This window comes from Protomyctophum parallelum, assembly GCF_964188405.1.
Source record: "Protomyctophum parallelum genome assembly, chromosome: 9".
NCBI lineage: Eukaryota > Metazoa > Chordata > Actinopteri > Myctophiformes > Myctophidae > Protomyctophum > Protomyctophum parallelum.
Genome location: NC_139706.1, coordinates 27630016 through 27731350, shown reverse-complemented (window position 1 = coordinate 27731350; position 101335 = coordinate 27630016). Strand labels below are relative to the sequence as shown.

The window sequence follows — 101335 nt, the reverse complement described above, 5'->3', positions numbered from 1 at the left end:
CACCTTAAAGACAAGAGGTTCAACTAGTCTCTGCCTCTTGCTCCTACCAATAGTGTAACTGTTGGAATAGCGAAAACCTTTTAGGCTCCTTCTGACCTAGTTAAGGTCTGCCTTAAGGACAGGGATTCTCATTATGATCACACTGAATGAAGAGAGCGATGACAGACAAAGCACCCTTTACAACAGCACCCTTTAGGGAGGATCTCTCGATGTCTCTCTTTCAGCTCCTTGGGTTTGATTTCATCCTATGAGACAAATCAAAGGAAAAATCTCAGTGTTCCATGAGCACACAAATAAATGCAAGTTACAGTAATTATCATAGTCCTGCAAATTCAGAATTGATCAATGCCTCCATGGTTTTATCTCTTGTAAAAAACTAACATTTGTAACCATTTAAACTTAAAACTTTAATTTCTTTTCTCCAACATTGTTTTTATTTCTGCCACTGACCATGATTGTATGTTCAAAATAAAAATCAACACTGTAAACATCCCAACTGAACCTAGGCAACGTACAGAACCTGTACCTTATACAGAAAGACATTTATTAATTAAAAAAGCATAGAAGTTTAATTCCATTAAATTACATGAGCCCATTGATACTGATGTGGTGCTAGTGCACCCTCTACTGGTATACAAATGTTCTGAAAAGTAATAACAGCCAAGATGATTTATTTTCTTCTATTAATTAATTCTAGAAGAAGGGGGCGTGTATTTGATCTTACGGATAAGTAGACTGTTGTACCACTCATTTAATTTTCAAATAACTTCAGTTAAAGGTATAGAGTACTGCCCCCCGGCAGGGGACAGTGATTTCCCCAGCCCTGTTCTCGATCTATACCAACAACCTGAGGGGCTCGGACAGTGTGAGCATGGCGATACTGCTCTGGTCAACACCTCAAACAGCCCTGCTCACTTTGAGGAGGAAGCAAAGAAGCTTCACCAGTGGTGTGAGGAGCACTACCTTCAGCTGAATGTGAAGAATACCAAGGAGCTCCTCATAAGCCCTCGGAGGCCTCGAGGGCTCGACCCTATTCCGCAGCTGGGTGGGCAGGTGGTGGAGAGTGCCAGCAGCGGACCTACCTCCTACAGAGGCTGAGATACATGGATGTTGCCCCCCCTCCCCCCATCCTCCGCAGCAGCTTTTACATCTGTCATATAGAGAGCCTCCTAACCTTTTCTTTCCTGGCTTGGTATGGAGGGCTCTCAGAGTCCAACAAGGCTAAGCTGCGGAGGGTAACCCACGCGGGGTCTAAACTCTGGGGATGCAGTGCTCTGCCCTTCAGCATCTCTACGACCAGAGGACAGTGAAGAAAGCAGCAAAGATCGCGAGAGACCCAACTCATAACCTCAGCACCTGCTTCAAGGCCCTGCCCTCGGGTAGAAGATACACTGCATCTAGATTCAAGAAGGCAAGGGCAGTGCCAGTTTCATCCCCTCTGCCATTAGGCTCCATAACAAACACAAACCCCCCCAATACCTGATTCACCTCACCTGGACTTGCTTGCCAGTGCCCCCGGCGCGCACACACACACACTCAACCCGTGGGTCGCCAAATTATTTTTGCGAGACATGGTCAAAGCAATTTTCCCCCAGTCAAAAATGTTGAGAACCCCTGGGCTACATCTCAGAGGCAAATATTGTACTTTTACTCCACTACAATCATTTGAAAACTTGAGTTACTAGTTGCTTTGTAGATTTTGTTTATTTTTTACAAAACACACTAACCACTTCAGCATATACAGGTATATTTCAGCCATTTGAAAATATTGTGATTGCTATATTCAAATGTAGATTTGTAGATCAGCTATTTTCAAATTATTTGTATGCATTTTGAACAAGTAGCCTACATTTACTTGTAGGCTTTTTATCACTTAAGGAATATATCAAAAATCAAACCAATCCTCACTAATCAAGATCATTCATGCTTTTGTTTCATCCCGTCTCGACTATTGCAATGGACTTTACACTACCCTTAACTGTTCCTCTATTCACAAATTACAATTAGTACAGAATACAGCCGCTAGAAATCTCACCAATACAAACCGCAGAGCACACATAACACCGGTACTGGCTGAATCCACTGGATCCACTGGCTCCCTATCGAATCCAGAATCGATTTAAAAATCCTTTTAACAACCTATAAAGCACTACAAGGCCTAGCCCCAGTCTCAGGTCCTCTGACAAAGGCCTCCTAAATATTCCTGTGACGAAACTGAAAACCAAGGGGGACCGGGCCTTTGCAGTGGTTGCTCCCACACTGTGGAACGCCCTACCCTTTTCAATTAAAAATGCAGTCTGTTGAAGGTTTCAAAGTCTTGTTAAAAACTCACCTATTTAGGTTACATTTTATCTTGTAAACTTTTATTTTGACCATCATTGTTGTCAACTTATGTTTCTGCTCTTATTCTTTGTTGTGTTTGCTCCTTTGTGCCTTGTTTTAACTTGATTGTTTATATTGTTGTTTTTACTGTACAGCACTTGTGCTTTATAAGTGCTTTATAAATAAAATTGACTTACTTACTTACTTACTTACTACTTTTGGTACTTTAAGTATATTTTGATACCAATACTTTTGTACTTTTACACAAGTAGGCCCTACATTTTAAAATCCGGACTTTTACTTGTAATTATTGTATTATTGTATTTCTACAATACAGAATTGGTACTTTTACTTAAGTGAAAAAAAAGCGAGTACTTCTTCCACCACTGGGAGCAGGTCAGCCTGGTCAACAGGGCAAGAGAAACCAACACCCTCCGGCAGACACTACTACATGCTGTTACCATGGTAAGAAGTAGCATTTGGATCTGAACGCACAGAGCAGAACCTGATGAATAATTAACAGCTATGAATGGCTAATGTTAGTACATGCTCTTAGGGTTTATTCCAGCTGTGCCAATGGATACACTGTAACTGTAACCAGTGGAATTCAGATAAGTGACACTCCACACAGACACACAGTAATCCTCTCAGTCAGGACTAAGAAGAGTATTCAACATTGGCATTAAATTGTTTGTTAAAGTTTTAAGAGTTGCAAACCATTGTTTCTACAACATGAACATCTATTCAACCTTGGCCCATGAATTTAATTTAGCACACTCTTTCTCAAATTAGAGTCATACTAAAAGCTCACCATACTATACTGTGGCAAATCACCTCATGATTTAAATTTGAAAATCAGTAATTTTTGGCGAGCGTCACGGTCATACAACAAATACATAAATCTGCCATATAAACTCTTTACAAATCCCTGGAATGCAGAGTGGAATGGCATTCCATGATGACAACCTAATACCACAAAAGATCAAAGGTGTCTTCTCACCCCTCCTTTACAGGGTGCATGCCACAAACCACATGCCGTTTGGGATTAAAAAGACAAGGATCAATGTCCATGTTTTAATAAATCATTAAAATGCTTACTGACTCCACCACCAGCTGCATCAGATGAAGTGAAGTTCCGTACAAAAGGCGGAATTAATGGTGAGAAATTATTCAACGGGTCATGTATTCACTCCATTGTTTGTCGCAGGGTTACAATAGGACCATTCACTGCCTGTGAACAAGTCCACAAATTGCACCTGTTCCCTCCACTACCTGCCATATTATTTCCCTGGAGGAGGGGCTTCAAACTGAAGTTTGTGCCTATTTGGGTATGGAAAATGGGAGACTTGGCATGTCTCATCCATGTGTTATTGTCTTCTAATCTGAGGTGAACACCATGCATATATCGAGTTACAGTAAGGTGATTATGTTCATTTTCACTACGCATCAATCAAATTAACATTTCATTGCATCCATCCATTATGAAAAACCATCTCCTGTCAAAAGATGATTTCTGTGTAGCACATTATGAGGTAGCTATTAAGTTGAAGGACATTAGGTATATATTTTACTGGGCCGATAGCCCATGAGTTAATGTAAGTAACTGATATGGTACTATATTAAGTTCTCTCATTTTTGTTTTCTTTTTTATGCAAAGAACCTTTGAACTACTCTTGCCAAGCTATGTTGAGAAATCATTAATATACTGATAATAAACTGGTAATACTATATATTACTACTTTCAAAAATCTTTCTTTTCAAACATTTTCTGAAAATAGTTGATCTACAAGCTCACAACATGAACATGCACATCGAATAAAAAATTCCAAAAAGGTAGCACATCCAAAAATTAAACAAGCGGGGGACAAGGTACTCACATTTCCATTTATTTTATTGGCACACCAAAAAGGAACGCTAACGCGTTTCGGCTATGCAGCCTTCATCAGAGCATGCAGAAGGCTGCATAGCCGAAACGCGTTAGCGTTCCTTTTTGGTGTGCCAATAAAATAAATGGAAATGTGAGTACATTGTCCCCCGCTTGTTTAATTTTTGGATGTGCTACCTTTTTGGAATTTTTAATTCCTATTTTTTTATGTATACTTGATTTGGGTTTGGCACTCCACTGAAAGCCATTGCTGATGTGCAACCTCTTTTTCTCATTTAACAAAAGTCATATTCATTCAAATGCAAAGCAAGACACATCACATTATGTCTATATTTCAGACAGTATAGGACTATTACAGATACTGTAGGCTGACACCTGGCCACCTTTCAGTATCCACACAGCTGTGACTTAAAAAGCTTTTTCCTTATTTTGTTGTGCCTGTTTCAAAATAAATTTACTTATTTGCAATTTCATTTTGTATCTGCCTTAAAAGACCACCCACTAAAATCAAGTTCAGCTTGTTTGAAAAGACATATATTGAGATATCATATTTGCATATGAGAATGTTTGCTATGATATTTTCTCAACAATAAAGCATATTTTTCACATTTTTCTCAAAATGTAACAGAACAAATTGGGCTCTTGTTGAAAGACAGATGAACAGTATAGCATAATAGGCCTAGTAATGCCTATAAATTAACAGTAGGCTATAGCCTATACATAACTAGTTTAATAAGGGAAATTTCAGACAAATGGAAAGTTATCTGGTAATTAGTTAATATGAAAATAATTTCCTTTAGAAATAGCCAAGGAACAATATGCATGCAAGTAAAAATGTGTGGTTTCAAATAAATAATTAGCTTGGATTGTAATAATTATTAAAATAGGCTACAGTCTTTCCCTCAATTCCCTGGCTACCACATCGTGTTGCAACAACATATATTAAGGCTACTTAATTTATTCAAGTCTTGCCACAATATCTCCATAAAGCATAATTATGAAGGTTAACTTTCTGGCTTGCTATAAACCTTGAAAAAGCATGGGGTTGTAATTATGCAGTTCACAAAATGTAAGGGTATTATAAGTTAGGAATGTTCACCTCTTTTGATGTTGAGGGTAGAGTTAATGATACAGTCAATGGCTTAAGGTCACGGCCAGGAAACAGGAATCGCCTGGCTGTGGAGTCTGGAATGATTCCAATTAAAAACAGTTGAGTAACTTGAGTTCCTACTGCTGCTGTTGCGCTCGCACCGATAACAACGTACGTTTGTAGAGATTAGAGAATGTGAAGGTGCCATGGTGCCATACAAACATTCAAAAGAATGATAAATACCTCAGGACGGCTGAGGACGCTAACTTCAGTTATTGTATTCCATCTCCTGAAGTGTGTGGCGTCGAAGGTTTTGCCTAAGTGGACCCTGAAATTGCACTTGTTCAGGTCAGGAACACACTTCTGCTCAATATCGTCTCTCCATCAACTCTCAAGCCATGATACAAACTCCTCCCCTAGCAACAAGACCGAGCCTGCACCGTTGAATAATGAAACGCATGGAAGGCATTGCATTTCTTCAGCCTGGTGGCCCAAACCATACAGTATGTCCCAGCCAGGCCAAGACAAGTCCCAATCATATTCACGTGCGTGTGTGTGTGTGTGTGTGTGTGTGTGTGTGTGTGTGTGTGTGTGTGTGTGTGTGTGTGTGTGCGTGCGTGCGTGTGCGCGCGCGCGCGGGAGGGGGGAGATGAAGAGTACATTTTTAATTGTTTTAATTGGTACTGTTTATTGTATAGGCAAATGCAAAACAAGTTTGCGTTGATCCACCTACCACTTGCACTAGGCTTCTGTTTGCTAGCCACCATATGTCCTACTACACTACTACAGCATACATTCATTTTGTATCTTCAAATTACTGAGTAGGCTACACACAAACAAACAAACAAACAAACAAACAAATTCAAACACTCATTTGACCATATTGAGTGGCATAATTCAGACTTCCAGAGAAAATAATTTGATCAAGAATATGGGGATCCAGCAGAGGGCATCAGAGAATTATTATTAGAAAGGAATGGCTGATGAAAGTAACATTTTGTGTACAGCTGTGAAGACTGGCAATCATGCACATGAATGAGGTGCAGGGAAAGGCTATTCTTTCAATTATTAATTGGATTGGAATTTCAGGATTTTGTAGTCCTGTAATTATTGTCATTCACACTTTTACAGCATGGAGTAAAGTATAACTATGTGAAATATGGCTTCAACTTGAAGCAGACATAATTTCAATCATAATGGTATTCAAGACTACTGTAGGCCTACCTACCTATCATGTGCCTCCTATGGGGAAACAGTGTTGGAAATATCACTTAAAAATACAGACGGCTTGCATTTCCCACCTAGACAGTACAGAGACGCAGCTAATGTTGGCAGGAGCATGGATATCTTGACCCGGGTTGACAGTGTTCAATAGCCAGCCATCAACCTATCAGACAAAAATTTACCACTCAGGATGACATAGTACTCTTTCAAGATGCTTGCTTGCTCTAGCAAATGGCTTTGTCAACTGCACTTGCACACCAAGGCTCTTCACAGTGACAGTATAGAGCTGTACCGCAGTGGCAATTTATAGACTACCAGGTGCAGTAAAGAGATAATTATAAAACAGAATTAACAACACATCACACATTCTAAATGCCTAAAAATAAACATTCAGGCATGTGGGTGAAATATCTTTACTGTTCAGATAAAACAGCTTGAGATTTAAGGACATTTCCTTTACCCATCTGGTTCACAGAATACAGAATAGAATAGATATGGAATAGAAGTTCTATATATAAAATGGCTATGCCACTCATGCATGTCAATTAAGTGCTCGATTCAGATAGCATATGTGGTTTTCAGCTTGGATTAAATGTAAGAGATTCTCAGAGCAGGTTTTGAGTGCCATGGTCCAAACAGACAGGTATGGATGTATGGTCAGGGGCTGCCATGCACAGCAGCAAAAATTAAGTGACATTTTCTTCTCACTTAAGCCCTAGCTACTTCTTTGTACAAAAACAATACATATATATAAACTGCTACATTGTGATACCATCAAAAACTCAGAGAGACAGTCAGTCTCTTTCCCAAGAAGAAATGGCAATGTACTTAATTCACAAAGAATTCAGCCTGACCAGAAGTAGGGATAAAAATATTATCTGCACCTGTGATCAAAATGAATGACCGGAGATGGGATATCAAAAATAGAGACATGGATCCCCACAGCAAATAAACCGATCAATCAATCAATCAATCAATCAATCAATCAATCAATCAATCAATCAATCAATCAATCAATCAATCAATCAATCAATCAGGCTAATTATAACACAGTTTCCCTCAATGTGTAACGCATGCAGTTCAAGACATGATTCAAGATAGGACCCAGAATCTATACCCACTGAAGGAGCTTACAGCTCCGTTCTGGTAACTTGACCAACAGCATCAGCCACCCACTGATGCAGCAGCATGCAAAGCAGGGGCCGGGGTCAGAGACCACATCAATAGTTGTTCTCAATGTCTTGTAGGGTTGCTTCAACTAAACACATCTAGTTTTGTTTCAGGAGTCCTCCATATAGTATTGATGAACTGCAGATGTAGAACACAGAAACTGTGCTGTGGGCCCAATTAGCATTTGACCAAGGTCAAATCGTTTGATGTTTTGGTTCGACAACAGACATTGCGTTGGATACAAAATGATAGAATGAGATGGAGTCTCAAATTATTATGCTTTATGAGTATAATCTTAATATGAATAATATATTTGGGCTCCTTTAGTGTTAGGATCCATCATTTCTTTCATATCACTCAAGGAAAAAAAAGACCATCTAAGTTAAGGGAAGAAACTGTCAAATATGAATGATATTCCGGCACATTGTATAACTAGATCCTACCAACAATCTAATGATGCAGCCACATAAAATGTAAAAATCCTGCAGTGTAAAAGGATTAGGTGATGGTATTATTATTGCTGTGAGGGGGACCTAGAAATGAAGGAAGAAATATTACAAAATATAAGAAATACTGCATCTATGTCAGTTAATGTATGAGCAGTTATATTGACTTTGGTAAAAAAAAAAAAAGAAGCCGGTTGGAATGACATTATAAAGAATTGTGTGGCAACAGAAGTTATTCTGGATGGTTTATATCAAGCAAACAATGGTTGATGCAACTGCTGGAAGTATATGGATCATCTTTTATAATTTGGATACAACGCCACATTGGGTGTATAGAGATGATATTTCTGCTCTTCTCTATATCTTGCGAGCAAACCATCTTTAAAATTATGCAAATTGGAATATCATAACAGCGGATGTTGACGTAGCTGTTATGATGACACTGCTATTGTTGGCATTAAAGTGGGGACTGGAGAAGACCATGAGCATATGGTGCATGATTTCATCAGTGGGTAAGATAATCATTCAGAGGAGGAGGTTGAATCAGTTACTGTCACTCATAATAATCTGTTTTCTGCCAACATTGATGCCATATGCAAAAGGGAGTAACGCAAGGTTAGTCCTAAAGATGATGATTAATTCCTCTCGTGTGTAAATCAATTGCTGACTCTGTTATACAATGAATATAATTTAATATGTTACTTGAAAGAAACTTGGTGGATGGATTTGGGAATCTTTAACAAGAAGCCTGGGAAGGCTTGTCAAAGTTGCTAGTAATGTCAGTAGGGTGGGTATTATGGCTCAGTGCACATTTTCAGCAGGAATGCATTCTGTATGCTGGACTGCCTTTGCAATCCCTCCTCAAGGAGATTGAGCTATTGTTTGCATGTCACTTTCTGCAACTGTTACAGTAAGTTACCAAAAATAAAATCCATGATACAATAAGGACATCTCTATCTCAGTAGAGTCTAGAGACTATTTACAGTATGATTCTTGTCTTGTTCTTGATCTCTTTTTGCAGCATAGCTTTTACCGTAACAACTTTAAGACCTATTTATACTTCAGTGTTGCATGGTGAAAATAGCCGATCTACAAGCTCACATTGTGACGTGTGGTGAGCTTGTAGATGAACTAATTCCCCCTTTTTTTTTTTTATTACAATTTACACCACATCCGATATGTTCTCTATCATGTCAAGACTATCTCTCCAGTCCACCCTACATAATCCATATGGTGGAGAGATCACTCAGATAACCTGGGTTACATTGTAACCTGCTGTTATCCTTGAGGAACAATTATTAGAAAATATGCAGTAGGCTATGGAGTATACAAGTATACAAGTGCAGAGAACCGAATGGGGGGACAAGGATATGACCGCCAGAATGTGTCTGGAACATCTGCACAATATCTGTAGTCTCAGTCCCAGGACCCTATAGGGAAACCAACATTAAGCACTGCGTATCATTATCTTGGAGCTGATGCACCAATTCATCATTCCCTCTCTGTCTTGTTTCAATCTCTCTTACCTTCTAATCTCCCCTCAGAGGGCTAGACTTGGCACAGATGCGTGCAAGATGGCTGTTTGTTTGCCTTATAGCCTTTATCAGCAATCTGTTTCCCCCAGAAATAATAACACACCACCACAGGACAACACTATAATTCATGTCACAAGGCTTGTGTAAAGAATACCTCTTAAAATTGCAAATGCAAACAGCGGCGACAGATGGGCCAATCAAAGGTACTGTGCATGAGCGCTATTGTTGGGCATGCACTATAATTATAATGGAAACTTCTGATCTACTCAGATTGAAGCTGTAGGGTAGGTGATCCAATGGGCTTGGTTTAATTTAAATTACCACCTTCCTGTATGATGTGATGTGAGAAAAGAAAATCAATATAATTGTGCATCATGAGGACATCAACAGAAGTATAGTGATTTCACTGACTAGTAGATTACTTAAACGAGACATTTTAACACAATTTACTTTTTCAGTAATCATCAGTAAGTCTTTGTGATTGTAAACTGTGGTCTAAAGCTGGTCAGCTCTCTCAATATATGGAAGGAATGGAAAATCTCTTCTGGCAGCCTTTTAATAATTTGATTGACATGCTGTGATCTGAAGAAACAAGGATGGAGGACATTGAAATTAAACCACTTACCATGGGGATATTGGCTCTTTGTCTTTTACACAAATGTTCCTCACATAGTTCTATATTTGTCAAGTTCAATCAAAGATGTTATCAGTTACATTAAATCTCGTATGGATAGGAAATTCAATAAAAGCTGTAACAAAATGAATGAAGAGATTGAGCTACGCCATATGGTTCTGCAAAAAGCAATATTGGTACAGTATATTCTGAGCCAGTACTGTCAAAATGGTGTAAAATTCCATTAGAGTATATCCAGCACGAAAAGTACTTTATCTGCACCAATGTACCAAAAGAAATAACTCCCACACAGTCTTCAAAATGCAAGAAAAAGTTTAATTGTAATAACAAAGTTTAAGTCTAGTATTATACCTTCATCATTTGATGATGACGGAAGTTGTTATTCCCATTAAACGTATTTGTTAAAGGTTTTTCTTTTAGTATGTGGGGGTCCTTGTCTGGTCTACTCCTCTCGTCTTTGTACTGTAGGTGTGCAAAACACTCTGTTGTCTCATTAACATTAACAAACCCATGTTCTGTTCCATTAACAGTATAATATTAATTGCTAATTAAATATGTGACCCTTGCTTTGCACCTTAGATAGTTACACTAACTGGGGATGACATTGATGAGTCATCATTAAACAAGCAATTTATTTAGATATAACTGTCTGCAATATATATAATATATTGCATATAATATATATATATATATATATAATAATGAAAACTCATTACAGCATTGCAAGAGCAATCATGTTTAGGTGGGAAGGTTAACACAAGCAATATAGAAGATGTGATATCATGAAATTAAACTCCTGTAATGTAAGAAAACCGTTTTTTCATTGTACTTGGTCTGAACAGCTGGTAGAAATAAATGAGCAAATTCAACAGTAAGTTCAGTTAAATTGCTGAGCATTACAAGTGCATATTCTATTCAGCCATATGACATAACCAACCACATCAAAAGTGGAGGCAGCCTGGATCTCACTACCATCAAAGTCTCTGTACAAAGATAGAACAATGAAGCTTTATTCAACTATCATGCTTGATTACCTCCTTCCACATTTTGTGCTGACATGTTGAAAGATTCAGCACTGCAATAATCATCAGTCTGGCCTCCAAACGGAGAGCATGGTAATAATAGATATTTGGTGAACAGTTCACACTCGGAACTGAACCAACATAATCAGACAATTCATTTAACTCCCAACGTAGACCAGTGCAGCTGCAGTGACTAACCAAATACTCTAAACAAGAGAATCACAAGAAATTGTTTTAAGAAAGAATTTGATGGCCCATGCCGGCCTAGCGGTCCAGGCACCTAGGCTGATAATCCACACTGGTTCGAGTCCCAACCGATCCCCGACGACATGTGCTGTGTGTCTTCCCCCCCCCCCACCACTCTCCCCGTTTCCTGTCAATCTACTATACATCTATCAATACAGTTGAAAATCCAAAAAGATAAATAAACTAGATAAAGTGCCAATCGGCACAGGTCTCCACCAGGATTCTTCCTCAGCCTAGTGGGAATATGCGTGCACAGTTTCATCGCAATGGGACGCTGCGTTGAGGAGTTGTGGCCATTTGCTACTCCTGAAAACTGTAGGAGCCAATCGTGGCCAATCAGGATGGAATATGAGAAATCAAACAAACCTGTCTTGATCACATGACTATGGAGATCATGTGTACCGATTTGCGTGAAATTTGGATAAAATCTGAAGGAGTAATAATAGAAAATGTGTTTTACATATGTCGGCCTCCTGGTGGCGCTATAAAGAGCAGATGTGAAAAATTCCAGACAAAGGTTTTTCCTTGGCCTCTAGGGAGTTGGCATACAAAGTTATCCACAGATCCGTGCAGTTAGAGGTAAAAACACTTTTTGGCCAGTTATAGCGCCACCTTGAGGCTGAGTTGAAATTGTTCATGTGGCATTTTGTCCTCGGCCTAGTGGGAATGTGGGTGCACAATTTCACGGAAATCACGCGATGTGTTCATGATTTGCAGCATTTTGTTTGAAACTGAGCACTCCTGTGAACTTTGGAAGCCAATCTTAACCAATCAGGATGGAGTGTGAGAAATCTGAAAGACCGGTTTTGTTGAATGGCTGTAGAGAGACTGTGTACCAATTTGCGTGATGTTTGGACAAAATCTGTAGGTGCACTGTGCAAAAACTTGTTTTGCACAAAGAGGTTCATCGTTGGCATCCAGGGAGTGTGTGTGCAAAATTTGGCATGGACCGGGTTAACGGTGGCCGAGATTAGCTGCTCACGGACGGACGAACGGACGGACGGACGGACACACTGACGGACGGACGGACACACGGACGGACGGAGTGCAAAACATACTCTCCCCACATGCCTTCGGCCTGGTGGAGACAATAATAAATAAACAATTGCTATTTACAACTTCAAAGAGTTCATGAGAGATGGTTGAAACCAATTTCCACTGACCTGGTACAGTAAAAGTCAATATATATTAACAGTTATGACAGGGCCAGGAAGAAAGATTTAAACAGTCTTTTCTCCAGGTAGAAGACACGATAGGTGGGAAAAGTGTAACAAGAAAGTAGAAGGTTCTTTGTTTGTATATGCCAATGCCTACAGTATGTGTATGTACAGTGTATGAAGCTGATTTACAGATCATGGTCCTGGACCTGGAGCATTCAGTGATTTGAAAAAAAAAAACGGTAGGCCCCTGTAACAAGATGTGCACATGCACACACTACAGCATGGGGGGGACGCCACACAGGCCAACATCACACACACACCAAGGCCCGCCCCTGCTCGATCATGATTGGCGGAAGGCCCCTCTCTGTCCTGATTGGATGACGGCTGGGCCACCTAGCCAAAAAACGAAACCTACATTTTTTTTTACCCCAGGGATTAACTGGGGACAGGGAGGAACTCCTTATATGGTCAGCACACTCTATAGTAGGGAGGATTATCACAACAAAACAAAAATAAGTGATATTTGAATTAAGTTAAATCACTGAATATACCTTAAATTTACTGCTGATTTTCAGGTTTTTTTAAAACCACCCACAAAGATATTTGTATTGCCAGAGTGGTTAGGTTAATATGATGAAATTGAGAAAATCTTGGTGCATTACGATGAATTACAACAATATTAAAGAAATGTATACAGATAAAGTTATCAAATATATAAAGGTAGAGAAAGGATAAAATAATTAAACTATACAATATGTGAGCTGATCTGGGCTCATGGTTAGATAAATATGAATTATTGCACTTGATGAAACACAGATGTAGCAATAACATGTTTTGGACGTCCTAATTGTGCCTTGATGAATAAACTATAAGCACAATCTTTAATTAATATTCCATAACAGTATATCCTTTCAGTTACAGTAGGCTCCTTCGAGTCTCATTATACTGAGCACACATGTAAAACAAATTTAAATCAATTACTCATAGAAATGGTAATACATTATTAAAGTGCAATATGGAAATCCTCAAAGTGAATCATATGGTTCTTTACAGTAAATGATGAATGTATACTTTCAATACAGATGCAGTGTGTCACGGACAGTCTCCACTATGCCGGATGACCGAAGGACGGAGACAATGTTTGCGGTCCTGTGAGTGACAGTGAGGCTGTCTGTCCAGTGTCCATCCAGCCATGATTATGTGAGCAGCTAATCTAAAGTGTGGCCACTTTTGCACAAAATGCAACAAATCATGAATGCAGTGTTCGATTACCATTAAACTTTCTCACACACACACACACACACACACACACACACACTTACATATTTTCCTCTGCGAAGTACTAGTAGTAGAAAGTAGTAGTAAGGTTGAAATATATCCGGGCTTTGAAGGGTTGATTCTGAAGGGCAGAATCTACGTCATATGTGCAAATCGGCTTTTTGTGCTAAGACAAACATGCCATTGACAATGAAAGGAGAATTTACATCATACTGTATGTGTCTGAGCAAATGTATTTATTGGGGCATTATTTTATTGGATGATGTACGATGATAAGAGCGCCCCTCACTTCACACGTGTGTGTGTGTGTGTCAGGTAGGAAACTACTAATGTTCCTAGTCAAATATGCCCTTAATAGCCCCATTGAGACTGAGACAGCACTGTCTTCTTTTTTTTTTTTTAAAGGCTCAAGTGAAGATGGACAGGAAAGAGGGAGTCAGAGAGAGACATGCAGCAAAGGTCGTCATGAACGGGACTCCAACATGCAGCGTGCCGTCAGGCCAAAGCCTATTATGTGGCATGCGTCTGGACCACTTGGCCCTGTCTTCTACTATACATTTTCGCAGTAAGATATAAATTAGTAACCAACCACTGCATTATCCTCTCCTTTTCACATTGGATCCCTTGGTTCTGTCAACTCTACTCTTATCACTGCATGTCAGAATGACATCTCACAGTGAATGCCTTCCCAGTTCCCACCCCCTCAAGCTCAATAGACAGAACAGAGCCTCTCTTCTTGCCCCCCTGTAGGATCCTTTCACTTCCATCAACACCCTCTTCCTCAAACTGCCTGAACCTGTCTGGGAGTGATCCTGGAGAGTCAGATGTCCTTCAAGGCCCACATTTCAGCGAACACTTGCTCCTGTAGGTTTGTATTTTATAACATCAGTGGGATCAGACCTTTCCTACAGCTCCTAAAGTTTCAATCGTCAATCGGACTACTACTCTCTCAAACCTCTACAACTGATCCAGAATGCCACAGCATGGCTGGTCTTCAGCGTCCCTAAATGTTAACATATCTCTGCTCACTCCACTGGTTACACGTTGCTGGTCACATCCAATTAAAAATAAATGGTCTGTTGATGAACCAAAGTCACCAAGTCTGATTGTTTCATATTTCTTCGATTATACCACAAAAGGAAAGAGGGAGAGAGAGAAGGGGTGCAGCTAAGGTCGTCATGAACAGGACTCGAACACGTGACGTACTGTCAGGCCAGAGCCTATATGTAGCATATAGACCAGTAGGCCACTGAAGGCCAGCTGGCGCCCCCATAGAACTCTTTTGTGTCTGCACCTGTTATCATATACAGTATGTTTACTGATATCTAGATTCTTAACTTGCATAACATTTTACTTGTTCAGATTCTAAATGTGATGATTTGACAGGGACAGACACACAACTGTACATAAGAGTGACTAGCACCACTCAAAAATACTATGATGTAATGATTTAAAGAGCTTCTCCCCACGTTAATTATCGATTCGATTGGTTGATCTTTGCATCATGTTTGTGCCGTTGCATGAATATAAGTGGTAACGTGTACTTTCAAACTCAGGTCGGTCTGTCTCTGGTTTATGCCCTTGTATGTCATCAACACGAGGGGTCAGGGGTCCTTGAATCTCCATAATTGGTCCATTGTCATAATGTTGGTGGGCACTGCACTGGTATTCTGACAACGGGTGAATGGGTGGGACATGGGTGGTAACTGGCATCATTGACAACAATTACGTCTGTGCCAATTTATAAATCGGTCATGGATCTCTAACATTATTAGTATTGTAGTAATCTCTCAAGACAGATTCAGAGCGTTAACTCCTCTTACAACATGTAGTTAAGAATGTAAACAGAGACATGTGCGGCCAGAAATGGAGCGCTAAAAGAGAACGGGCGACATCCGGTCTCTACAAGTGGAAGCCCACGGTGCCCCCAGAGGCCAATTCAAAGGATTTTTTTGATCATCCTACAATAGATTGCAATTTGTAAGCAACTATCAAAAATAAAACGATGGTTAAAGCCTTATCTGATGACTCATGTAAACACTTTCTTCAGTTGCAAATACAAAATTCTTGCCGAGCGAAATATATAACATGAGACTTTTTCACCAAAACATTCATTTGAATTAGAATGGACAATACCAAAGTAAACCTTAGTGTGTCTGACAACTTGGTCTTAGCTTTTTATGGCTAGTGAACAAAACAAAATCTAACATAGGACTCATATTACACATTTTATGTCAAAATATTTACAGTATAGCACAATATACAGCATTAGTAACTGTTGTTACATCCTTCAGAAGAGGATCTCCTAAATTCAGCACAAAAAGCATTACTGTAGACAAACATTTTGATATAAATATGCCCATATAATATATGAGATTCATATTTCCAAACATACCAATAACCTCAACATGCAACTGAATGAAATCTCGCAGTCATGAATGTACTCAAATATCAAGTCATGGACACACACATGAACAGTCCTTATTTTATCATTCTTGAAGATTCACAAAACAAACAAACACAATCATCAATGTAGAATACATCGTTACAACATTGTCCATCCATGACCACACACACACACACACACACACACACACACACACACACACACACACACACACACACGCAAGTTGTCTGCTTACATGATTATAACTCTGTCTTGGTGCTCTTATCAGGTCCATCAGAACCTGTTGCTTCCAAGTCGTTCTTTAGCCATTTGTTAAAAACAGCAATAGGGTCAATATTCCAGTGCTTATGGAAGGAGATTGGCACCTGGTGAGCCAAGAAGTCTCTGGCATAATCATCTGGTCGTGCCTGGAATGTAAAAACACTTTTTAATGTCAATCAATCACAAACAGGTGTGTTGCACAGTGAGACAGAGCTACATGAAGATACACTCATGCAGGAATATCATCTTTTGCTATATTTACACAAATTGTTTTAACCTATTTTGGGTGGGAACCCCTTTTAGTGTTAGCATTATGTTATGCTTTAGCTATTTTTGAAAAATCAAAGAACCACTGTCATAGAAACAGCTTTTTCAGAAAACTGTCAGGATGTAGAAGACATTTTTAGAATCTGATCTCAGGTCAAATTGTTTTAAGCTGAACACTGCCAACTCTAATCTTGTCAATTGGACAGGGATGAAACAGACATGCATGCGGCGCTTGCCACAGAGACAGACACTGACAGGGATGAAACAGACATGCATGCCACAGAGATAGACACTGACAAGAGTGTAGATCTGAAGACAGACAGTGTAATAACCTGGTGAAAGAGGGGGCTGTGTGTGACAGGAAGTCCAAGGGCATTGAGGCACATTCCCAACACCATGTCATCAGGAGCATCATTGCTATAGCACTTACAGCCACTATTTAGTAGTCGGACCGCCGCCTCCCTGCTGAACACCATGCTGCAAGAATACAGGGTTATTATATTATATTTAAATATACAGTAGATTAAAAGTTAAGGTCAGGGGGTTTACTTTTCATTGTCATCTTGGGAGCAGGCTTCATAGTGACCCCAACAATATCTTCTTTAAGTCAGCTCTTTTTATATAGATTTTTGGGGAATGCACTTTATTGTCTCCGACTGAATTTATATAGTGGCTGTCTTTCTTTTCCCACCATTCATGGCGCTTTACACATTCATTCTCACACGCTGCAAAGGCAGAGAGATGCATCATTACAAATGATATTACTCATGCAGTATACATTCACAAACTCTTGGTGGATTACAAAATGCAAGGCAATATCGGTGTATTGATCAAGTGCACTTGGAGACTTGGTCAGGTGGAGGCAGGGATTGAACCAGGAACTCTCCGGCTCCCAGACAGCTGCTGTACCTCCTGAGCTGCTGCTGCTCCTCAGTATGTGTTGCGTGTTTTTTTTTTTTTTTTTTTTTTTTTTTTTTACAATTTGACTACATTGTGCACACCGATGGTGTCCCCATCGGTGTGGCACCCTTTGGCACAAAGAGAACCACTGTCATACTGCATGTATTTGGCTGTAGATATTCTTCTATATTCATATTTTTTATTGTCTATTGATTTTCAGGAAACCACTGCGGAGGAAAGAAAATAAGGAGTGAAATGATACAAGTCAAGCTGAGACGTAAGTGTCGTTTCAGTCTAATAATACTGTGCAGTTTTGCACCCGGATGAATGTTGATGCATCTCGAAGCGAGGTAATTGCGCTAGAGGAGGCAATCTTTGGGATGGCAGAAAATACTGTACGTATGTCACTCAAAGTGAAAGGATATCCTTTTTCCACAATAGAATGCTTTAATAAAAATGGAAACCTGGAGTGGTGTAAAATGTCAAGAGTTATTGATGTTACTCTCAAAGGTATTCAAAAAACGAATCTGCAGCCTACAGACGCACATAAAAGGAAAGCAGACATTCAGCAATACTTCCTGTCTGGAAGCCTTCTCCAGTATTGCTTTGACATTTACATTCTGACATTTACATTTAAATTACACCTTTCAGAGTGCATATCTTAATCTAGTACTGGCAATTATTAATTAACTTTCATTCACGGGGCATTTCATTACAAGTCCCTCTGCTGAGGATCTGCCTCTTTCATTGAGATAATCCCAGAGTGTCTGAGCCATGTAACTCACCCTCCACCTCCTGTGATGTAACTGTAGCCCCCCTGGCTCAACCCATAGCCGTATTTTTCCCCTAGACACACAGGCTCTGAGGGTTCATAACAGCTTAGCAGGACCCGTAGTCTGGGAAGGCTGCAAGAAGCACAGATCAAACTCATCATAAACTCATCATTCAGTGATGCCTGTACAGACACAGAGGCACATGCGGATGCGCACGCACATGCACACGCGGACACACACACACACACACGCACACACACACACACACACACACACACACACACACACACACACACACACACACACACACACACACACACACACACACACACACACACATCTGACAGTATTGCAAATCCACTGTCACATAGAAAAGCAATCTGCTAGAGATAAAGTGAAATGTTAGATATGTGAAACATCCACATAAATCTGTATACCTAGGATTTCACATATTTTACAGAATGGTGACATTTTTCTAAAATATCTTTTGTCTAAATTGTTCTTTGTTTGACTTTAAACGTATTTTTTTTAGCCGGAAAACAAAACAAAATCTTGGAAAGGATAGTTACAAAAAATTGTCATATTTTATGGTATGTAAGATACCTGATGAGTGTGTCATCATCCACAATAAGAAGCCAGCTGGTCTTTGGGACAGCATCGGTAACGTATCGCTTTAGGATGGCAAAGGTTTTCCCACAGTGTCCTGCAAAAGGAGATACAGTATGATCGCAACAGAATGCCTTGTTGGAATGAAACAGATATTGACCAAATCAAGAAGATAAATTATCCTGCAAGTAAAATACTAGCAGACCTTGCACAAAGTCTTGATATATAAAATCTCACACACTCTGCCCAAGCAAAAACTGTAACGCTAATATCAATAAGTCAAATAACGTGAAGGCATTCATAATGGCTCAGAGTCAACACCAGAACTAGTACAAGGCTAAAGAATCTAAAGAATATAATGTAACTGTACTGTCCGCATTTCGTTTCGAAACGGGGAAACAAGCAAATTACTAATCAATTACATTTTAATCCTGCACTGAACCAAGTTCAAATGAATCAAGGACGTTGCTGATATATGAGCTGCTGTAATAGCTTCATTGAGAAAATTAGAGAAGCTATTATGGCTAAATAGCAGAGTATCTGTGTTTTACCACAGATATGTCAGGACAGGAATTTCATGGAGGCCATAAATGTCTAGCCTGGCTAATAAGCCAGACACGAATCAGCCGTTGGCAAAACAAAAAAAAGCCTGCCCGTGCGATATTAGTCTGGCGTATTAGCCAGGCTGACAAATGTCATGGCCACCGTGCCCCCTCAAAACAATATGCACTATAAGGCCACAGTGGATCCCCCTGCATTGCCCCATTTCCCTCCACATCACGTCATTTGTTGAGATTCTGAAATCTTAAATACCCCTGGCCCTGACTAGACTCCCCATCCCCATCTTCAAACGAGTACACTAACTCTTTGGTAAATAGTAATGTATTAGCCCTATTTTGTTAAATAAGCTAGGCCTATTATTTATTTATTTATCAATTTGTTTGTTTATTCAACTGGAATGATATGTATTAAATATTTTATGGCCTTGCATTTAGTCTTTGTACCCTCAAGTAACCTCAAAACAAAGGCCAAGTGGCCTTGACCAAAAAATTATGAGGATATGAAGGAGAAGCAAACTAGAAAACATTACCCCTGATGATTAAGAGTAATACTAAACATCTTTATAAAATGGTCAATTCCTGGCTTTTAGAATGTGTGTAGAAATGTTGTAAAACGTACCGTGGTACATGGTAAATGTATCATTTATTTTATTTATGCTGTAAACATTTTGTGTAAAATGTCATGCTTGTTCTTAGTTATTTCGAGGGGCGCTAGGCTAGAAATGACGTGTTAATGTTAGTTCTTTCCTTTGAGATGTTGTGTCTGTGATGTGTTTTCATTTAAACCAACATCAAGACAAGAGAGGAAAGTAAAGTAAAGAGAGAAAAGACAAATCTGTGTTGGCATGTGGAATGGCTGCTGTATGACATCTTTTTTATGCTTCAGTCAGGGGAGTACAGAGAAACAGGCGGAGAGGAGATACATTGGAGACTAGATCGGGGTCGGATTTGAACCTGGGTCCTCTTGCTCACTAGTCACTATGACCATGTTATATAGTATGTGCACTAACTGGCTGAGCCACTAGGCACCACCCTTGATATGACATCTTGAAGAACTAATAAGGTATGTACGGCATGCTGGGCCCGGGAAGAGCAAAGAGCTATTAAAGTATGTGTGGCATGCTGGGCCAGACGGAACAAAATGTTCCGCCACCAGCCTGAAATGAACAGCAGTAGGGTGGAAACTACTCAACAAGTACAAGGAACAGAGAGAAAGGTACCCATCAGAATCCAAATATCTAGACACTCAGCTAGGAGCCAAGACGTGGAAATCCCTGGTGGCAACCATCACAAAGAATGCTGAGGCTTACTGTTTTATTTATAAGACACCTCAAGGTGTTTTTCTCAGAATGTGAATACAAAATAAGTTAGCATTGAACACCTTGAAATGCTGACAGGAATAAAAAAAATAAACATACTTTTAGAGGCACATCAGACTAATTCTGCACGCTCATTTTGAATTGCAATACTGTAGGTTACTGGGGAATGATAATAGGATGGGACGAGTGAGACCAGCCAACTCAAAAACAGAATCTCTTAACCTCTGAAAGCTGAAAGCTTTTGGCTGGGGAAACTTTTGACTAAATGAGGGGTCTTGGGACCTTCCACATTATGACAGATATACCGGTAAGTGATGTATAACTCATGCATGATAAGTAATGTATAAAATTAATAATTTATATTCTAGGGGTGGGCAATTAACCAAAAATATAGGCCTATTAAAAACTATATTTTGCAACCAATAACCGGTAATCTTGCTGAAGGTGAAGGTTAACCAATTTATTCATGTCTTATATATCAACAAATTCAAATAGGTCTTTCAAAAGCAACTAATAGATAAATCTATCTATTGTCATGATGCGATTCGTTGTGAGCTTGTAGATCATGGTAATCGAGGAAAAAGTATTAACAGTTTATCACATACAAAGGGCATCTTATGAGATATTTGAGCCAGAATTAGTGACTTGCTGAAAATAAGCTGAAAGTATTTTCATTTAAGAGAACAAAACATTACAAGCCTTGATAAGATTACTGTACATTTACACCACTCAGTCAACAGAGCTCATTGAATTTCTCCAGAATGGCAGTTAGGGTCACTTTTATGGCCAGGTTCCAAAAGTCTATGTATTCATACTATACTGTATACCGTAATTTAACAGTACATTATAAAACACCTGCTGACATCCCATTTCCAGTTTTTGCATCACCCTTTCAACTGTCTAGATTATTCTAGTGAGGTTTTGCTTATTCATTTTATTATCCCGTCTCACCACTAAACTTCTATCCATATTCATCCATCCACCCAAGCCTCTGATATGAATTACGGCGTTATTGTTAAATCTAGCTTACTAACAAATGCATGTCATTATTTAAGGTAACTGTTGGAGCCTTTGTCCTACTCCTTCCGCCCAACACTCCCTGCTGACAGATGCCATGCAGTGTGTTGTTCTGTCTCACTCTACCTCAGATGCCTGAGATATCTCCAGAGAATTCTCCAAAGGTTTTCTCGGGTTATAAACTGAATATTCCAAAGAGCGTATGTTACCCTATCAACAACCTGACTAAATCCATCCCCACTGGTGTGCTCCCATTCCACCTTTCTCAAAACGGTTTAAAAAACCTAGGCGTTGCTTCTAGCTCAATACATAAGGAGAACAATGGTAAACTAATTGACAGGATGAAAATTGATCTTAAAAGATGGAACAATTTACCCCTTTCTCTTGTGGGTCGGATCGAAAACAATTAAAATTAACATTTTACCGCGCCTCCATTTTCTCTTTCAGAACCTTCCTCTTTTTCTGCCCAAACATTTTTCAAGTCACTTGAAGCAATCATTTTATCCTTTATTTGAGCCGAGCAACAAACGGGGGACAATCTGATTCCCAGACAGCTGCTCTCCCAACTGAGCCACTGCCGGACAATTGATAGTTGAATATATGAGCTAAAAATGATAATTGTTTTAAGCTCATGGTACCCAAATATGATTAAGATACATATTTATTTGGTGTGTAGACTGAGAATATCATGACAGCAAGACCCTCATGATTCATGCTTGTAGGCCTATGTCTCAAAAAAATTGATGATTCAAGTAAGTGACTATTGGATTCTTTTTTTTTTTATCCAAATCTTTTATTGAACTCAAAAGCACTGTTAAGTTTCAAATGTAAACCAAGAAACCTATACATGATATTCATATAAATATGCTGCTTTGACAACACTTCCTACCAGTTTTGCACTGGCATAAATTAATGGACTACTTTAATTTTTTACCATAAGCAATTAAATACTTTTAATATCTAATCTATCAAATATCATTTTTGTTACTTTATTAAGTAGCCGTGTAATAAGGGGGTTAATCAACAGGGAGCTGGCCATCATTAGGACCTAAACAGAGACAGGCTGCCATAGACCCCGACGTTGAGTGGAGGGGTTTTTTATCACTCCTGAAGGGGTTTATTTCTTAATAATGACCAGGAACATGACATGTGCAACACTAGTGGGGAGGTGAGACAACAACAAGATCAATTACCTCTTTCTGTATTAGGTATTCCCAAGTCTATGGTTGGTATAGAGGAATCAGCGTGGTCACTGTAGTACTCCAAAAAAGTGGCCTCATTCTCCCAGGTCTTCTTCACCACTGGGACTACAGCACAGCAACAAAGTAAAGGCAAAACTTGCACAACAGACAAACCAAGGAGTAAGCGCAAACTAGATATTAATCAGTGAGTACATAAAGGATCATTAATGCACATAAATTAGTTGGAATGCTTGACTAATGACACCCCACCAAATCACCAATGAATGTTCAAGATGACAGTTCTAGATTCAAATCTAGATACCAGATAATCACTGCCATTAGTTATAAACAACATTACATTTGCATTTGGTGATAATTTTCACATTCCTCTGAGCCTGCAATATCTTTTCTCATTTAGCGGAAATGTATTACCCAGAGATACCAAATTATAAATAATGCAATAATGCTTTGATATTTGAAGAATATTGTTAATTATATTTGCATAATGATTCCTCTCATTTATTTGTCATTGATCAGATTAACAAAAACAAAACACAAAAGGGGTGCTCAATGGAGCACAATTCTCCCTCCATCGTTGTGTCTGTGTGGTGTATGTGATGAGTCACTGTTTTAATGTTGTGGGGAAAGGCTATGATAAAGAATGCATCGGCAATGTACCGTATCAATTATGTTTGTACTGGGCCAGACTTGGAACATAAATGAGGGCAGGAATGTAAATGACAGCGACCCCTATGTCTTCATAGCCTGGTGAACCTTCCGGGTCGTGTGAATTCACATTATCATGTGTCTTCTGTAGACCGGTCTGGCCCCAAGTGATGCGTGGGCGATACTCGCATGCTGACTGGTTCTTCCACTTTTTGGTTACTGCAAAACGCCCACCCATCGATTGGGGCCAGACTGGTCTGCAGATGATAACGTGAATTCACGTGACTGTTTCATTTTTGTATCAAGGAAGAGTAAAATAAAACTGCAAGAATTCAAATGTTTTTGACTGCTTTGCTCGCAATAGTGAATTACTGAAAATATTGCTTCTTTTGCTGAGAAATATTTTGTCATATTATAATAAAGAGAATAATAAAGCATTTTTCCCCTTGCAAAATAATCAAAAAGAACCAATGAGCAGTATCATTTAGAGTAAATAAAAGTAGTAACAGTAGTGGTTCGAGTCAGAAACCTTAACACCATCACATATTATTTTCAGGACTCTTCATTATCAAAAATATAGCACAACGCAGCTGTAATGCTGTATTCACACCGGCAGTATCAAGCAAATTCACAAGTGTCCGAGGTTATGACTTATGAGTGACACCCTCGTAAATAAGAGCATTGTTCTCTACCGAGAGCTCCGGGGTCAAAGGGAGCAGATGTGCGTGACTGGGGAGCTCACACACTGCCTGTCTCTGGCAGCTTGTTTCTATGATTTATTAATGCTAGGCAAGAAATAGGCCACGAAGTTGCCCAATCTGGATTAATTTCACAACTGCTAGTTTAATTCAATATCAATATTTGCTTAATGTACAATAGAATCCTCAGTGTTATACTTTAACAATTAATTAATTACCCAAATGGATCTGTACAATAACAAACACTATGTGGGAATCAATTTCTTTTTTTTCATTGGTCAAAGTTTTGTCTATAACTCACCTCTCTCACTGTGAAATTTCTTGCATGTTTTCACAGCCACAAAAATATCTTCTTTATTAACAGGGGCTCCCTTCATGAAAAAGCAGAGGGAGATTAAAATATAAGATGAAAATACTGCATGTAGGTTGCTACCCAAAATGTGAGAAGAAACCAACAACAGGTGCTGTCAATGGGAAACACATGCACCCTGCTGATAATGCTCTAAAAAATGTCAGGATATAATGCAAAGCAAGAAACCTTTCCACTTATAAGCTCTAAATACTATATGATTTTCTAAAATAGCAATTCTATAAGCTATTTTAACAAGTTGTTAAAATTGCTTATAAATAGGGAAAATTGGGAAAATCTCACCTATGACAAGCCCAAAAATAGGAAAAACATTGAAAAGGAGTAAAATGATATGGTAGGTATGTATATAAGTAGAGGGAAAAATATGTTTTAAACCTATGGCCCTATCGTTCACTGGGCGCTATTCCTGATAAATATTCTCAAATAGCCTACCGTGATGCCGTGAGTGCATTGAGTCATTGTGCCATGCTGTGTACCGTATGTCTCTGTAGCTAAAGATATTACCGGACATTTTGCAGATACGCATGTAAGTGTTAAGACTGTGTCTCTTTCACTGGGCATAAGGCAGAGCATTAATATACACTACATTAATAATGTTTTCAGCTTGTTTATGTAAATGATATGTTCTTGTAAATACCACTTAATACCACTGTGTTTACATTCGATTAAGCCCACTATACAAATGTTATTATTCTTCCATTGATAGCGCAAAAAGCATTGTGGTACCCACACACAGTGGAGGAAGGCTGCTGAGAGTTGTAGCACAGTGCTGGGCTTTAGAAGAGTCCTCTTGGTCAGTGCACAGTTCAGGGACAGCAGTAAGATGTGGCCCTTTCCCATTGTCCCATATATACAATGCAACCTGTAGGGATGGAAATTGATGTTGCCATGATAACAAGCTCAGCAAAGAGAAAATCAACCAGGTGCTCGATGGAGGTGCACAACAAAACAGTTGCTTCAAAGATCATTGGGACAGGAATACTGAAGAAAAGGCGGCGATTCGAGCACTCAAAAAAGTCACACAAGTGAGTGGTGCAACTCCGTGCGGGGGTACCCGGGAAGGGGGGGGTAACAGAGTTACCGTGTGGGGGTCCCTCTACTGTACCCTCTACTGTACTGTACTGTACTGGCACACCCGAAATGTGTGTGTTTGTGTGTGTTAGGTTGCGCACAGGTGGTGAAAAACAGCCATGCTGTTTTCGTGCTCAGACGCACCCACCCACCCACCCACACACATAGCTCCGTAAGGGAGTGGTTCCACCACTCAAAAATGAGGAGAGGGTGGATAAAAATCAAGGTACTTTATTAGAAAAAGTTTCAAAAGCCAACATGTTTCGACTAAAAGGAGCTGTCTTCATCAGGGTAGGTATAAGTGTCCTTGATGATCAGGGCCTGCCCTGATGAAGACTCCTTTGTGAGTCGAAACATGTTGGCTTTTGAAACTTTTTCTAATAAAGTAATAATTTGTATCCACCCTCTCCTCATTTTTTTACCTTTTTGAGTACTCGGATCGCTGCCTTTTCTTCAGTAATCCTCTTCCTCTGGGAATCTGAAGTCTGTTGACTTTATGAAAAACCCCATATTAGTGGTGTTCCCCTTTAAGAAATGAAAACATATTACGATGTATGCTGCAACACGACCATTGCAGGAAGTAATGAGATTTTACTTCAAGGTTGGATGAATATGATACTCTTGTTGATGAACGAATAAATTAGACTGGTGTTGGCTTAAATGTGACAAATGGGAAAATAGCTTGAGCAATTGATTGAAGCTTGAAGCTATATCAAGATGTTTAGAAGGCCTAAATCACCACACACGCACACAATCTTACCTCATGTTTCAGGTCAATGGTAAAGTCAGATTTAAGTGGCTCATCACGCACTTTGTTTGCAAGCCTGAAATAACAAATCACTGATTGGCACCCATTCCTGATAATAATTCCTGAGCGTTAGAAGATGAACAAAACTAAACACCAACCAAAATATGGAAATCAGAGACATTATATGTACTCACCGTTGAACAAGGCGGATACTTAAGGCCCAACCAGCAGCAAAATCAGGGTATTTGAAGACAGAGGGATTCTCTGCAAAGGCATAGTGATGGATGATTGTTGATTCCTCATCATGGAGGGGCTTACCAAGAAACAACTCCTGATAAATAGAAATAGTGATATCAGTGCAACTTTTTCACGTCAAAGTCTCCCAAATGATTATGTACAGTATTTGGCCTTGTCACGGTCCGTGACATGTTGTGTTTTTGTTATGTTCCTGGTTCTTGGTTTTGGTTTTACTTTACACTTGTGTGCTTTTATTTGTCAGTCTGTTAGTGTTTCCTGTGTTGCTCATGTTACCTGTGTTGTCTCACCAGTACCCTGATTACCCTAGTGTTTCCACCTTGTCTTGTTAGTCCTTTTAGCCAATCATTGTGATGATTATCTGTTGAGTTCACCTGTGTCTTTGTGTATTTATACTCCCCTGGTTTTGTCTTTTCCTTTGTCAGATCATTGTTGTAAGTCACCAGTGTTCAGTTCATAGTGTATTTTCAAGTGTTGAAGATCTTAGTCTTGTTCCTAGTAGTCTTTGTTCCTAGTATTCTCCTAGTGTGTTTTCTTCATGTTTGGTCCTGGACTTGTGTGAGTTTTGGTCATTAAACTCTCTTGCATTTGAGCTCCTTTGCCTATCTGACTTGCACTTGGGTCCTACCTTCCTGCCCCGCGCACGTGACAGGCCTGGGCTGGAACCTCCATCTCAACATGAGTTGTACCCCCTCGTTCAAGATTTGTGTTGCTAAAATGTTTACAAAATGTTGATATATACTATATATACCGTACACACACCACACACACACGTGTGTATATATATAAACATTTGGAAAATAGCAATCTACAAGCTCACAACGCATTGCATGATGGTAGATCAGCTATTTTTAAATGGTCAATATGGACCCCACTTTGAGAACCACGGACGGTTATTACTATATTATAACTTGTGGAATTTTGTTATTGTATTTTCTCAACTGTGATTATTTATGTATGTATGACTGTAGTGTATGTATGCTTTATTTAATAGGGAAGTATAGACCAAAGTATAGACCAAATCAGATGGTGACTTGATTATGAGCTGATGATCAAATTTGTCTGATTTGATTCAATTAGCACTTAATTTATTTTGTCTTATTGAATTGTCCACCAAAGGCCAGTCAATTATGTCACAGAGGATGTTTCGCCAACCGAGGCCCTGCACAGACTGGGGTTGACTGGAGTCGTGCAACATCCATATGCAGGAAAACGTTGGCTGTGTTGTTCACTCAGAGATTAAGTTCAGACAAAGAATCCAGAGCAACACAATCAGTGAAATATGATATTGCACTTCTTTGCTGTTCTAAAACTTCTCATTGACAGGTTTAATTAGTGGAAAATTATGTTTATGGGTTATTTATATCCATTCATGGCGAACTATGCAGTTTTTGGGTCTGTGCAGGTGGTGTCAGTAACATTATGTTTTTTTTAAAGAAGAAAAATGTGTCTGCATATTTCTGTCTTTGTGTGTCGGCTACACACATTTGGAGTACTCACGCGACATACAGTAGAGCAAGGGGCCTTTGCCACCTCACATATTTCTAATGTAATCTAATTTCTAATTTCTTTCTTAAAATTGCATTTATTTCAGGACTCATAAACCTAATATAATTAATCTCTGATAAGTTTCTACTGTCCCAGAATTGTCCCAGATATTTGTATCTCAGTTGCTATTTTTGAGCAGTGGCACACCGTCTCCAATGAACAGCTGTGTGTGTGACTGTGTGTGTGAGTGACGTGTGTGACTGTGTGTGTGTAACTGTGTGTGTGTGTGTGTGTGTGTGTCCTGTCTGAGTAGGACCTATTGACCCTGCAGCTGCTTAAAGGGATAGTTCTGATTTTCTTAACTTAAGCTGTATGAAATACCTGCCATTAATATAGTGGTTGCAACTGTATTAATTGATTGCCCGAGTTCCGTGGTGGGAGTTCTGCTCTGGTTTCGGTGAAATATTAAGTAGTTCCGGTCATTTTGTATTGTTGACCTATTTCTAAAATATTAGCGCAACTTTCGTTCAACTTTGACCCCTCTATCACATGGACTACTTTTACTGCGTGGCCCCAGTGCCCCCCACAAAATGACCGGAACTACTTAATATTGACCAAAACCCGAGAAGAACTCCCATCATGGGACTCGGGCAATCAATGAATACAGTTGCAACCACTATATTAATGGCAAGTATTTCATACAGCTTAAGGTAAAAAAATCTGAACTATCCCTTTAAGTTAACAATTGTGCCTGGCTCCAAAGCATTCCAAGGCACCACATACACAATAACACAGTATTATAACGCACAGTCACTATGTAACTAGTATAACACACAGTAACTACAGTATAACAATAAAAGTATAGTTCCACCGCTCAGTTTGCACAGGTGCGATTTTTATTGTCCTCATGACAACGGGGACATCCCTTAATTGAGATGAGTGCTGCATGAAATACTGGGAGCATGCTGAGAGCACCGCCTCCCACACCCCCTTTGCGGAGTTCTGATTAAATAGGGATTTTAGGAAGGAATTGTTGGAATGATTTACATATTTTCCTCAATTAATTGAATGAGCTGTGAAAGTCAGAAGAGGTTCTGAAACTTGGAGCCAATATGATACTTCTAATAGGGCCAATTACTTGCTACTTCATTTTGGAGAGAGAGAGACAAAGACAAAGAGATACAGTGGAGAGCATACTCACTTTTCTCCAGTCAAACTTTGTGAGGACCTCAACCAGTTTGGACAACTTCACATTGGTTTCTTCCTCAAGAAAGATTATCCAGGAGGAGTTTTGCCCGAAGGATTTAGAAAAGCTGGGGGGAACAAACAAAGGTAACAACAAATATCAATTACTCTCTAATAAAACATAGATGAACGAACAGAAGTCTGTATTATTATAGACTATAAACTTCAATTTCATCGTCAAATCAGAAGTTTACACCATATATAAAGGAGTGGGTGAGATTCTTTTGTGAAAGCTGCCCTTAAAAGTTACGCTACGAGAGTGCAGGTGTAGGTACGTAGGTGTAGTGCAGTACATAGGTGGTGTTTCCTTTCCTGGCTGTGCCCTAGGCTGGCTTCCACAGTGTGAGTTTGCTTGCCACCAGTTTCGGGTGCCTGACCCACTGACGCACAGTGCAGTGACCAGTCAGCCTTATCCTTCTCACAGGGTCTGTGACCCTGGAGGTCCACGTTTCTGATGTGGTCCGCCCATTTGACACCAAGTGCCATTCGTATGATTCTTGTGTAGACAGACACCATCCAGGGCCCTTTTATGAGTGTCCATGTTTCAGCCCTATACAGCAGTACTGACAACACTGATTTGGCAAGCTTATAGGCTGATGCCAGGGTAGTTGTCCGTTTTGGTGAGGTCGTCTGTCTTTGGTATTGGAACGATGATCATTGTAGGCCACAGCTCTGGCAGCTCTCCAGACGTCTATGCTTGATTGATAAAATCCAACATGTCCTTGTCTATGGACACGTACTTCAGAACCTTGAGTGTCACTTCAGCCTCCCCAAAGCTCTTGTCGCACTTGTTAATAGCCTCGACCTCAACATTTTAAATAGAGGGTATGCACATGCATAAAGTGAATGGGAAATCGAGTGGCAAATCGAGTGGCAAAGTGAGTGGAAAAGTGAGTTTAATGTCACTTAACATCATCTAATCATGCAATAAAATAGGACCTTTCTGTTTGGATGTATGGGCTGTCAAGGCCAGAAAATAGTTTTTTTCCACTCAGTAGGCGTTCCCGCATAACTTCCGGGTATGATAATGATGTCACACGCATACCCTCTATAAACAAATAAAACAAAAGAAATGAAAACAATTACACATTAGAAGTTACACATTAGAAGGACAATATCAGTCACCAGAACTAGGGGAGTGTGTTTTCAATGAGTTAAAATGGTTATTTATGGTTATGGTTCAAATTGAGTTTGAAATGGACCCTGCGCTAAGCCCCGCCGACTCCAAGCTGCCAGACCAAGGACTGGCAAGCTGTGCTTGTCACCTATTGAGAGGCATGTAAATTACGGGATTTCTCAATGTAAATAATCGATCGTTTCAGGAGCAAAAGTTTCAGTAGGCAGTAGGCTAGGAAGCATAGGCATTATTTCAATAAACTAAAATATAGGGAAATGCTAGAGGGAGAAACAGTATCTGACAAATTTAACATCATTATCATTTATCACCGGTCCGGACAGGGTTTTTGATGCACTGCACTGCACGGTGCGGGGCGGCGGTGGCTCAGGGGTAGAGTGCCTGGGTGGTAACCGTAAGGTTGCCAGTTCGAACCCGGGCTCCCCCAGAGTTACTGTCGAAGTGTCCTTGAGCAAGACACTGAACCCCTAATTGCTCCCGATGTGCTAGTTGGTGCCTTGCATGGTTTCTTCTGCCATCGGTGTATGAATGTGTGTGTGAATGGGTGAATGTAATGCACAATCTCTGTAAAGCGCCTTGGATAAAGGCGCTATATAAATGCACCATTTACCATTTACGGTAAGACTACATTAGCTGTTAATAAATAGACAAACTAAATAAATTAATATATTTTAACGTGTGGTATCTGAAACAGGCAGGCCGTGATTCCAAATTTCGGTAGTGTGTTGACCTTGGGACTTACTGACTGTCTCCATAACACATACACCTGCTATCAAACTATGAACTTCTTTGAGTTCCTATAAGCCCCTTTAAGTTCCTTAGACTACTGGCATCATGCACCAGAAATGTGCTGCTGACCAGTATAGTAGTATAGTAGACTAGCTGCGGTCAGACAAACACACACAGACATGAGCAAAAACATGATTGATTGGTTTTCGCTTTGGTTAGTAGCAAATATAGTATCAAGTATCAAATATGAAAATCAATATCCAATGTACAGTACATCAATGTGTGTGACTGTGTTCTGCAGTCTCTTCTGCGATAAATCAAACAACAGTCAGTTAACAAATATTAGATGAACAATAAATAAATGATCCATTACAGTAGTTCAAAGCCTATGTATGTACAGTATAGGCTCAGAGTGTGTGTTTTAATCACCTGTGTGATGGAAAACAGTTCCAGACGCCACTTTGGAATCAGATCAAAATTATTAATTGGATATGGACATGTTTATTTATAAGGCCTATAATCAACATAATGTATATGCTTGGATTACTGGGTGACAAAGTGGGTCATCTTAACAAATAGGCTCACTCTCACAACAGGACAGTCATGCATCATGGGAAGAAGGATTTACATTGTTAGTAATGATGATCTATTCTAGTGACTGAGTATTGTTCAATGGACCCGTCACTGATAAAAGAAACCCAACACCCTACATTGTTGGAATTGTTTCTGCGCTGTAGTGCCAAAATGATTTCGGCTCGTCAGAAATTTTCAGTAGCACCGAAGAGCCGACTTTAGGACGGTACCCGCCCCCCCGAACCTCAAATTATGTCACATTGTAGGCTCTACAGAGCCGAACCGACTTTTATTCGGTTCTAAAAATGAATCGGCCCTAATATGAAGTTATGAACTCATTCACACATTTTGGAGCACTTACTATGGTAGCAGAGGAAGAATACTCCAGTCTCCCTCATTATTTGACAGACTGTGAAGAAGCAATACCAGAGGTGGATTCTGAAAGAGACAAGAGAAAACATTCCAAAATTCTTCTTCAAACTTCTGTAACCAGGTTGAGATTCTTGAGACCAATAATTAATCCGGTATACAGAAGTTAACAACTAGCAAAACGTATATCTTCATCAAATTTCCAATTTCCTTACACAGTGAAGAATGCAGAAGGGGGTGCAGCATACGTTTGTTTTCCGACACACTAAGGCCTGACTCACACCTTCACAACAGATTGATGTATAGCTGATGCATGAGACTTGTTTACTGATGCAAGCTCGCAATGCATTTCCAATGGGAGTCACATGGTTTGACACAACATTTTTGTTGTATGAGGGGGGGGGGGGGGGGGGGGGGCAGTCAAAACACAGCCGAAAGCCGTACAACAAAACTGTTGTCAAACCATGTGACTTCCATTGGAAATGCATTGGGGCGGCCATGACACTTACCCTTTGTTTACATCTAGCATGCATCAATGTTGTATGCTAGATCGAAAGGTGTGAGTGAGGCCTAACCTAACAGGGAAACAACGGGTGAGTTTTTAACGAGCAACGCATGTCGGGAGCCACGGGTGAGTCTTAACCAGCCACGCATGTGTCGGACTGTTGCACGTCGGACCAACGTCTGCACCCCTTCAGAAGGCATGTGAGGGGTTTCATTGAAACGCGGATGTTTCACACTGTGATGAAAACAAAGCAGTGGAGTGCAAGACCATGTGGTTCATTATTACATGATTCACTCATCATGCAGGAAGCCATGGGGAACATTTTTCACTGAAACAAGCCTACTACAACACTGATTTAATCAATGGGCCTAAGCTTGCATGCAATTTGAAAACACTATTAATCACCTGGGGTTTGCTAGCACTCATCTCAGATGAGCTTTATCTAAAAATGACATGGTGACACTCTGGATGTTTTTCTGCATTTGTATAAACACTTGGTTTCACCATCTCTAAAGTAAAAGTCAAGATGACATTTTGTCTTTTAGATAAAACAAAACTGCTTCAGAAATACTACTTGCTTATACTACACTTATACTTGCTTAATACTACCTATAAACAGTCACGACATGAGCGAGAATAAAGACTGATTGAATTATTATTTTGTTACTTTCTAAGTTGAACATCACAATTTAATTAAGGCGAGATGTAATTAGGATGTATTTATATCATGGTCAAATTAGAAAAGTATTTTCTTGGTGGTTAGTTGGCGATCGGACAAGGTCACATGGGCTACCTGGGCTGCCTGCCTGACTATAACGTCATGGTTGGGAAGAGTATTGAAGGCAGCCGGTCGATCTCTTAGTGGACCACAGGACTGTTTGAGACGGCTACCTACCGTAGCTAAGAAAACCCTGAATTATCTTAACCTCAGAGCCAGCCACGAAGGATGGCGAACACCAGAGCTTGGGTGCCAGCAATGCTGCAGCATAAAACGGCATTTTTTAAACGGGTACTTCGCCCCGTTTAAAATTCTATACCTGTCTCTGATGTGCTAACAATAGAGCAGTTAATGAGAGACACCTGGTAGTTTACTTGGAAAAAGGCAGCAATATAGCCAAAACTAATATAAATCAGTACCAATTGTTCATACATAATTAATGTCATATGCACTGGGTACATTCATGAGGTTTGCACTGTCTACTCCTGATCTAAAGAAAAACAGGCTGTTCTTCGGTGGATACAGTAGGAACAAATGGGACACTTGATTGCACAATGACTCAACAGAAGACTGCGGTCACAGAGACTATATTAAAATGGAAAGACATTGTGTTTCATCATCAAAACTGGTACTGTAGATCCAACAACAAACTGTCAAAACCACTCAAATAATGAGCCGGAGAGAAAAAGAATAGTCAATACAAGGCCAGGCCAAATTGATGCTTGCAGCAGTATCTCTCTCTGTTGGAACCTTATACTCACTCTTTTTAACCCTCTAACACCCAGCGTTGCTTTTTAGCAACTATTTTATTTAATTTAATTACTAAATTATTATAATTTTTTCTGTTCTTTTTTCACCTAAACGTCATCAGTGATGTTCATTGCAATGCCATTTCAATGCCATTGGTCATGATATTTGCATATAAATACCCCCCACAGAGGCTGAAATTCACACAAATTAAAAATGTCTGGACTTTTGAACATTTTTTAACCTAAGACTTTTGACCTTTACCCTAATAAAAGTAGGTAAAATAATTGTAATATATGTTTTTTTGTGATCATTAGAATGTCTAGAACATGTTTTATTCATTATTGTGAAAGATATCCCCCAAATGTAAATTATGAATGTATTATATTATTATATAATTATTATACAATTTCCATCAAACTTTATTTTTTTATTTTTTTTAACATATGTTTTAGTGTCAGTCCTAGTAGTACAAAGTAGTAGTAAGGTTGAAATCTATTTTTTGCAAGTAGAAATTAATGCGGGTGTTAGAGGGTTGTGCAATTCATACTGTAGTGAAGCCAACATGTCCTTAGAGACAGGTTCATTGTAGCTATGCTAACAGACATTTATTTACATTTGATATTTTATGTGATTAGTAAAAGCTTCATTCAAAGAGACAGTACTTGCTTGAAAATAACCTTGAGTTAAAGGGTTAGTTCAGATTTTTGGACTTAAAGCTGTAGGAAATACTTGCTATAGGAAAAACTTGCCATTTATAGTCATTGCAAAAGTATGAATTGATTGCCCGAGTTCCATGGTGGGAGTTCTGGTCTGGTTTTGGTGAATATTAAGTAGTTCATTATATGGTCATTACATGGTTCATTCTCCAGGGAGCATGAAAGTGTTAGATTCTGAGATATAAGTGGACCTTTTAGTCTAAGGGTGGCACTTGAGGAAAGGCCATTATAGGGTCATCAAAATCAGTAGGGTGGTTCATCCAAAATCAGTAGGGTGGTTCAATCCAGCCAGTAGTTTTCATGTAATCATGTTTTGGAATGGTGGTGGAAGGACTGACATATCCATCCTTAACCCATTCAGGCCTGACGTAGAAATAAAAATAAAAAAAAGTTTTCTAAATCATGACAATTTTCGGAAAGATTTGAGACACATTTAACGATTTTTCAAAAATAGCAGACCTACAAGCTCGTAGCGCGCCACTCGGTGGCACGCTATGAGCTTGTAGATCTGCTATTTTTCAATAGCTAAATTATAACATAATGTTTAAAACACCAAAAGGGGTTTCCGCCCCAAAATGGGTTAACGCAGTTACCGGTAATAACCGAGCATGTAACGATACACTCAACTCAACTTGACAGTGCAGAAACATAATTGCCTTCCTTGATGTATCAATAACGACCATCACCTGGGCACAGTCACAGACAGCTCCCCTCTGCAGGCCTCTACTACTGAAAGTGACTGCATGGAGTCTGTCTCATTTCTCTCCAAAAGCACGTGAATATGATGGAATATGATTACAGCTCACATTTCACACACATCACACACTAGCCCCCCTAAAAATATATTTTGTTTTTCTTTTTGAATCGATTTTTATTTTTAATACATCGATACATATCGTCGGGATATAATATCGATATACGATATATCGTTACATGCCTAGTAATAACACTAGTGTGTGCAGAGTGGAGCGGGGGTATATGCCGCTCCTTGCTCCAGGGGGGCTGTTGTCATGCTCGCTATCCACTCACATTGATCCACCCCGCTCCCCACCACTCCCCCGCTCACCTTGATTTGCGCACCGGTCACTCAGACCAGTCCGCACAGCAGCAAAACAAAAAAGCTCACATTGGGGTTGATAACCAATGTGACCCCCGTTCCCCTACGCTCATTGTCAACCTCCCCCTCTTGGTTTAACACACTCTTCTACATGTCTATTGATTAACACTGAATTATTTATTTACCATATTTGGATGCCTTGTTATTTCCCCAGACGTACAGTAGGTTGTTTATATCATGCATACATAGTATATGCATATACACGCAGGGATGTGCTGCATTAATCAATAGCCTATAAGATCAGCTTACGATGGCCATATAAAGTATGTGCTTATGTGAACACGGTCCTTCTCTTACCATTCCTTACTTCCTGCTGCTGGACTTGGTACTATTACGCCTAATGGTACAAATTCCTGGTCATAAATTATTTGATCAACTACTGTTACCACAGCTTAGCCTCATCACCTTACTTGCCAGTGCCACTACTCATGCAGTATAATTCCATTCATACACTGTCTTAGCTAAAATGTGTGCTCACTATACCCTTGACTGTTACCTTGAATTATCCCTGCGGACCGTGGTGCTTGCTTTGGCACTGACTATTTCTTTGTATAAATATTTTGTTTTGCAGTGGAATTTTGAAACGATGCGAGTCAGAATCTGCAGGTTTACCAGTGTACAGTGGGAGAAGTTTGTTTTAGTAAAAACGCCATCATTTCTAGTTTTCCAGGAGGCGGATGCGTGCACGCATCCGAGCTACCTTGTATTCTTTACAGATGCCATACCAATTATTTTGTGCAATAGCGAATAGTCCAAAGCCATCTAAAATATTGAAGCAAGTGAATTTAAAGGCTGGAATTTGAACAAGCCTAGTTCAAGAAAAACGTACCGGTATATCCACTATTCCACGTATGAACTCCAGACACTGGCTGCTGTTACATGAGGGCTTTTTCATACAGAATGAAAACTTCAGAATTAATTAATTCAGAAGTCATGTTTTTTGCTGCGTGTTTACATGGGAAATGGTCATTCCGAATGAGTGTTTACACGAGTCCAAAATTGTTTCAATAATGGAATAAACTGGTCAGTTACATCAGTTTTAAGTTTAAATCAGATTGGCCATTTTCATTTCGATTTAAGTTTTTATGGTGTTTACATGACAACTTTTAATGGGATTTAACTGTCCATGTAAACGTAGCCAATGACCGGAGTTGCCACAACACAACAGGTGCCTTCATTGAAAATTCCCTCAACAGCTCCCCCAGCAGCCAGAACAGGTCCTTTATCATTGCAGCTGGAAAAGGCTCAGAACATGCAGAGCGTTGGCCTCACGATTTCACCCATTTACGATTCAACTGTTAACGATTAGATTATATGATGCATCTCAATTTTCATCAGTTAATACAAGCGGTCAAATACATATTTTGAACTAGTTTTATTTATAGTCCTTTAATGTGATGTGTGTATAATCACTCTCCTTCAAACATAATAATAAATATAGCTGCAAGCAGCAATAAAACAGAGTCAGCCCATTAAAGTAATAAAGCAATAGACAATATGCAATGTGTCTTCAAATTAGTAGCAAAATACTACTTGATACTCGATACAATAACTACAGTGACTGCAATATGTCTAACAAGTAATGTTATATAGAGAGGAGTGATGTCATACTCTTCCCTATTAACAATTAGGTTGGAGACTGGAGATGACGTCACTTTTTTTGTTACCTCCTCGAGTCAACCATGCATTAGCAGGGTCCAGATTTTGGACCGAATCAGGTTCTGTGTTCCGGGCTAGTGACGTGTTGTTCACTGATTGGAGACTGGAGATGATTTTTTTTTTTTTACACTGATTGGCTGAAGGGGTTGTCCGTCAACGCTGTACAGACTCCACACAAATGAAAGGAAATGTGATTTCAAGGAGGAGTGGTTAACCACCAGGCTACGAAATTATTTGATGTCACTTTCTTGACGTCTTCAAAAGTGGATCGAGCAAATCATACAATTGACTCATTGATGTGTTTGGGAATGTTATTTTGTCAGCTGACACCTAAGCCATACAGCGTTTATTTAATTATTTAAACAGTCAACGCATGCTGATGAACAACACACCGAGTAGGCTACTAGACAGATGCATATCATGATCTGTGTGCAACATAACTGCTATTTATTTACTGAGAGAACACATTTGCCTGATCAATCGTCAATTCACTCTTGTGGTGTTTTTGAGCTCCATTATGGAGCCATGTCCATCCGTATGTATGTCCATGTGTCCATCTCTGTGTCTGTATGTCCGAGCACGGAAAGCTGCAACACCCAAAGTGGGCAGTACAGTACAGCACAGAGTAAAGTGGCACAAAGTACACTACAGTACGAGCCTTTGGCCCTTCCTGGGGCTCTGGATGTTCCGGGGACCCCCGGGGACCCCCACACAGACCCCCCGGGGACCCCCAAATGGTAACTGTCATTTCTCTATACCGTTTCGGACACAGGGCGGCTCGCCGGAACCGGCCCGGCACCCTGGGCACGTTCCTGGGGGTCTGGATGAAAATTAGAGCGACAGACAAACAAGTCAAAGATACTAGAGAGATGGAAGATATTGTACTGCAGTGACAGTCTACACACCAGCGTCTCGGACAAGCAAACTTAAGAACTGATATTGTACTGCAGTGACAGTCTACACACCAGCGTCTCGGACAAGCAAACTTAAGAACTACAGAGTGCCGTTACGTATACACGTCAACCTCGTAGGCTGGAAAATGGCACCCAAAGTGGGCAGAGTTAACCCCGAATCCTACCCGACGTGTCGCTGTGCCCGTCCTTTATTGTATCAGACTGCTCACTATGAATTAAGTCTCATGTATTTACCGGTACCTTTAAAAACAACATTATTTCGTGTCTCGTTTTTAATTACTTGTGTTTTGCATCCCATAGAGGGTAGCATTTAGAATAGCCTGTGGAAATAGTATCCAATAATTTAAAGGATTTTGATTCAGACGGTCACTCGTTCCGACAAATAACCCCTACAGATTCCTTCGTGTGTCCTCGCTGCAAGCTCCTCGGGTTTGACATAATTCAAGATCACCATTTGTCAAGGTTGACAGTGTCATTGATGGTAGATATGAGATACTACTGTTCAAGGTGCAAAAGGGGTCGGTGAATATTTATGCTCACCGGTGGTCATGTTATAAATAAGATCTAGTATGCAAAGGTTGCAAGTTGCATATAATTATGCACACTAAATGAGAATGTGGGGGTTCATGCAATAGCTGGATGTATCTGGAAACAGCATCGTTGCAGCACTCACAAGCCCCATAATGAGCTGTTAACGCTATACAGCCAGACTAAAGGGCCTTGCAAAAGTTGTTGCCTGGATCAACACAGGTCTCCTCCAGGTCTGCTCAAGAGGGGCGCAACAACGTAAGCGTAAAAAAAAGCTAAACAGAAACTAGGTCTGGTGAGTCTTCCAGTGACATCTTTGGCTTTTTTTTCTTTAATATAGTTAGATTTGTATTATCGCGAGAACAATGGTTTCTATTTCTGAGTAGAACAAAATAGTGCTATTTTATCATGAACATTAGTGAGGACCAATTATATGAAGATAAGGTTAAAAGTGGTGAAGAGGTCAGACGTCCGTAATGATTATTTCATGATGAAACCCAACCCATGCCATGACCCACCTGGTGGTCCAACTTGGGAACCCCCGTCAGCCCAACACAGCACTGCACCACATGGAACCTTTGGAACAACTACTGTACCTCTCCTCGCTATTCCTACCCGCCTATGAGCACTCACCCTGGGCATAAAGGCCACCAAAAAAAGCAGATCTACAAACCACCAAATGTGGCCCTTAACTAATGATTTATTAACTTTGCTTAATAGTTCTTACTTGTTACTTAATGTTGTTGATGATTGATTAGAAACATGAGAAGAAACATGAGAAACATAACAGGGCATGCCTGCGGCCTGCCTGCACAGCACAAACAGCATGCAGAGTTCAACAACACTGCAGCGATAATGTCATTTCGGAACCCGCTTGCCTTTGACTAATGAGCAATACCTAGGAATATAAATAGAAAAATTGGCACAGCGGCCTGTCAGTTCATCAAGTACTCACCACTACTATTTGAAATGCATTTGGCGAGCCTTGTGCTCTGCAAAGTCATACACAAAGCATGGAGTACGTGCCCCATATGTACCGGGCGTATGACCAACTTCTTCACCCAGTCATTTTCAATTGATACCATAAGTCAATCCACTCTGTCAATTCTGTCCCCTTGTGATCCTCAGATAGTTTCTGATTAGTTATAATTTTGATAAACGAGTGCTGCTAGGCGATGTGACGGTGACTTAAGGGGAGACAGAAATAACAGAAAGTAAAGAACAAAATACATGTCTGACTTGGGCACTGTAGATATTCCTTGTTCTGCGTTCCCCCCTTTCTATCATCGAGCTACACTGTTGTGTTTATATCCATTCATGTTCACTCATTTAAGTACTTAACGACACTCTTGACAAATGATTGATGATGACTTAGCAGCCTATGGGTTGTTTTGACAGTTTTATACTTCCATTTAATACTTATATTGATACCAAATGACTTGCAATGGGGTTTATTTTTTTCAGAATTGCCCCTGTCACCCAGTGTCCCCAAATGACCCCAGCAGCACTCATAGCAAAGTGGAGACATATTGCTACTTGCTACTTTGTTGTGGACAAAAGTGATTTTCTTTTTCATTAATCTGTTATTAGTTGTCATTACATATGCGTCAATGTCTTGGTTGTCCCACGCGATCAAATTACCCCAGAGATAATGTTTACCGATTTGTGTGAGTTTTGGACAAAATCTGTAGGAGTAATGGCTAAACGTTTGAAGAACAAAATCCGAAATGGAGGAAAATCTAGTCTGGCAGACTGGCACAATGGCAACTATGTGCGGAGTTGCAGAATGATACAAGGAATCCATGGGAAAAAAAGATTTATGATTGCACATCCTACGATTCAAGAGTTATAGACCAAAATGTAAAGTGGGCTGTTATAGTGCCACCATGAGGCAAATTTGAAAGATTTGGGATGGAGGTTCTACCTTGGCTGATCGGTCCAACGGTGCGAGATATTAGCTGCTCACAGACACACACACCGCTCGCTCAGTGCTCACCTTCATTTGCGTATCGGGCGAGCCGCGATCCGCTCAGATCTGGCCGCTCAGCAGCAAAAAACGACAAAAAAAGAAAATGCTGTTTTCCTGAAATTGGCTAATTAAACACACGCCTTGGGAGCATAAACATTTATGCTTTTAAAAAGTGTTAAACATGTTCTTCTGTTTATAATCTAAACACAGACACGTTCACTAGCTTTCCCACTTTAACTAACAGGCGATTGATATCATGATCATTAACTGCGTCTTTGATAGCTAACTGCAGCAGATGAATTGGGCATCGCAGATGTAAACTTGACATGGTTAAGTACAGGCTACTGGTTTGCCATAGCCTCTAGTCTACATTATTAGTAACCGCGTCCACTTGGTTTTGCGAGAGTGCAGGTTCCTCCTCAATTTCCCCCTCTTCCTCCACCACCACTTCAGCATCATCATCTTTCTCCTCTTCTTCAACGTCAGGGAGCCTGACTGCCTTGATCATGTGTCGGTGTCATGACTGTCGGTCGCCACACGAATCACACGTTGATGAATGTTCCAATTTTTCAGCACACTTTCATAAATGCACTCTGCACACACTAAATCCATGCGTTTAAGGTTCAATACACGTGTGCCGTGTGCACTGAGCAGCTCGGAGTGGCTCGGAGCGGAGGACAGTTCTCCTCCTGAAGCCGCTCTGACCCATTTTAAAACCCGCTCAGCGCTCAGTTAAAAAATCCACCTGCTCCACTCCTCCTGTCGCTCGCGCTCCACGCCGCTCACATGCTCTGCTCGACCACAGTTCCTCCAGCTTGGCATGTATAGCTAGCTACTTAGCTAGATACCCAATTACCCATGGATGACAGGAAGTGCCAGAAAGCCAGAGGCTACTTAGCAGAAATTAAAATGTAATCTAAAGATATTTTAAGATATATTTTCGTGAACAGAAATGACGAATAGATGACCGCCTGGTATTTCTGTGTAGTTCCAGACTCTATATATACTGTAGCATTCGGAGATTGTAGAATAGTTATCTGCATGGCTACGCAGGACTACTAGTAACTCCAATTTCTTTGATTTGGGTAAAATAAATAGAAGTAATCACAATATAACTTAAACACATAAAAGACATGAATAAATATGAATAGTCCAATAAATATACATAGCAACAGTAAATTACATAGAACGTAGGATGTCACATGAACTTACAAAATATGAACCCACTGACAGCCTAAAAAGGTGATTTACCACAATCACAATTTGAACCACTGTTTTACTGAGCAAACGCTATTTCCACTTCCAAAAATATTCTAGTAGTCAAATATTATTGTATGTCAAAACTCACGTCAAAACTGTTGCTGTTTGTGTGGGGAAGAAGGGAAGACTTTTATACCACTTAAATGGTATATAAATTAAAAGATCGGTTTATCCAGATCGGGAAAATTGTCGATCACCGATTGGTGGCCGATCGATCGGAGCGCCTCTAATTTCGCCTCTAATTTCGCCTCTAAAGGACAACTTTAGTTTTTTTCAACCAAGGTTCATGTTTTAGGTAGTTATTAGAGAAAGTAAAGGATGAGTGTTATTACATTTTTCATTCGATTTCTTGTTTTATTATTTACTATATAGTCCTACTAGATCCCAGGAAAATACATCTGGCCACAAAAGATCACAAGATCTACTGAATGTGTAAAACTGACATATTGAGCCTATGACATAATGACACAGTATGGCAGCCCCCCAGTAGGCCTCCTTCACATTCAGTAGATCCTGCGATCTTCTGTGGCCAGATGTAATTTCCTGGGGTTTATTAGGAAGATAGTAAAAACACTCATCTTTTACTTTCTCTAATAAACCTAAAACATGAACCTTGGAACCTTGAAAACTCAAGTTGTCCTTTAGAGAATGATAAGATTAATGCTACAGAGCATGGGAGAGTCTTGCTTCGTATAAAGGGGTAAAGGTTTTGAAAAGCATTTCCAGGAGAGCAATTACCAGTGATACCCAATTACCCATGGATGACAGGAAGTGCCAAAAGCCAGAGGCTGTAATATACTGCAGTGAGTCTCTGTTGTACAACAACACTATTGTTCGTGCACTATTGCCTAATGGAAAGAAGCTATTAAACAGTGGCATCGGGGCTACTTGGCAAGTTAGTCCAAATCAGTCCAGCACCATCAAAAGAGAGAAATAAAATAAATCAAACAGTTGACAATTTTACAATGCAGCCGTGCCAGGACAGTCGCACTCTGGCAACAACAACAAAGTCAGTTGTGGCCATCTTCATTCGGCAGCCATGATGCCATCTGCACTAAGAGGAAACTCTTCACAGTGCTGATGGCTATTGGCTTACATCACTCCAACCACCAGTTAAACCACTATTTGCTGTTTTTATCAGCGAATTACAATAACTTACATGCTCACCTTGTTGGTGACAGTTGATGCACCAAACCAAAACGGTCAAAGACACAATAATGGATGATAAATGATAATGAAGGACGAGGCGACACTCATCAATATAAAATCAAGCAATATTACCCCAAATGTACGTATATTCTGCACTACATTATACATTTTTGAGTGGTGCAACCATAGGGTGCAGCCACTCTCAAGGTCTAGTTTTGTCCGTCCGTCTGTCTGTCTGTCCCTATGTCCGTCCGTTTAGGGTACAAACAGGGGGCGCTGTTGCACCACTCACCACTCTGATTTTTAAAATATGAGGATGCAAATGATAGCCATGATGTCCTTTGATTTTTAGGAGAGGCTTCGCACGCATGCACACACGTGCGCAAGCACAATCTTGTCATGTCACAGAGAACTGCCAAGATTAAAGACTGCAAAATATCTTCTTCCCACCACAGTGGCTTGGCATCCTGTTTTATCTCATAGGCCAAATGCACCAAGCTACAGTACGACATACTGGATAACATACCAGCAGACTGCTTCAAGTGCACCCAGCACACCCGGCACTTCATCTCTTAAAGAAGGCAGAGGAACTGAGGGGTGTGTGGTCCTAATGACAAGAACAATGTTGATGACAGAGGAACTGAGGGGTGTGTGGTCCTAATGACAAGAACAATGTTGATGACAGAGGAACTGAGGGGTGTGTGGTCCTAATGACAAGAACAATGTTGATGACAGAGGAACTGAGGGGTGTGTGGTCCTAATGACAAGAACAATGTTGATGACAATAGTAAGCCTAATCATTTGTTTCATTGAATGGGACTTTATACAAGAGTTTATGTAATGACCAATAATGGTTTTCAGATAAACCGAAAATAGAAGCAAAAACAAAAATAACCGAATATTGATTATGCCAGGTCTTTTTAGTACAATTCAGATCAACATGCCAATTTAGATGAAGAAACTCACAGTACTTGTTGGCTATTGGATACATCACACTGCCCACCAGCGTAGAATTTTGTTTCCTGCTTAAAACTTTTCATTCCATATTTGGGGTTTTACAGGATGAAGGCTTTGACATGATTGATGACCTCTGCTGAACCACTGAGAACAAAAAAGAAAACTTGGGCAACATGGGCAGATTGGACTGGGCCTCCAAGCAGGAAGAGAAATATGTGCCAAAATATTTGCCAAATACCCCAACCTCGAAGATAGTCTGCTATATCTGGATGACAACTTGATTGCACATTGATCTGAAGAGTCGCTCAGCCCTTAAATCAGAAATTATAATAGGCTATATATATCTGGGTTGTGTTGGCTGGGTCGTTTATGTAATGGGGATGTCATTTACTTTTGAAGATATTTCATACCACGAGGCCGAACAGCCATATGCTATTGCTGCTACTTGCTACTGCCCTGTTATATATCTCATTATTGCTTTGCACTTGAAATAATTGCTTTGCACTGGAAATAATGCAGTCATGTATTTATGTTATTAATAAACACATTTCTCATACCATAAGTATGCCTGCCCCCTCAAAAGTTGATTGTGCAAGATGACATGAAACAGCCGACTCTGGCCATACTATAGTAGGTGAAAGTAATTGATAATCTATGCATGTTTGTACTTTGTGAAGTAATTATAATGATTAACATTTCTATTTGGCCAAAGGAGACCCCTTCACAATATTAGTTGACATGCCCACAAGAAGCCAGTTTGTCAAAGTGGTGAAGACCAATGTTCTTGTATAATGTGGCTGGTATAATGTGGGGAGCCTAACCTCGCCTCACCAGGCTTTCCACCTCGGAGGAAAGCCTGGTCTCTGTTCCAAAAGTGCCGTGTGAACCGGTCTGGAGCGGATGATATCGTTACGTCATGTTGTAGTATTGTTTTGTAGTCGACAGGCAGGAACATTCAAACGGAATCTCCTTATCCCTCAAACCGGAAGAATAACAATAAAAGCTCTCGTAGCCTGCAGCTTTTATTGAGAAAAATCGGTTTGAGGGAAAAGGAAGTTCCGTTTGATTGTTCCTGCTTGTCGACTACAATACAATACTACAACATGACGTAACGATATCATCAGCTCCCGACCGGATCATATACCTGAAATGAAATGGTGCCCAGGCTATGGGGAGCCAGAGCCCCTGGTTGTCCCAGGTACCATTCCAGGCCAGGACAGCAATGTCGATGTGTGTCCCTGAGGAAGACTCTTAGACGAATTGTTCCCAGAATGTCATGGAATCCAATGGCTGCTCAGTGCTCCTAGTTATTATAGGATGGGAAAATGCAAAGGACAAATTTCACCTACATATGTAGTATGTACGGTATATATATACAGTATATACACACACTAATGCTGTCACGATTCTCGATACGTATCAAAATCAAATCGAAATTGACATCCGATACAGTGTATCGAGATCACGAGCCGACTCACGATATTTCATTACATGCGCACGTCCGTCAGTTTTTTCACCCTGGAAGGTTTCTCACAGGACATGTTTCAGCCAGTCGGACCGGATACAACGATGCACCAAGCAGCCTGCTGTAGCTCATTGCGTGCAGTCAGTCAGCAGAGAGCAGACAACAACAAATTCACTCAATGAAGAAGCCGTTTATATCGCTTTTGCCCCGTGGATGGGACATTTAGATTTAAAAACAGAAAAGCGTAGATAAAAGCATATAGTTGTGTACAATAGCGGAGTGACAGGTTCCATATGGGGCTGCCTGGAGTCTACGCTGGTTTACACGCTATGGCTACTTCAGTGTGTCTCGCATCGAGACGAGCATAATATCACGGCAGTGCGAACAAAGCTGTGTTCGGTGTGAGACATGCTGACGCAGTCAGTGTGGAGGCTAACGCCAGTCCAGCCCCATGGAAGCTCTCCCTGAGAGGCTGCTACATTATAGAAGAGTGAGCTCCTTTATAACTCTATGGGAGTGAGAGGTTCCATCATGTGGGGCTATACTGTTAGTCCCGAGTCCAAGACTCCAAGTAGGAGTTACAAAATGTTGGTATTGGTAAATCTGTTATGGATGTTATGTCCTCTGAAGCTAAATAGATGTTTTCTAATGTTCCACCCTAATAAAGTAATACAGTCCCAGCTCAATTATTTACTTACTTTTATTTTATTTAGTTACTTAGAGTAGAGCTTAACAATAATGTTGCCATCTCATCATCTTAAAGAAACATCTGAGAATGATGTTAGGGCATAAAACCCAAAGTTTATATTGTTATATATCTCATTCCCATGTGTTATTAGTCAAATAAAAGTAACTTATTGCAGAGAAACAAGTGTTTTTCTTTACAAATCAAATCACATAATGTGACAAAAAACACCCCAAGGAGTGGGGACTATTCTATGCTATTCTATTCACAAATGACAAATGTGCAACTCTGTTGTCAAATTCACGCCACCCAAATGAGACAGCGGCCCCACTTATGGTCCGCTAGATTAAAACGGTGTACTGCAGCTGTCTTTGCAATCCCTATGAGTTATCATAAAATATTGTCATTTCACTGGTTTATTACTGAGGCTGTAGCAATTTTTTTGTGTTCTAATAAAGTGTCCCATATGTTTGATTTGTCCTTTTTAATGTCACATAGGCCTAACTGCCACCTCAATATACAACCCCTATACGTCACGGTCGCATCCCTTGAGGTTTTCAATACCCAGATACTTTTGTTTTGTTTCATAATATCTTGATATTATCTTGTACGGACGAGATCAAATATATTTTGAATGCAGGGCCATTCAGGGGCTCCATACTATAAACTGTTACTGCACACACAGGTCAATTATCTATGCCTGATAAAGGTGTGTGTGTGTGTGTGTGTGTGTGTGTGTGTGTGTGTGTGTGTGTGTGTGTGTGTGTGTGTGTGTGTGTGTGTGTGCGTGTGTGTGTGTGTGTGTAGCTACATACCTTTGTAAGACTCTCTGCCTGCTTGAGTAGTTCTGCTCTGCGCCTTTCTGCCTGTGTCGTATGGAAGGAGTTGCTTTGGCTCTGGATGACAAACACTATCTCCCGCAGGTCTGACAGAACACAAAGGACAGAGATCAGAGGCCACACTCACACACACACACACACAGTAGTGTGACAAAGGATCATGGCAATCGATGCCCTTCTCTGAACAAGACTAGATAAGAGGGACAGTCTGTATAAGAATGAAGTCACATCTGTACAGATTATTCTTCTGATCTCAGTCACTGGTTTGGTGATAATTGCTAGCACATAGAGAACTTAATTGGTATTGGGACAGGGTGTGTAAATGTCACAGGCCAGACTGTGTTACTTAATTAAATGATTATAGTAGGGTATACAGTGGAAATCGAACACCCTCGAAATGCTTACGTAGCAAATAGCCCAGCTGTCCACTTCTGGCTCAGCAGCAGTATTGCGTTGTAAATATGACTGAGTACCCTTACTACATATGGAGACTAAGGTTAACAGGAAGCCAGTAAGCCACTTGCTCGTGTGGTGAAGTACATTAGCTCAACACTGTCAGTTTAAGTGTCCATTTTGCCGTGAAGCTGCCAAAGTGTCACCAACATGTTTACATACAATTCTTAAATCATCTTTATAGACCATATTACAGGCTTCGATAATGCAGTTCTTGGGAAATACTGTACATGATAGCAATGTTGGCATACCTAAGGGTCAAATTAAGTTTGAGATCTCACAACATCTTCAAAAGCTTTGAGTCCACACACTAAAATAAAGTCTACCGTAGCTAAGGTTACTGTAGCTGGGATGATTGTGACAGCAAAAAAGTTTTTAGGCAAGACTTTGAAGCAAGAAGGTGGCAGGTCATGTTTGAAGTAAGTTGAGGATTAAGTGGAGTGAAGCCAAATTAAAAGTTTCCCTGCTATGATAATTGAATAAAACACTCCCTCTAATGAGTTGTGCAAGCCGTCTTCGTCTTGTATATACTCCCCCATTAATCTGGGCTCAAACAAACACAAGGGCATGGTGCCAAGCCATTCTCACATTCTCACAAGCTCCAGACATTTTAATTAGCCTGCTTAAGTATTTGCACAGAATGTAGTCATAAAGAATATAATGCTTGTCATAAATTATGATGACCATAATATAGACAGTGCTGTTTTTTGGGTTTTTTTTATTTTTTTGGGAGCTTTTAAAATTGTGCTGACTAAGATATTTTTTTCTCAGTATTTCAAAAAATATAAATATAAACCGGCCCCTGCTGACAGGTCTATAATGTTCCCTTTGGAATAGGTGTGCTAAACCAATACTGTACAAGGAGACGAAAGGGGAATGCTGACAATGGCACGAATCATGCATCGCCCGCTCTTCCATTACACTACTTGACCTCATCTCCCCCCCAGTTGAATTATTAGCACTGAGGTCAGGGGTAAACACTGCATCAGTGTCATATCATTTTTATGTAGTGTTGGTATATTTTTCTGCCTTGCTCCCCACATTACAAAGCTCCCCTGATCCTGATGCCTGGGATTTACTCACTAAACCCCAACATATATACGTCTCCCATCAGATTAACCTCAACTGAAAATAGAGCTTTGAGAAGAACCAGAAGGTATGTCTCTCACACCCCTATATCACCTCTAAATGTCCTGCTGCTGAATCTGCTGAATGTGCTTGGGAGTGAACGTATACGTGAGTGTGCATTTTGTCTGACATAAAGCAGTGTGTTTTCAAGTCCCAGGTGAGGTTCAAGCCTCCTGATCCTGCAAAGTGCAGCAATAATAATAACAAGCGCTTCGGACCAGCGGAAGAATCAGATAAGCGGTTTGCCAATCCCTCATTGTGTAGATAATGCATACCCTCTGTCAAAGCAAAGGAGAGCGAGTGGTAAAAAAAGAAACTAATTAAGACTGAATTCACTGGCCTCGGATCCCATTAATGGGTTTCGATTAATCATCAGACGATGGAAAGAGAGGAAACGGAGGAATCCTGTTACAGTCTGTGTTCTCTCATCTCCATCATTCCTGTGCCCTATCTCCTTCCCAGTCACAATCACTTTTGTACATTGCATCACCACTCCGTGCTGGCCCTCCCATCGAAAGAATGAAATCAATACATCTATTGAATTATAGAGCAAAGAATTGAAACAGCACCTCTGGTGCCAAAAATGCTGCAAAGCACCTTTCAATGACAAATGGAGATTAGCCCCATGACGTCTCTTGGCTGAGACGCCTATAAGCAGAGTGAAAGAAATGAAAGGTGGCTTTGGAGAGATAATCCCAGGGGCCTGGTTCTGGTCAACCCAGCAATACATGATTTATTTTGCTGGCCTGTTGTCTGATCATGGAGCTACAAAGCATGAGCCTAGTGGTCGTTTATCTCCTCTCACACATTCTGTATTCAACCAGAGCCGCTCCATAGATAAAAAAGACTGCATCAGCCTTGAAATATATTGGATAAAATGAGACACTGGAGAATTTTTGTCTTTCTCTGTTCTGATGTTTTCTCAGCGCATGAAGCCGTTTAGCTAAGCGGCAGATGTTTTGGCTCCCATGTAGAAATCATGGGTTTGAATCTATGTGAATACATGTCTCTGACTCTAGAGAGACGGGAAGGAACCAATATGAAAGGTTAGAGGAACATGCTTGTGGCTGAAAGGTTCCCGGTTCGATTCCCCAGACCAGCAGAATAAATCTTGTTGAAGTGCCCTAGTTCTGGCACTAACTGCTATACTGAAGATGCTCAGAATCCAACTCAGTAGACTGTGGGGTAGTTCCCATATGATTGTGAAGCAGGGCGTTGCTGAAAAAAGAGCATTCGTGCTCAGCAAATCTACCCTTGATAAATACAATTTAAAAAGCAAGCAGTAATGCATGCTGTAGTGTACAGTAATGCATGTGGAATAGATATTCCACATGGATGTGGTACCATTTTTCTGAGTGAAAGAGTTGGCCTGACCCTGCAGTGCCGTCACCTAACTGACACAAATCAATGATGACAGTTCCTTAAAGGGTTGCAGACGGCAGAAAGGCCCACTGACCTATGGGCACACCTGCAGCGAGAGGCCTGCAGCTCCGTCATCTCCATTAGTGTCGCCAGAGCAGGTGTGTGGATTCGCTATTCGCTACGGTCACAGCATTTTTCATTTCAGCCTGGGGAATTTATATCCCACCACTATTTAGATAAACAGACATACTGTATATATAGTAACACAAGTGGGCTGAAAATAATTGAAATAAAAAAAGGTTACAGCTCCCTGGGTGAGAGGCAGGTTGAGTCTGGTGGAGAATTCTGAGGCACATTACAGGCAACATATTCAGAAAAAATCTGCAGCTCTAAATTGAATACCTGATTGGGTAACTAGATGATAGGCATCCATAATATTGTCATGTATGCATTTTCATTTGTACTTCTTATTTAACATTACTAACCTATATAGTAGCATGAGCATCACATTCTTGCTTTGTTCAAAACATTTCTCCTCAATATGTACTTTTATATTTTTGTTGTGCTATTTACTTTTGTTTTTAATATTAATACATTCTAAATCTAATTGTACAGTATGTAATGTAAATGGTGAGGTTCTCACAAAAGGCCCTCTCGGGTTTCTTACCAGTACAACAACTATGGGTCATCTTTCCATTGGAAAGAATTAGTATGTGTGGAGATATGCTCTGTGCAAATCAAATAAATCAAATGAAACCAAATGAGTGTGTGCCTCATATACTGAGGTGTGCAGAACCAAATAAATCTGACGAATATCTGATCTGAGAAAGAGGCAGAAATTCTCGTACTGTTTTTTGTATGGGAGATTGTATGCATTGGCTTCCCTGATTGGCCAACCGAAACCGTCGACTTCATGGATTGGCAGACTGTCATGTCACGTTTGTGCTACTAATGCTGCGTTCACATGGGCAGATGCAAAGCTACAGTCTACCATTCATTTTCAATAGAAGTCAGCGACATGAAGATACAAAGATACACCCGACGTTTGGAGCTGTTGCAAAAGCTACAAAAAAATAGAAGTGAGGGGCGCTAATATATTACAGTCTAACTCATGTTGATTAGGTGATGTAATGGTGATATAAAACAAACAAACACAACATTAAAAGAATCTTAGCATCTGCCAGTGTGAATGCAGCATATGCCAGTAAAAGCCCCTGATTGGCTAACACCAAAGCTGAACTAATTGGACAAGTTTTGCATAACATATCCATTTCCAACTTGCATCGTTCCAAGTAGGCCAGTGCCCAACAGGCATCGCTGTAGAGGCTCCAACGCATATCTGGGTGGGGCATGCATTTCCAACTTGCATCGTTCCAAGTAGGCCAGTGCCCAACAGGCACCGCTGTAGAGGCCACACGGGCACTGCTCTAGTTTGATAAAAAAAATTATAATAATGTGCAACTCCACAAGAGGCACCCACAAATTGTTGGGGGGAACAAAGAAACTGTCATGACAGATCCGGAGCTTTTCATCAGGAAGAGACGGCAGCATTACAGTAAATGGCCCATTTCCATTGGCAACGGACCTGCATCCTCGTCTCGCAGCTGATTGCGTTGGTGTAAAACCTGTGACGCTTCGATGACTCAATTTCAATGGGCCCCTGCAGACAAGCTGGCCTACAATCATCCCTTTCCATAAAAATCCACTCCATCTCTCCCATCCACGTCCAAAACATTGTATCTGAGAGGTGGAGAGAATTGGGATGCAGTGTCCTGAGAAACTAACCATGACCGTCACACCAGACAGCGGCAGAATTCAATAACAGAATGTGCAGAAATGAAGATGATATTCCATCTGAAAGTACAAGTTGAATGTAACCAACTTTTAGGGCTGTACAGATTTTTATATAGTGAAATGGAAATTAGGTATATTCTCTGTAGGCAATCTCCTGTGGTACAGCAAGTGGAAATATTTCCTATCAGCTTCCTTTTCATAAGAATACACTGTATATAAATGTGTTCATTTAGCTCTGAGAGTAGGAATTGGACCTTTAAGGGTACACATAAGAGTTAAACTGACACTCAGGATTTTACAGTGTACAGCATTTTAATTACCCTCATGAGGATCAATAAAAAAGCATGGTGTGTTTAACTTGCAGCTCATTGATGGAAAGGTTCAGAATCATAAATTAATCTCAGTAACATGACAAAAGGAACTAGCAGAGGAACAGAACAGATATATGGGAGCGTAGCGAGGAGGTAAATGAAGAGGAGAGAGTCAGAGAGATGTACTCAGAATGGAGCATGTATAGAGAGACTCAGGACCAAAGGAAGACAGAGAATGGGGGAGGTAGTGAAAGCCATCAGAGAGATGGCTCTCGTGTAAAAATTACCTCATCACAATTCTATCCAAGTAAGCCCTCGATCCCCCCACACACACACACAAACTGTGCGCGCGCACGCACGCGCGCGCGCACGCACGCACGCACGCACGCACACACACACACACACACGCACACACACACACACACACACACACACACACACACACACACACACACACACACACACACACACACACACACACACACACACACACACACACACACACACACACACACACACACACACACACACACACACACACACACACACACACACACACACACACACACACACACACACACACAAATACCTGAAGTTCAGAAAGAATGTCTGCAATAGTTTAATGACGCTCATTATAGAGGCTGGAGTTCATGACTCCGTGGACAACTCTGGTTAAGACTAATGAGAGTTGAAGGCAGCCTTAAACCCCGGCTTTGCATCAATAATTCAGGGCCCAGAGGTAATCAAGTTTTAACAGATTCCAAATGCTTACTCCCATTGCTTGACTACAAATGCATGCCCCTGCAAAGCATGTGGACTCATTGGCATGATCCTTGGCGCTCGCAGGATACCAGCACCAAAACAATGCTCTACTGTCTACTGCGTTCCAACTTGACACATCTGCAATGACCAATTCATTAATGGAACTATATAATAATATCCTGTCACTCTTTATTTCCAAAATGTGTTTTTGAAAGATGTCAGTGATTCCTTACTTTGATTAGCAAATAAATGTATAAATAGTTTTTCAGCTTTTATATCAAATTATGAAACTATGTTCATTGATCTGTTTTGACATTTGATTTTGGATCTAAATGGGATAGGCACAATTAGGCAAAAAAGCTTTAATTAGCTTCAGCCCCTTTTCAGACCATTTTTAAAGTGCCTTATTGGTGTATTGTTTGTCTAAAAATTACCTTCAAACTAAATAGTTCCAAGTCAGCATCAGGTGAGGAAAAAGAGTTCCATAAGAGATTGAGAACATGCATTCTGTTGTGGACGGTTACATGCTTGTTGTGTTGTCACAAATGTGGCAGGGACGCCATTCATAAACCTAGCCTACAACACAGCCTACAACACAGTGAAATCTATTGTGATAAAATTATACTCATAACGTGCATGTGTCGTGCCGTCTGGGACTGGACCCAGCCACAGTGCCACACACTGTACTATTGGGCATGCAGGCACAGCGCTGAGCGCACTGATATAACAGACAGCAGCGCAAAATGTTTACACGTTTATTGAGATGAAAGTTCCAGTCCCCACTAGTCCCCACACAGTGACAGCACTCCATGTTTACGGCACGCACAGACAGACAGAATATTCTGTAGGCTATAATACTATTACACTGCACTGAAGTGTTTATGTGTTTTCTTAAGCAATTGATTAATGTACTCGTCCTCATTTCGATCAGGGCTTCAGTCTCCTCATTCGACCACGTCTATCCACGGTAACGGGACATCTTTGCGCTGCGTAAAATATGCTTTCTCCGTCTCCAACTGTGTTCAGCTCCTCCTTCGTTTTAATCGCAGCAAAGCTCTCTGGTATGAATGTGACATAAATCTCTTGGCACTGTCATCTCTACTCACAATCTATTTTATCATTGCCGATGCCACTCAACCGTTTCTATCCATCTCCCCTCTGCTACTCAGGTGGAAGAGCACATCACTGCATGCCTGGCTGACATCTCACAGTGGATGTCTTCTAACCACCTCAAGCTGAACCCAGACAAGACTGAGCTTCTCTTCTTCCCAGTCCTGCCCCATGGGGGGGCTAATTATTTCCATAGACAACATGTTGGTAACCTCTGTCCCAACAGCCAGGAACCTTGGTGTTGTCCTGGACAGTCACCTCTCGTTCAAAGCACGCATTACAGCCGTCACTCGATCCTGTAGTTTTATACTCTTATACTTTTATACCAGATATCAGTCATGTCAAAACTTGACTATTGTAACTCCCTCCTTACTGGGCTACCGGCACTTAAGCCTCTCCAATTAATCCAAAATGCCACAGCTCACTTGGTCGCTTGGTCATGCAACTTCCTCTTTCATCATGACCATACGTGTTTTTCTTCGCTCTGGCCTGTCAACTGATTCAAAGACACAGATTTTTACCAATGTTCTCTTTTTCCTACCTTAATGCACACAAGGGATTACATTGTTGATTACATTGTTGAAATTGAAAAAAATGAACTGGTAAAAAAGGAATTACAACAGGATTCACATAGTGATTTCTACCTAAGTGGCGGCAACAACAAAAACTTCACCAACAGAAAGCATCCTGGGCATGGCATTGGAGCAATTCACTCATTGCTAGCCCGAAGAAACAGACTCCAGCTTAGTAAAAACGTAAGATCTTTCTGTTTTATAATATTACAACTGGCAGGTTGAAAAGGCCCTCAGCTCTGAACTCGGTAGAATCTGCAGATGGCTGGCACGCTGATAATACACTTATACACCTGGGAAAAACGGAATCCATTCTCTTTGGATCAAATAGTAATCTCAGCAAGGCAGATGGCTTCTTGGTTAGAGTGGGTGACAATATTATCACACGGAAAGTGTGAAATTACCTACCTAGGTTCTTTCCGGTGTTAAAATGGCCACCATCGTAATCAAAAAAGTCAACCAAAGAACAAGATTCCTGTACAGGATCTCCTCACTGGTCAACAAAAACACCTTGAAGACCCTAACAGGAGCCCTCGTACAAGGCTTCTTCGACTATGCATGCACCTCTTGGTACCACAGCACCTCAAAGGACCAGGGTCCAGAGTGACTTCCCAAAACAAACTGCTACTACTACTTGGCCTCACTCCCCAAACCCACTTTGACAGGCTGGAATGGCTGACGACAGAGTACAGCATCTTGCAATGGGTCTGGTCCACAAGATTCAATACACCACCAAGATACCCATGTACCTGTCTAAATACTTCCTTAATGACAACAAAGTACACACCCACAACACCAGAGGGAGTTCAACAAACCATGTGCAACCCAGATTCTGCACAAACAAGGGACTACATAATTTTCGCCCCAATGCCACCAAAATGTGGAACGCCCTACCAACAGTCATTAAGACATGCGAATCCCTTGACTCCTTCAAAACACCAAACTGGCCCCGTAAAATCTGAATCTCTCACCCACCCCTTTTCCCCCCATTACTGTATAATGTATACGTTTTCTTTTCACCTCTTTTATGATGATTTCCTGTTCTTTGGCTATATAGAAGTGTATATTTGTACGTCTCTAAATCTAAGTTATGATGAATTGAACAACAACTTTATTGGATCGTCCACTCACTGTTAACAGTTTTTGTATCGAGTTGTGCTTGAAATGTACTGTAATTCTGCAAACTATTAATAAATACTTCAATCAATCAATTAATCAGTCTTCAACCAGCCAAAATTCTCACATGTATCCCCCTTCTCCGCTCCCTCCATTGGCTCCCGGTCTCTGCCCGCACAGACTACAAAACTCTGATGCTGGCATTCAAAGCAACCAAAGGTATGGCACCCCTATATCTTGCAAGTCTGATCGAACCCTACAAACCCTCCCACTCGCTCAGATCAGCCAAAGCAGGGAAGCTGGTAGTACTGTACCTTCACTAAAAACACCGGGACATGGCTCCACACGTACCAAACTCTTCTCCCTTCTGGCTCTAAAACTATGGAATGCACTTCCCATTGCAATCAGAAATGCAGACGCACTCCCAATCTTCCGCCGTAGGCTGAAAACCCACCTGTTCAGACTCCATCTTAGCCCATAGCACTTGCCCTAGCCCCGACGACCTTACAGGCGTATGCAAAGGCTCAACTTTGTTTCTAACTTACATAGCATTTTATGTATAGACATAGCACTATATAATATATATGCATAGTAGGTTCTTAGCTTATGTATGATTCATGATGACTATGTATATGATGTATTACCATGTTTATTACCATCTCCTAGGCCTTTAAAGCAATAAGACACTTTAGTAGAGGTTTGGGTTGTGTAGTAGTTACCTTGTAGTAGTCAAATTGATTAGAAATTAATAATATAAAATAGCATATCATTGACTTCCATTGTACGATGAAACTACTCTCAAAGTCACTCTTTTAGCACATAAAAGAACGCAAACAAAGCTGATTCTGAAAATATATAACAATTAATTTTCTTATCTAATGTACAACAAAGTCTCACCAATTGGACTAATTCATGTCCTCATGTCAAGGTAACTACACAACAAAGTGTTCTTGTTGACGATAGAAAAGAAGAAAAAAACTGCACTTATAACATAGAATTCAACTTTTTCCATTTCTTTTCTGTTTTTGGAGCTCCCATATGTGTTTTCTATCCCCACAAATAACCAATTTTGAACAATCAGGCTTTCATATCATATCAGGTGCTTTAATAGAAATTGCTCTCAGGAACAGCTCAACTGATTTTGGCGTCATCGTGATGTCATCAATGTCACCCTACATTGTATAATTCCTCCTCTTCTTAAGTATTCAGTTCCAAATTTGCATTTCCACTTTGTTTACAATGTCCACCATTGTCGATTTTCCAAGCTGGCATGGAATGGAAACAACCTGGTTTTATCTAGCATCAGTATTATAATGACTCAAATATTAAATAATCTGCATATCAGCACCCCCACCACCTCAGGACATTGTGGTACTGCAGCTAAAACTGCTTTCAAAGTCCAGAAAGAAATGACAAGGCCTGGTTATATCAGTGGTGATTGAGGCTCAAACCATTAGAAATAACTTTGAGGGACATAGACAATATGATATTAAATATTAAAAGCCGTTTTAGAAAGTATGTTATTTGCGCTTTAAGACAATAGGACAATATTGTCACACTAGTCAGTGTCATCGCTACCTGTGCTAATTAGGCAGGTTTGTTTGAACATAACTTGATGCCAACCTATTGTTCCAACTCCCTTTCCCCTATTTTTAGTATTGTTAAACATAATAGGAAATAAAAAAGATTTTAAATGCAAAGCAAGAACTGATGACATTCGCACTGTGACAGTTCTATTGATTTTGCCAGTAATAAAGCCAGTGTAATATAATGCCTTTCATTTTGTTAGAGAAGGTGACGATATCTCATTTTACAATCATGCTCTTCAGTGGCAATTTACATTACAGATTTTGTCGTCTGGGTGAATAGCCAGCTTGATCCTAATTAAGGCGGCCTGATCTAAATGCTTATCTTTGAAAAGCAGGGATTGGCAAGCAGCCCAGCTTCCAGGATTTGGGGGTTTTCATATATATTTTACAGTATGTAAAGAAGAAGAATATCGAACCCAACTACAGTAGTGTTCTTTTTATATTCCAAGGTTTTAGTATTAATCTCATTTCCATAAACAATTATGAATAACCTCTGATTTATATTTAATGCCATCATTATCTATTGGTTTTATTTTTCAGTTGTGTTAGTAATATAATATCATATCAAGAGTGTTTCAAATATAATTAGATCTCAGTACAGATAAAGTCTATGGGGATAATTCTATATCCACAAACCTAAGTGTATTTCCTGATCAGAGAATTGGACGTGATAAGCCCTGATGTGTCTGCTCTGCTCCTACACAGTGTGTAGCTCCAACGAAGGCAATTATCTTAAAAAAACACGAATTAATTTCCTGGGAAACTATCTAACTATAAATGCACCATGTCTCTCTCTCTCTGTCTGTCTGTCAGTCAGTGCGGTTGTAATGCAGGTAACTTGAGAACCGTTTGCTCCACCGACTTCAAATTTGACACACGCATTATGTGTTAAATATATAGCACAATATATTTAACACATATTGAGCAATATGACCCCTTATCCCTAAACTAATTTTTTACTATTTTGAAAAATGTCTGATATCAACATGAACTAAATAGTGGATGTTTAGCTTTATTTTCATTCAAAAGAACTGCTGTTGAAGGGTGACATCTGTACAATATACCAATAAACTGTCCTATCTAAAGCCCTCTGTCTCCTCTGTGGGTTCAGCAATTGATCTGAAGTTGTACATGCCATTTTGCACTTTTCCCAAATTACAGTACAGTACAGTACAGTACAGTACAGTACAGTACAGTACAGTACAGTACAGTACAGTACAGTACAGTACAGTACAGTACAGTACAGTACAGTATAATGAAGTACCGTACCTTACTACGAAGTACAGTACAGCACAGTACTACGAAATACAGTACTACGAACAGCACAGCACAGCACAGCACAGCACAGCACAGTACAGTACAGTACAGTACAGTACAGTACAGTACAGTACAAGTACCCTCGCCACATGGACAGACTGAAACAATGGTGGCAAAGAAAGTTTTATGGACTTTTGTGTATGCTGAGCAAGTTTGATTTGGAACTGACCATCCTGCTAGGAGGAGTTTGTGACACGTGAAAATGGCATTTTGGCAAAATGCCACAATACATTAAAAATGGCTGACTTCCTTTTTGGTTTAGGACTTTAGGTCATGGCGCCAAGAGACCTTTTTGTAAGTCGGGAAAATGATACAGGTGTCTACCAATTTGCATACATGTGGGGCTTAAAGCACAAATTTTTGTAGGGGTTGCTATTGAGCCATGATTAGACCACTTGTGATGTGTGTGCAAACTGCAAAGTTGTGCAACTTTTGGAGTACATTTAGCGCCTCAAAAAAACTTTTAATTTGTGCAAAGAACAATCTTTGCCTTTTCTTTTTCTTTTTTTTTCTTACATTTTTATCCCACGATTTTGTAACCCAGTTTTCTTTTCACCCAGTGCCAATTATCTAATGTAATCCTGGGCGCTACACTTCCTATGCCAACCTGGGGGGGCAGCAGACTGACCTTATGCCTCCTTCTATGCATGAGGAGTCCAAGCTGCTTCTTTTCACCTGACAGAGGGGAATTTCCCCGGCCGGACGTAGCGCGTGGAAGGGACACGTTATTCCGACCAGTTCCTTTCCCCTCCATCAGGCGCCCCGGCTGGCCAGGGGGAGGTAGTTTTAGAGACCAGGATTACAGCATGTTTTTGTGAGGGTACCTACCCTAGGGGACACATGCAAACTCCACACAGAAAATCTTTGCCTTTTCAATAGGGCTTTGCACAACTGTCCACAGTGCTCGGGCCCTAATAATTATTATTATCATAATTTAGGATAGCTAATAATAATAATAGCTCAAATTTATATAGCGCTTTTCTAAATACCCAAAGCTCTTTACATAGGAACACTAGGAACAGACTTTAATAAGAAAAAAAAAAAAAAAAAAAAATCTCACATGGAACTCAGACCAGCCTCTCCTCTTTAGCGTATTTAAAAAGAACGTTTTTGCTACTCACCAAAACAAAGGCGGGTTGTGTCATTAGAAAGCCTACTTTCCTTAGTGGACACACTCTGAGCCCCCCACCACACGTATAAACGGTACTTTTTGGCCAGAAAGGGATTTTTTTTCACAAAATATTCTCTATGAGGCAGTTATCTGGGCAATATCGGTAGAGGGCGCATTGGAGTAAACAAAATCCCTTTTTGGCCAAAAAGTACTGTTTATACGTGTGGTGGGGGGCTTAGAGTGCATCCACTAAGGAAAGTAGGCATTCTAATGACACAACCCGCCTTTGTTTTGGTGAGTAGCAAAAATGTTCTTTTTATTTACGCTAAAGAGGAGAGGCTGGTCTGAGTTCCATGTGAGAGTTAAAAGCGAAAGTAGCATAGGACCAGAGCTACATTTAGGATAACACTACTTTTACAATGCTAAAGGCTCTTCTCAGTAAGCTTAATGTATGCCGATCATATGATTATATATCATAATCATATACTGTAAGTATATATTGGGCTTAACAGAATTGAAATTCCGCAACAATTGTTTGAGCCATATAGTTGTCTAAATATATACCATAATGATGCTTGATGAATGAACATGCTGGTAGGCATGTTTGATGTTTACAAACTTGTTCATAACAAAAGACAGTCATGCCATGATGTAGAGCTTTTATTTCTCTCCACAAGCAGACTCATTGCTCTCGTGCATGTGAATATTAAACATAGTACTGTAATAGATAGCAAAAATGACACCCACATAATTTAATGTTTTCATTAAAATAAATTATATCTAAGGGCTGAGCTTAATGTCAATCAATCATAAGCAATGTGTTTATGTCAAACCTTACTCTACATTAACAAATTAACACAAAAATAGACTTACCCAGTTGACTGTCATAGATGGCATGCATATCGTCTTGATTCTGAAAAGCCAGAAAGAATAATTCTGTATCAGTTAAAGTAACTAAATAAGTATCAGACATGTTCACACTCACAGAATGGCCTACATCAGGGGTGACCAAAAGGTAGATGACATAAAAAGTGCCTGTCAGCTCAAACCCATAATGCAATACTTTGTTTTCAAGAGTGTTGCTGCGCACAAATGTCGGTATATTACAAATGAAATGCAAAAAAACTCTACCTATTCAATTTCTCCCCTTTCCCATTCCAAGTGCATTTGTCTTAAATGGAATGCCAGCGCCGCGCTATTCCAAAGCCATTTTCAGCAATGGGTATTATAATGTTTTCAGTGAGTAGATCTTGTTGAGCTGGTCATTTTGAAAGTAGCTCTCATGTCAAAAAAGAGTGGACACCCCTGGCCTACATATTAGCTACATCCACCTCCTGGTATTAAAAGCTGGCGTGCAAATGGTTTGAAATGGATTTGGATGAGACATCATAAAATAGAAAATCTAGGCCCATTTTGTCACTCATTTAGTCTTTTGTGGGACTAAACCCCACTGGTTTATTTGGGAAAAGAACAATTAATACTCCATTTCATTAGCCGGTCCTAATTGTGTGGGTTTTGTGCCTGCAGCATTTAAGCTCTGAGGCAGCACTCGGCTCAATTAAAGCATTGAGCACAGTTCCACCTCCACAGCTGTCACCGTCAGTGCAGGCAGCAGACCATAGAGGGATGAGTAAATCAATCACAACCCAAGCAACTTTGAAGCATTGTCTTTTCACCTCAATCTTACAGAGGAAGTCTCTCAGTCTTTGCAAAGAGGGAAAGCATGCCAGTTCCTACAGTTTCCAGAACTCCACAACTGCAGAGTATTAATAGATAATGACAAACTGAAACATGTTTTGATTTATGACTTTCTCTAGACTAACAACCATTCCACACCAAAGCTTCAGAGAGCTTTAGAGAGAAGTTAACTAAGCCATAAATTCAAACTCAGGTTTGGGACACGAGTATTTGCAACAGCATCACAGGAAATTGGTGGTGGTCATCAAATTGATCAATCTACAGTACACTAGTAACACTACAGCAGGGTTGGGAAGTAACGGATTACATGTAATCCGTTACTGTAATCAGAGTAAAAAAAAAACGTAACTGTAACGTCTTAGAGTACATTTTAAAATGTGTAATCTGGATTACAGTAACGGGGGTGTTGTAACGGGGGTTACATGAGGATTACATTCTCCCCTTCCCCTCATTAATTTTACAAACAAGTTATAAATTATTATAACACCAAACGGAATGGATTGGAGTTGAGCGCAGCGCGCACCTCTCTGACTCTGTGTAAAATCCTCACAGTGGAGGCTGCTGCTGGCGGTGTTGCCAATTTGCGAGAGAAATAAGCAACCAGGTCTATGAAAACAAGCCCAAAAGAAGCGACTATAAAAGGCCACACGAGCACTTCAAAGCTATATATATCGTCCATTAAACAATGTGCATATTTATATATGTTGGCTATTTGAAAATAGACGATCTACAAGCTCACAACCGTTCTACCATTATTTACAAGCAACCAATGTGGCTTATAATAATCAGACCAGGCAACACTGCAGAGATACTAAATAGGAGAGCATATGATATATTGGATTAGGGATAAATAATGGGTAGCGCAGTCTTCTCTTTTAGGTCAAATACAATGAGGCTTTTTATTTAAAGAGTAGCCTACGGGGTATAAATATAATTGTATAGGGCTGAGTTATTTGTAGACTATATAAATTAGTCTTTACTGTCTAGTCAATGTTTTAAACTCATGCCATGTCTATCTAAATGAGTGTCAGCCAGGAATGTCAAAAAGAGTTTTTATTTGCCACTTTGACCACACATGGATGAAGTTGTTGGTTGTCAAAGTTGTTGGTTGTTGTCAATCAAACAATCAAAATGGTTCTGTAGGTCAAGATGCATTTTTCTTATGATCTGTTATAAGTTGACACAATGACTCTACAGTAATGTAACTGTTCAGAGAGGTCAAATTCTTAACAATGAAATGACCTTAACCATATTTCAGTTGTCCTTATCTTAATTTCATAGGCTCAACATTCTTGTCTATCAATGGTAAAACTTGTATTATCTAATTAAATTGAGTTTTACTTAAAAGTAATCGAAAAGTAACTGAAAGTAACTTGTAGTTACTTTTTAAATTGAGTAATCGGGATTACGTTACTGACTACATTTTTTAGCAAGTAACTTGTAACTGTAGGGGATTCCTTTTTAAAAGTAACCCTCCCAACCCTGCACTACAGTATCTAACTAAGGTCAGCCAATATGAAAAAAAAAGCCACATAAATTCTGCCAATTTCTATTAGGAGAAAGGGAGGCACTGGAGCAACTCAGACAGTTTAAGCCCTTATTTTAAAGGATCACTTTTCAACGTATCTTCATATAATTGGTCTTCACTAATGTTAAAATAATAAAATACAAAAGAAAATCTACTCAGTCTGTGTCTCATAGGAGGGCTGTGGGCAGTTCAGAAACCTGTCCACCAGTGACATCATTGTTAGGAAGATTATTATAAAAAAAAATTATTTGTATTATCGGGAGAAACACAGCTTCCATTATCGCATTTCAACATTTCAGGAATAGAAAGCCTGCAGTTTCTATTAGCTTGGATTCCCCATCGATGATGTTACTGGTGATGAACATTAGCGAGGACCAATTATATGAAGGTAGGTAAAAAAAAGTGGTGAAGTAGTCTTTTAAAAGGTTGTAGCAGATATAAAGCTGCCTTTGTCAGGGTCAACATGGTCACTGAGTAGTATTACTACTCACAGACATGGACCCTCACAGTACAACAGGAAAAAGCCCTGGATGGAGTCTACACAAGAATGCTACGAATGGCACTAGGTGTCACATGGACGGACCGCATCAGAAATGTGGACCTCTATGGGGACCTACCACGCGTCACGGACAAAGTCAGAGAGAGAAGGATGAGACTGGCAGGGCACTGCGTCAGGCACCCAGAATTTGAGGCAAGTAAATTGACCCTATGACCCAGGGCAAAGCCAGGAGGGGAAAGGAGCGTACCACCTATGTAGATGTGCTGCGGCGCGACAGCTTGGCTAACAACACTGCAGAGCTCAAGAACCTGATGTTGGATAGGAATTTGTGGAGGGCAGCGATCCAGGAATCCCAAGTCGGTGACTCGGTGTTGGCTAGACCTCACTCTCGCAGCAACTAATTGCTATCAAACCCACTGTAATTGGACAGAGCATGAGAGAGCATACATTTGTTAATTCCTTTTCATAATCAATTCCTTTGAATGTTTGAAACCACACTTTTCATCATGAGAAACAAAATGATTGCACCAAAAGGCAAATTGCATGTCAGCTGTTTGGACACTATAATGCAAAGGGTTAATTTAACAGAATATTTAGTGACAACGATGCATTAATTTACTACCAAACTACAGTATACTGAGGTGATCGGTAGATACTAAGTTTAGCCATTTATCTACAGATAAAGACAGCAACTGTGACAGGAAGAGAGGCAGGAACAGGATTGGATCAGCAGTCTTCAGAGGAGATCACAGCAGTCCAACAGAATGAATCAAGGTGGCTGGCTACAGTGATGTATTGAATGGGTTTGAAGCCGTAGCCAATTAAACTGATTTTCAGGGCGCTCAGTCTCATACTCACTTTGGCCATATGTATTGCTAGCATAGAATTCACACGTATGCGCTCTCACACACACACACACACACACACACACACTTGACAAGGCGTTAGTCTATAAATCTTTTCTCTGTAAATTATTTCATGATCAATGGCAGACAGTACAAGTTGGGCATCATTTTCACCATTAGTGAGAGATGAATTGTTCCCGTTGCCCTACATACACCTCTGTACCCATGTAGTGCTTCCATGCAGGACTCTCCCTAATCCCATTTGACAGCAAGCTGTCAGCCATTTGCAGTGAGGTCTAGTACAAACGCACTGGTGTTAAAAAATAAATTACACTGAGTGCAGCCTCTATTCTGTCCATATTGAGCTTTAGTCTTACTCTCCTCATTGACTGATTTAGATCTGAGCAGGAAAGAGACACCGCACTAATGATATAGACAGAGAGACAGACACTAATGATATACAGACAGACAGACACTAATGATATACAGACAGAGAGACAGACAGTCTTAATACGTTTGACAGCTCTCTCATGGAACATCGCAACATGGTCTGCACCATGGTGAGTTCTTTGATTGTGTGTACTCTACAGTGTACACTCATCAGTAACAATGCTGAGTCTATAATGATTGGTATGCAAGTGAGGACACCTGTGGAGGCAACAATTAGACCCCTGCCTTTGACTTGTAAGTTATAAAGATGGCTTGCTGCCCTATGCTACATCTTTCGCTCCATGAAGCCCCTGATGCTCAAGTATTGATATCTGTGACCACATCATCATGCCACGGTACCTTTCCTTTCAGTAAGGGCATTCATTATTAGCCTGGGTTCCAGCCTGCTTCGCTGCATTCCGAGATTTGTTTCAGTAAGTAATCACTACCGTAGTTTGATTCAGTAGTCCACTCCACTGTAAGGTTCAGTAAAAACTGATGGCTGTGTGGGATGAGTTTAGTTGAATGATACGTTCAAATTGTCAGACTCCCGAAATTATTATTATCCTACTATTATAATTGGAATGTCCACGCTGTATTGTTTGTCAGGGATTGCCCAGCACATGACCACTCCACTTGCCTCCAAACTTGCCACATAATATTGATCAGTGCTCTGGTTCTGACCTAGGCTTATTTCGCTCCACCTTGAATGCACTTACATAATGTATTATGTACATTAACCCATTCAAGCCTGCCATCGAAATTTATAAAATGTCTTCTAAGAATAGCAGACCTACAAGCTATGAGCTTGTATATCTGCTATTTTTCAATAGCTAAATTATAACATAATGTTTAAAACACCAAAAGTGTTCCCGCCCAAAATGGGTTAATATAAAACTCCATCATTCAGGCCAGAGACTAAATGTTTTTATAATCGTCATGGGGGCCCCAGAGCAGCTTTTAACATTGATCCAGTTGCTATTCAAAGCCTACGTATGTCACCACCAGCTATGGGATGTTAAAACTCCTCTCCATTTACCTCGGTTCAAAGCAGCATTTTCAAACCACCATAACTCAGAATCTACGAGCGCTGTCCTTGGTGATCGTCAGCCATCCAAAGTTCGGATGACATTTGTGACTGTCTCGCATCGCTCCCGACATGTAAATGTTTCTGGCGACAGGTAAACCGTGTGCGCTAATGCTAATGCTAGCCCAATGGTCACAGTGAGTGTGTGCAGCGACGTAGAGTCTGTGGGGGCCACGGGGCCATGGCCCCCATGAAGAATCCTAGGGCCCCTTTCGGCCCCCATGAAGATTTTCGTGGACATTTTACATTTACATTACATATTTTCTGGGAATTCCGAACATTTTGGACCTCTCCGCCGGCAATCTGAGAATCCCATCGTCACATATTCGGGAAAACAGCGCCTCCCCTGTTGTTCCTCAGGCAACAGTCTGTCTTGAGAGACACCGGCCGTCCAAGAGGTGTTAAAAAGTGCTAATCGGGTTTCTTTTGTAGTTGTTCTTGAGGCGTGACATAATAACACTGATCAAGAATTCACCAAAGAGACCTAACCACAGACTAGTGAGACTACACACTGACTCGAGAAAAGACCCATATCGTCCAAAATAGGCTGATCAGTCGCTGTCTGTGTATAGGCTAATTCATTGGTAAAAGTATGCTAAAGAACTCATTTTTAGACCATTTGGGAAATAAATAAATCCGCGGCGGCGGCCTCGCTTCGCTCGGCCGCGACAGTCCCTCCCAACGCAATTCTGTAGCCTACCCAAAGGTAAAACGCACCCGCCGCCTATGATCTCTCTCTCTCTCTCTCCCCCCCCTCCGTATCTCTCTATATCTCTATATCTCCCTCTCTCTCTCTCTCTCTCTCTCCCTCTCTATATCTCCCCCTCTCTCTCTCTCTCTCTCTCTCATATAATAATATAGTCCTGAAAGTCCTCACCTTGGCTTGGACATTGGCGGCGGGGGGGGGGGGGGGGGGGGGGGGGGGGGGGAGGAGGCGATGCTGCGGGGGGGGGGGGGGGGGGGGGGGGGCCCTTGAGGATTGATCAAACTCTTCGGCTCTGAGTGTGTGCATGGGGCTACAGCGGGGAGGAAACCGAGACTCTTAAAGTGGACACACGACACAGGTGCTGGCATAGGTTAACTACATTATGCTACCAGCTACTAGTCGGGTTCAATTTCAAATATTTTTGCATCTCTATACATCTCTGAAACTTTGACTGTAATTGCCAATTACTGTAGTTAGTAGTTCACTCGATTAAGAATGTGCATGGCGAATAAAACTGTGTGTATGTGTGTGTGTTTGTGCTACGACTCCGAGTGTTAATTTTCAACACCTGCCTACTGCATATTAAGGTGAATAGAGAACTCCAAGCCTCTACAATTTAACCCACCATTCCCTGAAGTAATTTGGAGCCAAGCTGCAAGCATATTCATACAATAACTAATGCTGATAACTTAACATGCACTGTGAGGCCCGGTTAGGAAATATTTTGTGAAACATTTTACTGGTTTGACGTATAACAATAATTCCTATTCATATAACTAAGAAAACATATTGCATTAGACTTGCACTTGCAGGTCTCCTCATTGCCCTGCATGGCCATAGCCTGCTCCTGCATGATTTCTCACAGGGCCCATTGTAGCTGCTATTACACCCTGAGGTCAGACTGAGGTATCAGCCTGGGCAAGTTCTTCCCTAGCGGTTATTTCATTGTCCTAAACTGGTGTCCTTCCATCGAAGGCTTTCAGCACCTATGTGACAGTTAAATGGAAAATGAACTGCATTTATAGCCTTCTGCTTTGTCTAGTCTTCGTAGACCACTCAAATGCGCTTTCCGTTTTATTATTGTATGGGTCTGTTACTCTGTTTTATTGTTCTCTGGCTGGCCATTTTCATATGCTGCAGACTCTGTGCAGAGTGCTGTTGTGGATTGGTTTATTGCTTCCAGGGCCGATTGACCAATCAGAGTCAAGATGCATCTACTTAAGAGCTGTCAACAGTGCCCGTGGCACCCAGCAGCACTTTTCTGGTTGCCCATAATCTCGTCATGTTCTGTTATTCACTATTATAACATTCACTCTTGTTGTGTGAGTTAGGTTAGGTTTATGTTCCTTTATCCCACGATTTTGTAACCCAGTTTTCTTTTCACCCAGTGCCAATTATCTAATGTAATCCTGGGCGCTACACTTCCTCTGCCAATTTGGGGGGGCAGCGGACTGACCTCATGCCTCGTTCTATGCAGGAGTCCAAGCTGCTTCTTTTCACCTGACAGAGGGGAATTTCCCCGGCCGGACGTAGCGCGTGGAAGGGACACGTTATTCCGACCAGTTCCTTTCCCCTCCATCAGGCGCCCCGGCTGGCCAGGGGGAGGTAGTTTTAGAGACCAGGATTACGGCATGTTTTTGTGAGGGTATCTACCCTAGGGGACACGGGGAGAACATGCAAACTCCACACAGAAAGGCCCTTTCGCCAACCCCCGCCTCGGGTATGGGCACTGATGACGCGGAGGAGGGAACACGCCGCCAGTGCCCACAGCGTCCCCAGCGGGAATCGAACCCAGGACCTTCTAGCTGTGAGGCGACAGCACTACCAACTGTGCCACCGTGCCCCTTTAGGTTTATGTTCCATGTTAGAATTAGTTTGAAACAGTTTTTGCTGCAATTTAATTTCGTGTTGATTAGGTAAGGTAGGAGATGTAAAATCAAGAATAGGCTTAGGTTGGAACTTGGAATATACAATTTGTAAAAGTGGAATCCTCAATAAAAATCACACCCATGTGAACTGAGTGGTGCAACTCCCCTCTCTCTCTCTCTCTCATTAGCAGACAACAGAGCAGCACTATCTCTCTCTCTGTTTCTGGCACAGCGCCCCTACTGGTACTAATAGTCATATACTAGTGCTCAGATACACATAGGCGGGTGAACACAGACATTGCTGGTTGTAGGAGTGGTTGCACCACTCAAAAGAATCTCCTTCACATTCACCCAAGCCACAACAGCAGAACACGTTGTGTTACTGTGCACACATAAAGACACACAGCCAAGAGGAGCTAGGGATCGAAACTTCATGCTCCCAGACGGCTCTACCTCCTGAGGACCTGCACCACTATGGCCCAGCTCTTCCCCAGAAGAAACACAGGAATAGGATACATTTATTTAGGTTTTTAATCGTATTATGGTTTGTTAATCGTATATGCTGAACCTAGGTACCACTGACACTTTTTAAAGGTCAGACAGGCTACTGCTTCACAAACAAACACATATAGTCTGTCAGTCTCCAGGCATACCCACCTCACCTCTCTCTGCCTCATGGCAAACTTTCACCCTACCTCTGCTTAGCTTACTGCAGTTCATTCCAAAGTTGGAGGACCTAATTGGTGCAGGTAGATCACCATTCAAGAGGCAGTCCTTAACCCTAGCTGTCACACTTTCACATTATGCTGACCATGAATGCTAGGGCTAACTGCCCCGAAATCTGCTGCGTCAATGCACTCAGCCCCGGCCCTGATCTAAACAAAATACAAAACACTCAGGAGTCAGGAGGGCCAAGTCGGCTCTGAAATTGGGCTAATAGTATGTCTCTGGCCAGCAGTACGTCTCCAACTCTCCATGTCTTACGGTTTTCTTATTATTCAGCTCAGTTGCAGGTTATTTTGTAAAATATAGTATGAAAATATGTACGGCCACCATTGAGAAATATTAAAATCATATGCCCCAAATTATTAAACAGCTATGGTAGCGTTGAAACAATCTACAAGGAAAATGTCTTATTTGTTCAGTTTGTTGAACAACTGCTCCAAGTTTTTCATGTCAGGACAGTTTCCCTCATTAAAAGTTGCAATGTCTGATCTATGTAGTAATGCTTATGGAATATTCATATGCACATCCAAACCCTAAGTAGGCCAGGTGCTGGATAACTACAACATCTGTGAGTTTGACATGCTGTACTACACTGATGAAGACAGAATGTTAGCATAACCATGAAGACATTGATGAAGAATTTTTACCGCGGCAACTTGGTAAACTGGCGAGTTCTCCGGTATTCCATTATACCTCCCGGCTCTCGGTTTTGGGGGGCTTTTCAGAGTAAAATCTGCTTCATCTGCTGGGCCTTTATTTTGAAACATTCCGGGGCATAAAACATTAACTATGTTGTCTGAACTATTTAGTCGTGTGAAAAAAGAACTTCTTAAGACTGTGTCCATTGATATGTGGAAAGACATGCCTTCTAGTAAAGACATTTCTGAAGGACATCAGAAAGTGATTTTGCTTTAGAAATACATCTACAACACATCTATCATTTAGAAACCTCTGAACCTTTTCAGTGCAAAGTGAGAGTGAACGCAGGTGTTTCGCCTCTCTTTTAGATTCAATACTGGAAGAGCGTGCGTGTGTGTGTGCGTGCTTGCCTAACAGCATTTTTCTCTGATATGTGGAAGATGAAAAAGTGTCAATAGAAGGTGTGAACCCCCCATTGACATGACAGAAACAGCTGACAGGGGAAAGTAATTTCTCATTACAGTAACACTAAGCACCTCTGTCAAGAGCTTTACTGTCAACGTTTTCTCACACCAATAAGTAGAGCAACCACAAACGTTAATTATTGATGGAATACCAGTTACCAGCTAAAGGACCATCCGCTACTTGAGCACCAGGGATTTATATTGCAGAGCAAACAAGCCTTTTGATCTGGAACCCATTGAAACGTTGATCCATCTATTTAAAAAGGACAGAGCGTCTATAAAAATAATAAAGGCGGGAGAGCCAGTTTGATAAGGTTTGGCTGCCCCTTGTCCATTACCTGAGTAGAAACGATTAATAGACAGGATACCATTGATATGGTTGACTGTACGCCATTTTCTTTTTAGATGTTTTCCATGAGCTTTCTATCATCTTATTATAGTATGCAGTGTCACTGAGCAGTATGGGTGGGAGGGTTAAGGGATTTCTTTCTTATTTTTTTTTTTTCTTTCATTTTGTTTCATAAAAAAAGTATTTCATATCATAATGTTTGTAATAATTTATAATATAAAAAATAAAGGCATGTACAGGTTGGGGACAAAAGGAAGGGGTTCATTTTTTTTTATCCCACGATTTTGTAACCCAGTTTTCTTTTCACCCAGTGCCAATTATCTAATGTAATCCTGGGCGCTACACTTCCTCTGCCAAGCTGGGGGGCAGCGGACTGACCTCATGCCTCCTTCTATGCATGAGGAGTCCAAGCTGCTTCTTTTCACCTGACAGAGGGGAATTTCCCCGGCCGGACGTAGCGCGTGGAAGGGACACGTTATTCCGACCAGTTCCTTTCCCCTCCATCAGGCGCCCCGGCTGGCCAGGGGGAGGTAGTTTTAGAGACCAGGATTACGGCATGTTTTTGTGAGGGTATCTACCCTAGGGGACACGGGGAGAACATGCAAACTCCACACAGAAAGGCCCTATCGCCAACCCCCGCCTCGGGTATGGGCACAAGGAAGGGGTTCATAACAAGGTGGGTGGTAGTCACTTGACTATGGGAGGAGCGGTCATTTCCTCTCCCTTTGGCCTGCTGAAAGGCCATTTCCTCTCCCTTTGGCCTGCTGAAAGGTCATTTCCTCTCACTTTAGCCTGCTGAAAGGTCATTTCCTCTCCCTTTGGCATGCTGAAAGGTCATTTCCTCTCCCTTTGGCCTGCTGAAAGGCCATTTCCTCTCCCTTTGGCCTGCTGAAAGGCCATTTCCTCTCCCTTTGGCCTGCTGAAAGGTCATTTCCTCTCCCTTTGGCCTGCTGAAAGGCCATTTCCTCTCCCTTTGGCCTGCTGAAAGGTCATTTCCTCTCCCTTTGGCCTGCTGAAAGGTGGATTTTCAGGCCTGTTTTAAAGGACGCCAGTGATTTGCATTTTTTGAGGGACGGGGTCAGGGCATTCCACGCTTGGGTGGCAGTGCTGTAGAAGGAGAATCTATGTTTGTTTTAAAAGTGAGTGGTACCAGATCGTTGTTCTTGCCCCCTCTAGTATTGTGGCTGTGGTCATCGCTCACTTTTTTGAGGTAGTTAGTCAGGTATGCGGGTACTGAGGGCATAGAGGGCAAAGCTGCATTTACAATTTTAAATGTCAATCCCAATTTCAATTGGGTCTTCTACCCAACCTATACTATCAAAATAGGTTGCAAAACGATGGGTCATGGGCCCCAGGCCGGGAAGTAGTCGAATTAGTTTGTTTTGGGAGGTTTGGAGCTTCTGCCTAGGAGGAATCTTGTTCTTTGATTTACTTTTTTGATCACCTTTGTTGTCATGCTTTCATCTGTCAGCTTGTTGTCAAGAATACAGCCCAAATATGGGCTGGAGATTACTATGTCATCAACTTTCACCTTGAAATCGACCTTGCTGAGGGAATGTTTGGATCCGAAAAGAATAGATTATGTTTTACCAAGGTGTAGTGAGAGTTTGTAGTACGGATTTAAGTTCGGAACTGAGAGCCTCCTCAACTTGCATCAAGTTCTCACCCGAGAACAATTTGCAGTTACAGGCAGCATCCATGTCGTTAATGTAAAGCAGAAACAGTAACTGACCAAGAATGCTTCCTTGGGGCACCCCGCAGTTCACTGGGAGGGATGAGGAGTGAGGACATGGCTGATGTTAACCACTACCACACCCACAACACCAGAGGGAGTGCAACAAACCATGTACAACCCAGATTCGGCACAAACAAGGGACTAAATTATTTTCGCTCCTATGCCACCAAAATGTGGAACGCCCTACCAACAGTCATTAAGACATGTGAATCCCTTGACTCCTTCAAAACCGCTCTCAAAGGGCACCTACGGATGGCTGCAATTCGAAACTGGCCTCTGTAAAATCTGAATCCCCCCCCCCCACCCTATTTCCCCTCACTGTATATGTATCTTTTCCCTTTTTGCTTCCTATATGATGAATTCCTGTTCTGTTCTTTAGCTACATAGAAGTGTCTATTTGTATGTCTCTAAATGTTTTGATGAATTGAACAATGTGGACCCTGTTGTAAACAAGTGTAATGCTTAATTGGGTCGTCCACTCACAGTTAACAGTCTTTGTATTGAGTTTGTGCTTAAAATGTACTGTAAATTCTACAAACTGTTAATAAATATTTCAATCAATCAATCAAAACCTCAAGGTATTATTATTACCTCAAGGTAGGATTTCATCCAACTACTTTCTATGGGGGAAACGGGGCAGAGCATCCCATCCCATTGCAGCATGCTGTTGTAGGCACAGCAGCACATGAAGCGATGGTTCAACTTCCTTTGCCGTCATTTTGGCTTGTGCAGTAGTTTTCCTTCAGTGAGCAAACAGTCGTTAACACAAGTCAAACAAACTATACACACACCGGAAACCAGCGCTCTGCAAGGCACCACAGGAAATGGATCCGTCGTCGTTCCTTCGTTGTCTTATCATCCCATGTTTGAGTCCGCCCCAAGAGTCCAGGTCTGAGTCCATTCTGCTTAAGGCAATGTCTCACATTTTCAATAGTCTCTCATCTTGAACCATGAAATACGTACTAGCCTACCTTTAACAACCTGCCTGACTTTCAAAGGATGCATATCCTTTGAAAGTTCCCTCCCTCAGGTCCCTCTGCCAATCTAAAACCATGGAAACTGGAAGACAAAGTGGCATCCCTATTCTGGGCATGTCATTAGTCTCTCAAGTCAGACACAACTCTTCCACAACTTTTGGAATGGTATTGACTATATTCACACAGCGGCCATTTTGCTCTCACGTCATATTTGCGGGTTGGGAAGGAATGCCAACCAAACCAGGCGGCATTTCATTAACATAATCAAATGGGTGAGCCAACACACACACAAGGACAGGAAAACATCAGTGAATGGACTCATTTGAAACGCAGCGAGGCAATGAGCTGCAGAGGACAGAGGGGGATGGAGAGAGCTGGTCAACTGTTCATTTGTGGTGCCCCAAAGACCCTCTGGGGTTAGGGGATATAAAGTCTATCTGTCTGGACAAAAACCATTTGCCTGTATCTCTTTCCCTGTCTATCTCTCTTCTATTCTTTCTTCGTTACCATTGTCGCAATATTGCTTGCCCTGGGTGGATCTTTGTTGGTTTGTAAAGTGTCTTGAGATAACTTGATGTCAAAAATCACACCCATGTTAAACGAGGGCCGCTCTTATCATACATCATCTCATTCTGGCCAATCACAATTTGCGTCTTCACTTTTGTCTTCCAATGTTTGTGTTTACACACTTTTGTCTTCAATGTTTTTGTTTACACCATATATGTCAAACTCAAGGCCCGGGGGCCAAATCAGGCCCGTGAATGAATTATCTTTGGCCCGCGGGGTGATATTTAATTAGTATTAGAACTGGCCCTCTGGTATACTGCACGGACCACCATAATACTACAAGTCCCACAATGCACTGCGAGTGCATTGTCACGTATCGAGGGCCCGCAAGCGCAAGCATGCGTCTTCTCTCCACTATTGATCAGCAGTGAAAGTATATCACTTGTGGTCAACTTTCAGCTACCCCTCTCCTCCAAAAATGGCCCGTGTGTTGAAACACAGTCCGGCCCTCGACTTGTACCAATTTCTTTATTTTGGCCCACTGTGTATTTGAGTTTGACATCCCTGGTTTACACAGACCCTCAAAGTTGGACCTCTAACACAGCCAATCTACAAAGTTACAAAGGCTGCAGTGTGAGCTACTGTAGCATAAAAATGAGCTTACACATTCACTAGAAATATAGTAAAATAGCAGGTAAAAAGAAGAAACGCCCACACTGGAATGTGACCTGCTCCCAGTAAGTTTGTCAATTTCCTAATTGCATGCATATTTAATACAAATTAATCTATTTCTAATCTTTATTTGGGAGATCATATTTATTCCTTTTTCATAAAAAATAATCCTCCACATTTACTGTATTCCACAATTCCACCAAATTAACCTAGAAATTTCATTAAAGCTAATCTTACCTGTGAGCCTTGTCCTGTGTTGACATTGCCTATGTTGATGTGAACTGTAGAAAGAAAATGGGGCAGAAGAAAACATGTTATTTTAGTCAATGATACAAATATAGCTATATTGCTCTATAGAGAGAGGTGAAATACATACAGCCTTAGGCTAGTTCAGTCATGCTTGTCCTAAATAGGGCCATTGCAAGGAGAGGGGTGAAAGAAAACTACCTTTCATTGTATCAAATGTCTTTTATTTTAGGAAAAAGATGTACAAAATGCCTCAAGCGCCACATTCCCTCTGTCTGTGTCCAGGTTAGGTTTGTGAGAAAACTTGGCACCATCAGTCATATATTAGCATATTTGTCTCCACCAGGCCGAAGGCATGTGGGGAGAGTATGTTTTGCACTCCGTCCGTCCGCGTGTCCGTCCGTTTGTGTGTCCGTGTGTGTGTCCGTGTGTCCGTGAACAGCTAATCTCGGCCACCGTTAACCCGGTCGATGCCATATTTTGCACACACACTCCCTGGATGCCAACGATGAACCTCTGCCCCAAACTTTCCAGAACAGCCTGTTATAGCGCCACCAGGAGGCCGCTTTGTGCAAAACAAGTTTTTGCACAGTACACCTACAGGTTTGTCCAAACATCACGCAAATTGGTACACAGTCTCTCTAGAGCCATTCAACGAAACGGGTCTTTCAGATTTATCAGACTCCATCCTGATTGGTTAAGATTGGCTTCCAAAGTTCACAGGAGTGCTCAGTTTCAAACAAAATGCTGCAAATCATGAACACATCGCGTGATTTCCGTGAAATTGTGCACCCACATTCCCACTAGGCCGAGGACGAAATGCCACATGAACAATTTCAACTCAGCCTCAAGGTGGCGCTATAACTGGCCGAAAAGTGTTTTTACCTCTAACTGCACGGATCTGTGGATAACCTGGTGGAGACCTGTGCCCGGAAGGGCACTTTTTCTAGTTGTAATTGGAGCCTAGAGAGCCTCTATCCAATTATATTGCTATTGAAAATCTTCACACAAGGACTCCCAGGGTTTAAAATCAATACATCAAAATGGCAGCGTTTAAAGGGGGGGGGGGGGGGGGGAGGAGTTAGGCGACTCAACAGTGACACCTTAGGTCACTGTGCAGTATTTCTGTAATCAAGCGGACATGGAAACATACATAGGGAGGGACCCACATTGCTGTTCCTTGGAGTGGCTAGCACCACGCAAATAAACTGTAATCTGTACTGTACTGGTACTGCACGGGTACAGTACTCTGTACTATACTGTACTACTCGCACTGTACTGTACTGTACTACTCGCACTGTACTGTACTCCTCATACGGTATTGTACTAGACTATACTATACTACAATATCACAGTGCAAAGTCATTTTCTGCTTATGGTTGAAAATCTCCATTACCTAAGACACAAATGGTATGATCTTATTTAAGATAATTGTATATTTTAGTATCTACATACAGTACAATCCTGATAATCAACCTTTCCCATTATGACTCAATCTGCAGAACACTGTAAGCTTAATTTGAATAATATAATGAAAGTACTTTGGGGGTTTGTAAGTAAAATACCAGCAAGACAACAGAGAAACTAGGTTGTAGACATCTATTTTCCCACTGTCCCTTCCCTTCCCTTCCAAAACTAATGCAATCCATAGCTGCCCGACCAAAGTACTGTAATGAATAGGTTTGATGTATGCAGACTCAGAGTATCCAATTAAAGCATTTAGGCATATGAGAAATTCTTACGGTCGGACGGTCCCATACATGTTTCTAATTAACCATCTTAAACTAAAAACAGGACCAGTGTCTCAGAGTACAGCAGTATATGGCTTCAACAGCACAGAATAATTTCAGTAATATAGTGCATATTGGCAAATGAGAATTATACAAGTACAATGACATTAATAGGATTTTAAAAATGTTTCATCATCTTCCATAGAGGCTTAAGATCAGAAGCTGAAATGTGCTGAATTGCTTTTCAGAGCATGTAGTGTGGTCTCGTCAGGTCTGAAGTCTCACAGCTTCCGTCAGGAAAGATTAAAAATGCAACATTTAGCTTGAAACAAAGCTTCCTGCAGGAATACAAGCACGTTCACAAGTCACAACACAATCTGTCAGTGTCACAACAAACTTCTAGTCTGTACTCTGTTCAGGAGGACAAATCAGCTGCTTTGATTTTAGCACAAAATTTAAAAAAAACTGTTTTCACAATAACGCAGGATAGTGATTTGCCTTAGGGCCGATTCATACTCCTATTTACAGCTGTTTCGGCGCTGTAGTGCCGAAATGATTCCGGCTCGTCAGAAATTTTCAGTAGCACTGAAGAGCCGACTTTAGGACGGTACCCGCCCCCCCGAACCTCAAATGACGTCAAATTGTAGGCTCTACAGCGCCGAACCGACTTTTATTCGGCTCTAAAGTATGAATCGGCCGTTAGTGTGAACTCACGTGTTAGTCATTTTGTGCGAGGAGCAGCACTTTGTGGAAAGGGGGTACTAATGGCCCTTTTTGGATTTGCTAATTGCTAATTAACACAACAATTTCTTATTTGCAATAACGGCCTGACAAGAGGCATTGGGGATGCACAGAGTCTGTCCCAGCACATTTGTTGGCAGTTGGTTCTGTTGGTATGCTTCTCATCCATTTCGGTTTCACCGGTTTGGCAGAAAACAGAAGAAGAAAAAATGTGTTGTAAACATGGTTGAAAACACACTTATAACTGGCACAGACTGAGGCAATTAAGGTGGTACTACTGTATATTGGGAGGAGGAAGAGTCCTTGATAGAGGATGAGGTTAGTTAACCAGCAGAACCTTTGTAGCTCATTCCACTAACTAGCTGCATACTGGAATGAGGACTCGGCTGATATTAGCCATGGATCACACAAGTTACGCTCTGTCCGTCACGAGCATCATGGATGAACTTCAACCTGGTTTTTGCACGTTCTCCATATTTGCCCCGTACATCCGACAACCTCACAATCGATACACAGGCCACGATACGATATGTATTACCATACACGTTGAAATTAACATTTACAGAGTCCTAGACCACCGATTGCAGAATATTGTCACTGATGTTTTTTTTAAGCGTGACACACAGCATTTCCTGGCGTATCACCATATTGATGAATTGAACCCACCCCTACGTAGTACTACATCAAGGTGCTTGCTTACGCCTTACCCCATGGCCACGGATGTTACAATTCTGTATGGGCCCGTATTTTCCGTAATGTTCAATAAAAAGCATTTTAATCTGATCCATATGCTAAGTAACAACACAACTCTATCGGCTGGGAGGTGTATTGCACTCTGATACATTAGAACTCTCAGAGGTACTGCATATTTTACCCATCCCTACGTCAAGGTGCTTGCTTACGCCTTACCCCATGGCCAGGGAGGAGTGAGACATGGCAGGATTGTGTCTACAATGATTAGAAATAGATGGTAAGTTTACAGAGGAGTACAGATTGCTTGTGATGTGTCTGTTACAGTCGGTTGTAGCAAACCTAATGGCACAGTGGGAAAGAACTTCTACATACTTTCTTGCTTTATTATTATAATATTAACCTAATTATCCATTATAATTTTGTTCACAGAAGTTAGTTAGTTCATCTAATTATAGCAGACTAATTTGATATAGACTAGAGGAGTGCAAAATCTTGTGTTAGACTAATTTATTAACTCAAATAATATTGACCTATTTTGCATTGCATGCACTACAAATGCAGTAGTGTTGTGATTACCGGTAATTTGCAGTGTACAATAATACCGGTACTTACTGAAATGATCCAGAAATATTATCTGCGAATGGTCTGAGTGTGTGTGTGTGTGTGTGTGTGTGTGTGTGTGTGTGTGTATTCCTGTATTTCCAGCTATCAGTTTGTCCAATTTGTAGCAAAGGATCTGAATGAAAGACCTGTCCAGGGAAAATCATCCTCTTTAGCCAGATTGCGTCGTAGTACACACAACCATCTTATATCAAAAATGTGGTGTACATACTGTAACTTAATTATTCGCTGTCCTTGTTTGTTACTGTTAAACTCCGCATTACCGTGTTGTTCATTCACTTGACAGCACTCCATTGACAGCAGAGACAGCAAAATTTGTAGTGTTTTATCATTTTGGATAGATTTTTAATTTCCTAATAAATAATGTGACTCTGCTTGGCTCTAATTCAATTCAATTCACCTTTGTGTTTTCTTGGATATTGTTAATGAGAAGGGGATTTTAATATAAACTAGATGACACTTTGGATATAATCAAATCCATGAAATGTTGTGGCTTTATACATTTACATTTTTGACATTTAGCCGACACACAAATATAGCAGAGTAGGCCTGCTAAACCCAATATCTCCCTTGGACGTGGCGGTTTTCCTTTTGAATGAGTTCCCACCATAGAGTAGGTTCCCACTGATCCCACACACAAAACACATATTTGAATCCAGATGGTTATGGGGGGATGTCTTGGATAGGTTTCCCCAGTGGTGGAATGTCAAGGAGGTGAATGTAATCACAGTAGCCAGGGGGGATTCCCCATTGGCAGGATTTTATATTTTGTTTCCATTTGGAAGAAACCATGCAGGTGCGCATACGTCCTGCATGGTTGCTTTCTTATGGCTCCAAAATGACTTCATGTGGATACTGCAACTAAGCTTACTACTATATAGCCTATTCTTACAAACTATTTAATTGTTAATCAGATCATGCAAGTAAAAAAAGAAATGAGATGACTCTGTGATGGGAAATCATGCTACATGGCCTGCAAATAACATTTATGTGAGTTTCGATGCATATAGAGATTAAATGGTTTGGTGTTGGGGGGGGGGGGGGTACCTCAATATCGGCACTATAAAAGTGAGTGCAATGTGCATCGCCGCCGTCGTTAATATGTCTGCAATGAGTGCAATTCCTCTTTTTCCATAATGACGTTGATTAATGAATATTTTTTATATTCACTACTAGTTTCCTGCGGTTGGGAATTCCCAGGCTGCTCAGCTATACACTTGACTAGACTATAGTACAGTAGAAACATCGTTGTATTAATAATTTCACGTAAACTGTAAATGTGTGACGAAACTGCCTTGAACATGTGTATTGATACCGTTGTTTTGTATTACCAGCCACGTGTGTCAATATTGTGCAACACATCACTAATCACTAATCTCAGTTGTTTCATTATTCGCGATTAATGAACTCGCAGTATTTTGAACAGTGTGTACCTCGTTTTCCAGGGCTATTCTGAGCGAGTAAAATGTGTGAACAAAATAAATCAATTAAATCACAGCTGAAATACGATTCTTGAACTCGCAGAGTTAGTCATTCATATTTCAAAAACATATTTTGAACAGAGTGTACATCGTTTTCCAGGGCTATTCCGAGCGAGTAAAATGTGCGAATAAAATAAAATAAATCACAGCTGAAATACGGTGCAAACTGCAAAGTAGCAAATAGCATGTGTCCACTGTGTGTCCGTGAAGAATGTGTAATGCGTGTTTGGTATTAGAAATTAGAATACACGTCAAACATTAGTGTACGATTATCAAATGAAATGACATACACTTCTCACTTTTTGTTGGCGGTCAAAATAACCTGCAAGCTTTCGTTTCCGTAAAATGAAAAGGGTAAAGAATAAGATTCGTGCTGTTCCACAGTTCCACTGGGCTTCGCCTTTCAACTCATCAGGAAGTTAAAAAGAATCATGGCTCCACTTCTCAACAGTTAAGAAACCGCGCAGCGCTGCCTCTTCTTAAGCCCAACCCAAACATTGTCACCCACAGTTCAATCGCTAAACACTACTCGTCCCATGATATATCTAAAAGACAGTCCAATTTTGTTGTAGGTGTTCAGTGTTGACTGTCCTAGCCCTGCTTACATATGAGGGTAACGTAATTGAATACTCACAAAATGACAGGATAATCATACACCGTGCCAATTTGTGCCCGGTGACAACACTGTTCCACAGCATCCTTGAAGAGTCCCGGCCGGGTCCTGTACGGATATAAAGGAAGGAGGCTTGCTTGCAGCCTTGCAGCGCGTTCAGCCTTTTTGACAGTGTTGGAAAAAGCTTTTCTGTCTCACAATTTCACGGACAACTAGGGAGTGTGTTCTGGTTTGTACAAGGCGTAGGCGCGCCCTCTGCTGGCTGAATATACAGTACAGCGTAACCTCGCCTCACCAGGCTTTCCACCTCGGAGGAAAAAGTACAGTGTCAATTTAGAAAGTAACTAGAAAAAGTGCCCTTCTGGGCACAGGTCTCCACCAGGATAGGAATGTAGGACATTGCAGCTTGCCTTCATCTGGTGGTTGGATAAAAGGGCAACAAAAGTAAATAATAATAGAAAATGTGTTTTACATATGTCGGCCTCCTGGTGGCGCTATAAAGAGCAGATGTGAAAAATTCCAGGCAAAGGTTTTTCCTTGGCCTCTAGGGAGTTGGCATACAAAGTTATCCACAGATCCGTGCAGTTAGAGGTAAAAACACTTTTAGGCCAGTTATAGCGCCACCTTGAGGCTGAGTTGAAATTGTTCATGTGGCATTTCGTCCTCGGCCTAGTGGGAATGTGGGTGCACAATTTCACGGAAATCACGCGATGTGTTCATGATTTGCAGCATTTTGTTTGAAACTGAGCACTCCTGTGAACTTTGGAAGCCAATGTTAACCAATCAGGATGGAGTCTGAGAAATCTGAAAGACCGGTTTCGTTGAATGGCTCTAGAGAGACTGTGTACCAATTTGCGTGATGTTTGGACAAAATCTGTAGGTGTACTGTGCAAAAACTTGTTTTGCACAAAGCGGCCTCCTGGTGGCGCTATAACAGGGCGTTCTGGAAAGTTTGGGGCAGAGGTTCATCGTTGGCATCCAGGGAGTGTGTGTGCAAAATTTGGCATCGACCGGGTTAACGGTGGCCGAGATTAGCTGCTCACGGACACACACACACACACACACACACACACACACACGGACGGACGGACACACGGACGGAATGCAAAACATACTCTCCCCCCATGCCTTCGGCCTGGTGGAGACAACTAGAAAAGTGCCCTTCTGGGCACAGGTCTCCACCAGGAGGATAGGAGTGTGTGTGATGTTTGACAGTAAACATTTTGGAGTTTTTTAGTTTGTTTTTTGCATACATTTTCTTCATTTTGTTGAGTAAATGCAGAGGCAGATCACTCATAGCATCTCTGAGGATATAATTCTGGATGAGCAGGACATTTGCAGCATTTTGTACAAAATGGGCCAACTTTGGAAGGCAATCTTAGCCAATCACTGTAGAATCTGAGAAATGTGTAGGCCTACCAATTTGCGTGAGATTTGGATGAAATCTGTGACTAATATAAACAATGTGTTTTTCAGAAATCGGCCTCATGGTGGCGCTATAACCGGCAGATGTGGAGGGATGCAGGGAAAATGTTTATCCATGGCCTCTAATCCATGGCCTCTAAGTGTGCGTACAAAGCATAGACTGTAAAGAATATGGACAAAGCGTTCCCCGGGTCTAACATGGACGTAAAATGATTAAATGAAGCCTGTAATTCCTTGCACTGTAATTCGCCATATTTCTAGATCCGTTTGGGCCCAGCTGGCCATTGGCTGGCTCCGTTTGGGCCAAGCTGGCCATTGGCTGGCCCAGACAACGAGGCGGGACTTCTCCCCTTACTCTTCGTTGGTTTTTATTTTGACTGAACGGGGGGTGGCTCCCGTTCATAGACTGTAACGGTAGCCACGCCCCTCAGAACATACGCGACTTTATGGTCATTTTGTTTATAAATGGGACCATCATTTTCCAAAAAGAATATTATGACATGAGAAATTAGACTTTAAACTAGTGACTGAAAGTATTCATGACCATGTTTATTAAGGTAATAGGTGAAGTTGGGCCCAAATACATGGGCCTCTATGGAGCTATGGGTTTTTTTTTGGGCCCAATGACAGCGCCACAACAGGCCATTATATGAACTTTCAAGTCCCGATTTCACGAAATATCTGTCTGACTGCCCCCCTGGTACAAAGTTGTACACAGATTGATGCCAAAACAGGAATTGCCCTGTTATAGCACCACGTGAGCCTGATTTGAGTGGCATATGTCGTCCTGGCCTAGTGGAAAAGTGCATGTACAATTTCACGGAAAAATATAATTTCACAAAATCGGCCTCATGGTGGCGCTATAACAGGCCGTTGTCAGCGTTGTGGAATATTTGGGGCAGAGGTTTGTCGTTCCCATCCAGGGAGTGTGTGTGCAAAGTTTGGCATGGATCGGGCCAACGGTGCCGGAGATTAGCTGGTAACGGAAGGACGGATAGACGGACGGACGGACGGACGGACGAACGAACACACACACGGACGGAGTTCAAAACATACTCTCTCCCCATGCCTTTGGCATGGTGGAGACAATAACCAAGGAAGTGTGCACCCATCATTGTGCAAATTACAAATTGCTGGAATGCAGTGGACCGTTTTGAATTTTGATCCATAGATTTGCTGCAACTTACGTTGCTGCAACTTTTTCCCAAGGAAAATAATATATAAATAAGAATTTTCAAGTTTCATATAATGAGGATGTTTCACAGCTGAATATATTATTCTAAAATAACAGCTAGGCATATCTCACTTGAAGTTAACTTGAGCCCAGGGGCAGTGTCTTGAGTGTAGGCTACAGGGTTTGATGGCCTTCATTTTCGGGCCTGTTGAGAACTGTAGTTTTCACCGGCTGCCGGGTGTGGCTGCAATAACTTTGGGGCGTCTAGAGTTTGAATGAACAGGTATCATTCAAAAGGGAGACATCGAAGAGGAAGGACGGGTGGGGAAGGTCAACATATGGAATCTCAGAACAGGTCAGCTCCATATATCTAAGAGAGGGTTTGAGGTTTGAGGCCAGATGTAGAGTTGCTGGCCAGCTCCATATATGCAGATCTAGGTGATGATCCAGTCTTCTCCACGTATGGCTATCCAGGGTTTGGTGAGGTCACCGTCATGATCTTCATATGGAGACGGCAATATATGGAGCGTGTCACAAGGTGTGAGGGACTGACGGCCTTATATGGTGGTGTGATGTGTCATGACTCATGAGGCATGAGGGACTGACGGGGACGGCCATGGTGGTGTGACTGACGGAACGATGGACGGAAGGACTGACAGGTTTTTATAGCAATCTGCAACCTACGGCCGCAAAGCCCAGAGCCAGCCCAGGGCGTAACTGCAGTGTTGAGTGTTGAGACATATAGGCAGGCTGTAATTTCCATGCCACAAATAGGATGTCAGATAATAAAGTTTTCTGGGTAAAGTATTTTGAGGTCAAAGCTCTGGAGATGAGAGTTTGTTGCCATGCAGCCATGATCATTCTTGGCACATTTCTGGATAGCAGCCCCAGGCCATCAGTGTGATGTGATGTGACTGATGTTGTCTCTGTAGTCTGTAAGTATGAAAAACAAACACACAAAAAACCTTTTCCATATTTTTGAGAATATCCATTATCTTGGCTATTCAGGTGCCACCTGGACTATCAGGTTTGTGCACACTGCAGTACATGAACAGAATGTCACAAAGGGATTTGGTGAGTCTTTTAATTGATTAATTGAATTGCTAATTATTTCATTGAGAACGAAGAACGGTGGTTCCTGCTGCATGCCAGATAATGATCCGTTTACCAAATCTAAGAGCTAGTCCACAAGCTCAGTTTTCCATATTCTGAGGCAAACATTTGGCATATTTTTAATCAAAGAAGCATGATTTTGCTAAGGGCACGTATAGGCTTATTTTCCAGAGTTTGGTTAATAATTGATATAGCCAGTGCCTTGAGCATGCAGCACTGTGTTGAGTTATTGTGGATAATTGAGCTATGGACTATAGCCAAGTCCTATGTCGATATTTATCAAGAAATAAGTATTTAACAGCATCCCTCTGGCTAGATTCACAGGATGGTTGGAATGCATCTTTTCTGGTTCGATCGTTTCTGGTTCGATCGAAAATATGGATATCAATTATTTTAAGCCTAGTCAATCAAGCCACCCAGGATACTGGTGAACAGCATCCCTCTGGCTAGATTCACAGGATGGTTGGAATGCATCTTTTCTGGTTCGATCGTTTCTGGTTCGATCGAAAATATGGATATCAATTATTTTAAGCCTAGTCAATCAAGCCACCCAGGATACTGGTGAATCATGACCATAGAACATTATTTATTTGATTATGTGACAAAATATATGATACCATATTTGTTTACAATTTGTTTTGCGGTTTTCAATTATGGTGGTGCGTGTGTGCGTGCGTATTACACTTTTTTACAGTGTACCATAAATAAAAGATCACCAAAACATTAACATGTGTAGCACCCAGCCAAATGAGCCAAGTCCCGGCCCTATTGGCACTACAGGTTGTGTGTCTGGCAAGTGGGAGACTGGGGTTCAATGCCCACTCCTGCTCATCACTAATATATATATGCATAAATAAATGATTTGCACAAACTAATGATCACCCCCTCATGGGTTTTTATTTGCAGATTTTCAGAATCCAGCGCATACTTGCTACTGTATCAGGAAAGGCTATCTTGTTTCAAAGGTGATTATTTAACAAATGATTATTATATTTTTGTATAAAATTACTCCCTGTATTTTACAACCCTAACCCTAATATTTTAACAAATATTCAACCTCTTTTTTGTGTCATGTTTTCTGACAACTGACAAACATGTACACTACAGATACATCATACTATAATCATACTATATACTATATATATATTATACTATAATTATACTATAATTCTGACAATGTCTGAATGTCTGTGTGTCACTGTGACTGCCGTAGCTCCTCACTGCCTGCACCAATCACTCCCACTTTTCACACAGGCATTGACCATAATAATATGGAGGGGTGAAAACGCACCCAGGGCGCAGTACCACCCGCAAGTATTTCACAACGGGTAAGGGCTAGTACTTCAAATTGCAACAGGAAGCAGCCCAAATCAATTATGGTTTTGGCAATCATGGTTTTGGCTGCACTGTAAGCCTTTTAGATCATGTTGTCTTGAGCCAGAAGAACTCTGTTGCCTTCGGACAAGCTGAAAACTAAGGTACATGCAATAAGGTACAATACAATGCCATTATGTCAGTGCTTAATTGTATTCATCAGATTCCAGTACAACGCTAGATATGAAGGGATCGATCCCAGCCAGGGAGAGATCGGGTCTTGTACAAGTAGTCGGTGCATCAACGATATCAAAATACTTCAGACTGTGATAAGCCTTTGGACCTCCATGATTTGGCGTCTTGTTGCTGTGCTTGAATATTTCGTGACGTAATCTGAAATGCAACAGAGGCCATAGTGTCTTTATAGTCAGATATTAATCTCCTCTGGCTCTCATGGCTGAGTCTGATGAATCACATTTTACAGTAATACCTTTCAACCTGGTATACCTATTTTGAGCATTTAATTGATAGAAACATTTTTCTAAATCCTGACCCCCCCCCCCAAACGTGTTGAGAGCTTTTATATCTTGAGTGGTTGACTCACCGTTTTCCATGTTCTGGGTGAAAAACATTTTTGATCTCTTCCTCAATGTCAGTATCGGTGATGGATGATGGATGAAATCTGAGCTTGCTATGTGAATCTGACTGCAATCATGCCAAGAGAGGAACAACCCAGTCAAGTTTTACATGCAAAGCAGGGAAAGGGGAATATTCCCTGCACAATGACAATCTATTGTGATTTGTGAAGAAACAACAAAAAACTACTTAAAACGTCAACAAGTCACACCACCTCTTGTTCAGCCTCAGAGTAACTTGTTTCTCCATTCAGAACGTCATGAACCGGCATACTGAGAGGATCAATCAAAATCTCATATGGAACAGCAGGATGCTTCCAGGAAGAACAGACATGGACGCTCCAGTCCTCAGATTGGCCAAATGTGCCTGTGGATGAAGACAGGACAGCATGTGTGGGTAATCTATTATTATTATTTATTTAAAAACAGTACAGTATAGACAGCATTTCTATGTATACATAGGACACAAGTGCAATTCCCAGGATTTTCTTTTCACCCCTCTTCCCTCTCTCCCCCCTCATCCCCCCTCCAAGTGGCTCCATCTCCAATGTCTCTGTATAATCCTCTTTCTTCAGATGGACTACATATGACATCAAGTCCACACTTAACAGGGGCGGGTAATCTATTCTTAAGATTAATTTTATATGCATTGGCCAGTGCCCATATTCACCCTGAAGGAGAATGGTTTGCCATCCCCTGTGTATGAAGTTGGATGTGATTTCATGAAATAAAGAAACTCAAACTTTTCCCTTTCCATTGATCTTCAAGAATCTGCACCCATCAGCTACAGAGACTCCATCACCTATAACGGTTTTGTTGTCCGATTAATAATGTTAACAGCCGAAGTAATGACCAGAAAATATTTACACACCTATGAACTCTCCAGAGGCACTCCAGAGGCGTACAGTGCAGTCAGTGGATGAGGTGAGCACCACTTCATCATTGTCAACAATCTGCAGACTGCACCAAAATAAAAATAAAAAGACATATGGGAAAATCCATTTACAGTATGTCAAGACAGCCGAACTCACCCATGGTGTAGGGCTCCCTGACTCACTGGCAGATGCACCTCAGTCAGCATCTCACCTGTACTGATTTGACCCCTCTATATTTCAGATCATCCTACACATCCTGTACTATAGTGTGTTTTATTTGGCTACTATACCAGCCTCAGTATACACTCAGTATACTGTAAATGTATCCATCAGGAGTTTGGAGCCAACTGCTCCCTGCATGGTAGAATATAATGTATGCTTATAAGGCATTATTCTATAATGTAGCAACTAGCAACACAGTGCAACCAAAGATTAATACAGCAAAAGCAAATTGCAATTTGACGACTGCATTGAATGTAAAATTGTATGATGGACGTTGGTTTTGCCTATGACATTTTACAGTGTAAATAAACAGTGCAGAATAATTTCTTCACTAGCCCTGAAACATGACTGTTGTACGAGCGTCATGTGAAGTTGTGAACCATGGCCAGTTTGGCCACTACTACACATACCCAGTGATTCTGCTGGTGTGGGCTCGCCAATAGTTTTCTGCAGAATAATTGAAAAAAGAAAGATGTGTTTCATTGATGTGGAACAGTGAACAATGTCAAAGAAGAGCTTGCTTTTGGTTCATATCGTATCACAGTACTGGTTATGGGAAGATACTGTGGAACCTACCTCTTTGTGGCCTTAGTTCTGTACCAAGAACAAATGCCACCATGTCATAAATATAGATGTACCCAACATGGTCAGCTGTATATAGTAATGTGTTGGCCTTTGTTGTTGCCAGTTTTGTTATCTGTTGTTGGAATCTAGACTGGAAAATAAATAAAAACAATAATTATTTCTTGCTTTTTTTTTGGGGGGGGGGGGGGGGGGGAGCCTAACATCCATTTCGGTTATACTTACTGAAGCTCTGCAACCTAGCACATCCTCTGCTAATAAACCTTGCATGCTATGTCCTAAAGATATATCTCAAATAAAAACTGAAGAGAAATTATTATTTAATGATTGCAAATAAACAAAGTTGAGGTTACATTCATTTGGAAATACAACACAAGACTACTTTATAACATCTCTGAATGAATTGGGTATTTCTGGGTCATAGGCTTCGTCTCACCCCACCCTTCATCTTGATGTGAATACACCAGAAACTAAATGTTATGTAACAGGACTATTATAATTATTTAACCTCAAGTAGCAGGAGCAGACAGTTGTACGTTCTTTTTTACTGTAACATTTTACTTCATTAGCATTCGAAGCCCGGCCAGCAGGAATCAAAGACCTAACCTTAGAGTAAGCTGCATTCATTACCCATTTAACTATGAAGATATACTGTGTAGTATGAAGATATACTGAAGATATAGTGGTTTCCAAACGTTTTAGCTCTTGAGCCAAAAGAGAAATGAGATGTTTGCCCAGTAGGCCTACCCAAACTAGTGAAAATAGCAGATCTACAAGCTTACAACGTGGGGCGAAGCGAACCACAAATGGGTCCCGACCCACTGTTTGGGAAACACTGATGTATAGTATGTTATCTCCGTGTGTGTCTGCAAGGAAGTTAATTGTTACCCAGCCAGCACCGTAAATAAATTAGGAGAGCAATCTGCAATCTCTTTTGACTGCTGTGATGAATGTAAAAAAGTGATCAATCCCTTAATTTAAATAGCTGAGATATCTTACTGCTTCAAAACTGCTGACAAATTTTCCTCCACCGAGCACATTCCAGAAATTTATGTAACCTTTAACAAAAGAAAAGTCATAATTATCACTCTATCAGAAGGACTGCATGCATGCTGTAATTGATGCATAGGTTATTACTAGCCCTTACCGTTGATTCCAGAAGACAGCAGGCCAGTGTGTGATGTGAGATTCTTCAGGAAGATGATGCTGGGAACACTTGTATTGAGTCCTGAATATCAGAGGCAAACATCATAGTAACTGTTGTTGCAAATGTGTATGAATTTTGATAGAGTAGCTTGTTATTACCAGTTGTGGAGATATGCTGTGTGTGAATTAAACCATTAGTTTCACCAGTCATTTTTATACTGAGCAATGGTCGGACATTAGACGTCCATCTAAAACCGGGCTATAACTATAACTGGTCTAAAACGTTTTTAAAATGTCTATAGCTGTTGAAACGACGTTGTTCTAATCTAATCTAATCTAAGCCTATAGACCGCAATTTTCTTTAACTTTCTAGACCAGTTATATAACCCATTTCTAGACGGCCATTGAGACGTATTTTACACGTCTAATAGCCTGAAAAATGCTCATGCATGTGGGTCAGTATAATGTGTTGTTGAAATATGCACTCACCTTGAACATGTTGGTATTCAGGTGGAATGGGGCTCATAAATCGACACAGTATATGTCCAGATACCACGTTCCAAACGATGATCTCACCATCATAGCTGCTGGTGGCTAGAAGAGATGGGGGGCATTGGGCTATGCACAGGATGTCGTCCTTATGGCCTTTTTTCTGGAAACAAAATTGATTGCACTGAGTAGCTGGAGAATAAAAGGTTATTAACAGGTTATCTAACACAATCATTTGGTAGTGCACCTGCCCCACCAAGACTCACAATCATAATCATAATCATATTCTGGTAGTCAGTCTTTGCGTCAGAGTCCTTTTGTGTGATTTTAGCTAGACCTAAAATTTTAATTTCTACCCTGGCAAGTGTATACAGTATGTACACTTGTACAGTATGTACATCTGGTGCCAACCTGTGTTCAGTCTTATTAATCATAATGAAATGTGTTAATTTTACAATGTCATCAAATACATAAATCAGACAAAACCTTATCTGACACTAATATTTTGCACAAATAGAAGATAAGGGAAGCAATACACATTGGTCTCTTAATTGGCAAAATCTTTGGTTTTATTCTATACACAATTCATATCTACTGTAACTGATGATGGAGGAAAAGACCTTCAGTGTGAAGCGAGCAAGCAAAATAAATAAATAAACAATTGCATAATGTTAATGATTGTGAATGAATCACAATTGCTTGTGCGTAGTAGTAGCATGAAGTTCCTCCACTGAAAGATCCCATTCTCCACAGTAAACAGAGCAGGCAAATTTGGTGACATTTTGCCAAAGGTTACAGGAATCTATCAATAAACAGTTCATGCTGTATTCTGCGGCTAAACAAAGCGCTGTACAGATGAGCAAAAGCTAATTCCTAAGGTTATCGGTACACATAGGCCAAGAATCGTGCTGAAACCCATTAGTGAGAAACAAATTAAAGAAGTGGTACTGTTACTAATCAGAAGTGATCGCGTTTCCATCTAGTCCACTCTAATGTAATTTTCTGCTCTCTTGAAGGGCTACTTAGAGGTGGGCTTATCTGTCAACATTATGAGATGGATCAATGCAAGCGGTAGCGTGGCCCTTTCTATAGTAGATCAAGAACATGAGAGAGCTTTAATTTGTATGGTCTGTAGTGGGAATTGATCGACTGAAGCTGAATAGCATACAACCAAATAAGTCATTTTCTAATTGAAACTGTATTTGTCGAGGATAGTTCCAGACCTGTTTTATAACAGTGACAGGGATGGAGGTACCACAATTGAGATACTATACACATCAGAGGTAGCTAGCGGTACCTATTCAGAGAGAATATTTGGAAACTCCAGATAGATATTCTCACCTGTTCATACAAAATTACCTGTATATGTTTGTTCTTTGACCACACAGTCAATTCACAAAACGATTTCCATGGCTATAATGATCTATAATGTATTCTCACCACAGGCAGCCATACAGTATGTGAGAAAGAGCAGAGATAATGACTGAATACATCACACTTCAAAAGATGAGTTGGGAGGGGGAAATAATATATCAAAATCAATTCCTATTGTTAGTCATGAAATTCCTTCCATAAACATTATGGTAATTGGTACTCAGTGACTATACCTGATTATCCTGCCATGCAGGCTGCGGCCTCTGGACATGATGGGGTACCTCTGGTGTGTCCTAACAAAGTTAGAGCAAAGTCAAAGTCAACAAACAATAGACATCAATTGTTTATTTTCGTATAAACCTTTTTATTTGCTTGTTTGACAATATGATTTCAAACGTGATAATAAACGATGAAGATCTTAATCAAACTATATAGCTCACAGAATTCAAGGTTTTCCACTGCTTAACTACATACCTAAAACGTTTTGCTAAAGGGTACATTGTGTTCCAACTGCTAATGATAATGCATGGAGAGTGGGAGGCGGTCTAATTGAAAAATATATGGAATAGAACTGAAGATGTCCTCACATTATGTACAGTAAAATATGTTCTGCATGGTCCACAAATCTTTTATTATGTACTTACAGTGTAAATGTCAATCATCTGATCCCAGCCAACAGATATCACATAGCTTCAAAAGACGACAGGAACACAATTAATAAGAGTGACAGTTTCTAATGAGTCAGTAACTGACAGATACCCCATCACTACTTACGCATTCCTGTGGACTGTCAGATAGACGCAGTCACACACCTCATGACATTTACCATCTACAAGAAATATTGCAAGTTATAATAGAAATGGGGGATATGCAGTATTTCCATTACTTGCTGTATTGAGATAAAGACATTCAAATATCTACCTTTCTTTAGTATCTTTAGGCACTGTCCATTGTTGAAGTTCCAAACCTTCAGACAGCCATCTCTTCCTCCAGTGAAAAGTCTGTAAAAAGAGACAGCATCATCATAATGTAGAGGCTAAATAGAATGCATACACAGTTGATAACCTACACATCCCATGTACAATACCTCGTTCCTTTGAAGTCAAATGTCATGCATGTAATGGCAGACCGGCCGTGTGCACCACCAAACTCGAAAACCTGATGCCCGGTATTGAAATCCCAGACCTTTACCACCTAAGGCCAAACATTGTTTAGAATATAGTAGTGCACAATGATATTATACTGTTGCAGACATAATGTAGTAGCTGAGTTATCAATTTGAGGTATTATTTTAACATAGACTACATTCTTTCTTTTAAAACAACTTAAAGCCTATATCGTTGACACCAAAGGTCTTCTCTGAAAATACTGTAGCTACAAGCTCACAAGGCTATTTTCACAGAATGTTCGTCCCAGAATAGGGTAGAAATGTTTTTATAAAAGATCTTGTTGGTCATAAAAGTCAATTGCATGATACATTTGTTTTACTCACAGATCCTTCAGAGCAACTGACGACTTGACGAAAGGCTTTGCTAAAGCCACAACACATGACGGGCTCATTGTGTGAAACAATCACACGGCCATGGGCCCGTGGCCTTAAATCCAAGAGATAAGATAAAGTCAATAACAGGATCCACTTGAACATACTGTAATTTATATAGCCATATAATATGTTTTGATTAATTACAGTGCACTCAATTGCTTTTCAAGAGTTTGTTATTTATGTCAGATTACATAGCCTTACATATCTCAAAAGTATTTACAGTATCTGAAATGTAAAGGTATTTACATTATCTGAAATGTTAATTAACTATTAACTAATGCTGGCCCATAAGACCAAAAAAAACCAACCTTGTCTTAAGAGAGAGCAAAGCCATTGAGTCTGCTGCAATGTAAAGGGCTTTCATTGAGTGAGCATAGAAGGATGCAGATATGTCACCTCGAATCAGGCTGGCTTCCGGGTGTGCTGTAATCAAGCAACACTGATCTTGAATATGCCATATCTGAAAGAAGATTAAATAAAATGGCTTCAAATTACAGTAATACGAATGTATTTCATACAGGATGCAATTAATGAGTGATGAATGACACCTGACCCACTTTAACAGTGTTGTCCATGGAGATAGAAAAGATCTGATTGTCCTCTGAGGAAATACAGAGGTAGAATATGGGGGCAGAGTGGCCCTCCAAGAAGCCAGTTGGTTTCCTGTGGAAACCCAACAACAACAATGTGAAATCAGACAGCCCAATATTTAAACTACTGTAAGAAGACTATATCTAAGAATTTCTCACCCAGGAACATAAGGGTTCCACAAGCGTATGAGTCTGTCCATGCCTCCAGTCACCAACAAGTTGTGTTTCTTGCAAAGGTCAAACGTCTTCACACCTTTGTAGATGGGGAAGACTGTCTGGTCACATGATGCCCGCGGTTGCGGAGACCAGTCCGATTGGAGCTTCTTGGACTTGCCATCATGGTAGACTTCTTTGATCTCTTTCATTTCCTTCTCAATGTTAGTTGAAGGTAGGACACTACCTGGCAAGGGAAATGTTTTTCATTTTGAAGCCTGCATTTCCATTTGTTATATTAATTAATCATAAGCAAATGCCTGAATGCATATCAACAACACACGCACGCACGCACGCAGCCTCGCACGCACGCACTCACGCACAATGTGTGTGTGTGTGTGTATGTGTGTGTGTGTGTGTGTGTGTGTGTGTGTGTGTGTGTGTGTGTGTGTGTGTGTGTGTGTGTGTGTATGTGTAGGTGTGGCAGAATGGAGGGCGAAGGGTGGCTAGGGGGTCTATTGAACCTATTCTCAATAGAACCCACTGTTTGCTGCAGTTGAGTACAGACAAGAGTCTGTACACACACACACACACATTGGTAGACTTTAGATTACCCAACAAGCACGGTCAGGATTGTCTCGATTGTGGCCAGATCAAGTGAAATCAAGACTGGTCAGATCTGACCCAGAATATCACCTGATTTCAACCAACTTAAAATGTATCCATAAGACGAACGTCCCTGGATGAATCAGAGAGTGTCCGATCGAGGCCAGATCAACTTAAGTCATATCATAACTAGTCAGATCTGGCCCAAAATAAGCAATATTATTTGTCATATCAACATATATCTCAAATAATAAAAACACAAACCAAGACTAAAAGAATGAGCAGGACAATAATTACCTATGACGAGAGCAGTCGCTTCATGGTTTGAGGTAGAAACAATGGCACGAATGTTTTGGAAATACTTCACCTAAAATCAAAGTAGAATAGAAATATTGCAATATTCTTTTATATATTCACGCTCATTTTAAGGTTACTGCCAGCACAACTTGAGGAAACAGATGGTCGGACTTGGATTGCTTGGAAATGTAAAATCTCACCTTTGTCACCCAGTCTCCATGAACCTTCCATCGGGTAAAACTCACATTTGGAGAAAGCACTGCGTTGTCTATTGCTATGTTGGGCACATTTTCAATCTTTGGTAATTTCTTCCATATTCTACAAATAAATGTGTTGAAATATTATCATGCATGCAAGAGGAATGCAGTTCTGGAGTTTGTATCAACCACTATTGTACATTGTGGATGAAAAATATCTTCACAGTGAGACAAGGACATGATGCATTAATCAATATCTCTCCCAAAAAGCTTAACTTTGGTAATGCATGCAGTGACACTGACTGACTTATCAGAAATTGGCAGAGATGTCTTTGGTTATGGGCCCTGCATAAAATTAACCACCTGTTTCTTAATTATTCTGATGGTGTGAAAAGTCAAAGGAAACTAGGATTCATAAAGGCTGCTCAAGTAAGGCTGTTATGCTTGAAACCCACACCCATTGCCCAGTTGCCTTTTTAATATTTTTCCTTTGTTGTAGTTCCTCTCATGGTAAATGGTGCATTTATATAGTGCCTTTATCCAAAGCACTTTACATAGATTGTGCATTACATTCTCTCATGACACACATTCATACACCGATGGCAGCGGAAACCATGCAAGGCACCAACCAGCACATCGGGGGCAATTAGAGGTTCAGTTTCTTGCTCAAGGACACTTCGACACTAACTCTGGGGGAGCCCGGGTTCGCACTGGCAACCTTGCGGTTACCATCGAGCCACTCTACCGCTGACCCACCGCCACCCCTCATAATGATTAGTGCTTCCAGTCTTCTTCATTATGATGAACATGATTTTATAATCATACGATAGGCTACTCAACTGCATGCTAAAAACACAAACAATTTGGGAAACAATTTAGAGATTGGATACTTTCTGGGGAAATGTGCGGTAATAATCACTATTTGACTTTAGCATACAGTTTGAGGGTCCAATGGAGTTAGCTGGTTTTGTCAGAATCACCTTTTAATACTTTTCATTGGTTTAATATGTTCTAACCAACATACGTAAAGGGTGTTCAATAGCATTGATTTATGCAGGGGAGGCAGAACATTTTAGTTAGCTGGTTTCTGCCCGACAGCGATGGGTAAATGCTTGTTACCTTTTAATACACCTTTGATGCCTCATACTGCACAAATAAGAGACAAGTAATAATAAATTACCTCAATGTTTCTCCAACGCAGGAAATTAATATCACATTTATGCAGCCCTGGATCACAAACAGAAACATTTATCTCACATAACACAATGAGATGGATGTAATCATTAATTGTGATCTGTCTGCTGAATTATGAATGTGGTCAACAAGAGGAACATTGTACCTGGGCATCACCATAGAGAATGCAACATTCATCAGGGCCAGTGTAACTGTAGAAACAGCATAGCATCAGATTTGTATGGAGGCAGATATTAACCTACAGTACACTGTCGGTGAAATACTTACCAATAGTCTAATGTCAGAGGCACCGTGTCTAGGGCACTAATCTGGCAGTAAGCCTCCAGAGAAGAAAGCTCATAAAGTTGAATTTCTCTCTCCCTGCAAAGAGAGGATCATAGCTATAAACAAACTGCTGTCTATAATTATGGTGAATGTATTGATTCAATAATGTGGTTTGCATGATCAAATTTGGTCAGATTTTCTTTATGTATTACCCCGTTCCAATAATTAGCTTGTTGTACTGCATCATTGGAATAAAATCAGTTGCCCACTTTGGCTTCCGGTTTAGAGGTCTTTCATGCTGTGATAAAATAATAAAAAGTTACAGTGCAATAAGGTGAGAGCAGGAGTGGACCTGGTGAGACGTAGGAGGGGCCCGGACAGGAGGCAACCCACAGAGCCTAGTAGTCCCTCCACATACCAGAATTGTACCTCTCAGTCCCGGCACAGTAGTTCCGGAGTGGTTCCAACGGATTGTGCGACCCTGTCTTTCCCTAGTGGGTCTGAACGAAGGTACTGGGACGTAAGTCGGGACTTGATCACCCCAGCTGGGTCACCCGAGTGAGGGGTATGATGTTCGAGAGACCCGAAACCCCCGATGACCTTGGGATACATCACTGAGGATATGTCCCAGTTGCATCCAGGCGATTTTTGTCAAACTTTATTTTACTTTTACTTTATTTGAAATGTATTTTCTCTTTCAACTATAGAAGTATACAAAATGAATACTAAACTAGTGCAAGTAAAACTAAAAGCTGTATTAGATGTATTAGATTAGGATTAAGGATTACACAGGTCAATTTGAAATAATGACCTGTTGTTTTGACTGAATAGCAGAAATAATGCATTTATCTATCCTGCCATTTTTCACAATTTCTTTGCATCATTGCACGAAGAAATAATCATGAATAAAGAACAAAACATTGGGCATGCATGTCTACCAAAGTACGTAGATATACACAAGATGAAACATACAAACACGCTTTTGGTCCTCTTTACTTGAAGTTCAGGGTTCCAGTAGCAGACTGTCCCACCCTCTCGTACCGTTATGATGGTGCCATCCGGAGTGGAGTGTATTCTTACAATTGGATCTCCATGACACATGGTCTTAATGGTGGCTGGCAGAGATAATGCCACCTGCTTACTGCGTATGACAGACTCTTCCTTTTCTGTGTACTCCAGCTGCATGTATGTGCAGAACTCATCCTACATCATAATGAAGAAGCAATTAAAATTCAAGCTCCAAACCCCTGCATTATAATGCAGCCAATCCAGCCATTGGTTTGAGGATATAAAATGTATCCACAAATTATGTCATGAGCTACGGTAAATAAATACAAAAAGAGTAAGTTTGGAGCGAAGAATAACGAAATAGAAAAGGGTGACACTTCCACTAAACTCCCTGTGCACTGAAATTGAAGTAAAAGTAATTTAGCTTGTTTAACTTGACCTTGATCGGTACCGGCCCGGGCACAACCTTAAAACTGAATTAGTTCAAGTAATCCACTTTCATTTTATTAGGATTCTTCATTTTCACTTGTAGAATCTGCAATTACAAGTAATTTGGAAACTGCCAAATGAAAGTAATCTATATGTCATACAGAAGATATTAATGAATTTCATCTCACCCATGCAATCATTCCCTGGCTTGAATAATCAATCTTCATGAATAACTCTTGAATATGTGCATTGCTCTGTGAAATTCAACACTTTAAATTAGATGATTATTATTCAAACTGAAATTTTGTAAAGATACACAAGTCCGAGTGAGTGAAAGAGAGACAAAAAGAGAGCAAAGCAGGGGTTCAGATATATTAATTTCTTCTTACCAAATTTTGCAACCCCAAACACTTCTTCACTATTAGTCCAAAATGTGTCTCATCAAGGGTTTTCAAGCCACCCTTTTCAAATTCCTCCGTGAAGGGAAACACAATACCTTAGCAGCGTATACTCCATGAAATACATACAGTATATTGTGTCAAATATTTGAAACTGTATATTATGTACCTCAAATGCCAATTTCATTTTCTGTAGGTTGTCAAGGGATACCCTCTGATCGATCTTAATGGGGAGAGAGGATGAATACACATTGTGTGAGTATGACGAGCTTGATAGATAAAATTGCTCCTATTTTTGCAGTCCATTACAAGTTCACTTACCAGCCAGTTAATACATTCTGAATGCTAAAAAATACAACACAAGGTTAGAGAGAGGTGATTAAGAATGGACTCCAACAATGCCATCCACATGGCTGTATGCCACCTAACCCACCATTGAGTATTTGCAGATTTGATAGCCTATAGCTGTGAGGATGAAAGGACCCCCATGGAAGTGTCCATGAGAAGTGCACACAAGGGCAGACAACATGCCATGCTCTATCTGTTAATGGTCTCTCTTCAACTTGACATAGTTTCCTAGCAACAGCCTTTTCATCCATGAAGACGCTTTGATCTATCACTAATAAATAGCAGGGATAAACAACCTAATCCTTCCAGGATGCAACTGGAACTCATGGTTTTCCTCATGGTCCTCATGGTTTTCCCTTGATATCTCATGCATTGTTGAGATAATTGCTTAATCGCTGTACGTGTTAATAACCTGAAAGTGGTAATATAACCCCAAGCTTCCAAATCCTCTTTAAACCCTCAGTGTTCATTTTACTCTGAGTTTAAGACTTTACCATTATGGACCCATTTACTATAGGTCCTTTTTTATGCTTAGAATCAGATTAACAATGACGTTGTGTGTCTAATCCATTGCAGAAAATGTCTAAATTGATTAACCACGGTAATGATTAACATTGACAGTTGCAACCAAATGCCTAAAGTTCAACATACATTATGTGCACTACCATCCTGTGTCATTCCTGTCTATTTAAAAGCTGTAATTTGTAACTGTAAGGAGATGGCACAGTAATTGTATTTGTTTTCATTTTAAATGAAACATATGGCCTGGGCTGTCTGGATGTTTAGTGCACCAGTCAGGTAAAGAGTAAATTTAATATTTTTGCTTGATTTCACTATGGCTCTGCTTGAGATGAGTGTCAATTGTAGTGTAAATGATGATCTGAGTCAATAAAATCTCTCTGTCTATTGTCTAACAAGGTCAGACTACATGTAACACGTGACTCTAGTGACACCTTGAGGTGGAAACAAGCAGTTAAACAAAAGTTACACGGCAATACATTCACAATAAACATTACACATGACATTAGGCTACTACTACATACACAATACAAAGAGATGGCATGCAGAATACTAATCACTAAGGAGATGTGTTAGTTGAAATTGAAACAGGTTGAATTGACAATAATATGCTTTCTTACAGGGGCAGATTTCTTTCCAACGGTACCTTAAGGTTGCGTAGGTTGGGAGATGGATTAGCACTGTGGTGTCGTCTTGTATTATGAGCTTTATCACCAAGAGTGACAGAATGTCGTTGTCTGTCCAGGTTCAACAATTCTCGCTCCAACCATTCAGGTGGATGTTTGCCAGCTTCAGAGTTGCTTGCTGCCAGGAACTCATTGCTGACTATCTCCCCCCAACACTCAGGACCAGAAGCACTTCCTCTCCTCTCACCCTTGCTCCGAGTCCGCAGCTCAGACAGGATGCTATGGAATTTGAAAATGTCTTACTCATTTAGACAAATCATGCTGTCTACACTGGGTTCAAATTAAATAGTTATTATTGTTGCTTTTAGATTATCGTCTATAATAAAACAGTCCTATTTTAGACAAATAGCATTTGGATCTATGTAATCTCATTCGAGAAAGTGTGTCCTTTTGACACCGTGAACCACTCCATACTGGTTAACAAGCTAAAAGCAATTGGTTTTGATGCACATCAGTGAGCTGGATGCCATCCTACCTGGAGGGGAGAGAACAGATGGTGGATGTGAACGGAACACTGTCCAACAAACAACAAATTCTGCATTGTACTGCCATACATCCTTATATACCACTATATCAACTACTGGAATATAGCAGACAATTGGTCAGCACTTCCATAATACCAGTGTGCGCTTCTTTCTTTGTTTGTTTGACAGAAAACGGCAAGGAAATCTATGTGATTATCATGATTATATTGAGTTACATATAACCAGACTTCCAATGTTTCATAGCAACTAACGAGTCAGTGTTGCCACTGAAGGAAACTCAACATTGCCTTGGCAACAGTAAACATTCTCTGAGTGATAAGGATGTTCTCTTGTGGATAGACGTTATGGCAGATACTGTACACAAAAACAAACATCTCAAACTAAATCAGCTTGACATCACACCCTATATAGAAGATTAAAGTTACTAGCCTAACCCTAATTCACTTAAATAAATAAATATATTAAAAAGGAGATTCAACTTCAACTCTGAAAAGCAAAACTTTAAATCTACAGTTGTTGGGTATAGGTGTAAAGTAAAGCAGCAGCGTACCTGGGAACATGAAGAGTTTCTATTTTCCCTGAGGCTGAGGAAGGGCGAACTTTGTCCCCCAATGACATCTCTGTTCATTTTCTGTGTGCCTCTACCTACACAGATGAGATGAAGCTAAGAGCAACTCCTCAGACCTTGACCTGTCAGGAGTGATATTAGGCTACCTGACACTGATACTAACGTTACACCTGGGCAAGAAGGGTGGCTCTCTGGTAACTAAGAGACACATGTACAACAGCTCAATCTATAAAACAAAGAGAGATTTTTGCATTTCAAATTAAAAAAGAAAGAAAAAAAAGAAAGAAAAAATTATGCACACATGCACGCACACACACACACACACACGCACGCACGCACTC

General features: G+C 40.7%; 2 protein-coding genes across 3 annotated transcripts; both read right to left on the bottom strand.

The window, feature by feature from the left end:
- Positions 1 to 16237: 16237 nt before the first annotated feature.
- Positions 16238 to 81552, bottom strand: b3glcta (beta 3-glucosyltransferase a). 2 transcript variants are annotated; one of them, XM_083773332.1, is made up of 16 exons: positions 81382 to 81552; positions 75473 to 75516; positions 61380 to 61419; positions 47858 to 47967; positions 32643 to 32719; positions 29801 to 29912; positions 27051 to 27187; positions 26869 to 26932; positions 25768 to 25899; positions 24969 to 25038; positions 23316 to 23429; positions 19224 to 19323; positions 18633 to 18752; positions 17280 to 17424; positions 16655 to 16826; positions 16238 to 16317 (listed from the first exon to the last, which is right to left on the bottom strand). In XM_083773332.1, exons 1-15 carry the CDS (start codon positions 81443 to 81445, stop codon positions 16659 to 16661), a joined length of 1497 nt encoding a protein of 498 aa, XP_083629458.1. In that variant the 5' UTR covers positions 81446 to 81552; the 3' UTR covers positions 16238 to 16317; positions 16655 to 16658. The 2 variants fall into 2 exon arrangements, with proteins under 2 accessions (XP_083629458.1, XP_083629457.1); XM_083773331.1 differs by lacking the exon at positions 16238 to 16317 and having other exon boundaries at positions 16484 to 16826.
- A 5040-nt stretch (positions 81553 to 86592) lies between these two features.
- Positions 86593 to 101044, bottom strand: wdr95 (WD40 repeat domain 95; the record flags this gene model as incomplete). Its single annotated transcript, XM_083773198.1, has 30 exons — positions 86593 to 86779; positions 86991 to 87091; positions 87234 to 87388; positions 87893 to 87981; positions 88529 to 88565; positions 88695 to 88833; positions 89700 to 89758; positions 89848 to 89928; positions 90336 to 90498; positions 91943 to 92002; positions 92354 to 92399; positions 92484 to 92538; positions 92631 to 92710; positions 92797 to 92903; positions 93202 to 93304; positions 93561 to 93712; positions 93810 to 93915; positions 94002 to 94242; positions 94899 to 94968; positions 95099 to 95216; positions 96276 to 96322; positions 96435 to 96480; positions 96557 to 96649; positions 96766 to 96851; positions 97526 to 97756; positions 98179 to 98244; positions 98380 to 98463; positions 98558 to 98611; positions 99902 to 100160; positions 100977 to 101044. 30 exons carry the CDS (start codon positions 101042 to 101044, stop codon positions 86593 to 86595), a joined length of 3183 nt encoding a protein of 1060 aa, XP_083629324.1.
- Between the last annotated feature and the right edge of the window lie 291 nt (positions 101045 to 101335).

Bases quoted from the DNA above. Each gene is read 5' to 3' on its own strand.
- b3glcta (XM_083773332.1), bottom strand. From the start codon at position 81,445: ATGCTGTGGAACAGTGTTGTCACCGGGCACAAATTGGCACGGTGTATG. The intron at 75,517-81,381 runs GTGAGTATTCAA...TTCTTTCTACAG, and splicing joins TATGATTATCCTGTCATTTT to TTCACATCAACATAGGCAAT. The intron at 29,913-32,642 runs GTAAGTGCTCCA...TGTTCCCCCCAG, and splicing joins ATTCTTCCTCTGCTACCATA to CTTTTCTAAATCCTTCGGGC.